General features: G+C 39.6%; 1 protein-coding gene, 1 long non-coding RNA gene and 1 pseudogene across 3 annotated transcripts; 1 reads left to right on the top strand and 2 right to left on the bottom strand.

Annotated features, from left to right (window-relative positions):
• Positions 1-82,131: 82,131 nt before the first annotated feature.
• Positions 82,132-102,134, top strand: OPRK1 (opioid receptor kappa 1). The gene is made up of 3 exons (XM_058668375.1): positions 82,132-82,456; positions 97,113-97,465; positions 101,261-102,134. The coding sequence occupies exons 1-3, from the start codon at positions 82,200-82,202 to the stop codon at positions 101,791-101,793; spliced, it is 1,143 nt and encodes a 380-aa protein (XP_058524358.1). The 5' UTR covers positions 82,132-82,199; the 3' UTR covers positions 101,794-102,134.
• A 4,897-nt stretch (positions 102,135-107,031) lies between these two features.
• On the bottom strand, positions 107,032-111,063 carry LOC131481095 (uncharacterized). 2 transcript variants are annotated; one of them, XR_009246029.1, is made up of 3 exons: positions 110,958-111,063; positions 108,072-108,408; positions 107,032-107,574 (listed from the first exon to the last, which is right to left on the bottom strand). It is a non-coding gene; the product is annotated as an uncharacterized LOC131481095 (long non-coding RNA). The 2 variants fall into 2 exon arrangements; XR_009246030.1 differs by lacking the exon at positions 110,958-111,063 and adding an exon at positions 110,434-110,505.
• Positions 111,064-125,998: 14,935 nt separating this feature from the next.
• On the bottom strand, positions 125,999-126,084 carry LOC118757551 (U6 spliceosomal RNA; annotated as a pseudogene).
• Positions 126,085-144,179: the final 18,095 nt, after the last annotated feature.

Raw genomic sequence — 144,179 nt, 5'->3', positions numbered from 1 at the left:
TTTCTAATACTGCTTTGTGTTCTTATCTCCACCTTAAAAAATGCCCCACTATTGTACAATTGCCTAGTGAGAGCTCTTTTAAATAAGAGAACAAAAACATGAGAACACTGCTAAAGAACAGGGAATGATGAATAGCAAGAAGCTGGGAGACCTGTTCCACAGTGGGGGTCAGGGCATAGAACCCTGTGAGCAGAGAGGTGCTGCTGATACCTGGGCACTTGCCTTTGTAGCACTTGCCCAAAGGGACTGGGAGAGAACACTCCGGAAATCACTCACATCTTTCCTCCTATAATTCTATATAATGAAAATGTTTGAACAAGAAATAGAATGTCTCTTTATAATACAGTGAAGGGCATTTTATACTCACTCCAACCGGTGCCTTTCCAGTCTTAAATTCACATTCAGTAAGATCAAGGTTGTAGCCCAGAGCCTTTGGGCTCTTGCAGTCCTACTGCCAGGAAAACCATGCCTACAGAGATTTACTCTTTGAAAAAGTTCATTATTTCCCCCACAATAGTCTTGTAGAAGATGTGAGCTTTGTTCTTCATTGTTTTCTTTTTGGTATAGATCACTTTCTCTGTCTGCTGTGCAGAGCCTCAAGGAACTAGATGGGTCAAAGCCTTACCTGCTGTGGGATGGCTGAGCAAGATGAGAAATGGATCATCCCAGTTTGTCAGAAAATCACTTATGGTTGCTAACATTTTAATAATAACTTCTATTATATTATTTCACGTAGACCTCTCCTACAGTCTGTGTAGAAGTGTGGTATTTACAGAGCCTAAACAGTGAACTTATGACATTTGATTTTTCATGGCATTGCATGTAATCACCATGGCTAATGGTTCAAGAAAGTGCTTCAAAATCAATAAAGAAACATCATGGATTTGTTGGTAAAACAGTAAGTTTACTAATATCCTCCCCATCAGTAGAATGTTTCTTTTCTTTGTTTATTGCTAGGGTTTATTTTCATCTACTTAAGAGGCAGAGTAAAGGAGAGAGAGAGAGAGAAAGAGAGAGAGAGATATCTTTGATTTGGTTGTTCCCTACCCAAACAGCCATAGCAAACCAGGGCTGGACCACACAGAAGCCAGGATGAAGAAACTGCTTCTAGATCTCCCACGAGGGTGACAGCTACTCAGACAATTGACCTGTCACCTGCTGACTCGGAAATGCCTTAGTAGGAAACCCAAAGCATGGTAGTCAGGACTAGATTTGGTACTCCTAGATGTGATCTGTATCACTACATGTGATACAGGCATCCCAAGTAGTGGCTTAACCTGCTGCACAATAATTCCTGCTCTCTCTATTTTTTTTAATAAATAAGTCACAATAACGACATTACAAATGTTTTATTTTCTGTAAGTGTAGATTTATGACAATATGAAGTTTATTTTTTGGCAGTCTTCTTTTTTATGACACAAGCCACTTGATGAAAACAAACATCTCCCTGATGCTTCTTATTGATGAAAAGTCAACATTACAAATGCTGATTAGTTGCTTGCTGTTATCAGCAAATTATAGGCCATAAATTAACTGCTTGGATTGTTTTCCAAATGCCATTAAACCCTAGACTTAATCTTTCTGTAATCTCTTTTTATTTAGCAAATGCCATTACTTATTACAAATCTTTGCTGAATTTTTTCTAGTTACTTCACAGAAATTAAGTAGATGAGATAAAGGATACATTTCAAGCAGGGAAAATAAGCAAGGCAGGTCTGTAATGATGAGCTCAACTTAGAGAAATGGTTTCAATGCTTTTCAATTCCAGTGGAAATTGGTATTTTTCTTTTCTTCCATAGAGTGAACTGGAAGAAATCAACTGGAAATGATCACAGTTGATGTTCAGTTTTGCCTGACTCCAATTTAATTTGTTCATAAGTGACTAATAGATATTAATTTCATTAACTGAAGGAAGTAGACAGCATGCCGTATTTTTGAAATTATGTGTCCCAATAAAAAAAGAATGCCAAACCTGGGTGTTACCATCAGGACCAACTTGGAATCCTCCTTCAGGGCTCCTGTTACATTCTCATCTTGTTCCTAGCAAGTTAGCTACTGATTGTCCTCTTTATCTTGAAATACTGAGTAATAACTACAAACCTAGTTTTGAAGGCAAGAAACATTTGCCAGGATCAGGTGACCATTCATAGGAGAAAATGACCTACAAAAAGCTCACAGGACATAACAGGATGTAACTATACCAGTCCAGGAAGCTACTGGCCAAAATTCTAAATGTCTGCTTGGCAACCCTGAACACTTCCCTGCCTGTAGTGAGAAACAGGAGCTAGATTCAGGATAAACCCTGATCAGAGAAGTGGCTGCTTCACCTGTTTTGCTTCCAAACCCAGTGTGGTTTTACTTCATCTCGCAGGTACAGTGAAAGGCAGGCAAGAAGAAACGTCTGTAGGAGCTTTCAGCAGGTTAAGTTGCATATAAGACTGCAGTTGGGCGTGGTGGAAGATCATCTTCCCAGTCTCTTGGTCACACTGGGAAGACTGTAGGTCCTGCAGAGCCTGTCCTTGTGAGACTTATTGCATTTTTTTCCTGCGTAAGCCTCTGTCCTGTGTGAAATCATCTGTTTGTTTTATTTCACATATTCTGTCTGAGGTTTTGCTCCCATCTTTGTGGAGCACAGTTGCTTGGAAATGAGTTTTAATTTTGCTACTCCATTTTCTTCTCTCTTCTTTGTATCCCATGTTCCAGATGTAATTGGTACCTCAGGTTTCTGTATCGTCTAAGGATCCTCAAATATAAATTGACTTGCCTCTCAGCTTTTGCTTTTATGGCCTTCCAAGCCAATTTCTATTTGTCCATCTGTTGCTATTGGCAGGTTACCTGTTCTTTCCACCTTCAAGTGGGCATGCCTTACTTTGTATGTGTCTGCAATTTGAAGAAAAGTAAAATGGTTTGTTCAATACTCTATGACTGCTTTGTGTTGAGAGTAAGACATGAAGAAGAAATCAGGCACCAAAATCTTTAAATACTCTCCAATATCACAAGCTGCTAATCTATCAAAATTTAGTAATTGTTGTCTAGTAATTGCTGTTTCCTGCACCTGCTATTTAAAAGGTAATATACAGGTCAATTTGAGTTATAGAGCAGAGAATTTGTCCTATGGCAAATCATGATACATTCCAGACCTCAGTAATTGAACAGAGCACATGGTGTAAACTCTTCACAATCAAATAAGTCTTGGGTGTAATCCAGGGACAACTAATTAATTTGAATCATGGAGGCATAAATATAAGCTTATATCTAAACCAATGAGAAAAGATTTAACGAGCAAGAAAAACAGATCCCATGTCTAAAATTGTTGGCAAAAACATATATGTACTTGGAGCACTTCCATGTATTCATTCTGTGTTGTTGTTTTCCCAAATGTTCATAGATCCTTTCCTGGTCCTCCGTGGCCTCAGTGGCCCTGTGTTCTCCAAGACTTCTTCCACACCTTATGTGCTACAATTTCCCTTACATATTATATGCTTCCCATCCACCTGCCATTCCTCCTTTCAAAAACATAAAACTAAACTGTAGCACTTTAATTTTGTTGAGTTTTGACCCATAATGACTTTTCTGCATGATTGACTTTAATTAGTTATAATCCTGTATTACCTATTGGATTGATCACTGGCGTGAACATAGGGGAGCAGGATACGGGTCCTTTACTTGTAAAATGATCCTTGCGTCAGGATTTTTGCAGCTCTCATACTTAGAATATGAAGTTTTCAAATTATTTAAATTTTTCTTCTTATTTTTTTTTGCATTTCAGAGACATAGAGAAAGATAGCAAGAGTGACAGAGAAACAAATTGAGCACCTAACCACTGGGTCACTCCCCAGGACTGGGCTAGGGCCAAAGCCAGAATCTGGGAGGTCAGTCCAGCTTTCCATATGAGTGGCAAGAAGAATCCAATATCTTTTTTGCACCAAAATAATGTTTTAATTCTGTTTTCCATGATTTTAAAAAAAACTTTAATTTTATTTTTAATGTTGTTTGCATAGCGGAGAGGGGTGCATGTCTATTTGGACCTTCAATTAAGGTGGAGAGGATTGAAGTATGGAAGAAAGTAGGTGGAACAAAAATTTCTTTTTTTTTTTTCTTATGTGCTCATTGGAGTGGGGATGGGGGGGGGAGGATGCTCCTTGCTGTTAAACTACATCAGTACCTGGGGATAGGAGATGGTCATTTGGTGACACCACAGTCCCAGATGTGGGTAAGAGTGTTCTGAGAATATTACATGAGTTGTTTTGATAATTCTGAAACATCAGCTGTATTGCACCAGGGTTGAGAAAATCTTTCTGAGGTCTGTTGGCTGACTGAGTCCATTTTAGTGCACTACAGACCCTTGCTGTAAAATTTGACCAGGAGAGTTGTCCAACCTATCTTGCTTTCCAACATCTAACCAGGAACTTCACATTCATTGCTTATCTGGATAAGCTGGCTGCTGCATCCCCCATCTGTATCTGGGCATGCTGTCCACTGCACAGGCATCAGCAGCTGAAGAGGTCCAGTCCCAAATTATGCACTCTAAGACTGGGCCACATATCTTGTAATTTTCCTCGTGGCTGGTGCTAGAGTCTAGTGGGTTAGTTCGGGAGTCCCCGAAGAAACTTTACTTGGGGTCATCACAGACCTGACTCTTGTGGGAACCAGCCAGTGCAGGGTCAGGAACACTGACCAGAAGATGCTTTGAAAACAGAGAAAGAAATTGATTTTAGGCACTCTGATATGGAATGTGGACATCAGGTGCTGGCTTAACTCACTGAGCCAGGATACCTGCTCCAAAGACAGTAGATCTCAAATGTGCTCACCACAAACAAAAGGAAACAAAACGAAACAAAACAAGGTGAGGGGCAGATGTCTTGACTCTCTTGATTGTGATCATTGCTTTATAATATATATCAAAACACCATATGTATATCACGGCTGTAACTAATTTGTTTGTCAATTATACCTCAGTAAATCTGTTAAAAAGGAAAAAAAAAACCCTTACAATTTAAGCATTACAATTTTAATCTTTATATACTGGGGGAAGACGTTAATTTCATAGCTATACAACCAATGTCTTAAAATTGTTATTACTTTGCTTGTTTTAATTTTGAATTAAAAGCCTAAGCATATAAACGAAAATAACATATTTTAACTTCACCTTTCAAAGAGAATCCAATGCTTAAATTGTCACAACGATGGCAAGCAAATAATTCAGCTTTCTCTACTAGTTGGCTGTAAATTATCTAGTCAGCTGTCTTTTGCAGCTCATTTGGGATTTTATAGCAACTGGCTTTAAATTAGCTTAAGAAGTAATCACATAACTAAAAAGAGTAACTTGAGATGGGCATTTGCACAGTAGTTAAGATGTTGGTTGGGACATGTACATCCCATATAAAAACACCTGTTGCCCTACTGTGATTCCACTTTCCTGCTAATGTAGACCCTGGTGAGCAGTAGATGATTGCTCAGACACCTGAGTCTATAACATCCACATGGTAGACATGGGTATATTTCCAGGCTTCTGGCTTCCCCTCTGACCCAGCCCAGCTATTGTAAATATTTAGGAAGTGAATAAATAGCCCCCTGCACTCTCTTTCTCTCTTTCTATGCTTTTGACATAAAATAATAATTGGAAATTTTACCAAGTACATAAATCTAATATCTGAGCTGTGCTTGTTTTTGCCCCTCATTTGTCCTGCTTTTGATGTGGGCAGGTTACCAACAACTTTTTACTGTCTGAATTTTTCTGCTTTTAGAACACTAGTTTTGAAAGAATTTTGAATTACACTGAAAAATTTTGTCACAAGCACTGTGCAGAATAAAAAAAGACCTGAGACATCATTAAAAAATAAATATATTTCCTGATCTACTCTGAATAATTATTTCTATCTGCTCTAATTGAGCCGTCTTCTTGATTCCTACTGCTTTTTTTTCCATCTATTTTATTGTATTGTTGTTGACAATCTTTACATAGTTAATTACGGTTAAAGAAAGAAAAAGAAAAAAAAGGTTCAGGGGGATAGGGAAGTGGGTAATACTATTATGTCCATATTGTTTCCATCATGTATCTGAGGTAAAGGGGGATATTGAGGGAGAAGCCCCACCCAGTTTCCCGTCCACCCCAAGTCCCGGATGTGGGGCATGCTCTGAAATATTTGCTCAAGTGGTGTTAATAGTTCTCCAGTTATGAATCGCTGCCAGTTTCGCTCGATGAGGGCATCCACTGATTGATATGGTCCATCATGAAGTCTCCGTTTGCCCCATATTTCACTGCCAACATATAGCTGAGATGAATGATTGATCTGTTCTGTCTTCTGTCTTTTCTTGGTTAGAGTTCTGAGTCCAGCAGTTCGATTGGGGAGATCTCCAAAGAAACTTTGAGGTATTCCCAGACTAGTTTCTTGTATGTTCTAGCAAGCACAGGGCCCGGCACAGTCCATCACCCCGATCAGCTGGTGGTTTCAATTGCTGTGTTGGTTCTGTTTTTGGTCCCGAGTTGCACTGGAACCAATGGGTGTTGCAGTCCAGTCTGGTTCGGCCCTCACATTAACCAGTGGGAGTTGCAGCCTAGTCGGGGCGACCCACAATAACCCCCACCAGGCCCGCCCCCTACCCTGGTTTGCCAGTATGTGTAGCAGAAGACCAGTCTGTCCCCCATCCCATTTGGCTCTTGTACTTGTCAATGGGTATTAAAGCTTAGTTCCATCTAACCAACTCAACCATCCAGCCCTCAAATATGTGGTTGAGTGCCTCTCTATCTAGCCATGCCAGCCCCCATCCTAGTTTTCATGCCCTCCCACGGGAATAGTGACCCAAGAAGGAGGAACCCACTTTTTCCCTCCCAGGTCTCTCTGTCCCGATTTATGCACTCTTTATGTGGTTCTGGGATTTGACTTGACAGAATTAGTCCCCAGTGCCAGCTTCTGCCAAATATCCCTCACCCACTCTAATTTATGCTTGCACCAGCAGGAATAATCAGCCCAGCCTGGCTTTTCCCTGATCTAGTCCACATGCAGCGCACAAGTGTTGTAGCCTTGCTTAGTCTGGTCTGTCCTCATCCCAGCCCACGCTCTCCAGTGGAAGTAGCTGTCCAGCGAGGGGACCAGCTCCTTAATCCCCCTGCCAGTTCTGCCCCTCCCTTCCCGGATCTCACATGTGCTGGTTGGGTGCTGCAGTTAAATCCAGTACAGGCAACCACGCCCTGGCATTCCATGTGTACTTGTTTTGTTGCAACCAAACCTGGCTCAACCCACACTCTGTTCTGGTGATTGGATTTGCCAGTGGATGACATGAACTGATTCAGCCTGGTCTGCCCCTGACCCATGCTGAATGTGTGCCAGTGGGAAACTTTCCATGGCCTATTCTGGGCTGTTTCCTATCATGCTTCTTGTGTTTACCTGCAGGGACTGTGTCCTGCCAGAGGAGTTGCCCAGGCTCCTCCATCAGAACCCCTCCCAATGCCAGATTTTGCGCATGCCAGGGGGTCCTTGAGCCAACCCTACTCAGTTCACCTCCTATCCTAGCAGGATAAGGTTCTAGAGTGCTAGTTAATATTATGGACCTGCCTAATGTGACCAGTCTCCTGCACCATCATCATGTCAGGTAAAAAAGTATCCTGCTAGACAAGCTGGAGCTTACCTTTTGCATGATAGGTGTTCAAAGCTCAGCATTATTGAGTGATTAGAAGTTCTTCAAAGGAGGAGTTACTGGCATTGGGAATATTTAGGATTGACTCAGATCCCAGAAACAGTGGGGTCAACCTAGAGCTATCTAAGCAGCGATTTGGACATCCATTACTCCAGAGCTCCCTGGCCAGGCGGCCAGCAGGCACAGCTTGGCGCCAAATGGCACACTGGCCGCCCAGGCCCAGCTCAGCATGAGCACATGTTGGCTGGGATTGGGATCGAGCAAGACGCTCTCTCCTGCAGCCCCCAGCAGCCTCCTGGCTGCTGGAGTTTAAACCCGCAGGCCCAAGGTTGCGCCCCACCCCAATCCCTTTCACCGCCCAGTGAGGGTGGTGGGTGACCCTGGACCCACCCACTCCCAGAGACTCCCCCCTCGGTGTACTCACCAGAGGGGAAGCAGCCCCTGAATCCAGGCGGGCCCGATTCCTACTGCTTTTTGCAGCTTGTGTCATAGCCTCTGGTTGAACTCAAAATAAACTCTTGACATTACAGCATTGAGATATCAGTGGATCTCAGTGATGGAAGTGGCTAGAGACTCTACAGTGCCCTGCAATCACTGATTGTGGATCTCATGAAGGGGATGGAAGGGGATAGGATGCACTTTCCTAGATGCTTCTGAATCTTCAATGATACTCAGCAATTTTCTCCCAGAATTTTATCCATTGTGGGTTTGGGCTCAATAGAATCCAGATAACACGTGTATAAGACCCAGATCCCAGATAAGGCCTTCTTACTCCACAGTTGATTCTCACTCTGAAAGTGTTCTCTATAACTCTCACAGTTGGTTATGCTGCTGCTTGTTTTTGTTTCTTTGCCAGCCTCAGAAGGAAGGAAGGCAGGTGGCAGATGCAAACCTTCCTCCCACCCCACAAAATGAAGACTTTGATAAGTGATATATGACCTCTCGGTGACCTTTCAGCTTTCTGTGCCTTCTGATACAGATAAGTGAGTTAATCTCAGGAAGACAAAATATGAAATGGAAAAAGAAATTTGACTAGATGAGCACTAAATTGTTTTATTTATTTAAATAGAAATAATATTAATATTCAGCATGATTTTATTGCATAGTTCATACACAGTTCTTCATGTTTTGTCAGGCTTAGATAATTTCAAACCAAAAGTTACTGGCTTTAGAAATGCCAGTTCCTGAGGTTGATAGCATTTATCAGTTTCTATTTCATGCTTTAAACTTTCAGTTATAAACAATAGCTGCCAGATATTTTTCTCCCGAGAATGTCAATAATGTGTGTTTAACTATCTTCACATTTTGTTTCAGGTTTATTATGGGCATTTTGTGCAACTGGATAGCTGTGGACTTAACAAAAAGCTAAAAGGACAATGGTCTTCAGTGATAACACTACTCCTGCAGAATGGGTGCCTTACTACACACAACACATACATACCTACACATTGATGAGGATGCACTGTAGAAGTTGGTAACTCATGTCTGCCAAGATTGCACATACCCACATACACCTTCAAATGAGGAGTGGAAAGTACTGGTCCTTCTGAATGCAATGTTACAGAATACGCTTTCCTGAACAACCTCTGAAAAACAGCCTCCAGAGTAAATTGCTTCAGTTTCTCCGGCCCCCTCTTGCCTAAATCTTGCATTCTTGGATATTAATTCCTCCTGGGAAATTTCACTCTTGTGCAATAAGAGAAGATCATCACAGGTTTGTAACTACTTCCTTATGAACGGGGTACAGGTGTCTCCCAGGTTAGAAGAATGAGAACTCTTGTGCTGCAGAAAACTCAACTTTTTCCCTTTTAGTTTCTAGATTGGCTCCCTGTAGAACATCTGGATTTTATTGTGAGTGCTTGGTCAGACACCTCTAAGCCTGTCTATCTTCCTCAAGGGGAACTGAATGGAATGCAGTTTACTGTGAGTGCTGCCCCTTTGGGGACAGCTTTAGCACTCCTATTTCCAATGTCTCTCCTACTGGCAGTATGTACACTGGGTAGGCCATCTCCAATTCCTGAAGCTATTTCTGGTTAAGGAGTGCTCTGAGCTATGAAGTAGGTGTTTACATCTACTTGGCTTCCCCGAACTTTGGGTCCTAAGAATTCTACTCTATGAGACATGATTCAGCTTCTCAGAAGGCAGAGGGATTTTCTTTTTTGTTTTTCTCTGCATCTCTGGCATCGTCCTACAAATTAGGTGCTATTGGGGGCTGCTTACTTCTTACACACATTTATATCAATGTAATCCTGTGATGCTTTAATCTTTGTGGGTCCTATGGTGTATTAGGGTAGGCATGGTGGTAGCCAAGCTGATGCTGTAGAAAGAGCATGCCACAGTATCTTAGAAACAATATATGAATTTTTAAAGATACTCTTAGAAACCCTTCTTTTCCCCTGATATAAGGGCTTTATAAGGAATAGACTTATTTATGTTCAGCCCAGAACATACAAGGAACCAGGCAATAAGGGCACAGAAAACTGCACAGCTCATAAGGGAAGATGCTTGTTTCCCACAGAAGTTTGTTAAAGTCTGGCACTGGGGCTGCAGTATACACTATGAAAAGAGATTATATTCCTACTGGGAATGCACAGAAAACTGGCTGAGCTTACAAACCACTAGGGATTGCATGAATAATGAATAAGTTTCAGGCACAATATCAGCAAGCACAAGAGGAACCAAGACATCAACATATCTTATTCACTCTGAAACATAAAATCCTCCCCCCCTCACCTTTTTTCCCCACATCTTCCCTGTGGAGATTTTTAGACCTGAATAAAATGATGCCTTACTTCGGAAACAGGACACGGGCTGTCTTGAGAAGCACACTTGTTTTCCTTACCCTGGTTTATTTCTTCCATACTGTACTTGCCCAAAGAGAACTATGTTTGCAGGGTTCCTACTTCCATTTTGTTCCCCTGTCTTAACTCCCATTTACAGCTGTAGCAGTAATATTTATGTATTTACTTATTTATTTAAATATTTATCTATTTATGTGAAGGACATAAAAATGCTGATTCAACCCCAAGTGACCACAACAGCCAGGGAAGTCTATCCCTCCATCCTGGTACCCCGTTCCCTCGATTCCTTCGCCTATGAAGGGTCAGGGCCCCGAGCACTTGGGTCATCTTCCATTCTTTCCCAGATGCTTTAGCAGGGACCTTGTTTGGAACTTGACTAGCTGGGACATGAACTGGCACTCACCTGGGCTGCCAGCATCACGTGTGGTGGCTTAACCTCCTGTTTCTCTGCAGCAGTGATTTTTAAGATAAGGAACAGGGTACTATCTGTTATGATCTCATGGGAATGTTTTCAAGTCCTTCGTTTTGGCTATGGAATAGTTTGTGTGCCTTGGCCCTATGCTGAAATCGACTTTGCTGAAAACCTCTGATCTCCCACAGTGTTTTGTACAGTTTTACATCTCAGATTTAGGGGTTTTACCGACTATGTCATAACATTGGCCCATCAACACTCAGTTTAAAATTTTGATGGGGTCCTTCTGTCCCAGAGTTGTGCTTTAGGCACGCTAGATGATTGCTAACAATAACTGCTAACAACTAATGTGTGTCTATTATGTACTAGGCACTGTTTTAAGTGACCTATTCAGTTTGCTTACATAACAATCTCTGAAGAAGCTGCTGTTATGCCTTCCTTACATGAGGAAGATGAGGCACCGAGAGGGTTAATTGCTTATTGCAGATCATATGAGAAGTGACACAACCAGATTCCCCACCCCACACCCCAAGACAGTCTGGGTTCAGATTCTGTGCTCTTATCTTCTGTGCCCTTATGTGTTTTCCTATGGCTAAGGAACTCATGAACCTACAGGTTTGCTCTTACAGAACTTACACTCTAATAGGGATAGACAGACATTCAGCAAATAAGCAGAAGGAAAAACAGTCACAGAAAATTAGCTATGTTATTAAGGAAATGAATTGTGGAAATGGAATAGAGATGATAATGGAGGTGACCATTCAACTTGATCTCACATCAAATCCACTTTATGCTTTTAGTATCTATCTTCTTATGCTCTTAGAAGTCACTGTGCGGTTACATTACTATTGGTTCATTGCACTATTAGGTGCCATTGTTACTGACCCAGGCATTCTTGTTCAACAGGAATGTGTGATTAACAGTTATTCCAGAGTGGCTCGCATTAGTACCCTCATTTGGAGTCCCTTTTTCTATCTTTACTTTCACAAAACCCTATTTGCCCTTTTAGGACAAGTTAAATAATATCCCCCTGCCAATCCTCTCTGACCATGGATTTCTCAGATTCAGCACACACTGAAACTTCTGCCATCACTTGCCACTGCAGTATTTCTTCTTTGTTCTGTCCTATGACAAATTCTATACTCCTTGAAGATTGGGAGGATATCTAGCTATTTATCTGATGCAGAAAGAGTAAATCTATCAATGAATAAATCTGGATTCTTTTTTTCACCCAGATTGATTTATAATAGGAGAAACTTGTAGGATTGTATAACTGTGAGATAATGTTTTAATTACAGATGGATGTGCATATTTAAATAGTGTCACTAATGGCTAATTTATTTTTCCACTCTGGTTACACTTGTTTGGTTCTATTTTCGAATTTTTCAGATTATCAGAACAGCTGATCTGTTAACTCCACATCTTACCTGTTCTATGGAGGAAAGTCAGTATGAGAAAGTATTTCACATACTTGATATATAGCTAGAGGCAAGTCCTAGATACTCCTGGACCAGGAACAGATGCAAACCTGACAATTCATATACAAGGAAATGGCAGAAAAATGGTGTTCCCTGAGAATAAGGAGCATGGGGATTTTTGTTTGCTTAGGTCTTTCCTGTTTTGGCATCAGAAAGGTCCCATCTGAGGAAAACTTCTGCTCCTGAGCAAACTCAGACAGTGGTGGCCCTAGAAGCAGGATGGCATCACTGGAGGCAGTGGGAGTAGAGGGTCAGAGACTAACGATGCAGAATGCTGGCTTCCAGAACCAGAGAAATACATATTTGTTGTAAGCCGCTCATTCTATGCTACCTTTGGCTGTAGAAGGTATAGAAGCTCCAGATGACTAATGCAGTTAGTCTTTAAAATATTGGGCTGGTGAGACGGATGAAAGGAGGTAGCTGAGTGGATACCCCACCCCCTCACAAGAATGGCAAATGTACCTTGAGAGCTTTTTCTTTTGGCCCTGAGGTCACCCATAAATACCACAAAACAAATTCTGAAGTTCCTGGCACCTGTGTTTCACGCCTCCTGCTCCGAGTCTGTCCTTATGTTTCTCAGTTTTCTGAGCTAAGCAGTCCTGCTTAGATATCCTCTAACCACACCCTTCACTGTCTTTCAGTCACATCACAGACCCAGTGTGGCTGTTGTGTAGGGAAGATGTAATATGTGAAACCTGATCTGATTATGAATACAAATACAAATCTGCGAATTTGGAAAACAAGGGAGGAATTTCTTAGGTAGAGAAACTGCCACTTACATCGAGGTTACACCTGGATAAAGCCATTGTAGTTTGTTAAAAAATATCATAAGCTGAAAATGCATAAAATCCACCTGACCTTCCCCTGCCCTCTGACCTCAAGATACACATCTTAGCTTGGTAGCATACCATACTGTTTCCCTTGTGATTGTGGCGCTAACTGGGAGCTGCATTCTCTGCTCAAGTTCAGTACCATGAGGGAAAATTGAACTGCATATTGCTAGTCTGGAAAAGGGCCAACCAACAAACTTTGAAGTCACTGCCTATATTTTTCATGTCATAATAAAAATAGAAAGAACATAAGTTGAACTAATATAAATATTACATGGAATTCAGAGTCAGTATCCAGCACTTTGTGTTGCAGTCCTGTTTTATCTCTCTCTCTCTCTTTCTCTTTTTCCACTTTTCAAACTGTCCAACAAATCACATGTCAGTGATACTGAACCTGCCCGGTGATTCTTCAGACCAGGAGGAGGCTCAGTTAGACCTCCAGGACATCTCTCCTACTCATTGTGGAAGATCATTTGATTATTTTACTGTTTCCTCCAAGGACTCAGAGCCCATTACTGTTTTATAGGTCATTGCTGAAAGAATTATTGAACTATGTTAGTTTGAGGGATGGTGCAGGTCACTTCCCCAGTAGGCATAGGAGAGACTGCAACATTTGGTCGGAATAGAGACCCTCTGCTCTGCTGGCAGCAGCTGACCAAGACTTTCCCTTGCAGGAGGCTGTTGTACCCATGAATTCCACACGTTGGTGTCATGTACTGTGCCTGTGCTTAGAGGTAAACTTTCCCCCTACATCTCACACTTCCACCAAGGAGGAGGAAATTGCATTTCTTTCCTGAATGTGAGTGTTAGAGTGCAAATGTGGTTGTTTTAGAGGAAATATTTTTAGTTTTGTTTCCCAATTGTCTTCCCCTTAGCAACAAGATTAGGTCATCTAACTGTAAAATTCGAAAGAAACTGCTTTTGGCTAAGTAAATTTTTGTGTTTGTTGTATACACAACACAGAAAAAAAGTCAGTGTGACCAAGTTTCTCTCCCTTTCTGTCTTCCTATTGAATGTGTGTGCATGCAGGTGTGGTGAATCAGGTAATTTCCAACAGGTTTCCCAGGATATGTGATGTCCTTAAAGTCCTTGTTCCACCATTATGCCCCTACAGAGGGCTGAGGGCTTCTTTATTTTAGGTGTTCAGGGCCCAGCCAGTCAGGTCTTCTGTCTCACTGACCAGTAAGTGGGCTTCAGGTTCAAATGGAGAAGAGTTTAGAAACCCCATTTAGCCTCAGGCCTGTGTTCTATTGTCCAAACAAGCATTATCAGGAAACATTGTCATTTAGGAATGATTCAGTCATTATTAACTGAGATGATACTATAATTATCTGTTTGGAAAATGAGATGTACTGTGTGGCTTACAGCACACACAGCAATAAAGTGCAAGATGATAAGAGCACTGGGGCAACAAGGGGACAAATGCAATCATGTTCCACACGAGCTAATATTTACCCTTTAATTAAAAATATTAATTCTTTTAATAATTATGAAAAGTGCAAGAAATAAAGATGCATACTGAAATCTTTAAAAATCTACACATTAGCCACTGTTCACATGTTAACTTTAACTAATTAAGATGAATTGAAATGTAGAAACCCAATTCCTTACCACATAAATCCCACAAACACCAAGTGCAATTATACCAGTTGGCTGTATTAGTATCACATACAGCGGATTTCCAGATAAAATCTTTTATAACAATAAGACAGGATGTGCCATAATGATGCAAGCACCATTTTATTTAAAACACTTAAACTTCCTAAATGTGCAAGATAGAAATCAAATATTGAAAATATGTGAAAAAATTAAGAATCAGAAAAAATTGACAGACCTGTAGTCACAAGAATAAACATTAATAATTCCTCAGTTACTTATGGAAGTTCTCTAAGAAGTATTAAGTACATAAAATATTGAATTTGAATTATATTTTTAATAAATGGCCTAATTCATATTTATAGAACATTAAAAATAACCCTGCAAAACATTCATTCATTTAAGTGCAATTGTAAGCTGGCAAAAATGGATAGCAGTATCAAACGACTGATGTTCTATCGTGTTATGATGGTATTAAATTAGAAACCAATACCAAAATCAAGTCTGGAGAATCTCCCATTCTGCAGGCATTTAAAAACCTGTTTAATACCACAACAGAAAAGAGGAAGCCATAGAGAGACAATAAGACATTTCTAATAAAATGATAATGACGCACAACATGCCAAGTTTTGTGAGGCGCCACTGGAAAAGGCTCATAGGTGGCTTCAATGGTCCATATTAGAGAAGAGGCAATGTTTAAAATCAATTTTGTTAATTTTTGTACTTACAAGTTAGTAATAGTCAATAAATTATACTGAAAGTATATAAAAGAAAAGAAAAAAACGATCAGAAACTCAGAAACATTGTAACTGAAAGTTAGTTAAAAGATTGATAAAAATAATAAAGCTTCTAGCCATGCTGATTAAAGACAAAGAGCAACCCACACCGCCAATATTGGTAGTAAAAATGAGGGAGTCACTGGAACATGCTAATGTCTACATTGACTAGATAAAATGCATAAATTCTGAGAAAAATAGATTTATCAATGTGACTGGAAGCAGAAAATACAAATATTTCAAATTTGTGAAAGAAGTTTACTTTGTAATTATACAAAGTCTACAAAGAGAAACTTCAGGCCTGGATGACTTTATTGGCAAGTTCCTTGAAGAAATCAATATTGTTCACTGTATACACACTTTTTTCAGGAAGTAAGTTTTTCCAAATTTGTTTCATAAGACCAGAAGAACTTCAATATCCAACCTGAGATAGGCATGAGAAATAAAAATTACACAGTAATATTTCATAGACAGAGATATAATATTAGAAAATTAAATTCAGCAATAGACAGAAAAGATAATCTATCATGACAAGTGGAATTCATATGAGGAACAGTAAAATCGATTTAGCACATAAATAAATCAAGCAATGGATTAGAGTTGTACAGCAGCAAGTTAAGTTACCACTTGGGATGTTGACATTTCATTACTGAAGCACTGGTTAGAGTTCAGCTTACTCAGTTCCCATTTCAGCTTCTTGCTAATGTAGTGGGGACAGCACCATTTGATGTCTAAGTACTTGGCTCAGTACCATTCAGATGGGAAATGCAGATTGGAGTTTGTGCCCCCTGGTTTCAGTCTGGCCCAGATTTGGCTTGTTGCATCCATTTGGTGAGTAAACCTGCAGATAGAAGAGCTCTCTCTCATTCTGCCTTGAAAATAGACAAATCCTTAAAAAAAATCAATCAATATAGTTCGCCATTTACACTCTATGTGATCAGTTCAATAGATACACAAAAAGTGAGCAAATCCAATATCTCTACAGGAGAAAAACTCACAATAATCAGAAGAAAATGTTCTTAGTCTGACAAAATCGGTACTTAACTTCCTCTACTTTTATTTAAGATAACAATGGTGGCAAAGCTAGCACCTATCTCTATTTTTATTCATTTGAGAGTCCCAGACAATGTTACAAGGCAAAAGAAATAGCATAGAAGTTGCCTATAGAAGCAACATTATCGTTACTGAAGATAGCATGCTTTTGCATGTATAAAGCACTCTCCAACTGGTAAGAAAATCTTTAAAACTATTAAGTGAATTTAAAAGCTTCACAAGGTAAAATGTTACAAAGTGAATTCTAAAAATTGTATTTGTAGGCACCAGCAATGTACAATTGGGTGTCCAAACAAGCAGTGTTTTAAAGGATTAGTAAATCCTTCATTTGTGAATTAAGGTAAGTAAAGATTATGAGACCTCTATCTTAAAATTTTAAAATGTTGCTAGAGAAATTAAATGTTTTAACAAACATTCTATTACATTTATGACGGAATGTTCAGCACTACTAGTGCACACATTGATTGTTAGGTAATTTATACATTTCCAGACCTTATTTATGTATTTTCTCTGTACTTGAAAGGCAGAATGACCAACAGAGAGAGAAGGGGAGAGAGAAGTATCTTCTGTCCACCGTTGCACTGCCCACATGCCAGCCACACACAGCTGGGTCAGACTGAAGCTGGAGCTCTGAGCTCTTTGTCATATATATATATATATATTTTATTAATTATTATGCATTATGTGACAGTTTCATAGGCTCTGGGAATCCCCCCACCCCTCCCCACGCCCCTCCCCCCTGGTGGATTCCTCCACCTTGATGCAGTATTACAGTTCAAATTCAATCAAGATGCTTTCCTTGCAAACATTTACCAAGCATAGAGTCCAGCTACTTATTGTCCAGATGGGTTGGACAGTTTCTTGGGGAGACCATTTCTGGTCTGAAGTTAGAGCTGGTAGAATATCATCACAGTCAATTAAGAGTCCCAATATAACATCAACAGCAATTTGCAATATTATGGAATTGACATGGTTTTGAGTAACCAGTATGTTAAAAAAAAAAAAAGCAAGTTCTTAACCACAACTTATGATTAGCCCATTGACATTTCAATTTTAGTTTATATACAGGACCGGCTGCTATATACCTTAAAATGGCTATAAGGTACCATTCAGCTGTCTCGTGTCTATTTCATTTTAGTATTTAGCCATCTGTTGTGTTGAAGTATAATTTTGTTGATCTTGACAGATTTTAGGATAATCTAGACTGGCTTGTAACTCTAACAAGATATTTGTCGACATTTAAGGTGCAGAACATTTTTTTTTTGGGGGGGGGTGTGCAGGACAATCCTCAACACCATGGTGAGGAGTGACTAATCTTTGTGTCTCACCCAGCGAGGCATGAGCCAATCCACGCCAGCTCTTTCCAAGAGCTCTTTGTCTTGCATGTGGTCAGCTGGGTCTCAAGTGCGTGAGATATTGCCTGCCTCAGAGGCTGCATTAGCAGGAAGGTAGATCAGAAACAGAACAGCCAGGACTTAAATCAGCATTCCAATATACTGTGCATGTGTCCCAAGCAGCTACCCTACTGTGCCACAGCACTGAGTCGTTTATCTGTAGATTCAACCAAATCCTTATAAAACTAAAGGAGGCGTCTGATGAAGAACTTGAAGAACTGGTCTTAAAGATTTTTTAATGGAAATAGGAAGGATTTAGAATATTCAAAATGCGTCTAATAATAAAATTGAGCATTCTTCTTTACTGCATCATTTTTTAGAATGTACACTGATGCCTCATAACCAGGAATAAGGACAGATACACAGATCCATGGTACAGAAAAGAGAACCTGGGTCCAGTGCGATAGCCTAGTTGCTGAAGTCCTCGCCTTGCATACTCTGGGATACCATATGGTGCCAGTTCATATCCCAGCTGCTCCATTTCCCTTCCAGCTCCCTGCCTGTGGTCTGGGAATGCAGTGGAAGATGGTTCAAAGCCTTGGGACCCTGCATCCCTATGGAGACCCAGAAGAAGCTCTTGGCTCCTGGCTTCAGATTGTTGCAGCTCCAGCCATTGTGGCTACTTGGGGAGTGAACCAGCAGACGAAAGATCTTTCTCTCTGTCTCTCCTTCTCTCTGTAAAATCTGATTTTCCAATAAGAATAAATAAATATTTTTTTAAAGAAAGAAGATAGAGCCTAAGAATAGATGTGCAAGGTATTAATGTTTGATACTCAAAGATTTGGAAGCCTCACCAGAGAAAATACATAAATGTCCAATAAGTGCATAAAAATGTGCCCAATGTAACTAGTCTTCAGGGAATTGTTAATTAAAACCACCAAGAAGTATAATTCTGTAACCGCTTAAATTGTTACAATAAAATAAAGACACAGCAGCAATTGCTTGCTGCTGCTCTAATTGTGGGCACTGTGAGCAGTCACCAGGGGACTGTGCACTGGCGCCGTCACCAATGGAGCAGTCCCAGGCCGAAAAATCCTTTGTTTCTTGTGGAAAGCACAGGAGACACTGGGAAAGTATAGTTCCCTAGAGAAATCACCTCCCTGAAAAGCAGTGTGCCAGGGTTTGTTTCTGTCTGTAGATTTCACATTTCTCAATTGAGAAGCTTAGAGGATCCTGCCTCCCTCATTCATTTAGATACTCCTCTTAGTATTTTCCCCAATTTATTACAATAACATAACCATTCATTTAGCAATGATTGGAGGATGTCCAAAGTGTGGGAACAGAGAAAATAGAAGGGCCCTTGTACTTGTTCATTAAGCAATGAACATCTTTATGCTTCTTAACAAAGTGTATTTTCAAAAAATGGAGCCAATCTTCTCCCCTATATGAAGCTGTGCCTCACACTGGTTTCCTGTAATTTCTACTGCTTCTTGTCTGTAGTGAGCTAGCTCCCTCTGAGTCCAAGGATGTAAGATGGGCTTTCCTGAAGTATCCTGTGACCAAAGCCTCAAGTGAGTAATCTGTTCCAGGGTCTCTTGCCCTGCTCCTGTGCCTACCACTTGCCTAAATCTATAACTTTTGGAAACAGAACTCTGAAGCATTCTGAAAAGATTTAAAAACCATGAGAAAACAGTTTGATATATTCATATAAGTTTAAACATAGTGTACATCACAACTGAGAGATTCTACTACTACAAGCATTTGCTCTAGAGTAATACATATTCTTGTGCACAAAATAATTTATCTTCAAAGTATTTATTTATTTGTATTTTAATGGTGGAACAACACTTTGATAGAAAGAGTGAGCTTCCATCTACTGGTTCACTCCCCATATGCCCACAGAGTGAAGCCATGAGTTTGGAACTCAGTCTGGGTCTGCTGCCTGAATGGCAGAGACAGAAGTACTAGAGTCTTTATCATCTGCTGTCTCCGTGGTGTACATTAGCAAGAAGCTGGATTAGAAGTTGAAAGAGGACTTGAATGTTGGTACTCTGATAAAGAATGCAGATGTCTGAATTCACAACTCAGCTGCTGCTCCAACTGAAAAAAAAACAAAGACGTTTTTAAAAATGCTCATAGTAGCTGTATTTATTGTAATCACAAACTGAAACAACCTAAATATCTGTTAACAGGTCAATGGATGAACAACTTGAGGTACACTCACACAATGAATCAGTGCCCATTAACAAAGGCGGGGAAGTATTGATACAGGCAGCTGCATGAATGAAGTGCTGAAACATGAGAGAAACAAGCTGGAAAAACGACATAGGTTCTTCTGAATCCTTTTACATAGGCTTCTAGAACATGTGAAATTAATATATGATGACCAAAACCATCTAGTAACTGAATCTGGTGAAGTGGGGATTGGCTTGGGGGGTCAATGGGCAGCTTTCTGAGAAATGTAAGGACTATGCAGTCAGTCTAGTTTGGAGTAATGTCAATGGGTGCTTGTGCTTGGTCAAAACTTATTGAGGTGCTGGCTTTGTGGCACAGTAATCTGCTGTTGTCTCATATGAATTTTGGTCAGAGTTTGTTTGCTTGCTTCTAATTCAATTCCCTGCCAATTGCTTGTGAAAGTAGTGAAAAATAGTTCCAGTAGTTGGGACTCTGTGACCCATGTTGAATTCCTGATGAAGTTCTAGACTTCTGACTTCTGTCCAATCCCACCTGGCAGTTTTTGCCATTACAATAGTGAACCTGTGAATGGGAGAATAATCTCTCTCTCTTTCCCTCTTCTACTCAAATAAACATAACAAATCTTTAAAAAGCTTGTTGAAAGAATTGTATCTATTACCACATTGGGTTTGTTAACAACTAATTAAAAATCAAAATTAAAAAAAAAACAAAATAAAAAACACCCAAGGTGTTTTAAAAAATGTTATAATATCCTATTAATCTTGGCAATTTACTGTATATAAATCTTACCTCAAGTATCAAAATTTTTAGTATTTAAAAAATTCGTTTAAATTTAATTTTAGGAAGAGAGAAGAGGTGGGAGAATGGGTGGTCCCCCATTTGCTCATTCATTGCCCAAATGCCTGCAAAAGCCAGGACTGGGCCAAGGTCAAAGCTGAGAGCCATGAATTCAATCCAGATCTCTCATGTAGGTGGCAAGAACCTAATTATTTCAGCCATCACCTGCTACCAGCAGGATCTGCATTGTTAGGAAGCTGGAATCAGGAGCTGAATCCTGACAGTCACACATGTTTTTCTTTAATTGTGAAATAGCTGTACACAATGGTAGGATACATTATAGCATGTTGATATATATATTTATCATATGGTACAATTAAACAAGAGTAATTGAAAAACTAAATGTTTTCTTTGATAAAATGTTTAAAATCTACTTTTTAGCCATGTTGATACATATAATGCCATAGTATTTATTACTATTATTATTCTGTGCAGATCACTAAGTCTTATTCTCCTTGTTTAACTGAAGCTTTGTGCCTTGTGGTCAGTATTTCTCCGTTTCCCATATACTTCCTTCCGTTCAGCCCTGGTAACCTCTATACTTCTACAGAGGCTCCGAAATTAAGAATACCCAGTGCCTCCCTTGAGGGCCTTGTTTCTCTTCCTCTGTTAGCAATAGAAGTATTGCTTCAGCCTGTTTAATCATTAAGCATTTACAAATCATTTTTAAGTGAAAAATCTCCATTCTTTCAAAAACCAGATCCTCCCTTAAAACAGAGAAGGTGACACTGAGTCTACCAATGGAAGGATGCTGCTGAAATGTGCTTCCTATGGTGGCCACAACTCCAAGGCCGCTTAAGGTTTGCACAAACATTGTAAAGGCAAAGATGCATGCACCTCACGAAACACTCAGGCCATCTCATCCTGAATTTCCTCAGCTTCTGCTTCTATATCTTATCTAAATTCCTTCCCTGAGCCAGGGCAGGAGGTAATTTAGACTGAGGCTATCTCCTGTTTAGTCACGCAAATAATAAACTGTTTTATTTAGCAAAAAGCTAGTGTCTCTAAATTTGGCTTCCAGAGAACTTGAGAAGTTGGACTCTGTGCTGGTCTGACAATACAACCTCTTCAGATTTTGTGTTTTGGTTAGATAATTTAGTGTTGTGTTTCTTCTCCTGGCTTATTTCCCTCAGCATAATGTTTTGTGGGTTCATCCATGAATGGACTGCAAATGAGAGAATTTCCTTTGCTTTATGGCTCAGTGGTATTTTATTGCTTCGTCCATTGGTGGGTGGCTGAGTTGCTTGCACATTTTAGCTGTTCTCAGTAGTCTGCATGAACAAAGGGGTAATGATACTATAATCACAATTTCATGTAAAGAGCACAGGTCATTGTGGAAAATTGGGGCATGAATCAGTGATGGAAACTCTGTCTCTTTTTTCTCAAATAAACAAAAATGACAAAATTAAAAGATTCAAAAAGGAAAGACCTTGCTAATTGGAACAATGTGATCCAAGTTAGGCATTCATGTGCATTCTTTTATTCCAACTTTTCTTGTGTTCACTGCATATCAGTTTGGAATCTTTCTGTCATTTTCTAACCTAGCAAATATTAGGGAAGTGCTCCCATCTCAGAGCCTTTGCACTTGCTATTCTTCCTGGAGTTCATTCCTTTAGTTATCTGTACATGTCTCTTAGATACCTCCTTCAGGTCTCATCTCCTATGGTAACACATGAAGGCATACTATGTACCTACTCTCACCCAGCATGCTCCATTCTTCTCGCCTTGCTTTTCCCTCCACTGAGTTGATTAAAATCTGATCTGTGAAGAGGATTAAATGTTTGTTGACTCACTTCTCCTTTCCATAAGAATGTCAGCTTTCTGGAAAAGGGACTTGCCATCGCTTTTCTGTAACTTTGAGGGCTAAAATAGTGTCTGGCACGTAATAAGTATTTGTTGAACTAGTTAATAAATATGTGGGTAAGTAGCCTGTAATATATGTATGTATGCAAAAGAGAAAATATAGCTGCATACCCACATAAAGCAGATTTCTCCTTCCAATGCTATACTTGGAAAATCAGTTACTGATTCCCTCAAGGGAAACAGCAAATTGCCTTGCATGAACTGGAATGAATTTTTTACAGCTCAATTTGATGCAGTTTTCCCATTTGCCTCAAAAGGGACTTCATAACTGTGAGTTGTAGCTCTTTGTGTTGTGACTCATCCTGTGATTCAGCTGCTCATCTGGTCTGTTTGTGATTTTGTTTCATAATCAATGATATTGTTGTGAATTGTTGCCAATTTATTTGTAAAAATGCTTGTCTTATGGAGATCCTTTTCTCCAGATTTTATCATTGTGGTGAGTAAACACTGCTACTCTGATTTGAATAATTCTGGTGCAGTTTGCTGTCTGCCATGCTCACTCAGCTTGCTGAACTCTGAACATCAATGGCGGCTAGCAAGCTGGCAGGTGCTTTTCTTCATCTCTGAAGCAGCTTCTACTGGCTGATGCTTTGAGAAGTGTTTCACACAGTTGGATGTGATAGGATCAGGTCACTGTGCTCAGGTTCTGGCCTTCAGCCAGCTTTGTGCTGCTCTCTGGATGCTCTATGTACAAAGGGATGCTGCACAAAATGGTTCCAGGTGCTCTTGACCTAGATTTGTTGGGTTTTGTTTGTTATATAACAGTTTGGAAATGAACAGCCATAATTGAGTCTGTAGCATTTTAAAACTTAGATACTGTAGAGAAGGTCACTAAGCAGGAAGTTAAAATGCAACTAATCAGTTTTCTGCTTAATTAGACATAAAAATATACATTTAAAACCAGCCATTATGAGTAGAACTGTTTAAATTATTTAAAGTACAAAATGAAACATGATGGAAAAAGGTAGATGTCAATCATGGAAACCTAGCCCTCTAGTAGAGGGTGAGAGGTAACGTCTGCCATGAAGAGATTGCTCAGCAGGTCTCTGACAGAAGGTCCCTGCATCCGTGTCTTTCATATGGGGACCCTCAGATGAAGGGGAGTCTCTTGAAGAAGTTTTAGAAATAACAGACTCTACCTGCTGTCATTTTGAAAAGAGGTTCACAAAAACACAATTTGGAAACCACAAAACTTAATTTCAGTGCATCCCAGATCTATTTTATTATCAGCAATTCATTCTGGTCGTTCAGAAGATGGAATTGCAGTAGTCAGTCATATGCTGGTATCAGTGGAACTGTAGCGTTTCTGTTCTGTCAGAAATATTGCTAGGCCTGGGGAAGCAAAAGGGATATGCCTCACCCAACTTTAGCAAGGCAAAGGATGGATGGTCAGATCAAAAATACTGATACTTTTTAAACACTTGCTGGTGCTACTGTGCCTACGTGGTTACATAAATGCATTAATTACTCAGACTTTTTGAAACTTACCTTTCAGTACAACAAGAAATATTCTTGAAACTCCCCAATATGGCTAAAATTTGTCAGAATCTCAGGAGACAAAAAGAGTAGAACTTTTGATGTCTTTGACCCAAACCTCTACCTTCTGAAAGGTAGTCTTTACTGATTTTCCAACGTTTCATTTTGGTTGTAGAAAGAGAAGAAAAAATATTCCATTGTCTGCTTTACCATCCAAATGCCTACAACAGCTCAGGCTAGGTCTGGCCAAAATCAGGAGTATGGAATGCAATCTAGGTCTCCCACATGGAGGACAGAGACTCAAGTACACTAGCTATCACCTGTTGTCTTTCAAATTATGCATTAGGAGAAAGCTAGAAACAAAAATGTTGCCAGGTGGACACTGACCCTCTGATTAGAATTTTGAGCATCCCACTAATAGTCCATGTCTGTCATTTTTTGCACATGCAACATACAAAGAGGCATAGCTACCCTGCATTGGTGCAGAAAGACTAAGAATGTCCCCCTTCAATCAACCAATCAATTCCAATGTCTGTTACCCCCAGTTCACTTTTTAATAAATGTTGCTTGCAAAAGCTTCTTAGAAGTCAAGTTTGAGGTAGTGACTGGTTGTTTTGAAAAAACTTTCTCCCTGTAGAATGCATGTAGGGCCTTCGATGTATACGGGCAGCAGAACTCACGTGTTCCATAGCAATAATGGCCAACAGCAATTACAGTTACCTAAGTCCAGGTACAAATTGCTGCATCTGTCAGACCAAAGATAGTGATTGTTCCAAATACATCAATCTCCAAGACTCAGTTCCCAAATTTCCTAGAAACTTTGGAGGTCACTTCAAATGCTCTCATTTAGTCAATACAGGGCTGGATTATCAGTAGCTAAAACACCCTCTGCCTCCTGTACCAGGATGCCGTGGCCATTATTTTCAAGTGTAAAATTGCATCCTGTGTTTATGAAACTGAAATACTCTCTTTTTGAAGACCAAGCATGATAACTGAAAGGAATAATTGCAGGTGTTACCAGAGTCACTTTCTATTGGAAAAATGATTAAAGTTTTATGAACTGATAAAACTGGAGAAAAGATGTAAAGTAACAAAAGACCAAGATTGCAAAGTGTTCTGCCACTGCTGACAGAATATCATTGTTAAGAGGTTTGGCATTCTCAGCTGAGGTCAAAGACCTTGGCCTGAGGTCAATTAGTTTCAAAGTTTTTCAGGGGTTATATGGTGCAACTTGAGCCAAGTCAGCTGTCTGTGAAATGTATACCCTGATTCAATTATGAGACTGCTTGGTAGCATGCATATATTTACATGAATACTTCTTTGTCCCTAGAAGCACAACTCCGGGCACCACAAACCTGGTAAAATTGGGACACTTCTTCCTGTGTCTCTCCTTCTATCTCTGTAAAATCTGCTTTTCAAATAAAATAAAAATAAATTTAATCGAGATTTTTTTGCCTATAGTTATTTAGTAACATATCTGATATATATATATATATATATATATATATATATATATATATATATATACATAAATACCTATAATATAAATTGGTCACCATGGTTTGGACAAAGTAGAATTTTTCATTCATTACTGTTGGAATTACAAAATGTCACTCTTCTTTTTGAGAAAAAAAAGTTTGGAAAGTCCTTGAGATACTAAATACATGATTATCAGAGGACCTGCTAATTCTACTTCTGGGTATAACCAAATGAAATGAAAACAAATGATTACAGCTATTAATGTAAAAAGATCATAAGCAATACCATTCCTAAAGGTAATATTGCTTGTAATTTGATGAATGGATAAGTTAAACATAACATATTCATAGTAGAGATTATTATTTAAAACAAATGGGATGAAGTGGTGGTACATGACAAAATATGGACTTTGAAACCTATGCTAAGTAAAAAAGCCATCACCAAAGGTCACATTTTGCATGACTGTATTTATTCAATACTTGATACAAGAAAACCTGTAGAGGAAAAATAAACTAGTTTTTCTTTTGTAAAATTTTTTATTGGAAAGGCAGATTTATAGAGAAAAGTAGAGACAGAAATAGTGAGCCTCCTTCTCTGGTTCATATCTGAAATGACTGCAATTGCCAGAACTGTGATATTCCGAAACCAAGAGCCAGGAGTATCCTCCAGAAGTATCCACTTGGGTGCAGGGTCCCAAGGCTTTGGGCCATCCTCCACTGCTTTTCTAGGCCACAAGCAGGGAGCTGGGTTGTAAGTGCGGTAACCGGAACACAAACTAGTGCCTAATTGGGATACCAATGCTTGTAGATAGAGCATTAGCCCGAAGAGCCACTGGGATGATCCCAAACTATTTTTTTTTCTTTCTTTCTTTCTTTCTTTTTTTTTTTTTTTTGTCTTTGGATCAGAGGAAAAAGCATTGGGAAAATAGGGATAGTGTTTTGTTTGTTTTGTTTTTTGAGGTGATGGAAATGTTCTTAAACTAGATTGTGATGGTGTTGGCATAACAGTGTAATTATAGCAACCAGCAATGACTTATGTTCTTTAAATGGGTAATTTTTTAGTACACAAATGAAACATCCATTCAAAGCTGATTTTAGAATGGAAAGAAAAGTCTTCCTTGTTTGACTATGAGAGTTGAGAGCAATGCAGGAGACTACAATTTGCTTAGTCCAGTCAGCAACATGTTACAGTGATGAATCTGCTATTTACTGCTCCATTCTTTTAATTCTTCTGGGCAAATGGATGACTGTGGCCAGCCATAGCTGCCCTTTATTAAGCACAGTTTACTTGGCAGACACTCTGCTAGACACTGCTTATTCTCTCCTCATGATTATTCCAACAAAAAGACAGTATTCATTCTTTCATGCAGCCAGGAATAATGGGAACACATTTCAGGAAGAGGAGCCTTGACAAGACCTTAAGAAGAAGCTCTAAAGATAGGCCAGTTCTAGGACTAATGGTTCCCACTTCTGAAAAGTTGTTTGGGGTTACACAACCAGATAAGGTTAAGAACTGTATCCCAGAGCCTGGTGTGATAGCATAGTGGTTAAAGTCCTTGCCTTGCACGTGCCAGGATCCTATATGGGCGCTGCTTCTAATCCTGACAGCCCTGCTTCCCATCCAGCTCCCTGCTTGTGGCCTGGGAAAGCAGTTGAGGACGGTCTAAAGCCTTGGGACCCTGCACCTGAGTGAGAGACCCAGAAGAGCTCCTGGCTCCTGGCTTTGGATTGGTGCAGCTCCAGCCATTGCGGCCACTTGGGGAGTGAAACATTGGAAGGAAGATCTTCCTCTTTGTCTCTCTCTCCTCCTCTCTGTATATCTGTCTTTCCAAAATAATAATAATAATAATAATAATAATAATAATAATAATAATAAAAAGAAAAAGAACTGCATCCCCGTATTTATTCTTCCTTTCATACAGCCTGTGGAGATATACACTCCAGACAGAATGCAATAGTCTGATTTTGGTTAAAGATGAAATGTGGGCAAAGTGAAAGAATAAAAACAGAGAGGAAGAAGGACTGCCATGTCAGCTAGTTTGCTCAAGGGCTGGAGGTGGTGATGGGCTGAGCTAGGCATGACAATGGAACTCATCAATACTCATAGGTGCTGGGCTGCAAACAGGCAAGACTGGTCCAGATTATAGCATCCACAGACACACCAAACAATTGGTTGTTGGGAGGGCTGGGTCACAACATCCACCAGCATACACAAAGGCCAACACTGGGGAGGCAGATTGTGCTTGGTAAGGGTCTAGCACCAAATGGCACACATGAGATCTTAATCTGGGAATAGGTCTGGTAGGGGAACTTGGGGAACTTCTCTGGTGGTCTGTTTCTCCTGCTGGTGAGCATATGAGTCAGGACTGCAGGCTGGTGAGGTCAGGCAGTGCTGCTTCACTTGTTGGCAGGTGTGAGTTGGCTTGAGGGGCAAACCAGGCAGGACCAAGATAAACCATAACACACTGACATGCACATGATCCAGGATGGGGTGTGGGCCATAATGGCTGAGGCTAGGCTGTTACACCTACCAGTTTGCATGAAAGCCAGGGATAGGGTAAAGCTGGGCAGGGCTAGGCTGCAACATTTGATGGTAAAGGCCAAGCTGGGGGTGGGTTATCCTGGGCTAGGTTCTAGCAACCACAGGCACGTGCACACTCTGTGGCTGGAGTGAGTTTGGTCAAGGAGCTAAATGGACACCCCTGTTGGGCTGTGTTTCCCAATAGTAAGCACAAGAGCAGGAATGGGGGTGGTAGTCAGGGTTGGACATGGCTGCAGGATCCTTTGGCACAGGTGTAAATTAGATCTGAGGTGCCAAACTAGGCGAGGCTCCAGCACCTGCTAGTGCTTGCAAGAGTTTAGAGTAGGTATAGGATAGGCTGGGCTAGGTCTCTGCATCAGCTAAACTATGCAAGAGCTGGTCTTGGGTGGACCAAGTCTGTCTAGGCTGTAGCATCCAACGATAAGAGCCAGTAAGGGAATGGGCAGAACTATTAAAACCACTTCAGCAATATACTGAGAACATGTTCCACATTGGATACACTGGGATGACATTGGGTGGCCGTGTTCCATTCCTGGGTATTGATGTGGTTGGGCTGCTGAGAGTGGCCCTCTTTCCTTCTCCTCACTTTCCGCAGGTATAGGAAGAAAAAAAGAGAGAGAGAGAGAGAGAGATTGGAAGCATTGTGCCTCATCTACTTTCTCCTATCCCTTGACACTGCCCCCCCCCAAATCTATGGTCCACATGAGCATGCATCCTTCTCAATTATATAAGCATCGTCAAAAATAAAATGTATTATTATTAAAGGCATCTGAAAACAGTGGATAATTATGTTATGTCAGGAAACTCGGGATGCATGTCAAAAAGTTATCAGACTCCTGTTCCGTGAGTACTGGTTACTAAGCTTATGCTTTTGTACTTGTTACCTTCCACCAACCATAAAAATAAGATTCTTCACCATAAAAAGAGTGAGGAAAAAGTACAATATAGCCTATCAAGATCAAATCTGGTAATTCATAGACAACAGATTCAAAGCGGCACTAAACAATAGTAAAACTACTATACCAATGCATGAGGGGGGAATAGGGTGTGATCCTGACAACCTCTTAACATGAGGTCATGTGCGTGGAGCAGGAGGGCACTCCAGGGTGGAGCAGGTGGCAAGGAGAAAGCCTGGATCCCAACCATGAAGACTCCCAGACCTTCACCACAAACTATTAATACGAGCAACAAGGACTACATCCCAACTGCCAAGGAGGCCACAGGGAATTGGATGCCCTCGGAGGCCGAGTACTCTGAGGTCACCCACCCCCAACCGGAGCTTCCGCTGGGGATGGAAGAAGTCCAAACACTACCGTACAGAAACCAACGTCATCGGAAAGACAACCAGAAGCCCTGAGCGGTCCGCAGAAACAGAAGAACAATAAACGTCCTTCGGGACCAGGGAGGAGAGCTTTCTCTGGTCCGAGCCTGGCTCCACCTCTGGACTCCCACCCTCCCTTGCAATGACCATCAGGATCGCTCCAAAAACCCCTCATAGCAAACAAACAATCATACAAACTAAAAAAAACCTAAAATAAATAGACAAACAACAAAAAGTAGAGCTTGGAATCTGACAGGAAAGAGCTGGCATGGATTTGCTCATGCCTCGCTGGGTGGGACACGAAGATTAGTCACTCTTCACCGTGGTGTTGGGGACTTTCCTGCATACCCCCCCCCAAAAAAAAATGTTCTGCACCTTAATTGTTGACAAATGTCTTGTTAGAGTTACAAGCCAGTCTAGATTATCCTAAAATCTGCCAAGATCAGTAAAATTATACTTCAACACAACAAATGGCTAAATACTAAAATGAGATAGACACGAGACAGCTGAATGGTACCTTATAGCCATTTTAAGGTATATAGCAGCCGGTCCTGTATATAAACTAAAATTGAAATGTCAATGAGCAAATCATAGGTTGTGGTTAAGAACTTGTTTTTTGTTTTTTTTTTAACATACTGGTTACTCAAAACCATGTCAATTCCATAATGCTACAAATTGCTGTTAATGTTATATTGGGACTCTTAATTGACTGTGATGATATTCTACCAGCTCTAACTTTGGACCAGAAATGGTCTCCCCAAGAAACTGTTCAACCCATCTGGACAATAAGTAGCTGGACTCTATGCTTGGTAAATGTTTGCAAGGAAAGCATCTTGATTGAATTTGAACTGTAATACTACACCAAGGTGGAGGAATCCACCAGGGGGGAGGGGCGTGGGGAGGGGTGGGGGAATTCCCAGAGCCTATGAAACTGTCACATAATGCATAATAATTAATAAAAAAAGTAAAAAAAATAAGATTCTTCATCACGTAAGATTCTTGCAAAGAAATTTTACTGCTTTGGTGGTCAATCAGCACTGGTTCCCTTTTAAGCCTTCGATTTCCATGTTTTCCTCAGAACATCCATTTAGAGCCATATAATTGGTGTCCCAAACTGCAAATAAAATTCTCTTCCAGTTTTCGAGTGAGACTTGATTGACATTTCCAGTTAACCTGTGTCATAGCACATTTGGTATAATTTAGAGAACCTATGTCTACAGTGTACAATATAGTTTAACAAGTTAAAATAAATAGATAAATATTATATAACCATAAAATACACATACATAACTGTACATGCACACACTCATGCACTTATACACACACATAGTAGTCCAGGATAAAGATTGGGGCCAATATTTATTAATAATTATAGCCTTGATATTCAGGTACATTTTTCTGCTTAGACATCCAAAACTACCCAAAATTTGTCACACTCTTTCCACGGGGAAGGAAAGCACAGTTAAAGAGGCTGAAAACTTTTCTGATGTCACACAGCCTTGCCGCAGCAGGTTTGAGATTTGGATGTAGTCCAAAGCCTTCAATGCCCTACTACCCTGTGTCTCTGCTCTACTGTCTTGGTCACTCTCCCCCTCTTTTTTTTTAATAGGTACATATAGAAGAAATATTGCTGTTTCATGACTGATTATAAAGTCAAAACTATGACAACGACCAATTTTCAACTTTGAAATTGAGAATATTGGCAGAGTCAAAAGTTGTGAAGATTATGGAGAGAGGTATCTTCATTTGTGCTTTTAGCAACCATTTGGTACAAAACTGTTTCATCTAAAATTTTTTAAAAAGATTTAATTTTATTGTAAAGTTAGATATATATAGAGAAGGAGACAGGAAGGAAGATTTCCATCCGTTGATTCACTCCCCAAGCAGCCACAATGGCTGGAGTTGCGCTGATCCAAAGCCAGGAGACAGGAACCTCCTCGGGGTCTCCCATGCGGATGCAGGGTCCCAAGGTTTTGGGCCATCATTGACTGCTTTATCAGGCCACAAGCAGGAAGCTAGATGGGAAGAGGGACTGCTGGGATTAGAACTGGCACTCATATGGGAGCCTGGTGCATTCAAGGTGAGAACTTGAGTCGTTAGGCTACTGCACTAGGCCCTAAATTTTATTACAGTTACTTTTCTTACCAAACTGTGTGTCTTCTGTGTGATTCATCACTGATTTCTGTGAGTCTGCTCTCTCCAGACACCATACATGTGAAGAAAATGAAAATAACAACCACCCTCTACTAACTTACGAAAGAGAACTTGTGATGAAAGATGCTTTCAATAAACATGTTTGGCCATTTAAATATTGTTACTATGGAGACAGATTTGTAGGGATTATAGACCTTTAGAACGTAAAGGTTACTTTTACAGAACACAATAAATTTTTAAGTCTGAATGTCTTATAATACTCCCTTTACATAAGTAACATTTTTTGAGAACAGTTTTATTCTGAACAATATTTACTTTTCAGCAGTTTCATGAAATCAATTTTCTGTGCTTCTTGCCAGTATATTTCTTTATATGCTAGATAGTATCCATGATTTAAAAACTAAGTATCAAAAAAGCTGAGAGAAAGAAGTAGTTAGAAAAATACAGAATTTCAATGCATAAAATAAATGGTACAAATATGTGAAGAAATGGAATATGGGTTCAGGTCAGCTTTCTTACTGTAAAATCCACATTAATGCAGAAATAGATACTTAGAGATGGAGAAACACAGACTGACATAGGCACAGGTCAGGCATTGAACAAACTACTAGTTCTTTGCAGCATTTGAAATGAAAGGAAAAGATGAGAAAACAGTCCTACAAAATGGTGTGAATTATACAACAATCCAGGTTGCAGAATTGGTAAAAAAAACTTCCCAACCCTTTGATGCATCAATTCCACGTTAGCAGGATTTTTTTATAAAGGCACTACCTGTACAAATTTACAAGCTATATGTACAAGAGTGCTTGCTTCTGCTTCTTTTTAATATAGAAAAATTCAGTGTAACTATTAAAAAATACATGACTGGTTAAATAAATCCTGGTAGACTCCCGATATTCAGTGCACATTCCCTAAAATGACAATGCAAGTTTACGTGAAGATGATGTGAAGATAGTCACTGAACCCCAGAGCAAGGTTAGATGCACTTTGGTCAAGTACACCTTGTCTGTAACACCCTTTCAGGGACTCTTGGGCCCTCACATCATGGAGCTGCTGTTATTTCTTGCATGGACTGCCATAAGACCCTCAGAAATGTTTTCTGCACTCTTGTTCTCAGTCATTTTTGAAAAATGCATGGGTGAATGCATCACCTTCTTGATTGTACATTTCATTTCTTAGGCCAAAGTCTAAAATCTACTCTCCGAACAGCAGAATCCCATATGCTGTTGTCCAATCCTATAGCATCACTGCTTTCTTTTCTTGTGCGTATTTGCTTTTGTTTCATCTAACCCAGCTTCCTTCCAATTACCAAATTCAGAAGTAGCTGGGTTTCTGGTAAATATATCTTAGATCACTAATCATGTTTGTAGCTAATTATTTAATGATTATTTACTCATTGTTTATTTCTCCAGGAAGAGAGATCACATCTGTGTTACCTCCCCCTGTGGGTTGACTGCTAATACAATGTATGACAGCAGATATGAACAAAGGAACACACATGGAAATGGGAATGTATAAATTTATCCAAATGTTGGTGATCGTGAGTAAATTTTGCTAATATACATTGTACACATTTATATAGGGAAAATTCTGGATAGATCAATTGAAAAATATCTGCTGCTTCCAGAGTACACATTAGCTGGAAGCTGGAAGCTGTAGTCCTGTGTACAGCAGGGATTCAAACCCAAGTACTTCATGGGATATGGACCTCCCACAGTGTCTTAACTACTATACCACACACTTACGCCCCCTGAATCCTGTTATATTAAAAAATGTTTAAAAGCAGTTGGGAATTTTAGAAATACACTTTAAGTGACAAATAAATAATTGTACTTATGCATGGGTTATAACATGATATTTTCTGACAGGTTTTTATTGAAGAAGGATTGAATCAAATGCTAAAGCTACTATTTCATAAACCTTAAAATACACTGTGAATTATTACTATTGTCATTTTGTGCAAGAAATCATTAAGGCTCATTCCTCTTGTCAAACCAAAACATCGTTCCCTTTGATCAGCATCTCCCTTTTCCATTTTTAGATGCATGTATAAATAAGATCACACAATGTTTCTCTCGGTGCTGGACTTTTTTCGCGTGGCTCAATGAGCTCCAGATTCATCCATAGTATTCCAAAGAGCATGATTCCTTTTCCAGAAGTGTTGATTGTAAATGTTTTCAAATGTTTGCTCCTAATTTTATTTATTTAGTAGCATCAATGATACATAAATACAATTTGCTCATTTGAAGTGTGTAGTCAAATGGTTTTTAGTGTGCTCAAACATAGGTGTAGCTATCATTATAATTAATTTTACAATACTTCCATCATCTGAAAAGAAACTCCATAACCATTAACAGCCATTTCTCTTTTTCATTGCCCAGTCATCACATATCCTCACATATCCTTCTCCTATAGCTCCAGACAATCTTATAATTCCTCTTTGTTTGTATATTTGTTTATTCTGGACTCATTTAAAAATGTATTTCCTGTCTAACTGTACCTACATATCCTGTGACAAATATGCCCTGCTCCCTCTCCCAAACCCAAGACAGATAACATTCTGCTCTCTACTTCTTTGACTTGACTTTTTCAGACTTCACATACAAGTAAGATAATGTGGTTGTGTGTCTTTCTGTGCCTACTTCATTTTGTTCAACATAATGTTCTTCAGGTGAGTAACTGATAGGATTTCACTAATTTCGGTGGCTGAATAATATTCCCTTGTGTTTATGTGCCACATTTTCCTTATTCAATCACTATTGGTAAATACATGGGACCTTTATATTTCTTGAGTATTGTAAGTCATGATGTAATAAGCAAAGAAGTATACATGTCTCCTATAGATTGATTTTCATTCCTTTAATGATAAGCCTAAAGGAAGCTTCCTGGGCCACAGGATAGCTCCATTTAAAATTTTTAATGAATCTTCATAATCTTTACCACATGGCTATGCTAATTTACATTTCCACCAGCTGTGTGTAAGGGTTCCCCTTTCTCCCTATTTTATGTAACATTGATCTTTTTTCTTTTTGATAATCACCATTTTAACAGGTGTAAGCTAATGTACCTTCATAGTCCTAATTTGTGTTTCTGACGTGAGTGATGTTGAGTGCTTATCCACATAACTGCTGGCCATTTGTAAGTCTTCTTTTCAGAAATGTGTATCTTGCCAATTTATAAATAGGGTTGCTTATTCTTTTTATGAGTTGTCTGAGTACCTTATAAATTATGGATATTAATCTCATCCCTGATGTATGGATTGTGTTTCCTTCTCTTCTATAGGTTATCTGCTTCTCCATTTGATTGCTTCCCTTGCTTTATAGAAGCAAAGGAATTTCATATAATCTTGTTTGTTTTAAATTTCTTGCCCTGGTGTCCACATTTCTTAACATGATTTATTAAAAGATTGTCCTTTCTTCAAGAATATTCTGATTTTTCTTTACCCATTCATCTGACAATACGTATTCATGTTACTTCTGTATACTAGCCATTTTGAACTGCAATAGTGCAGTGAACATGAGAATGCAGTTGTCTCTTCAACATGCTGGTTTCAAAACCTTTGCATCTATATCAAGAAGAAGGGATGCTAACTCAGGTGCTAATTCTATGTTATATTTTCTAAGATATCTCCATTCTTTTTCCATAACAATTGTGTTAATTTAAAAATCTCAACATCAGTGCATGAAGATTCTCCTTCCTTCACACCCTTATCAATATTTTTTTGGGGGGGTTGGAAAAAGTTAATTTACTTATTCAACACATAGAGCAATAAAAATTTAGTTTTCAAGGCATTTAGCAAATGGCAATTATTTAAAATAAAACAGCAGCACTGGTAGATTGAAAATGTGTTATAAAAATAAAGGAAAAACAAGCAAATCAAGTGAGTACTCCAATGTATAGAGAATTAATAGGAAGTTCTGCAATTTGTGCGTAATATTTTGATTGGGGCAGGAAAGGAATTTTGATTGTGTTTGTGTTTCTAATTGGATGCATTTTCACACACTGCCAGAATGAAAGGACATTGAGAGGGTCTACAATTTTGCAGCCACTAAAATAAGAAAATTCAAAAGACTTACAAATTAACAAAATATTTGGGAAGTTTTATTTTGCAAACATTTTTGTCAAGGTAAGATGCTCTGAAAGATGGCAGGCATTGTAATTCAGTAGGTTAAATTGCTTCTTGGGATGCCTGGATTCTATATTGGAGTTCTGGTTTGAGTCCTGGTACTGTTTTTATGAAGCAGCTTCCTATGAATATGCCTGGGAGGCAGCACACGATGATGGGTCAAATATTTGGGTTCTTGTTATCCATATGGGAAACTCAAGTGGAATTCTTGTTCTTGGTTTCAGGGTGACACAGTCTTGGAGAATGACCTGGTGGATGCATGATCTGTCTCTCTCTTCTGTTCTCTCTCCCTGCTGCCCCAATTTTCTCCCCTCCCCTGCCCTTCTTTGTTTCTCCCATCTTTGTTATTCTGTTTTTTTTTTAATTAAAAAAGACTCCCTGGTACACCAAGACAGTATAAGTGGAAATAATTGGGGTATGTTTAAATATGCTTCATTTTCCAACAACAGCAAATAAATAAACAATTTTCTTAGTTTTCTCTGAATCAAACATGTGCCTTGTTAAGCAGTAAACAGAGCAACAATACAATGTTAAAGAGTTTATTTGAAAAAATAATTCATGATTGCTCAATCTATAACCACATTAGTGCATCAGAAGCCTCCCAGGGAGCAAAAAGGAAGTTGGACCTGGAAAATAAAACAAAACAAATATTTGATTACATTACATAATTGTCTTATTTGATCTGTCCCATTGGAACTTCCTGGTTACATAGTCACGAATTTGTTGGCTGTTTTGATTGGTTTAAGCTAATTTCTATCTTTCTTTAATGTAAGTATTTGCAAGAAATGGCTTGTGCATCACTTATGTTTAAAAATCAAGCACATGTGAAATCATTTCTGGGACCTGATTTGCTGTGTTTGCTCAAGATTTCTTGAGGGCTGGTCTGCATGTTAGTTTACTTTAGCAAGCAAATAAGCTCACTTTACCTTTTTTTTTTTGTAATATTGTGGCATATATATATATATATATATATCCCCAAGTAAATACTCTTCAGCCACAAAAGGAATGAAATTCTGTGTTTGCAACAGCATGCATGAAACTGAGGTTACTGTTTGAAGTGAAATAACCAGACACAGAAAGACAGGAGCTGCCCCACATATTGAATCTAATAGAGTTGGTAGCATGGAAATTTGGAGTGGAACACTGGTTACTAGAGGCTCGGGAGAGTGAGTGGGGGGAGAGCTATGGAGAAAGGTGGGGAGCAGGTACTAAGTTACAGTTAGGATAAGTCAGTTCTGGCATTCTACATGCTAGGATGACTATAGACAAAGATAATGTACTATAATCTGTTTTACAGTATCTATAAGAAAAGATTTGGAATGGTTTTACTGTAAGAAAATGATCAATGTATGAGGAGATAACTATATCTACCTTGAATTTTTTTAAGATTTATTTATTTTTGTTGGAAAGGCAGATATACACAGAGGAGGAGAGACAGAGAGGAAGATCTGTCCAATGATTCACTCCCCAAGTGGTTGCAATGGCTGGAGCTGAGCCAATCCAAAACCAGGAACCAGGAGCTTCCTCCGGGTCTCCCATGTGGGTGCAGGGTCCCAAGGCTTTGGGCTGTCCTCGACGCTTTCCCAGGCCACAAGCAGCGAGCTGGATGGGAAGCAGAGCTGCTGGGATTAGAACCAGGGCCCGCATGGGATCCAGGGCATGCAAGGCAAGGACCTTAATCACTACTCTATTGTGCGAGGCCCTCTACCGTCAATTAAACATTATACAATGTATCCATGATTAAGATATCTCATTAAAACCATAAGCAGTTTCTGTGGCAAATAAGAAATAAATATAATAAAGATGATCTGTAAATAGAGGGGAGAGAGTTGATAATTTTCATTAATAAAGGTAATTTTCTCAAAAGCATAAAAACATGAAGAGAAAACTGAAAAACACCAGTCATAAAGAGACAGCTACTGTTAAAACGTTGAGTAAAGCTCTGGAATATGTTGCAGGATGATTACCCAATCAAGCAGCTTATAAACTCTCTTCATTGATGTTAGATCATCTAAAATTTTTCTGTAAACAGGTTTTAAAGAATCCCATTTATAGTTCTAGGAAGCCAAGCTCATTTCTTACTATATCCACCCCCCCCACACACACACACCGCCTCCACACACTAATCCAAAGAATGATTTTCATATCTCATTTTCTTCTGCAACGTTTCTGAACTTAACTGATAAATTATAGTGTCACCTCTATACCTTTCACATAAGGAAATGAACCTCTTCTGTTTTTTGGGTCAATTTCAGATTGCTTGTTTTGCTGTTTTTAATCTATACAAAAGTAGGTGGACTTGAACTGTGGTTATGCAACAAGGTGGAGGAATCCACCATGGTGGGAGGGTTTGGGGAGGGGTGGGGAGAATCCAAGTACCTATGAAACTGTGTCACATAATACAATGTAATTAATGAATTAAAAATAATAAATAAATTAAAAAAAAAAGTAGGTGGACCTAGCTGGGAGTGACTTCCTGCTTTCCTCAGCTGATTTTGTTGGAGCTTCATGTCATTATGCTTTCTCCTTTGCTACTCTCTTGGGTAGGTAACAACTTTCTATGAAGACTAACATGGGGAAGCAAACAAACTCCAGTTCAAACTTCAAGGATGAGGCCACTGGTCTAGCAGAATACCACGTTTTCAAACAGTCTTCAGGGATTGGTTCAGCAATGCGCAGGTGACACACCCTTTTCTGAAGCTTTGGAGAGTTGGTCTCCTTTCACTTTCAGAGGAAGTCATGACCATGACTCTGTCTTGCTAGCTGTGAAGACCACAGCATGCAGGATGTAGCTGCTGTGGCTGTTGAGATACTACTCATAAGAAGACTGCCTCAGCAGGAGCTGATGTCCCATATGGCAGAGCAAAGAGGCAGAAAGAAGCTTAGGAGTTGTTAATATCTTCTAACGTCTGACTTCTGGTGTTCTTATTTTGTGAGCCAACTGATGCTCCAATTATGTGGAAGTGCTTTTGCTGACTAAGGTAGTCTGTCACTTGCAGCTAAGGGCATCCCAGTGATGTATTTCTACAGCAGCTATAGTTGAGCTACCACACGTACCCATCCCAAAGCTTCTCAGTGGTCACAGCCCATATAACATATGTGCGTGCATGCATGTTTTGTGATCATAATGTGAGTGTGATATTGATAAAGGCAGGAGATTTCATTGTTTTTTTCTTTAAGATGAGAATAATGCTGTTAATTTAAAATGATTTACTTGTTCAATTCATTAAATATTGATTAAATGCCTATGATGTCCTGATATTTTTCACAGCATTTAGGAGACAGAGATGACTGAAATTCTTGAAGTTTTTGCCCTCCTAACGTTTCAGAATCTTGATGGCCTTAGTGTGGCCATTTAGCAACTTCATTTCATTGAACTGTACTGTCACAGAAAAAAAAAGTTAGACATTAGTTATATCAATAAAACTGTCATATTTCCTATACTTCAGACACAGAGTGAAGTAAAAACTTAAAAACACTTCATGAGCATTTGATTCTCAGTTGCCATTGAAGCAATTGCCTGTGTATGTCAAAACAGTGTTAGCGTCTCAACTCTCTGTTTACAAGTCTGAATTCCATACCAGTTACTGAGAGTGAGTGTTACCTTAATACTCAGACTCTCACCTTCCATGACTTGTTTCTCTTTGCCACACAGATGTTGCTTAAATTAAGATGGAGTTATCTTCTCATAAACTCATTGTAAACTAAAAGCATGTTTGGTTAGAAATACATTTATGCAGTTAACCTACCAAATATAATAACTTACCCTACTGCACTACAAACATGCATTAAATATGTAATGCTGCTTCACAGTTGGACAAAGTCATCTAATACAAAGCCTATTTTGTAATAAAGTGCTAAATGCTTTATGCAATGTAACATGAGCTGTACTACAAGTGATAAACAGACTTACAGTATGGGAACACTTCCACATCATTGTTAAGTTGAAACATTTTTGTTGAAACATCATAAGTAGGATCTATCTGTATTACTTAACTTTTACAAATTTTATCTTCCAACTGTACAAGTTAGATACTGTGGCTTTTTTTCCACTTCTGGTTTGTGCTCTAGGTTTATTTGTTATTTGAATGTTTAAACCTAGTATGACTACTTAAATTCCTTTCCTCTTCTCCAGAAACTTTCCACTCCGTGTCACTTTTGTGACTTTGCTTGAGTTATCTTATACTCAAAATCTGGATTTGCTTCAAGAGTGGGAATAAAAATAGCACTGCACAGGCTGTTGAGAGGATGGATTGTGATGATACTTGAAAAGCACAGAGTGCTCTGCCAGGCCCAGAGCATTAAATACATGTCGTCAGTAAGCCCCATATGATGTTAGTGTTTATGATCTCCAAGCGTGGATTCTTTTAGGAGCATTCCAACTGATTACCTTGTGTCTACTTTCAGTTTCTTTTCATTCAAACTCCAATTTGGAACAAATCTTTGTCCACCAAACATAAATATGTTCATGCCTCTTACTATTGCTTCTAATAGGTAATCTGTGCTCCTCAGAAGCTGTGTGACTCGGCATTTGGAGCGTCGGGGAGATGGATTTGCAAACTAGTTAGTGTGTTCCATGACTATGATAGATGCAAGATGCAGAAGTTGTATCCCTGACAGTGGTTAACTACACTAAAAATTAGGAAGGGAAAGTGAAGACATATAGGGGAAAAGTGACAGTAAAATTAGAATGAAAAAACATAAGGTTGACTCATTCTTGCAGGGGAAGAGAAGCTGCTGAAGGGTTCGAAGCATTGGAGTTTGATGTCCAGATTTTCATTTGGAAGAACATTCTTTGGCCTTGAGGATAATAGATTGGGGCAGGGCAGGGCAATCTGGTTAAAAGATAAAATACAGAAAAGACAACAGGGAAAAGAAGAACTGAGAGACCACCTGGCCTCCATGAAAGTGTACAGGATCTGTCTAGACAGGTCTCTCAGATCTCATCCTTGATGGCTCAGCTCCTTTTGCTTATCTCTGCTTTTGTAAGAATTGGTTCTGTATAACATAAAACAGAATCCAAATCAACCCCAAGCATGTTTGGTATACAAAGAGTCCTGGACATCTAGGAGGGGTGAACACCTGCTAAGCTCAGTGACTCACAGGACACCACAGCTTTGTTACTAGTTGGTCTTATTAGGACTCTTATTTGATAAGAGGTGGGGAAACTGAAACAGAAGGACTGAACTGTGTGTTACTGGTGGGGTTAGCAATCAAACCAGATGGCTTAACTGCAAAGCCTGTGGGCATTTCATCTCATGCCTGGGTGTTGTCATGCAGCTTGATTGCCCCAGCATCTTTTCCCTGTGAATAAGTTCCTGCTTGCCAGCTTTGTTCTTTCCAAAAGCCTACCCTTTGTGCTTTGTCTTTCTTGGATTTTTACTCTTGTATTTTCACTCAATGAAGCTTCCTTCATTCTAATAGATGCATTCTAAATGCAGCCTTAGACACCCACAATCTCTCATCCAGGTAGCCTTCCAGCAAGGTCAATGAATTGCTCCCTGGAAGCTCCACTGAGTTATAAATGTACCATTTTTCTGCACTACCTTTACTAATTAACCTCTTTATCTCCCTGCTACCTTTTAATTTTGTTTGAGAGAACAGCATGGTACTTAATACCTTATAGATGAATGTCTGGGACTACTAATCTTGTTACTGCATTATTATGAAAAATGTTTACCATTAATGCTGATGAATTTTGGAAATATTAATATTAAAGAATCCTTTTAAGGAAGACAATGGTATGCTTCTTTTCAGCTATTCAACAGACTCTCAAACCATGAGAAGAAAGAAATTGTGGACATGCAAGCACTGAAAATTTGAAGATGTTGCAATGTCATACTTCCCATTTTTCAGGACATTGTTGTTCTATTGTGATAAGTTGGCTGGTGATGGCTGTGGACTGAATGTTCCATTGGCTCCTAATTCATATAGGAAAAACACCACCTCTTCTACGATGGTGTTAGGAAGGTGGCCTTTCAATGGTAATAGGGTCAAGTGTGTGAAGCCCTCAAGATGGGATTCATGCCCTTGTGATACCTGTAAAAGGAGGATACAGTGAAAAGTCAACAGTCTGAAATCTAGAAGGCAGCTATTATTAGAGCGTTAACATACCAGGATCTTGCCCAGGCTTCTATTGTCAGCAAGTGTAAGGAATAAATATTTGTTGTTTAACATACTTGGTCCATGCTAATTTGCTACAGCAGCTCAAAATCACAAGGGCACCAGTCTAGGTAAGATTTCGTAATATCAGACATGCCTATCTGTTCCTCTAGTGAGCTTTAAAATACCAAGGTTGCATTAAGTACCTGCTGGCTCCTCCTGTAACCAGCTGGCTGCTCACACTCCAAAGTCCTTCCTTCTTGTCTTAGGCCCACCATGGCCACTCCTCTCTCTATGCAGAGCTGTCTGTGTACTCTTGTACCCCAATCCTCATCTCCAGTCACTTATTAGCTCCTTTCAGTGACACCTTGAATGATGTAACACAGTATTGTCACACAAATTGCTGGACTGTCTTACACTGTGTCCTCATTTAAAGACTCACCTCCTCTTAGGTGCAGGAATGAGCTGTGAGCACAGAAGCATTGATTAAGTATTTCTAATCACAGCACAGTGAATAAGTCATTATCTTTGTGTATCTGTATATGAGCACACAGAGCAAGAGCTCTGAATATGCTTTTGTTTTGTATCCTTTAATTACTCTCTCTCCTGCTAATGAGTGATACATTATTGCTTCATTCCTGGTTACTAAGAGTGATAGAAATGCCGTCTGTTCCTTTGCTTTATAAAATAAGTAGTATCATTAATATAAAGCAAATTTGGCTTTTGATTTGTTTCAGTTGTCACTTTAACATCTTGTCATCATCCTTGCCAAATGCATTTCAGGACTCAAACCTTGTTAATTCCCTTGCATTACAACAAAGAGCTGAGATCTTGTTGCCAAAGAAAATACACCAGGGAGGAAGATTGGGCTAGCCATAGCAGGGATTAAAAGATCACATGGAGCTTGTAACATGATAGCAGTTGATAAATGTATTAAAAACAAAGCAAAATTAAAAATTAAAGCCCCAAACTGAAGCAATGAACTTAGAGGATGCTTCAAAGAGCTAAGTTTCTATGTGGTAGGCAAAAGATATTTTGACTTTCTAGGAAAACTCAAAACTCGGGCCCTCCAGACACATTCCTATAGGGACAAAGTGAGCATTAACTCAGCACCATGTCTCTTGGCTGGCAGAAGCCGATGTGGAGGGTTAGAGACGCATATCTGGTCCCATGGAGAAGGAGGCAGGAGCAGAAGAACACTTTTATAGCTCACATGGCCTTGAGTAGTTCTTCCTTGCCACCACTGAACTGAAAGTTGAGAGTATCCAGTTAACTTCTTGGTAATTGGCATAATAAATACTAGAATAAACAATTTGCTTTTTACAACCCAGATGAGACTGTGTTAACTTTGATCTGGTATATTTGAGTTCCTATGGTACAAATGAGCAAAAGTGAAGTTTTGCCTTGAGAACACTAAGATTTTTTTCTGCTTCATTTGTTATTACTTAGGTTACCTATGTCTATTTACTTTATTCAAAAGATTTATGTTCTTAATGACAAATCCTGGCTTTAAACAAATGTTTATATAGAATTTATAGATTAACTCATTTTGGAAGATTGTATTGTATTTTGGTATGAAAGTGAACTGAAAACACTTCATCCATAATTAAAATCCAGAAATAAAGAAAAACTGTTTCAATTCCTCTGGTATTTACACCTCAGTAGAATATTGTGTTTGTTTTTCCAGCACAGAAATTGTATGTCCTTCATATTGTGACTACCCAAAGGGCAGGAGAACCAGGAGTGGCTGTTATTCATTTTATTTGATCAATGATTTGGCCCACAGTGGAGTTTCAGTTTGTAATTAAAGCAGAGTGAAGACAGTCTTTACAAAATACAGCAGGCTTACCATGAAATTCAGTGCTCAAAACATCATAGTGGGGATTAAACCAATGATAAAAATTAATTGTTTAAATTAAGTACCTATGAAACTGTGTCACATAATACAATGTAATTAATGAATTAAAAATAATAATTTAAAAAAAATTGAAATCTGTTTCCTTACATTTCATTCATGATGAAGAAATGAGTATGTGAAAATCAAAAAGTGCTTATTTGGGATCTTCCCTCCATTTGTTTTACTTTTCAAATGCCAATAACAGCCATGTTGAATAGATCACGGATCAGGCCAAAACCAGGGACCCAGAACTCAATCCAGTTCTTACATAAGAATGATGCAGACCCAAGTACCAGAGCCATTACCAGCTGCTTTCCAAAATGTGTATTGGTAAACTGGATTGGAGGTGAACAGTTGGGATTCAATCCAGGCACGCTGATATAGAATGTGGTATTTCTAAAACTTCATCTTAGCCACTTCACCAAATGCCTGACCCCAAAAGTTTATATCACAACTGTTATCAATGCTTCCCTATTAATCTGGGTCATAGCCAAAGCTGGTATTTTTATCTCTTTTAAGTTAATATGGAATTGAAACGATTAAAATTCACTTTTCTTTGAGGATGCCTGTCTTTCCTGGTCCCTGGAATTTTCTCACCTCTACATGGACACATGCAACCAAATGAACACCTACGTAGACTTTGCACCTTGACTAAATGAAATAGAGACACACATGGTTTCCTTTTATTCTATTACCATGTTTTATGAAAGTAGATTTTGTTAGCTTGTTTTATTTTCACCTTTACAATAAAGCAAAACGAGACTTTTTGTCACCATGAGAATCATCAGAGAGCCTGAGGGTGAGAAGCCCTGAGTCTCTGAGCATCTCTCCTGAGTAGCACAGATATACTGGTTGATTTTATTTTGCCATCTTTGAAATGATTCAATTGGAAATAAACTTGCTGCTTCCGGCCTTGATTGCTTTCTGCTGAAGGACATCTTCTTTAGTTATTTAAAACAAATTCTTCCTGCCACTGTTGCTTCTATATTATTACTATCATGTGATTAAATCATTCTGATGACTAATTTCTGTCACTAAATTCATTTCCTGAAATAAAGCAAGTAAACCCTGGAGCATGGTTTTTGTAAGGAGTGGCATGGTGCTGTGTGACACAGTCCTAGAGGATTTATGTCAGCTGTTGCTAAAAGTTCCTCTAGAAATTTGATCTTCATTATTACCCTGAGACAGTTTCCAGTTGAGCAAAATGCTCTTTTAGGGCCTATAAAAGTAAATTTGATGAGCAGTGAAACCACTGAGGTGACAAATCATGAGCAACTGCACTGAGTTAATTGGGTATGTACAGGTGTGAAAAGAGGTGCATGCAATTGAGGATCTTTGAAAGTTGTAATAAAATATGGAAGCTTCCTTCAGGTTTTATTCCAACTTTGTACTGGCTACCATTTACATAAATGATCAGTGCATATGATAAAAGGCCTTAAGAAAACATTTACTTAGGGAAAATTATATAGGGAGGGGTAGTCAGAAGCAGGACTAAGGTTATTAAATGGTTAAAGTGTAAGATTTTTCAAAGCAAAATGGCAGGAAAGTTTTAAGAAGTGCTCAATATCTTGTAAAAGTAACCATGTGTTTACAGAGTCAGCTTTTAAAAATTATTTATTGGGAAGGAAGAGTGAAAGAATGGGAGAGAGACATTGATTCAAAGACTTATTTCTTTGAAATGCAGAATTACAGAGAGGGAGAGATGCCGGTATGGAGAAAGAATCTTTCATCCACGGGCCCACTTCCCAAGTGCAAATTAACTTGGCTGAATGCCAGGAGCTTCTTCCAGGTCTGCCATATATGTGCAAGGGCTCAAGCACATGATCCATCTTCCACTGTTTTCCTAAGTGAATTAGCAGGGAACTGGATAGGAAACGGGGCATCTAGGATTCCAACAGTGCCCATATGAGATACTGATACTGTAGGTGGTGGCATAACTCACTATGCCATGGCGCCAGCCCTAAGAGAGAATTTTTTGTCCATTGGTTTACTACTCAAATGATTGCAATGGTATGAGTGGTCTGGGCTAAAGACAAGAGACCGGAACTCCATTCAGGTTTCTCAAGTAAGCTGCAGGGGCCCAAGCATCCACCACTGGTTTCAGACATGTTGGCAGAAAGCTGGTTAGGAAATGAAGCAGGTGGGACTTGAAGTAAGTGCTCAAAGTGGAATGCTATAGCCACAAGGGTTTGTTTAATCATCTGTGCCATGAGGTTGGCCCCTGTGGAATATTTTAATGAATAAGTGGATCAGCTATTATTCATCTGACTTATTTGGACTAAAATGTCAACCTGTTTGGTTTACTATAATTTCTGAGTAATTCATCTTTTCATCCTGTAATTCACTAAGCATCCTTCCTCTAGAGATGTATTTATATAATTGTAAAATTATCAGTCTACACAACTTGGAAGCTATTTTCTTTAGATCATCTTTGTTTATTGTTATTTGCAGTCATGGTGCTATAACCTTTAAAAAATTAAATGTTATAATGAATTTTACTTAGTAAAAGAGTACCTTTGTAACTTTAATTTTTGGTGTCTTGTATGTCTGAAGGCTTCCCAGGCTTGGAGACCCAGCCACAGATTATAAATGCCAGAGCTGCCTTGAGATAACACATGTGGAAATTCTGTCTGCATTGAGAACCTAACAACTGTAATGAAGGTCAACTCTGGAAGACATTCAGTTACTATGGTAAGGCTCTACAAAAAATGCTACTCTCTTGGTAGACATTCTCTATATCCTGAGCATTCTGAACATTGTGGACTGCCATGCTGAGTCAACTTGCTTTAGCACTGCCCCCACACAACAATAGACTTGCCTTGCCACAGACCCTTACTGAAAAGTTGCAAGGTGCCATCTCTGTCTTCAGAGAAGAGGCTGTCAGCCCAGCACACAAATCCACTTCTGATATCACTGTGCCTATATTTGATATTCATCTCACATCATTCCTGATTTCAGCTTCTTGCTAGTAAATTGAGAGACTGCAGGTGATGACTCAACTGGTTTTGCATTTGGCATTCATATTGGACAATTGGACTGAGTTTCTGGGTCTTGTCTTCAGCAGGTCTGAGTCCCAAACTGGGTTGGTGTTTAGGGAGTGAATCAGTGTATGAAAGCTCGTGTCTGTGTGGCTGTCTTTCTGTTTCTGACTCACTGTAGGTTGACTTCCCAATCAAATGTATTAAAAGGTTTTAAAAGCAAACTCTTGTCTTTAAACAAAACAGAAACTCATGCACTAGAATATATTTTTGAGAAATGTAATTTCCTTACTGCAGAAATATTTCTATCCCTCATTTCTACATTTCCTACCACTCATTGCAGGTAACCAATCCCATTCACTTGTGGTTTGTTCTGTCTGCATTTATTTTACAAGCATTTTATTGTTTCTGGGGACCAGAATGATGATATAATGGAGAAAGCTGCTACTTATTCATTTTTTTTAAAACCATTTTTTAAAAAGTCCGGTGGACCAGTGTTGTGTAGTGGGGAAAGCTGCTGCTTACAATGCCCTCATCCATATGAGTGCCATTTTGTGTTCCAGATATTTCATTTTCAAAATTAAATTCCTGGCTAATGACCTGAGAAATGTAGCAGAATGTAGTCCAGGTGTTTGGGGTCCTGCTCTCCTCCATGTGGGACTTGGCCCTGTGGCCACATGGCCCTGTGGCCAGCAGATGGAGTATGTCTCTCTCTGTCTCTCCCTCTCTGTAACTGACTACCTGATTTGTTTGAAGGGCAGAATGTTGGCAAGCCAGGAGATAGAGCTAGACCTCAGTGCTGGAACTGGTCCAGAATGCGGCTAAAAATCCAGAAACTGGGCCATCATCATCATTCCAATCCACGATGCGTTAGTAGAAAACTGAATCAAAAGCAAAGCGACTGTGGACTTGAACTAGAACTCTGATGTGGAATGACAGCATTGAGAGTTGTTTAACTCATTGGATCATAATACCAGTGTGTAGGCTGTTCATTTCTAAAGGTTAAAGTATGTCATAATCTCTAGAAAATTTGACTTCCCCCTTAGTGATTCTTTTCAGTCTTTTTCTGACTATTCTTGCATGTTTAGTTTCTTATGAACCTTAGCATCAATCTTGCCTACCTGCATAAAGAGGTCTGTTAGTATTTTGGGTGGATTGTGTTGGAGATCAAAGTTTGCTTAGGCAAAACTGACACCTTATGCTTATATACACTACATACAAATAAGGACTATATTTTATTTGTTCCAGTCTGCTTCCCTGACTTCCTGGAATTTTAGAGGTTTTTCCTCATACCGGTTTTGCATATTTCCTCTAAGTTTGTCCTGAAGTATTTTATCTTTTTTGTTGCAACTGTAAAATGGAACTTTTCTCTATTTGTTACTTACCTGATGTATGGAAGCTGTTAATTTCCAGATGTTATGTTTATATTTAAGCAGTTTACTAAATTCTTTCTATCTGAGGTGATTTATCCTTAGTTTTCTAAGACATTTTTTAGGTGACATTTCATATAATCTACAAATTGCACTTTTCTTGGCCACTTTTTGTTCCTCTGATTTTCAAACACATTTGCACTGCACAAAAACATCCTTAAGACATTGTTAATAAGTAAGATGCTGTTAAGACTTTATCCATCAATTCCTATCTCCTTAAATATTATAATCAGGATTATGCGTTGAATTTTTCAGGGTCTTTTAACACTTATAATAAGACTCCATGATTTTCTCCATAGTTCTCTTAATAAGGTATAACCTATTGGAAAATGTTCTAACAGTGGTTCAGCCTCTGTCTATGGGTAGAGATTACTGTTTATTGTATTTTCCTGACAAATTGCCAATATTTTCTTTTAAAATGTATTTTATTTTTATTGGAAATGCAGATTTACAGAGAGAAGGAGAAACAGAAAGACATTCCACTGATTCACTCTCCAAGTGGTTATGACAACTGAAGCTGAGCTGATCCAAAACCGAGAGCTTCTTCCAGGTCTCCCGCAAGAGTGCAGGATCCCAAGGGTTTAAGCCATCGTCTACTGCTTTCCAAGGCTGCAAGCAGGGAGTGGGTTGGGAAACAACAGGTGCTGATATGGGATCCTAGCAGCTTGGTGCAAGGTGAGGAGTTACTCACTAGGCTATTGCACCCAGTTGCCAGTACTTTGTGCATTGCTTATTTATAAACCATTTTCATTTGTAAACCACTTTCTTGTGCTGGGTGTGTCATCTTTGCAAGGTTCAGGTTTTGATCCTCTGTATGCTGCATAAAGACACTGAGTGTTCCTACTAATCACCTGCGAGAGGTCTGTGTAACAGTAGGGTTCTCTGGTCTTGGAAGATGGGTACATGTCCTTTGTGGAACATCTGAGGCTCAGAGCCTCCTTTACAATTTAGTTCCTTGGTGCGTTTCTCTTTAAGTAAATTTGTTTAAGTTTTCTGCCTCTGCTTGTTAATTTTGTTTTTTTTTATTTTGTCCATGTTTTCAAGATCATGTTCCTCTTGTGATTCCTTGCTTAGTGTATGTGTGCTTCTTCCCTTTATTTCAAGTTAAAATTGATTGTCTAGTTGTTAAAAATGAAGGAAATTATTTGGTTTACTAATTGAAGTATTTTTTTTCTTAACCTCATTATTTTTGTTTTTATCCTTATCATTTCCTATGTCCTTGCTTTGTTACTTTTTTGATTTGAGATTTGGTTGATACACTTATTTTTTTCAGTTTTTAGATGATTGCTTCTTATAACATTTCCATTGATATATGTGGAAATCACCCCTGGATCTCTGCCTGCTTGGCCTATGTGGGAGGCCATAGGGATGCAGCACACCATGTCCCTGGGTGAACCCCCAATAATGATCTTGGCTCACTGAAACCTCAACCTGACTCGATCACTGCCGTACATGGGAGAGCAGTATCTCTTCTCTGTCCTTGGACGAGCTGTGCTGGGAAATCCTTAATAAGTAACTCTGAGAAGTAGGTGTGGTCTCACATGGCCTGCCAACCACATGTGCTGTGCGTGACCTTCAGCTGACCCAGAACCACACATGGTGAACACAACCAGCATCATATACCTGCTAGCCATACCTGTTGCACATGACCTCCTACATGACTGGAGGGTCCAGAGAGATAGACATACCTTCTAGCCAATTACAGTGTGATTGTTAGGTGGGCAGACTGTCAGGAGACATCCTTCTGCCTTCTCCTTTCTTAGGCTGTATAAGTTTGTGCTTGTTTTACAATAAACAGATATGCTGGATTGGACTGTCTCCGGTGGTTCATGCTGAGGAACACTGCTGCTGCTACCTTATCCCCTCAGTGGTTAGAGGGGACCTGCTGAAATGGAAACCTCTAATATTTTCTATTCTCTCTGTTCTGTTTATTCTATTCTATTCTATCCTATCCACTTTTCCTAGAATCATTTAAATGGACTATAGATGCTGATACAGATATTTTCATTATTCTATAAAATGCTTTTATTTCAGTCTTACTTTCCTGTTACTCAAAAATGATTTAATGACAAGTTTAAAAATTCTTAGATTGTGAAGTCCTTTAGATCTCTGACTTTGTTAATACTTTCCAGATTTATTGTATTATGATTAAAGAGTCTACACATATCGTTTTTATGTTGTCAAGTTAAAACAAAACAAAACAAAGATTTGTATCATTTGTTTGAAAGGAAGAGAGAGAGAGAGAGAGAACCTGCCTCCCACTATTACTCCTTAGATGGCTGTGATGCCTAGGGCTGGGCCTGGCTGAAGGCAGGAACCAGGAGCTTCATTTAGGTCTCCCATGTGGTTGCAGTAGCCCAAGCACTTGAACCATCTTCTGATGATTTTCCAGGAGCATTAGCAGGCAGTTGGATTGGAACTATAGCAGCCAGTCTCAAACCAGTGTCCATATGGGAGTTGAGCAGCACAGGTGGTTTTATGTGCCATAAAGCTTTATGTGTTACACTACAGGATTGGTCCCAGCAAATGTTCTTTCTAATAAAATATGCAATCAAATTTTCTCATGTGAATGTGAGAGAATTTTTTTTATTACCAAGCTTTGAAATCTGCATGAGAGCTGTCACTTTATGATGCTGTTCATATTCTTTAGGAACCTTACTTCAGTCCCCTTGGCCAGGGAGTCTAAAGTTCTTTATCACTAGTACACTTTTTTTTTCACTAGTACACTTTTAATCAGTGTCTCCTTGTGCCTCTTGTAGGTTTCAGTTTTAATGGTGACTGACATCTTATTGGACGATATATTTATAAATACAACTGTAAATTTGGATTTTACACTACAAATTAGCATATCTCCACTGTCTGTTTCTATTCTTTCCCTGCTTCTAATCACCTCAGGAGCAGAATTATACTTACTATATACTGCTATTTCTTTATTTGCTTTGTTAGTTTATTTTTGTTCATTATTTTTAAAACATCTTTTGGTGATTAGAAGCATTTTATTTTATGCTGTCTTTGGCATCTATTTCATGATTCCCTTGAATGTGCTTAGTTCTCCATTAAACTTTTTATTATGTCATTTCTGAGTTTATTTTCATATGCAATAATCTCTGTTAATTATTTAAATTATTTGGCTTACAATGATCAATTAGCTTATTATACTTTCATCTTTCTCCTCTTAATTCTATGTGCATTGTTGCTCTTTTGAGAACAACAAAGGGTATAAAACATAAAATGCTGTATATTCTTATTCCATTTTTATTTCCAGTGCTTTATTTGAGAGGTAACAGAGAAACAACACTAATTCTCCCTTTGGTTGATTCACTTCCTAAATGCCTGAATTGAGAATTCATAAAAAATTCATAAATGCTTGCCCCTTTGTGTTAATTAATATAAGCTATGAAAATGAACACAAAAATAATTCATATATAATTTCTGGTTCCATAAAATATCTGAAGCTCTTGTATTCACCATGAATTCATTACAACACTTAAATGCAACCTAAGCAAGGCAGATACATTTTGTTTGGTTAGTTTTAGTCTTTACTGATGAAGCCAACATAAATGGGATGTAAGGAGATTAAACTTAGACCCTTTAAACAAGTAAAACTCCTATAGTAGATTTGTCTGAATTGAATGTAATTTCTTCAAACTTTGACTGCTCTTTGGTGGGGTGGATAAAGTTAGAAAGTAACTTTATGGCTTATTGTAATTCTCTTGTCAAAGAGCAATCTCATAAGTTGAAGTGAATCTTTTTTCAAGACACTTTCAATTTTGTTCCTGTTAATTTTCTAGGGAGTAAGTTGATGAATACCTGCAGCCAGACAGGGTTCGGTGGGGAGAAGAGTTTGTGCACCGAGGCACTGGAAGTACTGCTTGTACTTGCAAGAAGAAAATCGATGATGAATATTCAGAGAGACTGCATCTGATTTTGTTTACATACTCAAAAAACATGATTTTCACACTTGCCACATTGTACTGCTAATGCACAATTCTACTCAGTATTTACTGAGGAGTCACTATGTACTTGTTTACCCCTAGATTGATGGAGTTAGTCTAGAAGTTGGTTTCGGAGGCATACTCTTCTGAGGACTAGAATCCAAGTTCGCACATGTACTGCCTTGTCCAGTCAAGATCGCTTTCTTAGTGTTAGTAATAACATCAGTCGTTGTTATCGCCCTAGGGATCTTGGCATTTTTTTTATTTTTTTAAAGATTTATTTATTTTTATTACAAAGTCAGATATACAGAGAGGAGAGACGGAGAGGAAGATCTTCCGTCCAATGATTCACTCCCCAAGTGACTGCCACAGGCCGGTGCTTTGCAGATCCGAAGCCGGGAACCTGGAACCTCTTCCGGGTCTCCCATGCGGGTGCAGGGTCCCAAATCTTTGGGCCGTCCTTGACTGCTTTCCCAGGCCACAAGCAGGGAGGTGGATGGGAAGTGGAGCCATCGGGATTAGAACTGGTGCCCATATGGGAACCAGGCACGTTCAAGGCGAGGACTTTAGCTGCTAGGCCACGCCGCTGGGCCCAGATATTGGCATTTTAACTGGGGCTTTCAAACCTGAAATATCTACACTACTGAAAAACAGAGCTCTTCTCTATGTCAACTGTGTGTTGGGAAGCATTTGTCCATCAAATTTGTCATATAGAGTTAGACATCCTTACTTTTGGATAAGCTGTGTTTGACAACTTAAAAGCAAGCTGGACAAATTGTGGAAGAAAACAAGGGAAGAGGTGGGATGGTTAGAGATGACACAGAGCTTGGAGAGGCTCTGGATCATCCCAGAGTTAAGCAATAGCCACACACATGTGGTTACTGGTGGAGAAGCACATGGGAAGATCAGGGATGCAATATGACTTGGCATTTCAGTTGATTTCCATTTGAATTTAACAAAGTAATCACCTGTATGCCCTATGGAAATAAAGGTGTTTGTGTGTTAAAAAAGGTTCCTGCATTTTTGTGTCCTCAGAAAACTCAAGTGGTTAACAGCAGAACCTTAATTTCAGGGACATTTTTTAAACAACATGACATTCATAACTATAAAATGTGATAATAATGTTCTACATCAAATTTCAAAGGCCTGAGGAAAGTAATATCTAGAGCGTTTTCATATTTTTCCTTGAAACCAACCAGATTAATTTAAGCAAAATTAAATGGATATTGAAAATAATGAATTATACAGGTTTAATTGATTTCCGCGAAAGAGAAATGTGTTACCTTGGAAGCCTGGGCACTGTGGATTGATTGTCCATGCTGGTAAAAATCATTATATGATTACTTGATTCTTAGTTTTTTGTGCTTGGTTGAAAAAGGCATTATAGCTACTAGCAGCTGCATATGCAGCTATATTCATGTCTTTGTGATTTATTTTTTAACAATTATTTTATTTATACTATCATTAAAAGGAAAATAATCATAGAGTACTATGAAAGAATAAGCACTTAATTTGCTGCATGGTATGGTAGTACTAAATGCCAAAAATTAATGGCCACAAAAGAATTGGTTTTAAAATTGAATTTAACAAAGGTATCAGACTTTCTAGGGATAGCTATGAGAGAAAGATGGTTATAGATCTTTATTGCTTAGAAAAAAACTACAGAAAAAATAAGTTTATAACTTTTTGAATAAGTGTATAACTTTTTTTGTAATGTTTCAAAATAATAAATATAATTTTCAGTGAGGCACTGGAAGATGAGCATACTGTGTTGCTTGTGTTTTCCTTTACCAATTCAATATCTAATTGGAAGATGTTATTGGGCTTGAATGCTAATTTGAAAATCCATCACTCTCTCTCATTATAACTGATCCCTATGCTAGAGATATTGTAATTAAAACATTAAGATATCATTGCTTTAGAGTAGCAATCACCAGTATCCTTAAATACAGGCATGCTCAGATTCACACACTCATACATAGGGAGGGAGGCAGGAGGGAAGACAGTGAGAGAACTCTGACTTAGATAGAGCTGACACACTATCCTTCCCACCCCACCACATGCCACCACCAAAATAACTCCAAAACAACGAAGTCTATAACAAGGGCTTAGCCTTGGCTAACTTGGAAAACTAACTTGAGATACAGTACGTTTGTCAGCAGGATTGTTGCAATGGTGGTCGCTTTCTCAGTATGGAAAAAGGAAGAAGTTAAATGCTTGGAGAACTGGAGAAACTGAATCATGCTGTGACCACCATAGAGGCCTCCCTGTGTCCACAGTGTGCTCCAGGTCTAAGATAGCCTTGCTGAGTTGTCTTAAATAGAGACGAAGGAGCTAAGCTTCTATATCCTAGTATTGATAAATCCTTGGGTAGTGAGAGAACCCAAACGAGTAGTACAGCCTAAGGAGTTCTTCAGTTGAAGAAATTCTTGCAGAGTCATAGATAGACAATCTTCCAGTATCTGGAAAATGATAGCAGCACTGGGGCAGCACCACAGTGACTCCCTTTGGAGACGTGCACCCTGGGATGTTTCTGGACTGGCTTCGTTTTCCGATAGACAGGAGTCGCTGCAGGGTTCTTACTCCCCTCACACTTCGGTTTTGTGCTTGTGCCAGAACAACAGATAGACTCCTGCAGGTCTTTATGCAACAGGTACTAATCAATGACACGTTATCAATATTGTGAGGTGTTTCCAGTCTTTGACTTGTGATAGCAGGTACTGGAACAAGGCAGTTCATTGATGATATTAGAAAGACAGTAAATTATAGAAGTCTCCATTTTCATGATTAACAACTATCTCACAGAGATTTTTTTATCTTCCTTGCTTTATTTTGGTAAGCTTATTATCCTTGGTTGTTTGGAAATCAAATTATGCCTAATTTGGAAATAAAATTAGTTATGTAAAGCATATTATCCATGTATTATATATATATGTGTGTGTGTGTGTGTGTGTGTTTATATGTGTCTATGGTATATATATGTTTATATATATTCATATTTTGAGGAAACAGAGCAAAAATCTTTGGAGCATGTTCAACTATAATCTAAGAACTTTAGACTTTTTTCCTCTTTAAATTAAAAGAGATTTAGTATGAGGCTGTTAGTCTTCATAATGGAGAGTGTAGTAGTACATGTTCTCGCACAATTCAGCTTCCCCAGTCACTAAAATCTTCAACATTATAGAAACTGATGGTGTGCATTAGTGAGAATCTCATAAAATGTACCTTATGGATAGTTGAGTGACTTGATATGAAGATAGAATAAATCACTCTCAAGGGCACATCACTCATTAGCAATGGTATAGAGTAGATGGGTAGGTGGGTTGCCAGAGTTGAAACCATTGGATTAATCCACCTTTGCACATTCAAGCAACCCTGTTTCCCAAATGAGCAGCCAAAAGTTTGCCATCTGAGTGGAACAACCATGCTCAGAGCAGAAGGACATACAGTGCCTTGAGTCTGAAAAATAAAAATCTGCCCTCTGGTAAAAAGGTCTGTCACTGAAAGATTTGCCTGTCTTGCCCATAAGTATCAGCAAGTGTTGTGAGATACAAGACATCACACCAGGATTAAAGAGTCTTTATTTTTTAAGATTTATTTATATCTATTGGGAAGTCAGGTTTACAGAGAGAAGGAGATACAGAAAGATCTTCCATCCACTGATTCACATCCCAGGTGGCTACAACAGCTAGAGTTGAGCTGATCTGATCCAAAGCCAGAAGCCAGGAGCTTCCCCCCGGTATCCTACACAAGTGCAGGGTTCCAAGGCTTTGAGCTATCCTCTACTGCTTTCCCAGGCCACAGGCAGGGAGCTGGATGGGACATGGAGCAGCTGGGATTAGAACTGGCACCCATAGGAAAAGCACCAGTTCTAATGTGAGGATTCAGCCACTAAACTACTGTGCCGGGCTTAGAAGTCTTTCTTAACCAAGCTTGCTGATGTCAGCACCCACTAGAAATTAGCAAATGGAACTCACTGTCACAATGCAGTCTGAATCAAAATCCTGAGAGGAACAAATGGTCATTACTGTAAAGTTCACCCTTTAAACTGAAGACCTATATTCCAGCTTCCCCAGCAATATAAATTATTCTGAGATGTTCAGTGAACAACCTGGACACACCAAACTGCAAACTTACACGTTTTCCTGGTTTCTCTGTCCACATTCCATTACTGCTAGGCCTCACCTCTCCTGGAACTCTTGAAAGCATACTGATTAGAAATACAAAATATCATAGCACTCACATCTTCACTGACTCGCCCAAGTAGAGAACAGAGGGTAAGAAATATAGACACTGGGCCTGGCGCGATACTGTAGCGGTTAAGAAATAGACATAAGTGGCCATGTTCAGGGGTGACCTCTGTCCTTGGAGTGTATCCTAAGCCAGGAGCCAGGAACTTCCTTCGGGTCCCCCAGGCGGGTGCAGGGTTCCAAGGATTTGTGCTGTCCTGGACTACTTTCCCAGGCCACAGGCAGGGAGCTGGATGGGAAGTAAAGCATCTAGGACATGAACTGATACCCATATGGGACCCTGTGCATGCAAGGTGAGGACTTTAGCCACTACCATGCTGGCTCACACTACACCATTTTTGGTAAAACATTTAATTCTACATGGGATTGCATACCTAATACTATAATGTTTGTGCTTATAGTCATAGATGGCATATATTAGAAAATCAAATGAAACTTTTTCAAAGTTCTTTTTTCAAATTTTATTAAAACAGTAGATGTAATATACAGTGTAAGAGAGACTGTATAGGATTATTTTCATGGCCTGGATGCAATAAAAAGAATAAAATAAACACAAGCAGATGTGAAAAAAGCCTGTTTTAATGTACTTCTGATGCTCCTTTGAGTGAGATGTCTTGTGAGATGTTTTGTTGACCAAAAATGATGTAACTGTTTCTTGACTTCTGGTTTTAAATATTGACTATTACTAGGACCCAAATGGTTAGATTGGAAAACATTCTTCTATCATAACTATTTTTTTTAAAAAAATCATCAGTATATTGTTTCTTTGTCGATGTTCATTTATTCAGTGTCTGTCAGAGAGAGAGGCAAAGAGAGATGTTTCATCTGATTGTTGACTTTTCAATGCCCATAGCATCCGAGGCTCAACTAGATCTAAGCGAATAACTGAGTTATTAACATACTCAGATGTTAATAACTTACATCACCACTGCTGGGTGCAGGGATGTTAACAGAGGCTGTACTGAAGATGGAGGTGGGGCTTGATCTCAAGCACTCCAGGATATGGAACATGGACATACCAGCTGGTGGTTTAACCTGATGCACTATAGCACCCACCCCCAAGTAATTACTGTTTAAAACCCATCATGAGAGAATACAGCTGCTAGGGGTTAATCGCAGTACCGAAATGTAAGCCGTGCTAATTATTTGGCTAGATTCCAAGAAGCTTCACAAAACAGAGTTAAGTTCACAATTCACACAGTCCTATGTTTAGCTCTGTGAGTCCAGTAACTCATTCTCATGAACTGAGTCACAATCACTGCACTCACAAGAATCTGACCAAAAAATATTATTTCCTTTCTACAATGAGATACTCAATTGTAATGTGGATGGCAATTTGCTTCTTAGAGCCATCAACATCTACTTTCCTGTGGGGCAAGAAGTAGGGAAAGTGAAATATAATGAAAAACTTATTTAGTGTGTATGGAGTCAGTGTGAAATGGTATGGCTACTTAACACTTTACTCTTTTATTTTTAATGTTGAATCTAAGTCTTTTTTCTCTCTTTTTTATTTATTGATTTTTATTGATTACATTGCATTGTGTGACACGTTTTTTTAATAGGCACTAGGATTCCCCCCACCCTTCTCCCCACTCCCCCCCAATGGGGGATTCCTCCACCTTGTTGCATTGCCACAGTTTAAATTCAGTTGAAACTGTTTCATTGCAAGCATCTAACAGGCAAAAAGTCCAGCATCTTATTGTCCAGATAAATTCATCCGTTTCTTGGAGAGACCATCTCTGGTCTGAAGGTAGAGCCAGCAGAGTGGTTTTGATGGTTCAACAGATCTGAATTGCTGCCACTCTCACCACTCTAAGCACGATGCGGTCGTTGGAGAATCCATTGATTGATACAGTTCATCATATAGTCTCCATTTGCCCAGTATTTTCATTGCCTACATATAGCTGAGGTGGTTGATTGACTTGTTCTATCCTCTGTCATTTGATGGTTAGCGTTCTGAGTCCAAAAGCTCGATTGAGGGAATCCCCAAAGAAACTTTGTCTGAGGTCTTCCCAGACCAGATTCTTGTATGTACTAGCAAGAACCAGGCCCGGCACAGTCCATCGCCCTGATCAGCTGGTGGTTGCAATTGCTGGGTTGGTTGTTTTTCCATCCCTGTCTTCTACTGGAACCAATGGGTGCCGCAGTCCAGCCTGGTTCTGCCCATCACATACTCGGTCTTCGCATAAACCAGTGGGGGCTGCAGTCCAGTCAGAGCGACCCACAATAACCCCAACCAGGCCAGCCCCCTACCCTGGTTTGCCAGTATGTGTAGCAGACTAGTCCAGTCTGTCCCACATCCCCTTCTGCTTTCATACATGTCAATGGGTATTAAAACTTAGTTCCATCTAACCAGCTCAGCTATGCAGCCTTCACGGATGTTGTTGGGTGTCTCTCAGTCTAGCCATCCCAGCCCCTGTCCTAGTTTTCATGCCCTCCCGTGGGGGTGGTAACCCAAGAGAGAGGAGCCCAGTATTTCCCTCCCAGGCCACTCCCACTCCCAGATTATGCACTCTCTAGGTGGTTCTGTGGTTGACAGAACTAGCCCCAGTGCCAGCTTCTGCCAGCTGATGCTGCGGCTAAGCCCCAACAACCCTCAGCCACTCTAATTGTAGATTGCACCAGTAGGAATAATCAGCCCAGCCTGGTTTTTCCCTGATCTGGTCCACATGAGGCGCACAGGTGCTGTAGTCCTGCCTAGTCTGGTATACCCCCATCCCAGCTCATGCTTTCTAGTGGGAGTAGCTGTTCAGCAAGGGAACCACCCCTTATTCCCCTGCCGACTCAGCCCCCTCCCTTCCTGGTTCTCACATGTGCTGATTGTGTGTTGCAGTCACATCTGGCACAGGCAACCTCACCTTGGCATTCCGTGCTGTGTAATGCTTTTGTCGCGACCGAACCTGGCCCGACCCACACTCTGTTCTGGTGCTCGGATTTGCCAGTGGATGACATGTACTGATTCAGCCTGTTCTGCCCCCAACCCATGCCAAATGTATGCCAGTGGGACACTTTCCATGACCTCTTGACTCTTTCCTTCCATGCTTCTTGCGCTTACCTGCAGAGTCTGTGTCTTGCCAGAGGAGTTGCTCAGGCTCCTCCATCAGAACCCCTCCAAGTGCCAGATTTCGCACATACCAGTGGGTCCATGAGCCAGCACTACTCAGTTCACCTCCTGTCCTAGCAGGAACATTAACACTATACTCTTTTGCATTCATATCCACCACAGGAAATACCTCCAATTTACAGGATGTTAATTCAGCTGGTAAGTGTTGGTTGATGTTTGGAAGATTTGGTCTCATATACTCCTTTTTTTTTTTTCTTATCTTATGCATGCTATTCCTACCTTGTTGAGACATTTTTCCCTATTAGGGATAATTGCACTCTTAGGCCACCTTACTGCCGAGCAATTTCTCCTTTTTTGTGGATTTTCTTTCCACTGTTTTGATGGCATCATTGGCAACGCAAAATATTTTTCATTTTGATGAGGACCATTTTATTCATTTTTTCCATTTGTTATTTGTGTTTTTGTTTTCACTTATAATAAACTACTACCTAACCCAAAGTCATAAGGATGCTCTCCCATGTTTGCTTCTAACATTTTTATGTTTTGATTGTTACATTTGGCTCCCTGCTTTGTTTTGAGCTTTCACATATGATATCAAGGTCCAAATTCATGCTTCAGATTTTAGCATCCTTATTGACAATGAATTCAATATAGGCATTTAGATCCACATATTTTAGGAATTTGAGTTCTTCCATTGATGTATATATGTGTATCATTATGACAGTATCATAATCTTAATTTTTCTCTCTAATTTATTTTTAATTTTATGATACTACTACATAGGTTCTGGGATTTCCCCTAACCCATCCCCAAATTCCCTCCCCCCAATTTATTTCCTCAATATTATTACAATAGTATCCTCCTCCATAAGTAGTCAGAAGTCCATCATTCTGCTATTTAGGTGTATCCTGACATTGCCGATACAGACAGTGGCAGATAGTCTAGCATCCTATTGTCAAGGTACATGCAACATTTTCATTGGGAGTACTCGTTTCATTTGGAAGTAGAGATGAATAATGTATTGTATCTTCACATCTGGATTTGATAATCTCTATTACATAGTTATTATACATATCCTTAAATAGAAAGCCACAATACAAAATCAAAAGCAAGAGTAAGTTGAGAAACATTACAACACCATGGAGTTAAGTAACATGCTACTGAACAACCAATGTGTCGATGAAGAAATGAATAAGAAAACAGAAAGCCTTGGAGAAAATAATGTTACTGTATGATCTATGAGTCAGTGAAAAATTGAAAGGAGGAAAAAAAACTCTTTTGAAGAAATGAAAATAAAAATCAAAGTATCAAAATCCATGGGTTGTAGCAAAAACAGTATTGAAGGGGTTATTGATCTTATGATTTGCATTAAGACTGCATACATATTAATTACTGCAGATGTGTACTAAGCATTTAAATTGAGGAGTGGGAATCCATTGTATCTCACATAAAATTTAGGATCAGTTTACCAATTTCTGAAAGAAAGTTGCCAGGGATCTCCATAGGAAATCTTCATTGCATCTGGAGATCAATTTGTGAAGTATTGCCATTTAATATTATTTATTACATCTTCAGATTCATGAATGTAGAATGCCATTAAATTTATTTATGTATTTTAATGTCTTTTTCAACAGTTTTTGAGTATTTGCTGTGTAAGTCTTGTACTTCTTTTATAAAATTATCAATTATTTATATTTTGATGATTTTTTTAGGAAAACAAGTTTGATAGGTAAAGCTATAGAGAAAGGAGTGAGAGAAAGAGAGAAGAGAAATAGAAAGAGATTTTCTATCTACTAGTTAACTGCAAATGTCAACAGTAGCCATGCCTGGGTCAGGCTGAAAAAGCCAGGAGCTGAGAACTCTGAGTCTTCCAGGTAGGTGGCAGAAACAGAAGTACTTAAGTCTTCATGTTCTATCTTCCAGACATATTAACAGGAGGATGAATTACAAATTTGGAATAGTTAACCAGACATTTCAGGAATATGGGATGCTGGCATTTCAAGCTGTGCCACATATTGGAAATGAAATTCCTTAAATTTAATTTTCAGATTGTTCATTTATGCTATACAGAAATGTAGCTTATTGTTTTAGATTGATAGTTTCATAGTGTATCTCACAACTTTTCTTAACTCATTTATTTGTTCCAATGATTTTAATTTTTTTTTCGTAGTTTATTTTATGGGATTTCAACAAACAAGTTCATATTCTTGTCAAATAATGATAGTCTGTTGCAACACACAAGCATTTAATTTTATGCATATTTCCCACACTGTCAGCCTCTAGTACAATGTTGAATAGAGGCAAGTAGGGTTCTACATAGCATGTTTAGTCTTTACTAAGTTTGATGTAAGCTATCAGCTGTTTAGTTGATGAACCATATCACCCAAGAAAGTTACAATCTATTTTATTTTTACCTGATCGAATATTTTTATCATGGTAGTGTGTTGGATTTTGTTAAATGGTTCTTCCACCCCCTTTCAAATAATTGTACAATTTTGGTTGTTTAATCTACTCATGTGGTGTACTATCTTGCCAATGTCTACAATGCTACAGTGTCTACAATGACATTCCTTGGATAATAATATTTCATTTTAGTGTAGTATTCCTATTACATGGTTATTGTAGTTAACATTTTCCTGAGGATTATTTTTTCTGCATTCATAAAGGATACTGATTCGTAGGTTTTTCCCTTGTAATATCTTCATCTGCTTTGATATCAACGAATAGAATAGGTTGGTAAATATTCCTTCCTCCTAAACTTGTTGAAGGAATTTGTGAAAGAAGGTATTAATTCTTTTTTTTTAAATAATAGGATCTGCCAGAGCTGTCATATAGGCCTATGTATTTCCTTATGAAAGTTTTTGAATTATTTATTAATCATATTTGTGTATCATAGATTAGTTCAGATTTTTAAATTTTCTCTGGAGTTTTGTTTTTTTATAAGAACCCATCTTATCAAAGAATGAAATTCTACCATTTTGCAACAAAATGGTTCCAATTAGAAGCCATTATGTTCAGTGAAATAAGACAATCCCAAAAGGACAAATATTACATGTTCTATCTGATATAAGGCAACTTTCATGCAAAATACAAAAAAATGGATATATAAATAAACATGCATATACATATATTCTCATAGATGAACTGTATAATGGAGACTAGCTTACCAGGAACTGAAGGTATGTTGCAGGATGCATCACTATTCCTGAATAAAAGAAAGATTCCCAAAGAAACTATTAAATATATCTTGATGGTACGATTTTGGATTTTCCACCAGTGCCAATATCTACAGTTCTATGATACATTTAAATAGCAGAATGCTGGACTTGTGACTATTGCTGAAGGATGACACTATTGAAAAAATATGGGGGAGTAATGAGAGGGAGAAAAGAGAGGTGGAGGGGGGAATTGTTATGCCTGCAAAACTGAAACATGGAAAATAACAATAAAACACACACACACACACAGATGTATTCTGACATTGTGCTTTAATTTCCCAATTAAATCAACTGCTTTGTGCATTTTAAAGAATGTTTAGTTAATTATTTAAAAGGCAGGATGACAGAAGGGGAGAGAAGGAGAAGGAGGAGATTGGGGAGAGATAGGGGAAGGCAGGGAAGAGAGAGAGAAAAAGTGCTTCAAACATCTGGTTTGCTGTTCAAATACCTGCAACAGCCAGTGCTGGTACAGGCTGATGCCGGGAACCAGAAATGTGTCCCCTGTGGGTAGCAGGCACTCTGGTACTTGAGCCATTATTGTTGCTTCCCTAGGTGTATAACTGGGAGCCTGGTACAGAAATAGAGCAGCTACTGTCCCATATAGTTGGCAGAAACCCATACGCTTCAGTCTTCACTTACCAGGGTCTGTATAAAAATGAAAGTGGAGTTGGGGGCTGGAACCAGTAATCCAATCCAGAACCCTAGAAATGGGCTGCTGGCATCTTACTGCTAGACCAAATGCTCACCCAATGTATGCTGAAAGTGGGAAGTCTTGGAGAATACTGTATTGTTTGAAAAATATCCATTCTACTTATCTAATTAATTGGAATACAGTTGTTCATGGTATTATCTTAATCCTTTTTTCCCCTGAGGCTGTTAATTATACTTGTTTACTATTTCTGATTACAGTGATTTAAATATTTTTAAACCTATGTCAGACTGATTAAAATTTGTCAAGCTTCTCTTCGAAAAGAGTCACTTCTTACTTCTGCGGATTTTCTCTATTGTTTCTGAAATCCCTGTTTGGTTAATCTTCAATCGAATCTTTGTTATTTCTGTCTGTCATTTAATTTACGGTTTAATTTACTCTTCCTTTATGTAGTTCCAAAGACATAAATTTAGACTACCAATTTGAGATCTTTCTTATTTTTTATACATACACTTATTGCTTTAACATAATTTAATTCACTTTTTGTGTGAGAACCTACTTTGTGTCATCTAAGTGGTAATGAGTGTATGTCTAACTTAGACATGGTGTTTAGCCTTAGTATAATTTGCGACTCCTAACTCAAAGATTTCCTCCATGATCATTTTTTCAGAAATCATAACCTTGGAAGGGCACATAATCTTCCTAACCATCAAAGACGACTCTAGTTGTATTTGGATTCACTTTGATTGTCTTTTCCATTTCTCTCCAAACTAGGCTTTGGGCAGATCTGCCTTTATAGTATCACCTCTGGCTAATTAGTTACTAATGACTTTATTGGTTTTAGTAATGTTCAAGGACATAAAATGCCTCACAGAGCGATACAATATCCTGAGACCCTAATTTAAGCAAGTGAAGAAGAGGGCAGGAGAAGAACCAATACTGCTATTAGTTTTGCCACAGCCCAGTGTGAATCTTCTGCAGCCAGTGGCAAAGAAAGATGGAATTTTCTGATGTTTTACCAGCTACTGAATCTACCCAAAATATCTTTCTCACTCGATAAGATTATGCAAGATGAAGACTACACTTGGCTGCTGAGCCAACCAGAGCAGCTCTCTGCGACACACAGCCGTGCAGGAAAAGACTGCATTCTTACCTATTTTCTGTGTCTGGATATTCCCTGTGGAATGAGAATTCGGGATGGGCACACAGGAAGGAAGCTTGCTTGGCTTCTGGCACACTGCATAAGGCAGAGACCAGTGTTTGAGTGTGTATGTGTACATGCAAGCATAGATGTGTGTGTGTACTCATGTGCAGCTTCTTGTATGGACACATGTGTTGAGAGGAAGGGTAAGCTTCAGTGCTGTGCCCTACTGAGACAGAGTGGAGCTAAAATGTCTCCTTTATTTTTGTTCTTTTTCCTATCACAACATCTAACCTTCTTCAAATATATATATATATTAGTATTAGTATATATATAGTATATATATATATAGTATTAGTATATATATATAGTATATATATATATATTTATATACTATTCACTACAGGAATTTTTGAGGCTTCATTTCTTTCATTATTGGTGGGATTTCCTTCACTACTTTTCTTTCCTTGGCATAGAGAGTCCTCCATAAAGACACAGAGGAGTGCCATGAGCTCATAGAATTTGAAAATCCTTTATTGCCAGTGGTGGAGAGTGAACCCATGTCCCAGAGAACTCTTGACCCCAAAGTTCAGAGCAGCAGGTTTTATAAAGGCAAATATCACAATCCTCGAGAGGCTTAGAAGGGGCTGAGTTAATGTAGAATTACCTTAGGGATGAAAAGTTTCCTAACTTTGCAGGCTTTTGTTGCTGAACCAGGTGACTCATTTTTTTCTCGTAGTCATGCTTGAACAACCCAGTCAAGGGTTCATGCCATCTTGTCAAGTAGGATGTGGTTTTCTCAGATGAGCTATGGTCTCCTGGAAGGCAGGCAGAGGGGGTGGTAACTCACCTAAAAAGGAGCCCAGCTCAACACGAAGTACCTCATGTCAAGCCTGTCATTTCATGGGGAAACTGGGAGAGCAGTCGCTAACTCAAGTGCCAGGATTTTTTATCCTATCAGAAAAATACTTCATAATTTCTATCGTTAAGCATTTGTTTCTCAAAATTGCGTTGTTTTTCTTCCTTAAGTAATTATACATCACTGTTTCTCCCCTAGATGTATTATTTTTCTCTAATTTCTTTTTAGACACAGTTTACATATTTTTCATTTTAACTGCTCATCAGTGACTAACATTTTTTCCTAGAACATCTGCTGTCAGGAAGCTCTTGCAGTGATGAGCTGACACCAGGATCATATTTCCTACTTCAATACTCGAAGAGTCGCTGCCCAAGAACAGAACTCCTCAATTTGAAATGGTATATAAAAGCAGGCTTGAAATGTCAATATTGGGAACTCTCTGAGCAATTGTGTTTTACTTTAAAAGATGATAAAAACAGCTTATGTGAAACATTGAAAAAGGTGATCAAGTCTTAGAAAAGAAAAATACATGTAGGGTCCAGTGTGGTAGCCTAGTGGCTAAAGTCCTTGTATGTACTGGGATCCCATATGGGCATGGGTTCGTATCCCAGGCTTTCCACTTTCCATCTAGCTCCCTGCTTCCTATGGCCTGGGAAAGCAGCCATAGACAACCCAAAGCCTTTGAACCCTGCACCCATGTGGGAGACCCGGAAGAAGCTCCTGGCTCCTGTCTCTGGATCAGCTCAGCTCTGGCTGTTGTGGCCACCTGGGGAGTGAACCACAGAGAGACTTTCTCTCTTTTTGTCTCTTTGTAAATCTGACTTTCCAAGAAAAATAAATAAACCTATAAAAAAAAAGAAAAATAAATAAAAAGAAAACAGACTGAATTTAATTCTATGTCATTTCATTTGAAGGCAGAATACAGTGAAACTATAACTATTTGATTTTCAAATAAATAAAATACAAGCTAAGACTTTCATATCTTGCCAAACTGTCATTCATGTTAAAAACAGCAGAAAACAATTTTTTTTAATTTCCCCTTTGATTTCCTTTGTAACCCATTGCTCATTTAGTAGCATATTATTCAGTCTCTAGGTATTTTTATGTCTTCCTGGGTGATTTGATTATTGGTCTCTAGTTTAACTCCATGATGATCTGAGAAGATGCATGGTATAATTTCAATTTTTAAAAAGTTGATGAGGCTTGTTTTGTGGCCTGTAACATGTCAATTGCTTAATCTGAATATGACTCAGAATCAAAGGCATCCCATGAAGTTAAAAAATCAAGTATTTAAATCATAAACTTGTATCACATTCCAAAGATGAATGTTAAGAAATATATAATATACTAACACTGAGTTGTGTAAAGAGGAAAGAAAATGTGCTCTTTTGTATTTGCTATTTAGGAAACTGTATTTATTTTCCCTGGACACTGAAATAACCAACCACACACTTAGTGTCTTAAAAACACAAACATATTATATTTCTGGAGATCAGATGTCCAAATCTGTTGTGGGCTAAGGAGAGGACTCCCTGCTTTGCAGGTTCTGGGAAGAGAGTTTGTCTCTGCCTTTTTCAGCTTCCAATGAGCAGTTGCATTCCTTCATTTGTGCCCCCCATTTCCATCTTCAAAGGGCACCACTCCAGTCTCTGCCATCAGAAGCACATTACCACGTCCTTCGCCTTTCTCCTGCTTGTGATGACGTTGAGCCCATTTAGGTAACCCAGGATGCTCCTGTCATCTCAAGAGCCTTAACTTAATCACATTTACAAAGCTCCCTTTACTACACAGGTAATGGCCACACATTCTGGGGATCATGACATGGACATCTGTGTGGTCCTGTTTAAGTCTGCCACAGAAGCTTATACACGTTTTTTGAAGATGTCCAGAGATAATGTTACATAATTACAATTATGAAGATCATCACTTTATAAACATTATTACACTCTCAACTTTATCCTTACAAATTTACATGATAAAGGCCTCACCCTCTACTTGACTATATTTGGAGATAGAGTCTTTCAGGAGGTGATCAAATGAAATGCTATCACAACCCTAGGTATACCTAGGGAATTGTTACTCTGCTGGGAGAAAAACAGTCAATAGCTGGTGGGCATTCTGGGCCTGGGTAATGCCAAATCTATGTTAACTATATCAGTATGTCAGCATAGCTGCCTACTCTATTTTTTTTTAGAGTACGTGGAGAAGTTGACTCCAGGGCCTGAGCTAGAAGATGGTCCTGGGACATGTGGTATGAGTGGCTGTGGATGATCAGAGGAAGGGGGTTTGGGAATGTGTGTCAGTGGGGCCACCAAGGGAGTGCTTTACAGGTGTGGAATGACTTCTGGCAGTTTCCTAGGACCAGGCCACAGCACCTGTGGGTAATAGAGGGAGCTTAGATTGGGTGACGGAAAAACCAGAGGGCATGTCCAGATGAGATTGATGCTCAGGTCCACTTTGGAGCCTGGGTTGAACTTAGTGGCATTGCCTGCTACCCACCAGCACACATGAAGGCTATGGCTTGGGACCCTGTCTGGCAGGGCTAGACCCCCATACCTGTCAGTGAGCGCGGGGGTAGGAGATGGGCCACATAAAGTTGGGTCATGACATCAACTGGAACATAAGAGAACCAAGTCTGGGTGCAGATTCTATAGATTTGTGGGTTCACCCTTGTGGGTCTCCAGTGCCTACCACTGGTTTGCCCAAAAACTGACAGGCAAAGCTAGGCATGACCACAGAACTCACCAATACTCGTGGGCACAGTTACTGGTAGCAGGCTGGGTTGGTTCAGGCTGCAGCACCTGGGGATAGACCCAAGAATCCAATCCACGGATTAACTGGAGCACAGCATCTGCCAACACATGCAAAGGCTGGGACTGGGGGCAGACTCTGCCAGGTAGGAACCTAACAGCTGCCAGCATGAGTGGGCCTGGTGGGGAAACTTTGAGAACTCCCCTACGAGGCTTCAGCTCCCACTGGTGAGCACAAAAGCCTGGGCTTGGGGTGGGCCAGGCCAGGCAGGGCTACACCACTAGTCAGCATGTGTGTAGGCTAGCTTGCAAGGGGTGGGGCAAGCTGGGCAATATGCCAATCCTTACACCAACTGGGAGGCAGGGGATCAGATTGAGGTGTGAATATGCCAGGCTAAACTATTTCACTGTCCAGTTTATGCGAGAACCAAGTATAAAGGAAGGCTGGGTGGGACTAGGCTGTGACACACTCCAGCTGAAGTTGGGACTGAGGGCAGGCCAGAAGTCAGGCTATAGCATCCACTGGCAAGTGCTGAGACTCAGGGTGGGCCATGCTATGCTAGGTCAGAGCACCACACGTACATGTAAGATTTGGGCTGGGAGTGGGCCTTCTAGGGGAACTAAGGGACCTCTTCTGCTAGGCTGTGGTTCTCATTGGTGAATGTGAGGGCCTGAGCTGGGACAGGACTAGGTTAAACACTGCTGTATAATCCCTTGGCATGTGTGTAGGTTGTGTTTGTCAGTGGGATGCGCTAGACTAGGTCCCAGTACTTGTTGGTGATCCTGAGAGCCAGAGTGGGTTTGGACTAGGCTGGGCTAGGTTGCAGCACTACTGTTCTACATGAGAGCTGAGTATGGGGATGGACCAGGCAGGGTTGAGCTGTAGCACCCATCAGTGTGAGTCAAAATGAATGTGAGCCAATCAGACTGGGCCACAGTGCCTTCCAGTAAATTCCAGGACTGGAGGTTAGACAAATTAAGTTGTGCTTAACACACAGCAGCATGCATAAAATCTGGAGCTGAGAGCTGGCCTGATAGGTGAACCTGAGGAACTCTCCTGCTAGGCCACAGCTGCTAAAGCTCCCACAGTTCCCACAGCTTCTGCTGTTAGGTTAGTGTGAAAGCCAAGATGGGAAGCAGCTCAGGCTAGGCCAAGCTATAATACTCCTAAGCATATGTGTGGGCTGGATCATGGTCAGACCAGGCTGAGCCACTGTGCTACATTGGTTGACAGTTGCAAGAGTCAGTACAGGGTATAGGCCAGGCAGGATTGGGTCACATCACTCAGCAGTTCACATAAAGACCAGGACTGGGGAATGACTGGGCTGGGCTGGGCTGGAATGTAGTGCCCACCAGCATAAGCTGGTACTGGGGAAAGGCCCTGCAGAGCCAGGCTGCAGCACCTACCTGTAAATGCTGAAGTGAGGCAAGCCATGCCAGAATAAGTCACCACACTCACTGGCATATGCAAGACTTGGGTTTGGAGTGAGCCTGTTAGAGGAATTTCAGGGACTCTCCTGCTAGGCAAGTGCTACTACTGGTGAGTGTAAAAACTGGAGACATAGGCTGACCAGGTTGTGCAGGGCTCAGCATATAAACTGGGTTTGAGCGAGGACTAGGCTAGGCTAGGCTAGGCCATATTTGCTGGCACATGCAAGAGTCAGAATAAATGCAGGTCAGTTGAGCTTTGCCACAGCATCCACTGGCAGGACTGGATGTAAGTCTTGGCACAGTACACCCTGGCAAGTACAAGATCAGAGGCTGGAAGTGGGCCTGGTAAGGGGAAGTGTAAACACACCTCTGCTGGACTGCAGCTCCCTCTGGTGAGCATGAGAGCCAGGGTTGGGGCAGGCGGGGTTGTACAATGTGACAGTACACTTTAGCATATATGTTGGCTGTGTCTAGAGGTGGATTGGGGTAAGCTAAACTGCAGCAACTATAGTTGTGTACTAGAGCCAGATGGGATTTGGTACAGGCTGGACGAGACTGTTGTACATGCTGGTACATGCAGAAACTGCGACTGGGGACTGGCCTGGTGAGGGATTATTGGGGGTTGCCAATAATTCCCTGCAATTCCCACTGGGAATCTGGGTTTATGGCAGGCTGGGTTTGTGCCACTCCCATTGGTTTGTGTGGGAGATGGGGCTGAAGAGGAACTGACCAGGCAACTGCATTCATTGCTACACACATAGGCTGATGTGGGTGATGCACCAAATGAAGCCCCACACGAGCTGGCACACACAAGAGTTGGGTCTGGGGTTATTCCAGGCAAGGTTTCTTGAGGTATGCCACAACTTGACCACTAAACTCAAACCCTGGCCACAGAGAAAAACCACAAGATATGCACTCCAGCCTTGGAGAGTATGTATTGGTACTGAGCCTCCTCAGTTGATGATGCCTGTGCAGTAGACAGCATGCCCAGAACAACATGGCGGACATGACAGCCAGATCATCTAAATCAGCAGCAGTTGAGTGTTACTTCAGAGGACATGTCTCCTGGCCAAGCTTTGGCAGCAAGTGTCTAGGTATGTGGATGCACTAAGGTAGACTTTGTCAGCCAATAAACCTTGGAAAAATTTTCTCAATCCAGAAGCAATGAAGCTGACAATGTCTCAGATTTACCAAAACCACACAAATACCCTCTGAACATTCTTCCCCACACCAAATCTCTAAGGCATCTGGATCTCTAATGTGAATGGCAGGGTCCAAACACGACTGGCATCTTGTGAAGCTTTCTCAGGCGTATTAGCACGGAGCACAGCCGCCAGGATATGAACTGGTGCCCATGAGGGATGGCAGCAAGTAAATAATGACTTGATCTGCAATGTCACATTGCCAGACCCTAAACTACTCTTAAATGGGAGAAAATCATGCCTTATTCAAAAGCTCATGGAACAAGGCAGGCATCTTGGTGCAGCGTTTTAAGCTGCTGCTTGTAATGTTCACATCCTGTGCTGCAGAACAAATTTATGTCTCAAATTATCTGCTTTTGATCTAAATTCTTGCTAGTATGCCTGGGAAGCAGATGATGGTGCAATTGCAAGCCAGATGGAATTCTTGGCTCCTGGCTCCTGTTTGGCACAGGCCAGGCTGTTGTGAGCAATTCAGGAGTAACCTAGTAAATGGAAGATCTCTCACTCTCTGAGACTTTGGCTTTCCCAGAAATAAATAATACTGAAAGAAAAACAAAAACGAACAAACTAGTATAGCATTCATATTTATCTTTTATTAAGCTACACAAGAAACTTAATGTACCCTTCCAAAAAAGAAAAACAGAATAAAGAAGAAAAAGTTCAGACAATGTTTTGATCATAGTATTGTAAGAGCAGAAATAATTATTAAAAATGTGAAAACAGAAAGTTTTCTCCTTATGAACGTATATAAGAACTGCAGTTAAACAATTGTTGGATCAGAGAGGAAATATAATTCAAAATTAGAGAATATCCTAAAAGTGTAATAAAGAAAGCATTGCATATAAGAAACCTTCAAATAAGAGGGAGATCAGAACTCAGAAAATCCATGCCCTTAAACATCTTTATCTTTTAATGAGGGAAAAAGTTAATTATTCTCCAAACTGAACAAAAAACAGAAGAAATTAATTTGTAAAGTTAAAAGCACAAATTATAAAATTAAAAAGGGAAAATGCAACAAATTCAAATTTTGTTAAATAATTACAAACAAACATAAAATAAATATATGAAACAATGCCAGACTTTGCTTTGAATAAGTAGAAAGTTTCAAACATGAAAAATTAAGTAATCATGGGTCTGGCGCAGTAGCCTAGCAGCTAAAGTACTCACCTTGAACACGACAGGATTCCATGTGGACACCAGTTCTAATCTTGGCTGCTCTGCTTTCTATCCAGCTCCCTGCTTGTGGCCTAGGAAAGCAGCCAAAGATGGCTAAAAGCCGTTGGACCCTGCACCTGTGTGGGAGACTGGAAGAAGCTCCTGGCTCCTGGCTTCAGATCGACTCAGCTCCAGCCATTGAGGTCACTTTGGGAGTGATTCATCAATGGAAGATTCTCCTCTCTGTCTCTCCTCCTCTCTGTATATCTGACTTTGCAATAAAAATAAATAAATCTTTAAAAAATGAAGTAATCATAAGGTGAAGAGATTAGAAGCCCGAGGAAGGTATATTTCACCAAAACTGACAGCAGGAAAATGTAGCAACTTCCCCAATTGCATTCTGGGCAGAAAGAGTGTGTATTTTATTGGTTGTACAGGAACGATCATTTTGAGAAGCCAACTGGTAAGAAAAGTGAGTCCTGGGAAGGGTGAACCAGGTGTCTTCTAGAAACGTTTAATTTTAGTTCACAGCCCTGAACTTCGCTACAGTATCAGGAATTACAGACTTTAGAGACATGCAAAAGGGGCCACGTAGGTAACAAACTAGCAGTTGGCTCAATGGATAAAAGAAACTACAGCCTAACCCTCAGCCCTTTCCAGTGTCTGAGGTGTGCCTGCCTCCAGCAGGGATGAGTCAGCTGGGAGCGTGACATCACTGCGCACCAGTCTGCAGAAACAGGAAGACCTTGCGGCTTCCCCAGATTCGCACGCTAGCAGCCATCGCCAGAGCACAGGACAAAGGAAAGCATATTAAGTAATTAGGAAGTGATTCATTGATTACCATTATTTATGGTGTAATCTGCTTAATGTTGATACAATTTAGTTTTTAGTAATTCCTACATGCTAATCTATATACTTGCATCCAGGCCTCCTAGAATGTCTTGTCATATGTTATATGCACTCATGCTCAGTGAAAAAAATGTGCATGAAAACGTGAAGCTGAAAAGCAAAACCATCCCTGCCCATTTGTAGGGGATAAAGCATAATGTTCACAGAATGGAATATTCTGAAATCATTACTTTCTTTAAACTAAGCCCTACTACTGAATTATTCCTTGCAAACAGCTACATGAAAAAAATCCATGATGTGAAACAATGGTTTTTTTTTGTAAAAAATGTAATGATATCAACTTTTTGCAAAAAGAAACAAAACTATATTTCACATATATAAAAGAAACTCCCAAAAGTAGCTTATATGAGATGCAAATAGCATGAAAGGCTGAGGATAGAAAGGGAGGAAGAAAACTGTTTCAATGTTTTGTGATTAAACACATGTGTTTGTGACTTTTGATGTATGCAAACTATTTTAGCAAAACAATTAGTGATCCTTTTAAAACATAAACATAAATTCTTACTTTTTAAAGTATGATTTTTTAATGACTCTCACTTGAACTTCGTGATTTATACTGTACAATTTTAGGTGTGTTTCTTTCTCTGTGCTTATAATCTTGTTTATGTTTATTATTTTCCCCCCAAAAGCATATTTTCCCCAAAAAAACACATATTCAATATCTTTCTTCTAACTGGTTGTGGAAAGAATCAGCCTTTCCTTCTAATTGCTTTAGTTGTGTAATTATACATTGCTTATAGGTGAGCTAACATACGAAGATACTTAGAAATATTCATTGAACATGAACTTAAACAATCAATATGTTGTACTGCCCCCGAATTTCAAACTATACATACAAGGATACTTGAAAAAGTTCATGGAAAACATGTGTTCTTGAAAAACCTACTTAATTTCAAATTTATTGCACCAAAATAAATGGATCATTTGATTCCAGTTTCCCTGAATTTTTTCAAGTACCTTCACACTGTCATGGCTGCCGTTGTGCAATTTCTATTGCGACCCTTTGTCTCTGTTTCACGGAAGCCCACACTCTCCAACTCCTGCAGGAGGGAGACAGGCAGCGGCAGTCAGGCTTCAGTGTCAGAGCAAACACTTGACATTCTTTTCACATTTTAATTTCACTCTGATGATTCATCCCTGCTTTCATTTAAGATAAAATTTTTTATGCAACAGGAAAGGTGAAAAGATCACTGGGTTGGTGTTCAAAAGAACGATTCTATTCCTAGTTTCTTCACTTGCTAAGTGATCATGGTTATGCAGCAAACCCTCCCAGGGCCTGCTTTTTAAATTATAAAATAGGGCTAGTCAAGTTTTTTTTCTTTCTCTGCCAGAAGGAAATGGAAGTTATAGTGACCAAATGAAATACAATTATAGGAAGTGCTTTGGTGAAGTCAAAGCCTTATGCAAATCTAAGGTATTCTTATCATCATGACCATGGAGTCATAGTTTCATTTGCAGCATAGCTTTCTGAAATTAGAATCTGATGTTTTTGATTTAAGGTTGAATTCAAATGTTGCTTTCTGTCAGTATTTATGTCAGATTGTTTTACTTTTATATCTTTATCCAGAATATTATTTTATAATGCCTACCCTGCCTACTGCTCAAATATTTTTATTTTCAAATTCTGCTAAGGGGGGTAATGGGGAGGTGGGAAACAGGAAACCAATGGAATAGAATTCATCTCCACATCACCTGAAATATGTTTGTAATTGTCTTTCTGTCTAAGGGCAAATTATCTAAACATTCACTGTTCTCCCCCCGCCCCTTGGTAGGTTGTGGAGTTACGCTTTGATCTTGTTAAAGATCACTCTCTGGGTATAAAGCTTTTCTGGAGGGCACATGCTGCAAAGTGTCAGAAATTGAAGGAGATCCTTTTCATTGAAGCCAAAGGAGTCAGTGAGAGACAGCATTACTGCATGTCAGGAGTTATGTCCACTTATGGACTTGGGAGTTTTGTTTTCAGATTGGAATTGCTACTTGTGTTGTAAATTATTGTGTAACATGAACAGCATTCCAGGCAAACATTGTCTTTAGACATATGGCTTGTTCTGGAGTGATGAGCCGCAAATACTGCAAAGTATTAAAAAGAATTCACTTTCTAGCTTTCTCTAGGCTTATTATTCCTTAAGTTCTAGCACTTTGGTTATAAATATAGATTAATATATTTGAAGAAAAATGCAAAGTTGGTAAATCCAGTGTAATCAGTGTCTCACAGTAATGTTTCCTTTCAAAAACATGGCTATACTCTGTCATTACCTCCTTGTGGCTGTGCTCTCCCATTCTACTGCTTGCTTCCTTGCTGGGAAATGTGGCATATAACCTGCTCTTATTAATGTATGCAGTCAACTTGTTTTTAGACATCAAAGACTGTATTTGGAATTTAACTAATAATATCATTATAAATGTTTGTTGATTCTTAAAGATTTGTTTTTATTTATGTAAAAGGCAGAGATAGAGGGAATAGGGTATGGGGAGAGAGAGACATACACACACACAGATCATCTCCCACCTTTTGGTGCATTAACCAAATAGCTGCAACATCTGGGTGGGCAAGGCCAAATCCAGGAGCATGGAACTCCATCTGGGTCTCCCATGTGGGTGGCAGCGGCCCAAGTTCTTGGGCTGTCTTCCACTGCTTCCCTAAGCACATTAGTGGGAAAGTGTATTGGAAATGGAACAGCTGGCATCCCAGCTGGTATGCTATGGGATGCTAGAATTGCAGTCTGCAGCTTAACCTGATTGGTCCCATTATTGTGAATATTAAGGAAAAATTCTTTATTTTGTGTATAGGAGAGTGAGTTTGGTGAGATTGAGTGTGATGGCAGAAAACTAACATGATAAGGTCAAATTCTGGATGACTAGGCATTTGAAACTTGGTACCAGAATCCTCCATATCACCTTAGGTTTGACTGTATGCAAAGCTGCCTTTTTTGAACATCTTCATATCAGGGTGCAGGGGAGTGGGGAAGAAGACTTGGTATCCATGAGTTTCCTTGGCAACAATACAATCACTTCTTCTGGGCCAACATCTGAGGAGTCCCTTAGTCTCAGGGAAACCAAATACTTTCCAAACTAGCAGCTGCTCAGCTCTTAATGGGCAGTGCATTGGTCCATGAACCCTCACTGTTCTGGTTTGCTACATTGTGTATTAGCAATTGTGGCAATTCCCAAAGATGAAAAGCTCCTGACTCTCTTGCTGTCCCTTTCATACAGAAAATGAAATAGTAACAGATTCATACAAGTGATGAGTAGCCCTTGGATGTAAGAGTGTGCTTCTGCCTTTCACATGATCTTCCGATTCAGTTCTCAGAAGCTGAAGAATCACACTTCATATAGCTACTTTTGAGACCATTGTTAGTATGTGGCATTGGGCAGCAAAGAGAGCTGTGGAGGGGGATGCTCTGTCCTCTGGATCCTTGTTAAATGCCTTGCATTTGAGCTGAGGGAGCCTTCAGGCAATGTCTAAAAAGGACCCCCAAAGAAGGGGTACCTTTTTTTGTACCTCAACTGTTCTAGGAAAATGAGTGTATAGATATGTTGAAAGAGAAGAAAGTCTAATTCCTTATTATAGCAAGGTGTTTACTGGGGACTAGAGTAGGCATAGGTGACTGCATTAACTGTAACAGAAAGCAACCAAAACATAGAGGAGGAAAAATCTCTTAGTATTCTGAAATGTCTCTGTAAATAGATTTAGACAGCTAAAATGATTTGAGATATGGTGTCATCAAGAACCTCATGAAAATGTTTTACTTTAGAAAAACTAAGCTGTTGGCCAATTACAGGACCCTGCTGCAGAAGGGTGCTGAGTCCAAAACACAACTTTAACCTTTGCTAGATCTGTGATCTATTAGCAGGTTGTCTTCCTTTACCCATTCTCACCTGAAGTATTAGTGGACATGCAGGAGTGTGAACAAGGGAGAGAATGGAGGAACAGATACAGAAAAGTCAACATACATGATAGTCTGGAAGAACAGAAAAGTTGGAGCTCTGCTGTTCCAGGGTTGTGTTCTGAATGCAAACACTGCAGAAGCTAAGAATCAGGGACTTTTTCTAGGAGGAAAATGTATGTCTGACCCCCCAGAGCAAGCAGTTAGCATATTTTGTAGCTGGGCTGGCCAGGGAGCTTTTCTGCTCCCATAGTTCTGATATAAAACAAGGAATGGCCTCAGGCCAAGCTAGAGAGAAGCAGGGCCCCTCACATTAGGCACTAGCAATCTGATTCACAGGCTGACTTCCTTTGACAGAGAACAAAGAAGTAGGTCTCAGCATGCTTCACTTGTTCATTTCTGTACCAACGCTCAAATATGAGACATATTTAATTATTTGTAGTGGTGGGATTCCCAGCGACTCTGTAAAATACCTTATTTATGCTCTCTCATGTGAATCCTCTTGATTATCTGTTCTTACTGAGATTCTCTCTTCTCTTTTATCTTTCTCTTCATTCTTTTATGTCTGTTCTCCATCCCTGTTTTGTAAGATACCTGTTCCAGGGTTGCCAAAATGTTTTATGGTCAGCTTGGTTTTCTTGGGATGCTCAGCTTGGATACCCTTATTCACTTGCATGGTTCAAAAGGCCCCTCTTTGCTCTAACTACATCTGTCCAATAGGAGAGAGCCTACATCATGTGCACAAATGAATGCTTCCTGGTGCTTTAAAACACAGCCTTCCCAAACCAGAGTTCATTATGTTTTACTCACAGCTGGCTGTGATTTGTCCTGGATTTCCTATTTCAGTTAATGGCATCATCTTTCAGTTGGTCACCCAAGCACAATCCTCAAGTAATTCTATGTTAATCCTACTCCCTATAGTTCATGTTCATTCAGGGCACAAGTATCACCAATTAATGTTCTAAATAAGTCTCAAGCTGATCATCTCCCACTCATCTTCTGTGCAATTATGTTGATTCAGGATTTATACATATCTATACCACTCGTACTGCTTTACTGCTGTTCTTGTGTAGGTGTACCATACTCCATCATCTGCAGCTTTGGCTACAGGATTCCCTCACAACCTTGGGGCAGCCCTGACCTACCCTCTCCTCAGCCTGTCTCCCTGTCATTCTGCAACTCTACCTCTAGCTCTACTTTTCTCCCCCTCAGGATCTCATCTTTGTGCCATTGGACTCTGATGACACAACAAACTCAATATAGCCTCTCCAGCTCTCACAACTTTGTGTATCTCTGTGTTTTGTCCTCCTGGTACATTCTGTCCCACCTTTCCCATACTAGACCTCCTTTGGGCTCATTTTGCTGAAACATTGGGTGTGTCATTCACTATCCAGTGTTGCCAGAATTTTGCTTCACAGTCTAATGCTTGGCATGTGATTAATACTGAATTCTCAAATTTTTGGATTCAACTCAATCAAGATTTTCTGTGTAAGCTTCAGGTTTAATTATTGACCATGGATGGAATGATCCCTGATTGTATTTCTCATTTGTATAGCATGCATGTATATGGCATGCTAAAACAATTTTTATCACAAAAATACAATATGGTGTTTCAATATGAACCTACTCAAATTTACCTTATCTCTCCTGATACAAACCCGAAACTAAATACAAGTGGTATTTCAGAAACCCAAATCTGAGCATTATACCTTCCATGAGATCCTTCAATGGTTTTATATTATTTTGAAAAATAAATTCTTTATTCGAGAGGAAAAGAGAGACGGTGAGTACTTATCTGCTTAACTCCCCAGATGTCTACAATAGTTGGTGCTGAAGCCAGGAGTTGAGAACTCAATCTAGTTACTCCATGTCGTGTTCAGATCACAAATATTGCAGGGGTCTCTGCTGCATCTCATGCTCTACATCATTAGGAAAGTTAAGTCAGGAGCTGGAGCACACAACCAAACCTAGGCACCATGATGGAGAGTATGAATTTCTTAACCACTGCACCAAATGCCAGTCCTTCTATTACTTTTAGGCTGAAATCTAAACTGCTTGGCAAGTTCTAAAATGACAAGTACCACATGAGGTCACCCCTATGTACAATGAGACAAAGTTGATCTCATAGAAGTTGATCTAATGTAATGGTGGCTACTAAAGACTGAGAGACATAGGGGATAGAGATGAATGGGAAAGGTTGATCAGTTGGTGTCACGTTTTAGTCAGATACAAGAAGCTATAGTGTTTTATTGTGTGTTATCATGAATATGACAATATGTTTTCCGTATATTTAAAGATGGAAAAGTGAGTTTTGAACAATTTTGGACATTTTCATCATAAGGAGATGGTAGATCTTTTAGGAGATAAACATATTTATTCTGATTTGAGCATTATACGATGTAGGCATCTATGAAGACATGCTATCTATCCCATAAATGTACAGCTTTTATATATATCAGCTAAGCATTTTTAAAAATTCTTATTTTTTTCTTTAAGTGCTTCCCTTGTATTTGCATTGAATAGAGTGGCAGCTGCAAATAAGGTACTAATAAGTTCATCAGATGTGCTTTATATCAGTATGAGGTAGTGTATAGCATTTTAGCAGTTCATTTTCCTTTCTGTTTTATGAGCTTTTATCCAATATTATGATAAAATCTCATACTCCTGAGAGCCTGACTCTACAGAAGCAGTCATGCTCACACTGTTCAGACACAGCCAGGTTCCCCTGGCAACAAGGGCCACCTGAGTTTCTCAATGCTCTGTCCATTTTGGCTTCATATTTTGGGGGCGGGTGGATCTTAATTTGCCTAAAAAGGAAAAGAAAAAGAGTAGGAGCATCCAAATGAAACAAAAGTGCCTTTATCGAAATTAGTGTCATCTTACCTTCAAAACACTGTCTCCATGAGTAATGGCTTGTTATCAGTAATAGTTAGGGCATTATACTATAGCTTAGAAGCACACCCCAGGAATAGGAGCGCACCCCAGAAAAGAACAGGTCAGACTCCATGTACGTGTGAAAAACAGGAGATCCAGCAACTGAGTGTCTGAAATTATACCAACATGGAGACTTCTTTAGAGTTGTTTACATCTTTCGAACTACCTCAGTCTTGGCAAGTGATATCTTCCTTATTTCTGTGCTTGCTAGGCAACCCCCACCACATTTTTCTTTTTGGAGGGGGAGAGAAGTAAAAACTCTGTGTTTATTTTCCCTACTTGAAATGATTCTGTTTAATAGATTACAGAAGGGCCCAAATCAGCAATATGAGCCACTTGCATGCTAAATAGAGACAATAAGGTGATAACTGAGTGTGGAATATGGCTAATTAATACAGATACATTTTCTAGGATGCATAACACAAAGGTAGTTGTGTCTCACATGCATGAAACCATAAGCAAATGGATGCATAATAGAGAGGCAGATGCTGGATTTCCTTGATAAATTTTCTTGACTTTCATTCAGTGGTGATATAGCTCAGCTTTTTAAGCCTCAACACCCATCTGGCAAATGAGTCCCAAATATGTGGACAAGATTCTGTCTGTCATCTCTTACAGAGGTGCTGCTCTTAGGACAGCATCCCTGCAGGAATGATGTTCCATGAAAGCAGGTGTTAAACTGTAATGAATGCTTGAAACTTGGCTTCAAAGAAAATCAAGATTTGATAATAATTTGCCAGTCAGAGCAAAAGAGATGCTTCCTATTGTGTATTTCCAACTTGCAGGGAGACTGTGGCGGTCAAGTCCTCCTTTGGGTCATGGCGTCTTGACAGATGTATGAGCTCTACCATGCCATCAGCTAGCAAATAAAAGGGTTGTAGTAGACATTAAGAGGCCCAGGTCTGGGCTTGGATGTAAGCCAGGTTAGGCAATGGAGAGTTTTGTTATTCCGAGACAGTGAATCCACTTCTGAAACCTCCATACTTAATCCTTGCTCTTCTCCAATATTCAATCAAGAAGGAGGATTGCCTCACTCCTTCCTCTTCCTCCTCCCCACCTTCGTGATCCTGGCCCCTTAGATCCCCTTAGTGGATAAGGAACTGTGGATATAACATATCTGTTACCTGGCAGTCATGGGCAGGAATAGCAATGTCTGAATTTCTCAGTTGAGGTAGAGGAGGAACACAGAATGCAAGGGGTCAGTGTGACACAAACACGACCCAGTGTCAGCACTTGGGCCTTAGTCGGGGGCTGGGCTTGTTCTTTTTAGATAATATCATGAACTCCAGGTAGTATCTGTAAAGCCCTGGGTCTGTGCAGCCTGTCATCCCAATTACAGCAGACAGGAGCGAAAAGAACAGAAATATTGCTATTTACCTACCTTAAATTATTCTGCTTGGGGATTTAGTCCTTTTGCTACTTTATTTGGACAAATCAATCAGATAAACAGAATTAGAAGGCTATTTGTCTTTCTTGAAGATGTTTCCTGTGAACTACGCAGACACCAGGTGCTAAACACTCCAAATAGCACAGATGCATACGAGCATTGCATAGAAAGATGCTTCCGCTCTACTCGATGTGCAGTCAGGAGGCTCAGCCTCTGGCAGCTGGGAAGCCTGCAGGTGCCTAGGAGCGCGGCATGTAGCATAGGGCAGTGGGCGCGCGCAGGGGGCACGCTGGGCAGGTGGAGTAGCCAGGCTGCAAGGCTAAGGGGCAGTTTTTGGGGACGGGCCGAGCAGGAATGGGCGGGGCTTGGGCAGGCGTGCCCCACCTCTTCTCATCCTCTGCTCTTCTCTCGCGGGTCCCCAGTTCTTGACGGCGTCCTAGCTGTGTCCTGCCTGGCTGAGCCGGCGCATGCTGAGCTGCGAGGAGTAGGTGCAGCGGGCTTAGCTGCCGGGACCGCACTTGTTAAGAACAAATGCCTCCTGGTCAGAACGCGGGGCTGCAGGTGCGCAGGGATGTCTAGGACTCAAGGAGACTCGGAGCGCGCGGTTTAGTACCTTCCGGTGTGCCTGTTCTCTCACCTTGAGGAACAAGAGGTGAGCTTTGGGCTTTTGAGCTGCAGCCCCCAGGCAGGCGCAGAGTGTTCCGGGAGTGTGTGTGTGTGTGTGTGTGTAGTTGGGGGTCAGGAATGTCCTTGTCCTTTTAGACTCAGATCAGCAGTCTGGAGACAGTTCTGCCGAAATCGCAGCCTTGGAGTGGGTAAGGGAGCATGTCAGAAGCTTGGGAAGAAAGAGTAAGCGTTCCCTGCCCTTGTCCAGCACGCAGGGGCACCTCAGCTGGCTAGGTTAACAATGAGAGATCGGTCCTTTGTGTCCCGCTTGCTAGGCTGTGCAGCCCGGCTGGGTGACGAGGGTTCTGGGTCGCCAGCGCCTCCAACCTTGCGTGCAAGCTCCAGCGCCAGCAAAGTTTGCATCTCTGTCTCCAGCCTGTTCTGTCTCTTCCGCAGCCCGACAGGTACTGTCCCTTCTCGCCAGCCAGCTGTAGCTGTCCCACTATGGAGTCCCCGGTCCAGATCTTCCGCGGGGAGCCGGCCCCCACCTGCGCTCCTAGCGCCTGCCTGTTCCCCAACAGCAGCGCCTGGTTCCCGAACTGGGCCGAACCAGATGGCAACGGCACCGTAGGCGCCGAGGACGCGCAGCTGGAACCCACGCACATCTCTCCTGTCATCCCTGTCATCATCACCGCAGTCTACTCCGTGGTGTTTGTCGTGGGCTTGGTGGGCAACTCGCTGGTCATGTTCGTAATAATCCGGTGAGTGAGAGATCTTGACGCCTCAGAGACAAAGCTGGGCCAGGGCGGACAAGGAGGCGTGCAGCCAGCCTGGGGATGGGGATGGGATGTTTTCCTTACTAGGTTTCTGGAAGAATTTTTGGAGGGATGATGAATTTCCTGGCAAGTTTTCGGTAGGGCACTGTGAAGCTCACGCAGGACAGATCCCAGCAGCCAGAGAAGTCCAGGAGTGTTAAGCTCCTGCTTGGGCCAGGGTGGGTGAGGGCACAGGTATTGTCACCAGGTGAGGAAAAGAATCCATACACGTGGCCATTTGCCAAATGGCTTGCACCAGATTTTTCCCTTGCCAAATATTTACGAATGAGCACACTGAAGATAATTTCTCACGATTCATCAGCCTTGTGTTAATGGCTTATGAAACACAGCCAATACACTGTTTAGGGTTGTTGATAGCCATATTGGAGTCTAGTTTTAGAATTGCACTGCCATCCCATTCCTTTAGGATCTTTGGCTTTTATAAGAAAGCTATCTAATATTTATTCTCCAAAGTATAGGCCTTGCGGACTTCCAGAAATTCCTTTGATGATTTTGCCAACTCCATTTCTTCATTTGCTGTTGAAGGTTTGTTTTGACTGTCTTTTGTGGAATTTTCTTGAGTTCAACTACCTTTGGAAATTTCCCAGATACCCATATGTATGCTAATTTTCTGATAGATGAAGTGGCTTTTCTCCTTTGCTGCATTTTCTTTTTAACTTTGACTTTAGTTTTAGGAAAAAGAAGTATTTTATTTATTAACAATTTTAAAGGTGATGTATCTACAGAAAGGCAAATCCTTCTCATGGGAAATCATTACAATAACTGAAAATCTTTATAATTATTCATTTATTGACTTGGAAATATCAGGTAATTTATTCCCATCTCTGGCTCTGAGATTACAACCACCACTTATATCTCCAAATTCATATCACAAAGCTTATTTTACCTAGAATGAATGTGTGCAGTTCAACAACCTTAGCTTCCATCGTTACTTATTGCATTTCATAGAACTTGTATCAGTGTCTGTGGAAGACTGGGGCAAGGTGGATGTTTTGAAACCAAGTTGTTTATCTAAGTCATTAGTAATCCCAGGGCTGGGCTCCATTAAACAGATTGCACTAACCAATAAAAAAAAATCAGACAACTCTATTCTAAATTGTAACTAAGAATTGTAGGAGCCGTTTGCCACTTCTTGGTAATAAAACATTGGTACACACACACATACACACACACACGCAAAAGATGGTAACAAAAAATCACCTTGGTTCCTGCTATTCCCATATTTAAGTCCTTCCATTATTATTCAAATGGTCACCTGAAGTTTTGAGTTTGAAAAAGACTTGACTATTGCTCTACAGTCTTTTTTTTTTTAATGTGGCAGTGCAAACTAGTATTAAAATGGACAAAGAAACCTAAAATAATATTTGGATGATATGCACAGAGGACAGACCTGACTAGCGGAGGAAAGAATCCTTGTAGATTAAATATGACTTTCAATGGGTAGGTTTTCAAAAGATACCCAGCATTAAAATTTGTTAACTGAAGATAAATTCAGCTAAAAACAAAAAAGAAGTTAGGTAGTTAATATAACAGAATCATGCCTTCCCCTACTCCTTTGTCACTACTTAGAGGTTAAGTTTGAGAAAAGTTAAAAGTGGAGAATTTTATTGTCTTTCTGGGATGGCAACCTACTGAAATGACAGTTCCTCTAACTTGATAGCTAAGAAGGAGAAAGGAGTGTTTGAAATTTATTTATACGGGTAGATGATCCAGGAATTGAAAGTGAAAACTTTGAAAAGCAGCTAATAGGCTCGGTCTATTTAGCTCAGCAGAACAGACTTATGGTATGGTAAGAAAGCACAAAGAAGATAGGGCCGTGTTTATAGAACTGAGTAGATTAAATGTACCATACACATATATCTCACCCAGTTGAAACTGAGGCCTAAGCCACTCTGTCTACAAGGGTAGGAAATCATTTTTGAGATGTTCTTTTATCATACATGCAAAAGGGTGCTAGCATAGCTTAGTCTGTGGACTTTATTCATCTCAATTAAAAATAATAATGTACTTGTGATGCCAGGAGACAGAGGCCTCCCATCCACTGGATAACTCCACAAACATCTGAGAGGGCTGTTTCTGGGATGAGCCTGATGCTGTAAGCCTACAACTAAATCCAAGGCTTTCAGATGGGTGACCTACTGTCTCCTAAAGACCTTTAAAGTTTCAAGTGTTCTCATAATTTATTGTGTATCAATTGGTTTAGCCCCTTATTAGTAGGGCATATTAATATTTCAAGTAAAGACCTTAATATTTGAGCAGTTCAGCCTCCCCTCTTTCTAAGCTTTGGGCGTATTTATCCATAGGTGTGTCCACTGGTGTTAGGCTCAGAGGCTAGTCTTTGGTCTCTGGACTTCCTCCTTACAGCTCACCATCTGTAAGCCTTGTGATGCCCACATCCTGGGGTCTCCAGTCCTGTCAGGCAGCCCTGCCTCCAACATTGTCAGCATCCATTCTTCACTCACCACAGGTGCCCACACAAGATTATCTCATTTTTAACAAAGGTGTTTAAAATTTAATGCAGTTAACACAACTTATTAAAAATGTTAACTAAATATTGTTCATAGATTTCAATATCCTTATTACACTAAAGTAAACTTGTCTTTTAATTCCATATCTGTGATATTTTTAAAATACCCTTTATTCTCCAACAAATTAAAGGCATATACTTCAGGTAAATTATTTTATTTAATCTTCACAACCATAGGCAGCATATTCTCACAGCAGGTTAGACTGAGCAAGGTCACACGTTTTGCTAACCTGTGGGGCCTGAATGATCCTAGCAGCCTGATCTCAGAGCCTGTGTTTTTATCGACTCTGTTTCTCATTTATCGCTTTTGTAAACCTTTAGATACCTTCTTCCTTAAAGGATCTTACACCTCTCCCAGACTGTGTCTTCTGTTACTCAGCCTATGCTCCATGAGCCCTTAATCTAGCCTGTGTCTCTCAACACATATAACTGCCCTGCCTTTGTCTTTTTCCTGCTGTGTGACTGACATTTTAACCCTCAATAAAGCCTTTGATTCACTTTCCCTGCTTTTACATCTGGGCAGTTGAATGCTTTGGATAAATCAGCCTTATCTTTGGTCACAGCTAAGTGGCTGTCCTAAAGTATATCCAACTTCTGTTCTGCCTAGAAGTTCTCATATATTCATCTCCTATTTGGTGCTTAAAACAAATATTGTCTTCTAATTTTAATTAAAAATAAATGAATGATTCCTAAACCCTCTACCTAATTACAGTCCCTCAAGTTCACTGAATAGTCTTAGCTGAAAGTTGATTGAGATGTCAGAGTTCAGCTGCTGAGAGCAACCCTTCTCAGCCTCTATGCATTGGCAGCCACTCCCCCTCACTTAGGGGAGGAGCTTTCCCTCTCTAGCCAGTCAACTCCATGCTTCTGGATTTTCAGTTCCATTATCTTGTTATGTCTCTTTGCCACATTGGGTATCTCATTTCCCTTTGCATTTTGTTCTTGTACTGTCAGCACAAAGACATACTCAGGCATTCATCATCTCACAAATGACAATGCAATATCTGTCCACTCTTCTTTTTCTGATTTTTCTTAACAAATAACAGTTTACTACTGCTACCTATCATAGATAAGTGGAGGAGAATCCCTGCTCTTTGTTGTCTTCCATAATCTCTCTGCTCCCATACCTTGGTTCTTTCCTGTGACTTTGAGAGTCCTGATGTTTATGTTCCATCTGCTCCTTTGACCTGGCCATGGTTTGACTTCTTTGGGGAATCTGGCATGCTTGATCAGTCTTAGTTTCTGGCTTTCTCCAACAGCACTCTCTCCTCGGATTCCCATTGCACACTCTAGGCTTATTTTTGGTTCCCATCACAGATTTATTCTCCCCTAATATTTCTTGTTTTTCTTTAAACATTTATTATTTGGTACAGAAACACACAGACACACATGTAGATAGAGAGAGAAAGAGAGAGCTATCTTCCAAACAAAGGTTTAGTTCCCAAATGGCTTTAGCAGTCAGGTCTGGGAAAGGGCAATTGTGAGAGCCAGGAATTCCATTTAAGTCAGCCATGAGGGAGGCAGAGGTCCAAGAAATTGGGCCTTTATCTGCTGGCTTCCCAGTTTCCTTAGCAGGAAGCTGGATCAGAAACAGTGTAGCCAGGAATCTGATATGGGATGCTGGCATTGCAAATGATGGCTTAACTTGCTGTGCCATAATACCAGTCCCTCTAATGATGTTTAAGTGATCATATTCTCCAAGATCTTTTGTCTTTGATCGTAACTTTTCATACTCTGTATTTAACAAGATTGAATCAGAGAAGCAGAGCCCGTAGGGAATAGGAATGAGGACAAAAAAAAATTTTGCAAGGAATTGACTTGTGTGACTGTGGAACTGGTTGAGAAAGTCTAAAATCTGTAGGGCAGTGCAATGTTTTGTTTATAGCTTGAATATACCGCAAAAATTTGCGTTAAAATTTTAGCCCAATCATAACATAAAAGTAGATCAATTTGATCTTTAGATGTGGGAAGTGAATAGGTTTAAACAAGGGCCCTAGGGTGGAGGCTGGCGATTGAGTCCTTGTAGCTTTATAAGGAGACCACTTGGTTGTGTGATGCTGTCACAGCCAGAAGACCTTCAAAAGTATGAGGTCATCATGAGGTGATGCTCTTAGATGTTGAACCTCTAAACCATGAGTGAAAATAAACCCATCTTCCTTATAAACTAAGCTTTCATGTACAGTTATTTATTGTAACAAAAATAGACAAATAAAAACAAGAAACCTGGAAGGACAGGCAGACATTTTCAGCTGAAATTCAATCTTTAAATGGGCAGCTGTGCTAGTAGGCATACCTACTAATTGGACTGAGATAACCCAGGTTATCTGGGATGACTTACCTTGCTTAAAGACAATTAATGATGGATTTGAGTCACATCTACCTAAGCCATAAAGCATAGACAAGTGTTGGAAGACCTGAGGACTATATCTTGTCCAAGGTAAAGCATCACATCGACCATCACACTCTTTTTACTGGCTTCTGCTATTCTTCTGAGGACCACTGTCAGATACATTCTAAATATTCCAAATACACAGTAGGACCCATCCTTTTAGACTATCTTAATTTTAGTGGAAGGTACTGTCTTCACATTGGTCATCCTGTCTCAACAGGGTCAGAAACATGGGAAGCAATGGGGTGATGAATTGAGTGTCTGTCAGAGAGCCTTGCTCTTCCAGCCCAGGTTTCTTGCTTTCCTTCCTCAAGGTGCCCAGTGCAGTAACAAAGGGGGCATGCACTTACATAGTCCATAATCTCACAAGTGTCAGTGTAACTCGCCTAAAACTTTAGCACCACACCACATACAGAAAGACATGACCCAAGACAGTTACAAAGGCAGCTACATAATTTATTGCTGCGTATTGATGCCAGGCTTATCTTGGTCTTTGATTGAAATGATAGGTTCTAGGAACGGTATTGTTACACATCATGTTAAGCAGCTTCTTGGGATATCTGTATTTATTAGGGAGTGTATGGGATGAGTCCCAACTTTGTTTTTTTAATGCAACTTCCTGTTGATGCATTCTGGCAGGCAGTGGATGATGGCTTAAGGACTTGGGAGACCCAGAAGAAATTTCAGTTTTCTGGATTGTCTTGGCCCAGTGCTGATTGGATGGAAAATTTCTCTCTCTTTTACTGTCATTTTACTTTTCTAGTACATAAAATATTTTAAAATAATCACAAATTCTTGTTTCCCAAATCCTGTCTTGAAAACAACATTAAAATAGTTTTATATACAAATATAACCATAGTCACTTCAGAAATTATTTTCATAGCAGCTTGTCTTTCATTTCTCCAAGCAATTTGCACATATTTGACAACCCCTTAAAAGAGAGAATTAGTTTTACAGTAACTGCTTACATGGATTAGCTGCAATGATGTTTATATGATTGCAGAGGAAGTTCAAGCCTTTCAGAACTGTTTCAAGGATCAGACTAAGCACCCACAGGAAAAAAAAAGGAAGACAAGGAAGGAGGGGAGGCGGGGTGGGAGGAAGAAAGCCAATTTGGTGATCAGGAATAGAGCTCTAAAACTTTTGAATACTCTAGTCAAAATTGCAACCTTCAAAATCATTTCATGATTGCGTTGACTGTAATCTTTTCCTGGCTTCCTATCTTGGTGTGAGAAGCAGTTTATTTCTCATAGTGCAGAAAAGCCCATTTCCATTCATCATTCCGCTGGATCTTGAGCAGCAGTGTTTTTTTGTGAACTGTGCCGAGGGTGCCTCCTTCATTCCAGCTGAGCATCAGGATGCATTTTTTTCTGTTGTATGGGGAGTCTGTGCACAGCTAAAATCCTTGTGCTAATGTCTATTACCCTCATGATACATACTTGACACACTAATCAGAATGCTTTTCAAGTTATAGATTCACAGATTCACATTGCTTCACTGACAAAACACCTGATTCCTTCAGAAAACATGTGGATTCTGAGAGCACTTAAGAAACAGAGTATTTCTAAGATTTTTTTTCTCAATATTTCTTCATCCAGAACAAGTGGGCACAATAGCACAATATGGGTTGCAATGTGGATTATTAAGGCAGTGGCAAGTAATTAATGATAATAGCACTAACGAGAGCAACAGCATCACTGATGATGACAACAGAAGCTGGCATTCATGCACCAGATCCAATTATCCAAGACCAGATCCGGTGCTAAGTAATTCTATGCATGCCTCATTTAATCATCATGACAATTGTATCAGATTATAGAAAGTTCCTAAAGCACTGTCTGTCACATCATAACTCATTACTAAATGCTTAAAATGATTTTGGCCTTCTGATGCTCATGGTCCTCTGTGGCCTGACATCACTGCTCCTAGCACAATCAGCCTCTGCTTGTTGTCTAGCTTCATCCCTGAGCCAGTTAAATCCAGTGAGTTGCTGACCCATGAAAGACACTAGTCATCAAATCTCTCTTGTCTAAACTCTTCTCAAAGTTAAGCCCAGCCAATTTCTTGCTTATTACTCACTGATCTTCTCTTCTGTATATTTCTTTAGTTCACGTTATGAGTTGATTAGTGAGACTCCATAGGTGTGTCGTTGAATTTATTTTCCAGCCCCCAGTGCCATATATATTGATTATTACACATAAGCACTTTAAAAAGTGTTGAAAGCTACAGGATAAATACTATGGAGGAAAGTAAACATAAGCGCAGAAGAAAATGTATGTAACTTCCAACATGGGAAAATATTTGAGGTTAAGTATAAAAATAGCTAAATTAAAAAAACCAAAAATGTGTTCGTTTTCAAAGGTATATCAAGATTAGCATTTTATAGCATTGGTGTTGTGGCTCAGTGGGTTAAATTGCTTCTTATGACACTAACGTCCCATATGAGTGCTGCTTCAACTCTCAGCTTCTCTGATTCCAATCCTGTTCTTTGCTAATGCACTCTAAAAGACAGTGTAAGTTGACCATACTTGGACTTCTGCCGTTCTTGTAGGAGACCTGGTTGGAGTTCCAGCTCCTTGCTTCAGCCTGGTCCAGCCCTGGCTATTGTGATCCTCTGGGGAGTGAGCCAACAGATGGATGCTCTCTCTGTTGTCTCTTCCTTTCCCCCCCTCTTTTCTGTTGTTCTGTCTTTCCAAGGGAAAGAAGCAACCTGGAGAGTACATAATCTGGGAGTGAGTGCGGCCTAGAAGGGAAAGAGTGGGCACCTCCTTCGGGGCTACCACTCTCCTTGGACAGCATGAACACCAGGACAGGGGCAGGGGTGGCTAGATAGAAGGGCACCTGCCAGTAGGTGTGTGGGCTGGATAGTAGGTTGGTTGGTTGAACTAGGCTTCAATGCCCACTGACAAGTACCAGAGCTAAAGGGGATGTGGGACAGACTTGACAAGCCTGCGGTGCATACTGGCAAGCATGGGAACCAGGGTAGGGGGCAGAACCGGTAGGGGTTATGGGGAGTCGCCCCAACTAGGCTGCAGTTCCAACCAGTTTGCGTGAGGACCGAGTATGAAGTGGGCAGGATCGAACTGGACTACAACACCCGCTGGTTCACGAGGAAGACAGGGCTGGAAACAGAACGAACCCAGCAATCCCAACGACCAGCATGAGCATAAGCTGATTGGTGTGACGGACGGTGTCGGACTGTGTACTAGCAAACTCGCACAAGAATCAGGCCTGGGATCATCTCAGATGAAGTTTCTTTGGAGATCCCTCCAACTGAACTGCTGATCTTAGAACCCCAACCATGAAGAGACTGTCAGCCAGTGGATTCTGAATAGGGTTCATTGCGATTGGAACTGAGAGACTGGCAGCAATCCAGAACTGATGAACTCTCAAAACTGTATGAGCAGGACCCTCAGAGTGCGCCTCCCGTTGGGGATCTGGGATGGGTGGGAGGTTGGGTGGGGCTTTTCCCTTTGTTTTTTTCCCTGACCCCAGATACAGGGCAAAATGATATTGATGTGGAAACAATGGTATTACCCACTTTCACCCTGTAGCCCTTGACACTTTGTTCTCTAATCAACCAAGTAAGATTATTAAAACATAATTTAAAAAAAAAAAGAAAGTTTTACTGTGCTAATGTCATGAAGGTCAGAAGGAGTTCCTGATTCAAGAAATGTCATTGAATGTGAAAAATCAAAACACAGACTTCGATAGTGTATTTTCATCGCAAAAGCACCTTGTAACTCAGCAGTTATTTTCTACCTGTGTACTCTCAGAGTGCTGTATCCAGGAAGGAGGGACATGCTCCTGATAGGGCTGTATTCTAAGTCCACTGCATGGCACCATCATTTTCAGGTTTGCAGCATTGTAAAGTTTAGCAGTGGCAGCCCACAGAATTTGCTCTTTTAAAGCCATATGCCACCATGGTGTATATGCTAAAAAGTGCAACCATTTGCTGTCAACCCACCTCCAGTTTTTTTTATACAAACCAAAACTCCCACTCAGATGATGCCATTTGACTTGAAACAATTGTAAATTTTTGTAAAGCAGTGTAGCTGAAATGGAAAAGGATTTCATATCCTATAATAGTAAGAAAATGTATTTGTTTTTTCACCGGTGAGTATAACAAGAATGAAAGGACTTACTATTGGCTAATTCATCCGAGACATCAACCAGTCTCCCTGAGGGAAATATGAGAGCTGTGTTCAGATAACCTCAGAATCCAGCCTAGGAGAAGACATAAAAGATTAGCAAAACATTTGTTGAATTTATAGTTTATTCCTTCATGTACTTACACCTATGACTTCTCACTTTGTAAACATTTTATCTTTGAGCACCTTGGAAAAGGGTGTCCAATGTTACATTGTCCTGCATCTACTGGAATGGCATGTCACTTAACTCCCTGAGCTTAACATTCTTCAAAGATGTGAGGGGACAAAGATCCAAATCTTTGTTGTGAGGATCTTGTGAGAATTACGTATGATTCATACACAGAAGTCCAGTCATCAGACTTGGTAAATTGAAAAGTTCAGGGGGGATACAAAGTGCGACTATACAAACAGGGACCAGATTCATGGGTCTGGATTTCTGCCATGCCTTTCATTGCAGGATCCCTTGCAAAATGTTCAGGACAATCTTATGATTCTGATGTTGCCTCACCTGTGGAAGAGAGGTTCGATCTACCACATGGACTTATCTTTAGAACTAAAGGAGCAGTCACTGGGTGTATAAGGATGTGCTTGACACACAAAGCATTTTTTGAGATATGTGATTGATAATGGCTATTTCCTAGCTTAGCCTGCTAATTTTGAGCTATGATTGCAGGATTGCAGGATTTGAATTACACATAAGTGCAAGGTGGCAGTTTCATACATTTATTAGTTGTAAATTTTTTGAGAAGCCAAAAGCAAGCTGTCTTTCAAGATTTTATGATTGATTTTAATGATGCAAGTGACATTTTGTGGTAATTTATGTATTACTTCATTCTTGTTTTTCTTCAGTGGTACCTTATATGGTCCCAGACTTTGTTTTTACTCTCACCTTTTATATCTAAAGCTGGATTGGATAACTGTGACTTTAAGAGTTATCTAGGTCCCAGCGCAGTGGTCTAGTGGCTAAAGACCTTGCCTTGAATGCCCTGGGATCCCATGTGGGAGCCAGTTCTAATTCCGGCAGCTCCACTTCCCATGTAGCTCCCTGCCTGTGGCCTGGGAAAGCAGTCGAGGACAGCCCAAAGCTTTAGGTTCCTGCACCCACGTGGGAGACCCAAGGAGGTTCCTGGCTCCTGGTTTCAGATTAGCTCAGCTCCAGCTGTTGCAGTCACTTGGGGAATGAATCATCGGATGAAGATCTTCCTCTCTGTCTCTCCTCCTCTCTGTACATCTAATTTTGCAGTAAAAATAAAATAAATCTTTAAAAAAAGTTACCTATAAACTACATTCCTCTCTGATTCTGTGCTAACTAGCAGCTCTGCTTTGCATGAGAGCATAAAATAAATCATATATATTCTTTTAAAAATTATTTATTTTTATTGGAAAGTCAGATATACAGAGAGACAGATCTTCCAACCGGTGATTCACTCCCCAAGTGGCTGCAATGGCCTGAGTTGAGCCAATCTGAAGCCAGGAGCCATCTCTGGGTCTCTCACATGGATACAGGGTCCCAAGGCCATGCTCGACTGCTTTCCCAGGCCATAACCAGGGAGCTGGATGGGAAGCAGGGTGGCTGGGATATATACTGGTGCCCACATGGGATTCCGGCACATGAAAGGCAAGGACTTTAACCACTAGGCTACCATGCTGGGCCCAGTCATACATATTCAATGGGTCAGGTGCAGCTCACTATATCTGGAACGCTGTGAGATAAATATTGTAATTTTCTGCTTTAGATTCAGAAAAACAGAAACTTTGGGATGGCTTATTAACTCTCGATAGTCTACTCTTCTGTGGAGGGAAAGATGAGTACCACAACCCAAATCTTCCCTACTTTAAAAATCAATGCATGCCAGTCTGACTGCATAAAGAAAGAGGGAAATATCAGAGCCACAAAATACAAGAGTGGGTTAAAAAGGTATTACCTTCTGGAATTTCTTCTAGACTTTTATTTCCAGAAATTTGGAGAACTAGAAGGTAAGTTTGGTAAAATGTATTTTTAAGCATAAAGCCATATATTTAAGAAGACAATTTCTAAATATCATTTTTTTCAAGTTCTTATTGGAAGCATCTGGTCCTTTCACAGTAGATGTCTGTACTTGGTTATATTCATGCTTTTTGAAAGCCTATGCTGTGAATACTTGGCATATTTACTCACTTTTTAAAACTTATGGACCATTTAATAGTGCATAAGTGAAAAGTGTGCAGATAAAGTAAACTTTTAAATGATCTCTTCATTCCAGATTCCATCACTCTCCAGATAACAGAACACCGAAATAGAAACTAACAGATATGGGCTGTGGTACTTGTCTTTTTGATACTGACTCAGGTTCTTTGCCTTTACACTGAACTGACAGGAGACCAACATGTAAGCTAAGATTTACTGGGGGCTTATGTTCCCACATCATGGAGAGAGCAAGGCACAGAGTCTCTAGCAGGAACTGAACAGAGCGTTTGTTGGGCTGGGGAGGATTGACTGTGCCATTTCAGTCTCTGGCTTTTCTCCTCCATACAGCACTTTGATTTGAACTCAGCTCCAAGTTCTGTGCAGATGTGGTTGCTTCTTTTGCACATAGTACTTTATTTTTGTTTTATTCTTTTAAGTTTTTATTTTTCATGATGCAGTTCCATTGGCTCAGTGATTTCTGCTGTTCCTCCCCATTCCTCCTCTCTCTCACTTTTTGTGTCTCTATATTATCACAGTAGTATAGTTCTTCAGCGACAATCACAGATTCTGCTACCACCTTTTCTCCAGGAGTAGAGATGTATATTGTAATGTATTTTCACTTCTTCATGTCTTCACAGGTTGCATATGAGTCACACAAGGCTATTGTGGACATGCATGCAGGTTGAGGAGTCAGTAAAGGGACGGTAGGGAGTCTTCTGTGGTATAAATGCCCATGATTGGTATGGAGCTGCAGATAGATAGATAGCTGACAGGTCTGGAAGGGCAGAGTGAGTTGTGTTTCTATGCTCTCTCATTTTCAGTGCCTTCCCACCTCCATAAAATCACATCTACTGGTGCCCAGCATGATAGCAGAGCAGCTAAAGTCCTTGCCTTGAATGTGCCGGGATCCCACATGGGCGCCGGTTCTAATCCCAGCAGCTCCACTTCTCATCCAGCTTCCTGCCTGTGGCCTGGAAAGCAGTCGAGGACGGCCCAAAACTTTGGGACCCTGCACCCATGTGGGAGACCTGGAAGAGGATCTTGGCTCCTGATTTCGGATTGGCTCAGTTCCAGCCGTTGCCGTCACTTGGGGAATGAGCCATTGGATGGAAGATCTTCCTCTCTGTCTCTCCTTCTGTGTATCTGCCTTTCCAATAAAAATAAATAAATCTTTAAAAGAAAAACACATCTAGTTCCTGAGAAGTACCCTGAAATGGGTAAGAAAGAGGAAAATGGACTGGAAGGAAATTCAGTAGACACTGAGGGCAAAGTGTGATCGTACAGGCCAAATATTTTGAGTTGGGCCATATACTCCTGGATGTCATATATTGAAGGCTAGGTTTTATTGTCCTATTTAATAAATTAGCTGTGTACTGAGTTTAGGCTCAAGACGGACTGACTTAACATCAGCTCACATTGCTCCAAGAGGAGTCGGAGATGCTATTACTAAGTAGGAAGTGATGTTTCTTATGCGAAACGGACATAGATGAACTTATTGTGACAAAGCCTGCAAGTATTAGCTGTACATGAAGTAATTAACATTTTTTGGATTTCTTCCAACATACTTTACCTCTTGATTTTGGAACACTTGGTGCTGTAGTCTGGAATGTTTAATATTCTGTAGATCTCTGAGAAAGCAGTCTCTAAACAAAGCAATCCTTTCAATTCAGTTTTAGTGGAAAATGGAATGGTTCTAGACCTCATGTCATAACAGAAAAAAATGATTCCACCTTATGAACACTCTTTCTGCTCTGCCTTGTACATCACATGCCTTCCACTGGCATAGACAACCAAATATATTTTAAATTTTTTCTCAAGATTGGAGTAAAGAGAGACGATGTATTAGACTGTACAGGACTACATATAGGGCTATGATATATATAAAAACACAGCTGCTTCATTTATGTGATGCATCTTTGAAGATTTATTAATTTAAAGGCAGACTTACAGAGCAGATGGGGAGACACATAGAAAAAAGAAGTCTTCCATTCACTGGTTCACTTCCCAAATAGCCACAGTGGCAGAGGCTGAGCCAGGCTGAAACCAGGAGCCAGCAGTTTCTTTTAGGTCTTTCATGTGGGTGTAGAGGCCCAAGTTCTTGAGCCCTCTTCTGCTGCTTTCCCAGGTGCATGAGAAGGGGCAGGATTGGAATTGGAACAGCTGGAAGTTGAATCGTCATCCATATAAAATGCTGGCACTACAGGCAGTAGCTTTACCCACTATACCACAAAACTGGCTCCCTATGTAATATAGTTTAAATGACAAAGTAGTGGCACATTAGAAAACAGTAATCGATACAGTTAATTGTATTATAGCCATTGGGATTATATACATTTAAAATTAAAGGCAAGTTTTCAGTAAAATATTATATACATATATAATTGATTTTTCTAAATAATCCGGGGGAAGAAAACAGTGTTGAAGGAGGAAGGAAAAATGCAGTTTAAAAATGCTTGAAGTTGGGCCCGGCTGCGTGGCCTAGTGGCTAACGTCCTCGCCTTGAATGCGCCAGGATCCCGTATGGGTGCCGGTTCCACTTCCCATCCAGCTCCCTGCTTGTGGCCTGGGAAAGCAGTCAAGGACGGCCCAAAACTTTGGGAACCTGCACCTGCATGGGAGACCTGGAAAAGGTTCCTGGTTCCTGGCTTTGGATTGGCACAGCACCAGCCATTGCGGTCACTTGGGGAGTGAATCATCAGATGCAAGATCTTCCTCTCTGTCTCTCCTCCTCTCTGTATATCTGACTTTGCAATAAAAATAAATAAATCTTTAAAAAAAATGCTTAGTTGAGCATTTGATCAAAATGAATTGTCAGCCACAAAATGAAGACTGTATTACTTTCAAGTTTGTTGAAATGATCTATCTGTACACTTATGGATATATTTATCCTTTTTTGTATTCTTAAAAAGGCATCCTTACTTTAAAGGCAAAGCAACAGAGAGGAAGAAAGAAGAGAGAGAGGAATTTTTCATATGCTGGATCACTTTCCAAAAAATGAAGTCGGGGCCAGGCCAAATCCAGGAGCCAGGGGCTCCATCCAGGTTTCCCGCATGTGTGGCATGGTTCCAGACACTTCAGCTTCTTGTGTTGTCTCCCAGGAGCATTAGCAGGAATCTGGATCTGAAGTTTAGCAGCTGAGACTCAATCTAGTAATCACTGATAGGATGTTTGAGTTTCATGCAGCTGTTTTACCAGCCCCATTTCTTCTTTACTTAAATAATTTTGTATCAATTCTAGATTAAAAAATTTTAGAATAAGTGGATTAAAAATAAAGATAATCCAAAGATATTTACTTTATAGGTTTGAGATGAGAATAGAAGAAAACATTATTGTTTCTTGTCTTTTAGGTACACAAAGATGAAGACTGCAACCAACATTTACATATTTAACCTGGCATTGGCAGATGCTTTGGTTACTACGACTATGCCCTTTCAGAGTACAGTCTATTTGATGAATTCCTGGCCATTTGGGGACGTGCTGTGCAAGATAGTCATTTCCATTGATTACTACAACATGTTCACCAGCATATTCACCTTGACCATGATGAGCGTGGACCGCTACATTGCCGTGTGTCATCCCGTTAAGGCTTTAGACTTTCGCACACCTCTGAAGGCCAAGATCATCAATATTTGCATTTGGCTCCTGTCATCATCTGTTGGCATATCTGCAATAGTTCTTGGAGGTACCAAAGTCAGAGAAGGTAAGAGCACTTATCTTCACCCAATTTATAAAAATGTGATTTCTGAGACTGGCGTGGTAGCCTAGTGGCTAGAGTCTTCCCCTTGCAGGCACTGGGATCCCATATGGGCACTGGGAAAGCAGTTAAGGACAGCTCAAAGCCTTGGGACCCTGCACCCACGTGGAGGACCTGAAGGAAGCTCTTGGCGCCTGGCTTTGGATCAGGTCATCTCCGATCGTCATTGTGGCCACTTGGGGAGTGAACCAGCAGACAGGAGATCTTCCTCTCTGTCTCTCCTTGTCTCTGTATATCTGGCTTTCTGATAACACTAAATAAATCTTTTGAAAAAACCCATGATTTCTAACTGCACAGACTTTAGATAGAGGTAAGCAGCACACATCTGAGGAAAAAGCTCAAAGACAGGCATATATATATATGAATATAAGGATACTTCAAAGAAGCTATTCTATTTTGGATGTATTCGTTCTTGCCCCATGGAAATAGGACTCTGGGCTGCACATTTGAATCCCCTGGGCACCTTAGAACATGGCTACCTGAGTCCAGGACCTAAAGGCTCTGGTTAATTTGGTGTGGCCTAGATGTCAAGATGTTTAATATGTCTCCAGGTGATTCCAACCTGTAGCCAACATAAGAACTATTGTTCCAGGAGTTTTACTTTGCTAGTAAGAGAAAACTATAGCAATATCTTTATAGGAATTCACTTGGTGCAGGGTGGTAGGGGACATTAAAACAATCACTCTGTACTTTATAAATGTTATTTGCAGTTCCAGGAGTCTAAATGCTCCAATTTATTGGGGAAAATTTGTGATTCTTGTGATTGATGAAAATTGAATATGTATAGTGAGGACTTTCCAGGTCACAGTAAAGGTTCTGGCTTTTAAATTACAGCTTATTTTGTATGGTGTCTTGTTTTATAAGACTCAAATTTTTAGAACACCTGTAAGATTCATAGCAAACCTGGGCACAGAGAGTACCATGCCTTCACACATACATGTTCTCCCTAGTTAATAATATGTCTCACCGGAATAGAACATTGATAACAACTGATGGACAGTATTAACACATCATTACCAACCAGAGATCATAGTTATGTTAGGATTCATTTCTGGGGCTATATATTCTATGGCATGCATCTTTTCCCTTAAAATATTTATTTATTTATTTATTTATTTATTTATTTATTTATTTATTTATTTATTTATTTAAAGAAGCAGAGAGACAGAGACAAAGAACTCCCATGTACTGGCTCACACCACAAATGCCTCCAGCAAGTGTATCTGCAGCATATTGAAGCCAGTATCTAGGACTTCAGTCCAGGTCTCCCATTTGCTTGGCAGCAAACCAACTATGCAAGTCATCATCAGCTGCCTCCAAGGATGTGCTGGGAGTCAGACCACTTGGGACTCAAACCCAGGTGCTCCAAGGCGGGATGCAGGAGTCCCAAGCAGCACCATGGCTGCCAGATTAAATGCAGCTTTTGTCTTAAATTTTATCTTTCATTTGTAGTGAAGAATGTTGTATGTCTTTTGAAATTATCAGTTTCTATCAAAACCATAGCGTGTGGGAATATAAAATACTTGATAAATTTTAAGAAATCTCCAACTTTGCCTATCAGATAAGCATTTTAAAGTGACTAATTACATGAAGAATTTTTTTCCTCATGCCAATGTAACTTGAAAATAAATTGCTGGAAACTCTTCTAAGGTCAAAATGTTTGTGTGCAAGAATTTCAGTTAAAGGAAAGACACTGTATTTCCACGGTGGACATGAGGAGAGTGGACTAAAGGATAACAAGAGATGGATGGTCATCCCAGCGTAAACAAAGAGCTAATTTTTATATTTCACATTTCACTTGTAGCCTTAATCACTAAATTCCTTCCAATCATTGTCAGAAGAAATGACATGTTAGAATAAGCGGATTTCAATCAGGCTTTTGAAAGAGGAAATGAAGATAGATGTGGCTTTGACAGGAAGGAGTTGTTAGGGATAAACATGCACAGATGCAATGGAAGAAGAGATTCACCCATTTTGGAAGATTAATTTGTGCAGCAAAACAGAGAAGAAAATGGCAGAAAATTAAAGTAGATTTATTTTCCATTGCAAATATTGCTTTCCAGTGTTGCTGATCACTGTTTTACCCATGAGGAAGGATCAGGGCAGGGAGAGGTCAACCTGCTCTGTACTGGCTAATTGCTCGGGAGCAAGCAGAAGTGTGTATTGTCTGGTTCTTGGTGACAGCGAATCTCCTGAAACAAGAGTAAAGGTACTGATGCTGGGACCCTGCTCATTCAAATATTAAGTCTACTACAAGATAATACTACACAGCAAACAGAAGTTGAGCAAACAGAGTAGTTTTCTAAGTATCATATAAAAGTATTTGTTTTATATGAATTGTATGCTATTGTTGTTAAGAAAACAAGTTTGTGTACTGGTTTCATGGCATAGTAGGCTAAGCCTCTACCTGCAGCACTGGCATTCCATTTGAGCATTGGTTTGTAGCCTGGTTGATCCACTTCCCATCCAGCTCCCAGCTTATAGTGTGGGAAAGCAGTAGAAAATGTTTCATGTCGGGCCCGGCGGCGTGGTCTAGCGGCTAAAGTCCTCGCCTTGAAAGCCCCGGGATCCCATATGGGCGCCGGTTCTAATCCCGGCAGCTCCACTTCCCATCCAGCTCCCTGCTTGTGGCCTGGGAAAGCAGTCGAGGACGGCCCAATGCTTTGGGACCCTGCACCCGCGTGGGAGACCCGGAAGAGGTTCCTGGTCCCGGCATCGGTTTGGCGCGTACCGGCCCATTGCGGCTCACTTGGGGAGTGAAACATCGGATGGAAGATCTTCCTCTCTGTCTCTCCTCCTCTCTGTATATCCGGCTTTTCAGTAATAATAAAATCTTTAAAAAAAAAAAAATGTTTCATGTCCTTGGGGCCTTGTCTTCACATGGAAGAGCCAGAAGAAGCTACAGGGTCCACCTCCAGCCATTGCAGCCATTTGGAGAATGAACCAGAGAATGGAAGACCTTCCCCATCCCCCATGTCTTTCCTTCTTTCTGTAACTCTGCTTTTCAAAAAAAAATTTTTTTTTAACCTTAAGAAAATTCTGGTTTATTGGAAATCCCTTGATGATGATTATGTTGACGATGATGAAATTTCTTCTTTGGCAATTTTCAATCCTGCTTTTTTTTGTTCTGTTTTTCTTTAAACTACTAATTTTTCAGAATTTTTGCCCATTTCAGTCAATGCCCTTAATTACAATGGATGCCATTGTTTCCATTAAATCACAACTCTAGAGGCATATTTAGACAAATTTCATATTAATTTTTATTGGCCTGAATAAATCAATAATGTTTATCAGATGAGTAGGATGTTGTTAAACTCAATGGCTAGATTTAAATATGTGCTCATTTATTACAAATAGACCTTAGCTTTTACTGCCAGAGACTTAAGTTTCAGAGAGCAGCTAGTACATAGTAACATTATACAAATAAGCAGCATGTAGTAAGTTAACAATTTACTTCTTCTGGAAGCCATTCATGTCAAGGATAAGCAATATTGTTATATAACCTTCTTTATTATACATTTCTGCTAATAATAAGTGGTAATTTCTAGTTCGATGTTCTGTATGTAGCTAAAAATGGGTAATACCATAAGGCATTTTCTTTAAATGTTGCCATCAGGTAACATCATCTATTATTATTGGACTTTTGCAACCAAAGGTATTAAAATTCATAATTTGAAGACTGTACCAATGGGAACAGTAATGGGTTTTTTCTTATGATTTTGTTGGTTGTGTCTCCTACAGACATGGATGTCATTGAGTGTTCCTTGCAGTTCCCAGATGATGACTACTCCTGGTGGGACCTCTTCATGAAGATCTGTGTCTTTGTCTTTGCGTTCGTAATCCCCGTCCTCATCATCATTGTGTGCTATACCCTCATGATCCTGCGCCTGAAGAGTGTCCGGCTCCTGTCTGGATCCCGAGAGAAGGATCGTAACCTGCGCAGGATCACCAGGCTAGTTCTGGTGGTGGTGGCTGTCTTCATCATCTGTTGGACCCCCATCCACATTTTCATCCTTGTGGAGGCTCTGGGAAGCACCTCCCACAGCACCGCTGCCCTCTCCAGCTACTATTTCTGCATTGCGTTAGGCTATACCAACAGCAGCCTCAACCCCATTCTCTATGCCTTTCTTGATGAAAACTTCAAGCGGTGCTTCAGAGACTTCTGCTTTCCCATTAAGATGAGGATGGAGCGACAGAGCACCAGTAGAGTCCGAAACACAATTCAGGATCCTGCTTACATGAGGGATGTTGACGGGATGAACAAACCAGTATGACTAGTCGTGGAGATGTCATCTTATGTTTCTTCTGGCAGAGGAGAGTTCAACGATTTGGGTGTGACTCAGGTTACAACAGCAGTGTGACATGGAGAGGAAGAATTTTTAATAAACTTAGAACTCTCGTGGCTGGAAATCCTTAGATGCAGGCTGCATGAACAGCCGAGATGACTGGGAACATCAAGGCTATGGGGATGGAGGACAAAAGGTGTGAGAAGCCTCCACTCTTTTCTAGGGCAAGAAAGCAAGGCTGACTCACAGTCCTTTTCATGAACAAGTAAACGGACCTTCAACTTCTGGGTACCTACATTTAGTCCAGCACTCATCTGGTGTGGCCTTCCTATGCAATGTAATCACAAGAACTCTGTTTAAGAAGTAAAGAAAAATCGCAGTTAAGTGTTGCTTCAGAGCTCAGTGGGCATCCAATCTAGGCATTGGCAGCAACAGCCTCAAGGGGAGTAAAAAGGAAAAAACAACAAGACAAAAAACAAAAAACACAAAAGAACCACTTTTTTGTGTGCTGTGGACACACATTTCACATGTCTATGTGGTTAGAGCTCGAGCCAAAGTATGACTGGGACTCACAACTGAGGTGTCAGACTTTCACGTACGATAGAACAATATTTATTATGTCATTGAAACAGGCAAAAGCTGGTTTCTGACAACTTAACGTCTTGAAAAATACAGATGCTGTTCTTTTTATTTTTGCATGCTGTTCAGGTAAATAGCCTTGTGTAAAGAATGTCCTGTTGTCAAGAAACATAATGTGGCTTAAATATCACAAATGTAGGCAATTTCATCTGTAAATAATAGTCTATGTACAAATAAGAGCCGGGTTTTCCTTCTAGGCAGGATATTTCCCTATTGTGTACTAACGATGACAGTTGAAGCTGAGAAATTTTGCTGCAATGAAAGCCACTGTCTGGGAGTCAGTCACAGTGTTATCACTTCCAGGGTCCCTGAGTACCAATTAATTCACATAATGAGTCACACATCTTTAACTTACTCCAGGGTTGTAACCTTGGCAGAATCTTGTTTATTTGCGGTACCTCTTTGTAAATTTACAGTTGTGACTAGATTCTATTGATGGAACACATGATGGTTGATTTGGGTAGAACTCAAGATAGTATTTTGTGGCTTTCAAGAGGAAGTAGATTTGTTCAAGCATGTGTGCTGACGGATGATATTATGCAGGTCCTGGGGCCTGGACACACCTTTCTCAATGTTCTCTGACAGGCATGCCTGGTGAGAAGAATGGTACATGAAGCACATTTAGGGTAATTTTGGTAAAAATTCCAAAGACATTAAATTCTCACTGTTCCCCTGTAACTCATGGTTTTAGGGTTATTGTTTTTTCTGTAATTTATCTAGGAAGAAGGGGATAACTCACAGATAACACCCATTGCTTTTCCTGTATATTATTAGGAGGTATCATATGGAATTTAATGTATATGTGCAGACCTATGAAATTATATCCATCACTGTATCTGTAAGCTCTGTTCACTATGCATTTTCCTGCTAGTAAATATCTTCTCTCCTTTTGGAAACAAACCTTGTGTAGAAAGTAGTACATGTTGGTCTCTATTCCAGAGTCAGATGACACTGATTGCAGATGAGGAATAGTAGCACTGGGGGATTTGTCTAATTAAAATGGAATTCTCCCTTGGATATTAAATTTCACTGAAAGTCTTGGGTTTCCATGGTGGTCTTATGGGTTTCCATGGTGGGTAAGAATGGCTTCAAAGTTGGTTGACATGAATCTTGTAGTTAAAAATCTTAGTAGTACAAGAGTGATGTTCCCATAGAATGCAGTTCCAGGAAAAAACTACTGAAAACATAAAATCTTTATGGAGTAGCAAAACTATGAGATTTTCTTAGTGTATTGTTACCCAGAGATACAGTGATCGAATGTGGTTGAATGTTCTCTTTAAAGCAGAATTCCATATTAACTGCTATGATTAGGGAATGAACTTTCGCCTTATTATCCTGCAACTTTTTTATGTAAGTTTGCAGCCCTTGAGGACAGAGAAATATGTTTATGGTTCATTCTGTGTGTTCCAAGCCTCATGATTACTATTAACACTGACTTCCACCGAACTAAAAGAGGAGAGGAAGATGAGAATGTTATAAAGGCATTGCTTTAAGAAGGAGAATCACATCTGACAAGCAAATGTGTTTCTCTTTCAAACATGTGTCAATGAGTGTGTGTGTGTGTGTGTGTGTGTGTGTGTGTGTCTAAGGGAGAAAAAGAGAGATAGACAGTGAACATACACATACATGTGTGCATGTGCCACTGGGAAGCATTGCTAATATATATAGCCATGTGTTCATCATTACCACACAATGCATCTATCCTGGCCGTGCTACCCCTCCGAGACCTCCCATCTCTTAACGTTCCATTTGCTGACTCCAACAAGGAGGGAATTGTCTGTTGTGTCTCTTTGAGACTGGAAAAGCACATTTCTAACCTCAAGATAAACTCTGAATACAAACAACTTCTGGAAGATGGGTCCTACTGAAGGGCAAAGAAAGTGTAGAGACGTGAATTACCTGTGGAATAGGCAGCAACATCAATAAAACTAAAACTCCAATGAGTACAGGAAGCAGTAGCAATGATAAAATCAAAACTCAAATGGGTATAAGAGTGAAAACAACTTATAAAGCCAAGTGTAACTCTAGGCTTATTAACAAAAAAAAGAAACATAATTTGGAAAAAATCAAGGACTAATCAATGTGTCTTAAGTAATTGTTTCTATTCTATGATATGTCATTGAAACCTATAGTTCCCAATTTGCATAAATTTTACGTATTAATAAATTTGGAGATTAAGAAACAGTGAGAAATGGATAGATGATAGGTAGGTAAATAGAAAAACAAAAGAGAGAGAGACAGGGAGGAAGAGTTTCCATTCAGTGGTTCTTTCCTCAAGTGTTATCAGGGCTAAAACAAGAGTCAGGAGTTCATTGCAGTTCTTGTTGCAGGTGCCCAGGTGTTGGAGCCATCACACTGCCTCCCAGTATCTGGGAGCAGGAAGCTAGACTCAAGAGCCAGAACTTGATGTGAATCCAGGTACTCCAATATAGGATTCTGGTATTTCAATAGTTTTAAACACAAGGATAAACTCCTGTCCCTACATATCTACCAGGCGGTTTGTCTAGTACTGGAATGTAATAAAACGGGATAAAGGGAATGAGTTTGGTTGACTTTAAATTAGAGCAACTAAAGTTAGAAAACTGAAAAAGTTGTGTGTCCATTTAGTGAAATGTATTTTCTAAGTAAAACTTGTTTGGATAAATCAGCATAAATATGAAAACATTATCCAAAAAATCACATCAACCTGCTTGCCCTAAGGAAATTTTCTTCTCTGAAACAAAATTATATTCACATATTCTTTATTATAATGTATACTATTTATATTTTGTGCTTTCAGAAAATGATCATTATGCATTGTATATATGATTGTGTGCTTTGCAATAAAATAAAAATTGCACCTGTTAAAAATAGCAACAGCAAATTACTGTGGCAAATCATTCCTTCAATGACTTCAACGATACTAAGCTTGACATACAAAAACCATGTTAATTGTTTCTCAAAACTGTAAGAATTGCTCTAGGGTTCCATTCAGGATGATTTCAAAGGTGTTTAAGGGAAATGAGAACAGTATGTAAGAGTCTACATTGAAATCTGACTTTCTCAACCTGGATTCTCTTAAGAAAACTTACTTGGCTTGTAATGCTGCCAAGACCCCAGAATCAATGTTACATTTCTTGTGTTATGTTACCTATATTGTGGTGAGATGTCTTTTTTATCTTTAAAAAGTATACAAGAATCGTATTGTCGGTTAATAAAAGAATAAGGAAATCAAATTCAGCCTAGAAACACAAGTAACCTTTTTCCTACTGTCAATAGAATATAGCCACACCACTGAATCCAGGTCTTTCCCATGGCTGACATGGATGGAATTACTTGAGCCACAAGCACTGCTTCCCAGGGTGGCATTAACAGGAAACTGGAGTTATGAGCCAGATTCCAGTATCAAACTCAGAAACTCACATCTGGGATGTGGATATCTTAACCGATATCTAAACTACTAGGTTAAATGCATACCCATACATACCCAAGGTCAACTGTTTAACACATCTGAATTTCTTGCATGAAATTTGGACATGGGTGGGATGAGAGTGGCCCTTGTGATGACATGGCAAATAAATTTGGTTATAGAGTTAGCAACTGGCAGAGGTGGAAAACAGTGTGGTGACTGCATACAATATGATGGTAGTTCTGAAGACTAGTATTGATGGCAGGTTAGTGATTTTCAGCAAGTGACACTGGGAAAAATAATGGAGTTTGAAAGGGTGAAATCTGGTTTAAATCCCAGCTTCAGGGGTACCTTGTGCAAAATATTATCTTCCATGCACTTTAGCCTGCTCTGTGAGAATATTGATGAAAACAGTATGCATCATGCAGAGTTGTTGAACTCATACAAATAGGGTATCTCAATAGGTGTTAGTAAATATTATTATTTTTAATTAGTCCCAATGCAGAAACATTGGGTTCAATTACTTTGGTAGTTTCTTTCCATTCTAAAATAACATGAGTGAATTTCCCGTGGGTTGCTTCATCATCACAGACCCGGTGATCTTGTGGGTGGTCAGGACACAGTTTTTGTTGTCATCTTCTTTCTACAGTAGTTGCAAAATTATTTTGGGGCACCATTTAGTTCACAAAGGATGATCTGAGTATCCTTGATGGTTAATACAGGCCTTTGGTTATCCTGCATAATGAGAAACCTGATCCAATGGCTTGATCTTCTTTTCTAGACCTAAGTTATTCATTCATGACAGTTGGATTGCTGATTATCATTTTCTGATGCCTCCAAGAAGTGAGGGTTTGTACTGAGGAAGGGAAAAAATTCACCTGGTAGCTTCCAAACCTGAAAAGGAGCCCAGAGATGCTGGTTTATTAGGCACTAGGCGTCCTCTGCAATATAACACAGGAGCTACATATCTCAGATGAAAGGCATAGATAGATTGAATGCCCAAAAGACAGATGATTTCAGGAATCCACAGACAGATTTAATGTCTGAAAGACAAATGACTCAAGGGCTCCACTCTTCTCTTTTTTCTTACTGTTGTACTTTCCTTCTCCTTCTTCCTCCTCCTCCATTCCTTTTTCCCTCCTCCTCCTCTTCCTTCTCCTTCTACCTCTCTTTCCTTGGCCTTTTTCAGACCATCTCTCTAAGTTTGGCAATGGTGACTCAAGCCTCCCATGGGTTGAACATCCAACACCTGAGCAACACAAAGTCTTGGAGGGGTTACCTGATGGCAGGCCCTGAGATTATTGAGGGAGTGAGGCAATGGTATTCTGGCACAAGGACCACCAGGGTCTGATGGTGCATGTCCATTTATTATAAAGTGAGCACAAACTAATCATATAGATTAGGAAAGGGGAAGGCAGAAGGGTGTTCCCCAACTGTCTTCCTACCCAACAATAACATTGTAATTGTTTAGAAGGCACGTCTATCCCTCTAGATCCTCCAGTCATGTTACAGGTTACATTCCACATGCATGGCTGGTAGCTGTGGCTCAGATCACAGGCAGGTTAGCCATGAGTCACATTCTCCAGGTAGCAGGCAGAGATCCAGGGGCTCCACATCTGCCCCCTCTGCATTCGGAATAAATTCTGCCAGCAAGACTTCTGCCAAAAAGGTAACCTTTTGTTCTGTGACCCTAAGATGTTGGAATAGACATTGGAGGACAAAGTTCAACACAGGAACATCATCTGTTATTGCATTACACTGCAGGAGAATGCCTGTCACAACAATGCTGATTGTTCTTGATGTAAGTCCAGTTTCTGTTAGAAACTAGAATGGTGTGAATGTAAGTAAATTGGCCTAACTTTTAGTTCCAAGGGCATAGGTGGTTACAATAGTTTTGTTATTACCCTGTTTGGGAAAGTATCCGGAAGGTCTAAGTCAAGAACAGCATAGATGTTGCAGTGGCAGCCACTATGGTCACACAGGAGATAGCAGTGGTGATGATGAGGACAAGTGCACATTGGGTCTGGTAAAGGATGGAAGAGAGGATCTTGTCTTGTGCTTGATTTTAGGGTCCCTTCCATTCATCATTTGGCTGGACTGGAATCCATAGCACTGGCACTGTTCTTATCACAAAGATTTAAAAAGATGGATTAAGTTACATGTAATTAAATAACACAAGTGGTGAGATGCAAAATTGAAATGTCACTAATGTTAGTAAAGGTTATATGATTCTAATTACACAAGTGCCCTTTTGAACCACATATGAGGACAAGGAGGTCACACACTGTGAAGAGTAAAAAGGTAACTTCACCAAGGCCAAGAGACTGTAACTGCCTATTATACTGCCTGACTCCTAACATTCTTGTCCACCCTTCAGAGGAATGGAAGATAACTGCTATTAGGGATAGGGGGCAATGACCACTCTGGCTGCTTCATGCTGAAAAGGGACATTGAAGTGTCAACAACAGCAGCAGGGTATTCTCCAGGGGATCAATTTAGAGGTTCCTGATAGAAGGTAGATGTCATCAGGTGTCTAAAGTACTGCTTGGAGCTTGAAAGTTTCTCTTTATTGAAGTCTAGATAACAACACATAACACAGTTATAATTTCTTCCAAGCTATCATGTTTTAGAGCTTAGGTTTAAGAGCTTACTTTCGTCAGGGAAAATGTTAGAACTGGGCCCTTTAGGTTAAGATTTATAAGCAATTAATTCAATGAAGGCAATAAAATTCTTGAAGCTTCCCTGAGCTGTACAGAAAATTGCAGTTTATATCAGTTGTGAAGCATAGGAACAGTGAAAGGGTTGGCATTAGCAATAAGCTATAAACCCATCACATAGGACAGTACATACAAGTTTTTTTTTTTTTCATTTTAGATGATGTTAACACAGTTGATCAGAATGGGATAGATTAAAGGTTAGGGAAAAGTGGGTGTGATCATTGTTTCCAAATTTTCTATTTCTCATTCCGTTTGTTTTTGAGGGAAAGGGGATTAGGGTAGAAGCCAAACCCAGCCTCCCAATCACCCCAGTACCCAAATATGGGGAATGGCCACCCAATATCAACCCAGGGTCCCAATGTAATGCACAGAAGGTTCTGCCCGGGTTGTTTCGATTGTTCTGAAAGTTGTTGATCTTGCCAATTCAAGGATAAGGAAACCTTAGTTATGTGCAAATTTAATTTCTAAGTTTCCATGGAGTCACATCTTATCTAGTATTAACAGTTGTGAATTAAGAAATATCTTTTGGGAGAATATATAGGATTTTAACTCATAATCACTTAAACATACTTGAACTTTGAAAAGACTAAAGCCATATTTGCATCTAGGCAGGAAATTGGCAAGTGTTAGATTCTCTAAAACAATTGTACTTCACCAATTGTTGTGAATCCAAGTGTCGTGGAAAGACATTTAGCCTAGAACATAAACGACAACAACAAAACACTTGCTATGAGATCTATACAAATCATTTTGTAGATGGCAAAGGATCTAAAAGTAGTTGTGATTTACAGTAACCCAGTAGTTTATAGTACTCTAGCAAGATTTTACAGAATGTTATATACTTTAGGGCAGAGGTAAGCAATTAAATAGTTATGTAGTTCTAATAAGTCATATGTTGACAATTGGGGAATGGAAAAAATCTTAGGTGAGCAGAGAAGTCCCCAATAATTTAGCAAATGAAGAAGACATGAACTCTGCTTCAGAGCAGTACGGGCATCTACCCCAGTGAAGTCTCAGCTTAATAGAGAAATTGTCAAATAGCCCTACAGGGAACCTGGCCAATGGTGTTGGCTGAGCAGTTATAACCAGTCAGCTTTCCCCTGGATGTTCTAAACTTCTGGATTATTCTCTATTTCTGTTCTGTATAAGAACAATATTCTTCATCTGAGCTAAAGTGGGGCTCCTGAGAGACCACCATGGTCACCGTAAAAGAGGAAAGGGGACCCAAGCTAGAGTTAAGGACAAAGAAATCTGCTTTCCCATGTCTGGAAGGAAACTTATACGTTTCCCTTTCATTATGACCACCCAGGGCTCCTAAGTGCTTATCTGATGTGTCACCAGAACCTGTAGAGGATCCTGGGCTGCTTCAGTTCTATGTGGGAGACCCAATAGGAAACAGCTGGCCTTGGAGTTCTCAGCCTTCAAGAGCAGTCAAATTTTAGTTGATCTCCTTGGTAGTTGGGACAAGGTGGGTCCGAGGTGTCCCTTCTAACAGTGCTTGTCAAAGTGTCCTCTGCTTCTGCAGCAAAAGTGCTTGGGAGGCCCCTGAAAGTCTCACTGGGACCGTAAGTACAAATCTCCTCTTATCCTCCTGCTCTGTTATGAGATCTCCTTCTGGTCTGTGATAAAAGACCACATGATTACCTTTAAGAGGTTATTAGAATGCTCTCAGGTCCCACTGCAAGTTTCTATAGCTTTTTCTTAATGTCCATGGCAGTCAATAACCTGTCGTTTATAAATTACCTGTTCTTTTAGAGAGTAAGTATATAACTGAATATACCTAACATCTTACTCAAACATTCTAAGGTAGAATATATCTCTGTGGCCTTAATCTGTCAGGAATTTATTTAATTCAGGAAGTCAGGGATAGTCACTGAATCTTACCTAATGTTGGGATGGATGGCCTCCTCTTATCCCTTTGTCTCCTTGAAGGCTGATCTTTTCAAGACCAGGTTCCGAAGTTGTCTTGTTGGAGGAGTATCTTCTGGTAGAGGGTATACAGGGCTTGACATTGCAGGCAGTCATCCACATAGATTATTTCAGATTATTTCTGGGAAAACACAGCCAAACCCTTTCCCCACAGTTAGCAAGAGATCGGGGCCTTTCCACTTTTGGGTGGCTGCTCGTAACCCCCTACCCCCTACCCCTGCAATGGAACTAAAACACCAGCAAGGGGCCTCCAGTGGCACACCACTGATAGCTCGCTGGAAGACAAAATCTGAAGAAAATTTAGGGTGAATAAAGCCAAATTAACACATTCACGATGGATAGCATATTCCCCCTTCTGCTTTTGAAGCGTATTTTTAAGATCTTGAAAGTACGTACATTAGAAATACAAAACATCTTAGCATTGCTATCTTTACTGCCCTGCCCAAGCAGTGAACAGAGGGTGAGGAATAAAGACATACGGGGGCCATGATCAGGGGACATCTGCCCTCAGTCTGCCCTTGGGAAGCCAGAGAGCAAGCACGTACTGGGGAGGCCATGTTTTAGATTGGCGGTGATGGAGGCAAACAACCAAGAGAGCAAGCTCCTCCATACAATGAGCCTTTATAGAGACTTGTGAGGGGAGTGGTTATGCAACAGTGTAATGCCACCCCCGCTCAGGTTGCTCGTGATGATAGGTGAGCATCACAGGGGGGCAGGAGGGAACACCTAGGTGGTGGTGGGGAAGTGGCGTCCAAGCTTTTGACCCTGAACTAGCTGTCTACCTCAATACAATATTTTATATACTGTTTATATATTTTATATTTTTGTACATATTTATACAATATATTGTATGCTTATATAATAAAACAAAATAATACATATTGTGTATGTTGATATAATTCACATAATTACATATAATTATATAATTTAAACAATTTCCTTTCATCTTTTTAAAAAATGTGCTACATAGAGGGGGAGAGAAATAGGATGGCAGGATTAAAGAAAAAGAGCAACAATTTTGAAAAAATGGTACTCATGAAAGCATTTGCAGGTGGAGGTGGAGCATGACCCATGGTGTGGGATGAACAGAGGATGAGAAGAGCAGCTTACTTGGCCCAGACAAGCACAGGACACACATGCATGTGGTTCTGACAACCCCTTTCCCTTCTCCCCTTCTGTTCTGGTAACTGAATTCCAGATTGATGTACTGCCAAGAATAAAACCCACACTGGAAGTATTTATATTCCTGAGGATAAACTCAAAACACAAATTAATATCCAAATTTGTGCACAAGTATTAATAAAACTAATAGTATGTTATTAAAATTAGCTCCTGAGAAAAGAGTGCTGTTAACAGTTTTAAATATTCTACAAATAATATAAAGTGACCTTTAGAAGTAAGTGAGTGATTGCCACTATTAAAAATAAGCACTCTAAAAATGGCACTTCAGACACAAAACATAATGCACAAATAATTGCTTTCCTCTTCTAAGAGAATGCTTCTCCTGGATCTTGCATGAATATGTGCTCTTAACACACAGGACTGCCCAGGCAGTGACGTCTGCACCTAACGCTTCCTTGGAGCTATCAGGTCTGCATTAGATACATTATTTTGAATAGCAAACATCCAGACATGTTGTAGTCATAAAGAGATTGTGGTTCTGGAACAGTGAGGGGAATGCACACATACATAATGTGGATATGATAGTCTCTATTACACAATTACTATGCATCCCCTTAAATGAAAAGCCACAACACAAAATCAACAATAGGAAGAAAAAAAGGAATTAAAAATGATACGAAGTTAAATAACATGCTACTGAATGACTAATGTATCACTGAAGAAACAAAAAAGAAATTCAAGAATCTTCTTGAAGAAAATGATGCTTCGGTATGATCTATAAGTCAGTGAAGAATTTAAAGGAGAAAGTGTTTTGAAGATCTTTGTTGGAGAGATGTGTCTCCTGTAGACAACAAATAGATGGATTTTGTTTTTTTAATTCAGTCTACCAATTTATGACATTTGATTGACGAGTTTAAGCCATTTACATTAAGGTTTAATATGAATGAGTGGTAATTTGGCCCTGTCATTTTAGCAATGGGTTGTTCATTGATTTGGACTTCTGCTAGGATGTTCATTGATTTAGAATATACTGGGCAGTTCCTCACATTTGCCTTTTGTTTTGATGGGTACTATTCCTCTTTTCTGTCAGGAGAACATCTTGAAGTATCATTTGTAGGGCAGGTTTGGAAGAGGAAAATTCTTTTAACTTTTCTTTACTGTGGAAGAATTTTATTTCATTTTCAAAGACAAAGGAAAGCTTTGCTGGGTATGTTATCATGGGTTGATAATTTTTTGCTTTTAGAACGTGGTATGTCTCTACACTCTCTTCTGGCCTGTAGAGTTTCCTGTGAGAGGTCTCCTGTGTATTTAATTAGCATTTCTTTATGTCAACTGATTTTTTTCACATGCATATTTAAGGAGCTTTTCCTTATGTTTGATTGAAGAGAGCTTGATGATCATGTATCATGGTGAAGATTGTTTTTGATCAGGCCTGTTGGGAGTTCTGTGCCCCTCCTGGATCTTGGATGGTTACTCTCTCATCTCCCTGCTCTGATCTTCATTTAAACAACTTCATATGTTCTTGGAAGAAAACTAATGAATGTTCCCCCAACTCCTCCCAAAGCTGAGTTATGGGAGTGGTGTTGTCATGGTGTGCCAATTGATCTAGTCCACGCTAAGTTTCTAGTAATTAGTTCCCACCCTTTGAGTGTTGCTGCTAGTTGAATTTCCATGCCTGGGAAACTTGCTTCTGTGTTCTCCTCACTTCAGTTTCGGCACTAGTGGTTTCTCTATCACCTTAACTTCCTGGTGATTAAAGAAGAATGATTGGTTTTTGGGTTTGGCAGCGTTTTCCTTGTTGTGAGGAGAAAAGTTTGCATCTTGCACTGGGATCTGGAATTCTCTAGAAACAAAAGGGAGTTGGGCTAAATGCACTAAATGCTTGGAAAGAAAGAAAACAACTCTCAGAAAAATGTACTCCACTTGTGCAGGAATGATCCTATATGAGCTGTGGTTGTTGATGAAATGGCAGTTTGAACAAAGACTATATAAAATCAGGAGTAAAGTCAACATACCAAGGTTTATCTGCCCTCTGATGTTTCTACTTGCTTTGAGCAAATGAGTGAACACTGAAGTAAAGAAATTAAGAAACCAAAATAGCCAGCTTCATGAAGAAACCGAGTCAATGAATGAATTTTTCTTTTCCCTTAAGTGTGACCAACTTCCTTTCAGGGAATAAACAGATTGTGAGAAACTAGAAACTATCAAATTCAGGAAGCCATTATGTTCACACCATGTCACATCATGGATTCTGAGCAATGGAACACCGTTGTTAGCCTCTCAAGGTGCTATTCAATTTGCCTTGAAATTAGAATCTGCTGTGTCAAAAAAGGAAACCTTAGTACCATTTATATTGATTGTGTCATTTAAAAATTTGTTCTAAGCCTTCGTTAATGGTCGAGAACTCTATACATTTCAAGAAAGTCAAATAAAAGGATTTTCTTGTGTTTAATAAGTGATGTTTTCACCACTCTTACCAGAAATCTCTATAGTATTGTTTATGTCGAGGGTCATGTGAGGTTACTGCCTAAGAAATAACTTCTATACACCATGTTTAGCATCAGTAGGTTCAAAAGATCTGTATAGTGTGTCAACTCCTGTCCTACATTGAATATAAGTTTTTGCATTGCAGGAATTTGGTAACAGAAGTCAAATGAAATGCCTGCTGGGTTATGAATGCCTCTATAATGAAGTTTTTCTTAAGAAAAGTTGGTTCCCAGTGGACATCCCAATGGACATAGAAGCAGTGAAAAATTCAGTGCTGAGTTTCATTTTGCATATGAGCTGAACATAGATTTTGCCTTAGGCTAGTAAACATATATTATAGGTTATTAGTAGGTAAATTCTAGTTCTAATGGATTGAATCAAAGTCATCATTGTAATCACTACAGGGAGTTTTGCCATTCAGGATTAAACTCTTGGGAACAATTGGGACTGTCATGGCCAATAACATGCTGTTATTTGGTTGGTGATTATTCTTAGTACTTATGATATATGAACTTTAAAAATACTCTACATAATCCTGCTAGGCAGACACTGTCACTGTCACCATTTTACAGATATGAACTTGAAGCTTTTAAATGTATGGTCTATCATTTTAAAGCTTCAAGTTCATATCTGCAAAATATATAAGCTCATGTGTGTAGCACATGGAATGTCATTCTCAGCCTCTGCACTTTTTCCCTCAACTTCGGTGAAGAGGGACATCTATTGAGATTTTCATCACGGATGGTGACCCCCAGGTGCAGTCTGACAATAAACATCTGAAAATACAGTGGTTGTCATTGCTATGGTTTGGCTGTGTTGGAAACTTAATCTCTAAGACCGTGATGTGCAAAGATTGAACCTAAGAGGAGTTTTTAGGTAATGAGGGTTCCACCTTTTATGATAGGATTAATGGCAGTTATGATAGGGTTTTATTTTTTTTTTCTTTTCTTTTCTTTTTTTTTATTATTTAACTTCATTAATTACATTGTATTATGTGACACAGTTACATAGATACTTGGGTTCTCCCACCCCTCCCCAAACCCTCCCACCATGGTGGATTCCTCCACCTTGTTGCATAACCACAGCTCAAGTTCAGTTGAGATTCCCCCATTGCAAGCATACACCAAACATAGAGTCCAGCATCTTATTGTCCAGTCAAGTTCAACGTCTTCTTAGGTATACCCTCTCTGGTCTGAAGACAGAGCTAGCAGAGTATTATCCCAGTCAATTGAAAGCTCCATCATACCATCAGCAAAAATTTACATCATTATGGAATTAATTGACATAGTAATGAGTAACCAACATGTTGAAAGTAAATGCGAGTTCCCAGCCACCTTCTGTGACCACCTCACCTATACTTCAATTTAGTTTATACACAACATATAACATTCAAAACATAACATGTTATATGATAGGGTTTTAGTCTTTGTATTTAGTTTCTTGTACCTTCGCACTGTCTTTGCTTGTCAGCCATTGGATGATGCCTCTGTTAACTCTGCCTAGTGGAAGACTGAAGGCTGTATTTTATACCTGCATTCCGTGGGTGATGGTAAACGTCTTCAAGTTCAGTTCATGGCAGAGGTTCTGGTTCTGGTCTGTCCCTTGGACATTTTGTGTCCTGTAGGCATCTGCTTCATTACCAGAAGTTCAGTAAGTCAATATACATGTTTACTCTGAGGATTGATCTGGGAAGAGACTTCCTTTATACTGCTGTTGAAACATGGCCAGATAAATGTTAAGGAAGTAAAAGTCCTCTTTCCTATTTTGATACAAACTCCTGGATATGAAAGGAAGCAAAAACTGGAAAAAATACTTCTGTGTTCTATTCAGTAGATGGAGGCACTGCTCCTTGTTTGATTATTTAGACCTATTGTGAGCACAAGGGCAAGGACATCTGTTCCTGTTTTGATTACTTAGACTAAAGAGAGCAGTAGTATGTTGATACTCACACCCCTTCCTTACCTCCTGCCTCCCTCTGTTTTTCTCAGTGTCAGTTGAAAACCTGCCAATTGGCAGAAATATTTGAGCTGACATGTGACAGCTTTAGATGACCAGTCTTCTCATTCATTATTAAGAAATGTCTTCTCTTGATATTTTCGATTTGTATTTTTAAAAGATAGCCCTGTGCCATTGGGTTATATCACTTACTTAAAAGAAAAATGAGCTGTTATTTGTCAAGAACCAAATTATTGTCTATTCAAGAGCCTTGACTCTGGAATCAAACTATCTGAGATCATCTACTTCTTGACTACATCCCCAAATGTTAAATAAGAATACTGATAAAAGCATTTGAAGTTGGATAGAAGTATGGTGGGAGTAGTTACTGTAATAGATTAACCCACAAATTTCTATCAGTTAACCAAAAGAAGCATATTCCTAGCTCAAAGAAGTTCATCAGGGATTGGCAAGCATCATTTCTGTGATGTCAGAGACTCATCATGTGAAGTTACACATTCAACATATAAAAGTCAATCTATAACATTTCCATCCCATTTCAGATGAAACATGTGATAATGGTTTATATCTGTTCCATTCCCATGCCATTTGTCAGATTCAGTCATCTCATCACATTCAGTTTGGAATACACATGTTATTGGTTAGAAAATAGCTATGTAACCAGGGTGAAGAGGAAGAAGTAATGTGGACAGACAGCCTCTTTTAGTCACAAGATGTGGATTTGTTTTTTAGAGAGTGCAGTTTTCCACAGATGTTGCCATTAAACATGTAAAACTTGATCCACAAATTTAAAAACAGGGAACTTTACAGCATCCACAATAAAGCCTTTCTATTATCTTTGTTTTGTAGCAAATTAAAGAGTATTTCTATAGCCGATTAATGCCTGTGGGAAGGAACTGTGCTTAATCTAATGAGATCAAGCAAATTTAAAATCTTTGATGGCACAATAATGAGCTATGTCTGGCAATGCCTAGACAGATATGTATGTTGAATGTTTTGGCAAATGTTGAATCAAAACCTAGACAGATTTTCTGGGCAAGAATTCAAATGGTTTTTGTTAAGCTCAAGGTTTTCATTCTCTAGCAAAAAAACATTTTCTTAATAACAACATCATCCATGAAAAAGCAATCTTCTTTTTCTCAGAAAATATTTCTTCAGAGAAATCTTCTGTTCATTGTTAAGAACTCAAGCTCACTAAATAATCCAAGTGATTAGGTGCTGAGTAATTTTTTCAAATTATTTTCTTTAAATGAATCTTCATGCATTGTACACTAGTTAGGCTTAACTCATTTTCCACAGAGCAAATTTTCAGTGAAATGGATCACCCTAGTAGAAACTGTTTTGTCATTGTTAATACAGCATAGACTTTTGCCACTCAATTGAATTTTATCTTATCGTTTTATTGATTATATTTGAGGCGTACAATGTGGTGTTTGGGTGTATTTATTTTTATATACAATATGCAGTGAAGTGGTTTCTAAGTTAAACAAACTAACATCTCTCTTGTCTTACGATTCCCTTCCTCACTCCTTCACTCTGTCCTTTCCTTCTTCTCTTCCTGCCTGTCTCATTTGTTGTTTACTTCCTCTCCTAATAAAAGTAAATAAAATCTACTATCTTGGCAAATTACCAGTATATGATGAAATATTATTAACTATAGCTCACACAGTATCTAGTATCCATATGTATTTATCTTATATCTAAATTTAGTTCCTTTGATCTGCATCTTACAAGTTCCATGTATGTGTAAACTTGAACACACTTTACCTATAAAAAAGATTATATTAGGAACTCATTAATGATGGAAAAGCATGCTTAAAGTTAGGTAAAGTATAGGGTTAGTAGGACATAAGGACATAATTATATTATTTTGTGGTCACTTCTTCAGAATTTGAGTGCTAACAGAACTGAAAATTGATCTGCCATCTGACCCAACTATCTCACTTCTGGGAGTATATCCAAAGGAAATGAAGTCTGCATATGAGAAAGGGATATGTAATGCTATAGTTACAGTAGCAAAATCTACAATGACAAAGACACGGAAATAACCCAGATGTCTGTCAAAAGAGGTGTGGATATAGAAACCGTGGTAAATCTACTCCATGGAATACTTCTCAGCCATTAAAAAGAATAAAATTCTTTCATTTGCAATCCAATGGTCCCAACTAGAGACCATTATGCTCAGTGGAATAAGTCAATCCCCAAAGGACAAGTATCATGTATTCTCTCTGATATCAGGCAACCTTCATGCAAATACAAAATCAACAATCCTTTCAGGGGTTTGATATTTTTGTCTTTGTTTTTATTCACTCAAAAATTTTTTTTCTTATTAGTTTCCTCACTGACAGGTCACACAATTGCATTGCTTGCTTCAAGAAAATTTTTATTTTTCTTTTTCATTTCTTTAGCAACACATTGGTCATTCAGTAGCATGTTATTTAACTTTATGTTGCTGTTAATTTTGTATGTTTCTTCCTGTTGTTGAATTTGTTTCATGACTTTTCATTTAAATGTATGTATAATAACTGTTTAATAGAGACTAGCATAACGAGATATGAAGATACAATGCAGTCTGCATCTTTACTTCCATCAACAGTGGAGCAAGATATCTTTCCCTGACATTCACACCAGCTGGTGTTGTTAGTAGATTTCTGGTTGTAGGCCATTCTCACCACTGTTTGCGCTGCATCCCCATTTTCATAGATTCTCGGATGTTGCTCTGCTGCCGACATGCCCACTCCTACCATATAGGATAGTGCCATCTCTGCTTCTCTTCCAGTATTGCTGCAGTATTCTCTCCTGCATTACTGTGCCTTCACCTTATCCTGCCACATTTGACTCTACTGATCACTTTCTAACAGCCAGGTTCCTTATTATGGGTTGGCATGTCTTACGTGAAAATACTTAAATCCTGGAATTGGCATGATAGCCTAGTGGCTGGAGTCCTCACCTTGCATGCTCCTAAATCCTGTATGGGCCCAAGTTTGTGTTCCAGCTGCTCTACTTCCCATCCAACTCCCTGTTTGTGGTCTGGGAGGGCAGTAGAGGATGGCCAAAAGCCTCGAGACCCTATACCTGGATGGGAGACCCAGAAGAAGTTCCTGGCTCCTAGATTCAGATCGACTTAGCTCTGGTCATTGCAGCCACTTGAGGAGTGGACCAGTGGATGGAAGATCTTTCTCTCTGTCTCTCCTTCTGTCTGTGAATCTCCCTTTCCAGTAAAAATAAATGTTTTTTAAATAAAATACTTCAATACTTACAAAATTCCCAGGAGGGTTATCATTTTATAAGTAGAAAATTACAGCTCATAAGAGTTGAGCAACTTGGCCAGTTAACACAAGAGTAAATGGAAAAGTTGGGATTCGGAGAAGCTCACCTGCCTCTGCAGCATACAGGCCTGTCTCCCAAGGGAGACCATCCTGGGATTTGGGACTGTGGTATGTTCTCCTGGGTGTGAAATGGCTGGACTCCAGCTTTTTCCTTGCTCCTCACTAGGCCTTTGCATTTAGTGTGAGAGGCCTGTTGACTTTCACATCACAGATGCTCTAGCTCCTTTAATGTAAGAGAGCCACAGAACACTGAGAAACTCATCTGGACCTCTGTTAACCTGCCTCATTCTTCTACCTCCCATCCTGCCACAAACCATCAACATACACATTTAGAAGAAATGTTCATGTACTCTCAATTGCTACTAGAATTCAAGCTTTTACCAGCCAGAATTCCCTGCTCTTATAATTCACAGAGACTTGAATAAAACTTTGTTTATTGAAATTTGTACTAGCAATGATTCTCCAGAGAGTTCCTTACGTTTTGATTCTATACGGTTGATTCAGATTAGCTGGCAGGTACTTAAAACTGATCACACTTTACATTATCTCCCTCCTTATTTCATCCTAATTATAATTCATGTTTTCTGTGTCCTCTTTTTCAGCCAAGCCTACCCTGATTAAGTAACTAGATCTGGTTTGGTTTCCTCCTCCTGTCTACTCGTATATATTCCTACTTTTGGCCTCACTCAAGCCCTGGTTGTTCTCACCTCTCCCTCATCCATTTGTGCAGTTTCAGTCATGCACTGTTTTTCACTCTTTGCCTGCCAATAGTCTACATGAAAGTATGCACATCAGATCAGTGATTTCCAAACCTGGCCACTCATGAGTCACCCTGGAAGCATTCAAAATATAGATGACAGACTCATGCTCAAGTCTTGCAGAATTTACAGCTATCTACCAATAATTCTTTGAATCCCCAGTGCTTCATCTCCATGATATATAATGGTTATTTATTGTAGTTCTTGTATTTTTTCATTACTTAATGAACTCATAAACTGTACAGAGCATATAAACCACTCAGCCCAAAGCATGACACAAAATAGGTAGTTGGTAAATGCTCATTATTTCTCTTACTTTTAATTTTAGTTGTCACAATTTTACAGCTTATATAAGCGATTTAGGATGCTAGTTTTAGTTCTGACTCTGCTTCTGATTCCAACTTAATGCAGCGCTTTGCCGGGACCTAGCAGGCATCTTGGGAGTCATTCACTGTTTGAAATATTCTCTCTCTCAATATTTGCCTTTCAAATAAGTTAAGTAAATACTACTATACACAATTGTTTTGACATCATCTTTGCTTCTTAAAGTGACAGAAAAGTCAACACACCACATAATTTGTGGATTAGCAAGTTTACCTGTACAACTCCTATTCACTGCATCCAACATTCCTTTGAAATACCATACAGAGACAGAAGTGGCCAACAATTAATCGTTGCACTCCAGAGTGGTTCTGGTTCTGTGAGCATGCTACACTGCAGTAGCACTTGTCCCACATTTATACCTCCTTGTAGTGGAAGAACTTAAAGTATATCAGTGAATAAAAAAGCTCTTTCTTCAAGAGGAAGCAAAGAAAGCAATCCTTAAAACCCAGCTGAGCTGCATTGAGTCTTTTCTGTTTTGTCTCTTAAGATTGATTATGTGATTGATTGATTTGTGCTGAAGCAAAAAAGGCTAAACTCTGCATTTTGTTATTTTTTAATACATTTTATTAATATTGCTATCATTTTATGATATAGTTCCATATTCCTTTAACCCCTCCCCAATTCCCTTCCCCCACCTAGTTTCTCTATATCATTACTAACATATTCTTCTTCATACACAGTCATATGTCCATCATTGCGGGCATGGACAATGGCAGAGAGTCTAGAATCCTATTGTCAAGATATAGTAAACAGTTTCATTGTAAATCCATCTTTGTCTGGAAGCAGAAATGCATATCACACTGCATCCTCACATCTGGATGTTAGTCTCCATTTCACAGCTACTATACATCCCCTTCAATGAAAAGTCATGATACAAAATCAACAATAGAAAGAAAAATAGAAATTTACAATGCACTGAAGTTAAATGACATGTTACTAGATATGACAGTCTCCATTACACAACTACTGTACATCCCCTTAAATGAAAAGTCATAATACAAAATCAACAAAAGAAAGAAAAATAGAAAATTGCAATGCCCTGAAGTTAAATGACATATTACTAGATATGACAGTCTCCATTACACAGTTACTATACATCCCCTTAAATGAAAAGCCACAAAACAAAATCGACATCCGGGAGAAAAAAAGAAATTAACACCAAGAAGTTAAATAACATGCTATTAAATGACTAACGTGTAGCTGACGAAATGAAAATCAAGAACCTTCTTGAAGAAAATGATGCCACTGCATGATCTAGGAGTCATTGAATGATTCAATCAGAAGAAAGTGTTTTGAAGAGATGAAACTGACAGAAAACAACAAAACCTATGTTGTATAGTTTCTGCTGATCTTTGTTGAAGTGTGTCTCCTCCAGACAATAAACAGATGGGTTTTGTTTTTTAATCCAGTCTACTAAGCTATGACGTTTGATTGAGTTTAAGCCATTTACATTCAGAGTTTAATATACATGGGTGGTACTTTGGTCCTGTCATTTTAGGATTGGGTTGTTCATTGGTTTAATCTTATGTTATCATTTTACTGGGATGTTCTTCCCGTTTGCCTTTGGTTTTTGGTAGGTGCTATTCCTCTTCTCTGTCAAGAGAACATCTTGAAGTATCATTTGTAGGGCAGTTTTGGAAGAGGCAAATTCTTTTAGCTTTTCTTTACTGTGGAAGAGTTTTATTTCATTTTCAAAGACAAAAGAAAGCTTTGCTGGATATGTTATCCTAGGCCGACAATTTTTTTCTTTTAGAATCTGGAGTATGTCACTCCATTCTCTTCTTGCCTGTAGAGTTTCCTGTGAGAGATCTCCTGTGAGCTTAATTGGCATTTCTTTATATGTCAATTGATTTTTTTCACTTGCAAATTTAAGGAGCTTTTCCTTATGTTCAATTGAAGAGAACTTGAAGATCATGTGTCTTGGTGAAGATCGCTTTTGATCAAGCCTGTTGGGAGTTCTGTGCCCCTCCTGGATCTTGTTTCCCAATTCTTTCTCCAGATTAGGGAAATTTTGCTTTATTATTTCAGTAAATACATTTGCAAACTCAGCTTCTCTTCTGCACCTTCTGGGACTCCCATAACTCTTATATTTGGCCTCTTAATAGTGTCTTTCAATTCTTGAATACTTTTTTTGGCCTGATCCAGCCCTGCTTCCAGCTTTTTGCTTGCTTCCCCCTGATGACAGGAAATATCTTCCAATTCTGAGATTCTTTGTTCTGCTTGTTTCATTCTATTTTGAAGACTCCTCACTGTACTTCTACTTTGCTCAACTTTGTTCTTAATTTCTGATATACCAGGCTTGATTTGCTTTTATTGCATCCTTAAATTCTTTGAACTCTTGCATGAGCTTCTCATTTTTGATCAGAATCTTTAAAATGAGTCTTATGGAATCTGTGTCCCCCATTTTCTCAATATCTTCCTCAGTTAACTCTGAGATTGGCATAGGGTTTTGCTCCTTTGCAGGGGAATTTTCGGTAACATTCATTGTGCCTTTGTCTCTTTTTTTTGCTCTTGATCATTGTACTGCTGGTTAGCAGAGTGTTCTCCTTGGGGCAGGTTTCTAAGCTGTGTCACCCACAGGTCTACAATGCGATTTTACTTGTTGCGGTTGGTAAACAAGTCTTTGCTTGCAGCCACTTGTGCCACAACCTCCAGCGAGTTCCAGGTCTGGGTTCTTATGTTAGATTTCCACCATGGTCTCCACAGCCCCAGCTCTTGGCTCACCAGTCTCCACCTCCTGTGATACCGTGCTGAGGTTGCACTGTTGTCTCTGCAACCTTTCTCCCACAAGTGGTTGGAGCAGGTCCCAGGCTTAGAGAGACACCAGGTGTCCTATATAATTAGGTTGTTGGTGGCACTGATCTTGTCCGAACCTGTTGGTCGTTAGATCTGGGTGCCACACGGACCTATTTTGACCGGTAGGCTGCCACAGTCGGTATTATTATCCTGTGGGACTAGTGCAATCCAGTGAACTCAGCGAGTTCTGGGGGGGGTGGGGGGAGCTCAGCACATGCGCAGTTCACTGTTTTCTGTGCAGTCCCAAAGCTATTGCCACAGTGCGCAAATGGTGCCTGATGTACAACCACTACAGTTCTTGATCTGCTGGCCGTCAGATCCGAGGGCTACCCAGACCTGTCTTGGGTGGAACCCGTAGAATGCCACGTTACTGCAGTTCACTGAGTCAGAAATGAGCTCACTCCCAGCTCAGCGCATGCTCCGTCGTTTCCCTTGCCCTTTCCTCCTTATGCAAAATTGCGCCCAATTCAGCTCTAGAGGGCTGACTGGGCTATGAAATCCACTCTGTCCTCACACTGCCTGTCTGAGATCTGTTGCTCTGTTTCTGCTCCTGGTCAAATCAAACGGACCAGCAGGACGGCGAGTTCTTTGGGTTCACCTCCCAAGCTCCCAGTGACAGTCCCTTTCGTCGGTTGCTGGTGGAGTTCTGGCTGCTGGTGGAGTTCACATCGCTGTACTGGAGTATCAGTCACTGCAACACCACACTGCTGATTTTGCTGCTTTCCTGTGTCTGTCAGTCTCCAGGTACCCCTCTGCTGTTGTTCCATCCTTTCCTATTTCCTGAAATATATCCCCTCTGCTTCATCCTGATTAAATGTTTTTCCGTCTGTTTAAACGTGCCCTTACCGTATTCCACCATCTTGATGCTCCTAAAATCTGCATTTTAAAAAACAAGCCAGTTGTGACTATAAAAGGAATGACTAGGAACAACCAAATTTCTCTAGTGGGAGAATTCTAAGAATACTCCAGTGTTTTAGAGAAGGTTACATGTAGGAGATCCTTGATGGAATGGATTCCGCTGTGGCAGAATAGGCCTGGTAGAAAAGTTAAGCAGGGAATATATTTGCCACACCCTTCTTCCTCACCCAGTCATTTTCTCTGGGAGGCAGTAGACTCAGTGGCCTTCAGCAACAGGAAGTAAAGAGCACTTCTTTGAAGAGGTGTTGCTGCTCAATGCAGAGAGCTTGGAGATCAAGCTCTTGTGCAAAAGGCTGTTGAAGAGAAGTCAGCAAAGGGCTGAAGGGTATGTGAATCGGTGTTTTGCTAGCAGTCAGGAATTGGTGAACCTTTTCCACTGATCCCTTAAATGCCAGGTCAACCTTAGCTTGAAACTAAAAGGTAATGACAGCTATGGCTGCCCTTGAAGGGGGAATCCACCGAGAGTGCTGAAAAGTGATGTAAGGAAGAATTCTCAGTTTTGCTAAAGACTTCCATGTAGTAATGGATTGCCAGCCTTTTGGACTGTACTGACAGACACACTGGGACTGATGAAACAAGGGGATACAACCTGCATCTTCCATAATTCCAGCACAAAACAGAGGCTGTCTGTCTTGTTTTAAAACTCTATTCCCTAAACTCACCCTAGGCTGTTCAATCTGCCAGAAAACTACCTGCCCTTTGAGCCTGCTCCTATTTCTATTGTTGGAGTTGAGCACAGAGCTTCAAGATGGAACAAAATCCCTACATGGTGACTTTGATTCCCCTGAACTATGAAACAAAACTGACACAGTTGAGCTTCTCTTCACCTCCTGCACTGTTGTATACATAGAAGATCCATGTACATAAGGGGTCCTCCAAAAGGACATGTAAATATGTATTATGAAAACATTATTCTTGGATTCAAAATTTATTTGCACCAAAATGAACTTTTCCTTTAATTGCATTTTCCCTATGAGCTTTTAAAAATATTCTCACCCATATAAAGCCTAAGGAAATTTCTTCTAGATCTTCCTCATGGGTGCAAGGGTCAAAGTATGTGGGAATCCTGCATTGCTTTCTGAGACACATAAGCAAGGAGCTCATGGAATTCTGGAGTTTCAGGGATCAACTTACCATGCTATGCTACTACACCAGCCTCTTACCTTTTTTTTTTTTTTATTAAGACTTCTTTTTTTCTTTTCCTATTTTTAATTATTTAAAATAAAGACACAATAGGTCAAAATCATTAATTTAGGCAAAAATATATCTTGAAATATCGAATGTAAAAAAAATGGTGTGACTCTACCATTATCACATAAATTAGGAAAGAATCACTTTGGCTATTCAGCAATTTTTGTGTTTCCACACAAACTATAATAGTGCTTCTTTTCTCACTCTAATAACGTGTCATTAGAATTTTCATAGAAATTACATTGAATTTCTAAATTGCTCTGAATAGTATGAACATTTTAATAACCCAGTCCTCCATGAATATGTAATTTTCTTCCATTTCTTTGTGTCATCTTTGATTTCTTCCATCAATGATTTAGTTTTAATTGTAGAATTAAAATAACATATTATTGGCATAAAAACAAATCCATAGATGGAATAGAGCAGAGAACCAAGAAGTAAAATATACATTTCCACTGATCTTTGACAAAGGTGCTAAGAACAGGTTGAGAAAAAGAAATTTTTAAATAAATGATGCTGGGAAATATGGATAGTCACATGCAGAAGAATGAAACCAGATCTCTGTCTACCACCATGTACAAAAAATTGCATGTCATCCTTGCACAGGGGCTATGCTAGTCTCTGTATCGTTCCAATTTTAGTATATGTGCTGCCAAAGTGAGCACCCACCATGTACAAAAAATTGACTCAAGTGGATTAATCACCTAAATATGAGACCTAAGACTTTTGAGACTAAGAGAGGCAAGCATAAGCATAGACTAAGGGTTTCTGGGTCAGACCAATAAAGCAAAGGAAATAAAAGCAAATGTTTACAAATGAGGGAGGCAGAATTATTCTTTTGTGGGTTAAACTACCAACCTCCTATCTGAGCACTTTTTTGAATCCCAGTTGCTCCACTTTTAATCCATCCCCCAGAGGGCATTCCAGGAGCAATGGCTTCGATTCACCTTGTCCTGTCTGTTGTGGTCATTCAGAAAGTGAACAAGCAGATGGAAGATATCTCCCCCTCTCTCTTTCTCTTTTTCATTTTTCTCTTACCCTTCCTCCTCCTCCTCCTCTTCCTGACTCTCCCTCTCTAACTCTGGCTTTCTACTAAATAAACCTTTCTAAAAATCTCACCTATGAGTTTTTATCAAGATAAGTGTTTTTGCACACTTAAGGAAATGATCAAAAGATTGAAGAGACAAGCTACAGAAATGGAGGAAATGTGTGTAAATCCTGTGCCTGACAAGGAATAAAGATCCAAAATAGGGTCCCGGTATGATGTTCAATGGTTAAATCCTCACCTTGCAAGAGCTGAGACCCCATATGGGCACCGGTTCCTGTCCTGTCTGATCTGCTTGCCATGCAGCTTCATGCTCATGGCCTAGGAAAACAATACAGGACAGTCCAAAGCTTGGTATCCTGCACCTGCATGGGAGAGCCAGAAGAAGCTCCAGGCTCCAAGCTTGGGGTCAGCTTAGCTATAACTCACTTGAGGAGTGAATCAGTGAATTGAAGATCTTTCTCTCTGCATCTCCTTTTCTCCACAAATCTGATCTGCTTTTCCAATAAAGATAAATGCTTTTTTAAAAAAAAGATCCAAAATATATAAAGAAGTTAACCAACTCAGTAGAACAAACACAAACAAAATAAAATCAGTTCAATGATAAGCAATAGTTCTAGGCAGATGTTTCTAAATAAAAGACATATAAATAGTTTATAAGTATATGAAAAAACGAAAAAAAAATCCTAACATCACAAATCATCAAGGAGATGTAAACCAAAATCAGCAATGAGACATCACCTGATTCTTGTAAGACTGGCTATTCTCAAAAAAAGAAAAAAAGATAACAAATACAGGTGAGGCTATAGAGAAGAGGGAGCCATTGAATATGGAGAATTTAAATTAGTAGGGTGCTGTGAAAAATAATGTGGAACACCTTCAAAAAACAAAATCAAAGTAGAGCTGTTGGGTGGTATAACTCTGGGTGTATATCCAAAGGAATGAAAATTCTATGTTAAAGAAAAATCTGTACTTCAAGGTTTATCCCAGAAATATTCATAATAGCTAGGAAATGGAAGTAAATCTCCCTTGGCTGTAGAATGAATAAAAGTACTACATGATATAGCCAGAGGACCGAAGCTGGACCAGTCTGAAGCCAGGAGCAGGACCTTGCTCTGATCTCCAAGCTGGGTGCAGGAGTCCAAGTCCTTGGGCCATCCTTTAATGCCTTTCCATATACACCAGCTGGAAGCTGCATCAGAAGCGGAAGAACTGGGATTGGAACTAGTGCTATGGGGTGCTAATGTTGCAAGCAGTAGCCCCACCCACTTCACCACAAAAGGCTGCTTTTACTAATTTAAACATGAGCTTATCATATGATTCTATAATTCCATGCCTAGAAAAAAATAAACACGATTGACACAATGACTTGTGTAAAAATGGTCACAGATGTTCTATTCATAACAGCCAGAAACTGGTAACAGCCTAAATGTCCATCAACTGGTTCATGAAGAAATTGTTTGTGATAAACTGGTGCACTCAAATTTTATTAGGCAAGAAAAGTAATGAGCTAGGGATACCTACTGTTTGGATGAGTATGAAGAGCATTTTCGTTTGGTGAAATAAAGCAAACAGGAAAGACATGATACCATTGTGATTTTATACAAAGAGCAGTACTGAAGCAAAATGAGACACATCAGCATTAGGAGGGACCCACAGGGATGGGGATACCGGAAGAGGGCATTACAAATCTTTCTAGTTGATAAATATGTGCTACGCCTCAGCTGTGGCAGAGGCAAACAATTGTATGCTATTCCAAAATATCATCAAATGAACTTGAAAAAGATGAATTTTATTGCATCTAAACTGTAACTCAATAAACATTTCCTCTCCATTATATGATGAATATATAAAAATAGATGATAGATAAATCAAATAGATAGAAAAACCAATAGATATACTAAGTAGAAGCCAAAAAGCTTGTTGAAGAAAGCACATGGAATACTCTTTCTTTCTTTCTTTCTTTCTTTCTTTCTTTCTTTCTTTCTTTCTTTCTTTCTTTCTTTCTTTCTTTCTTTCTTTCTTTCGGAATACCTTCTTAGCCTCAAGGCAGATAAAGATTACCTTCACCAAAACAAAAATGCACTAGCATTTTAAGGAAGCAATGATCTGAGCTTCTGAGCTTCATAAAAATTACAAATTTTGTGGTTGTAAAATTTCTCCATCAAAAGGAAACCCACAAGGCCTGGTGTGGTGGCCTAGTAGCTCAAATCCTCAGGTTGAAAGTGCTGGGATCCCATATGAGCGAGGATTCTAATTCTGGCAGCCCTGCTTCCCATCCTCCTCCCTCTTGTGGCCTGGGAAAGCAGTCAAAGACAGCCCAAGGCCTTGGGACCTTGCACTGGTGTGGGAGACCTGGAGCAGGTTCCTGGCTTCGGATTGGCACAGCACTGGCCACTGTGGTCACTTGGGGAGTGAATCATCGGATGGAAGATCTTCCTCTCTGTCTCTCCTCTTCTCTGTGCATCTGACTTTGCAATAAAAATAGATAAATCTTTTAAAAAAAAAAAGAAGCCCACAAAAAAACCTACAAGCCAGTCTATGAATATATGTACAGTATTCAGATAAAATGAAGAATGTCCAAAGCACCTAAGTGACCTCTACAAGTTAGCATTTAAGAAACAAATATTCCAATAAAACAATTGGCAGAGTGCTCGAGCGTGTAAGTCATATTGTGTGTTGGTGCCTACATTGTTTACTTCTTCACAACAGGAAAAGCTCTTTGGCTTCAAGCCTATGGGTACCAATTTAAAGTTCTTATTTATCAAATAGCCCAGCTAAATCTGTGCTTACATTCAGAGCTTGGCATATCCCGCAAAATTGCCTTTAGTATCTACCAGCTATAGATGACTTCAATCCTATGGTGAAAAAGCCTCCCCAAAGTTGTGTTGTTCTCCTTAGTCCTCTGATTGGATGCGTTACTGTCTGCTTCTGAGAAAAAAATCACCTAGTGCTGTTGATGTCAAAGGTAGGATTGGTCTGTCTTTAACAGATCTGTATTGTAAGTGCCTAAGGCAGAGAATGGAAAACAACCTTGGTTGAGTCCATACTTCCAATACTAACATCCCGTATTAGAGTCCTGGATTTCATGTCCTGGCTCTGATTTTGAATCCAGCTTCCTATTAATGTGAATTCTTGGAGCCAACAAGTGATAGCTCCAGTACTTGATTTTGCCACATAAATAGAAGACCTGAATGAGTCCCTGATTTTTACTTTGGCCTAATTCAGTACTGGCTGTTGTGGGTATGGAAATTGAACCAGCACATAGATCTCTCTGTCTCTCTCATTCTCTCGCTCTTTTTGTCTTATGTGTTGCTTCACCTTTTAAATAAACAAAAGTAGACAAAATTTTAAGAAAATCCTTATTTCAGTGGCTGACTTGCTCAATGTGTGATTGACTTTATCCTCATAAGGTTTACACTAAATTGATTTCTTTAGCAAGAGTCTTGTATCAATTTCTTGGGACAGCTGTGGAAAGGACCATAAGTTGTATCTTAGAACAGTTGTTGCTTGTCTCATGATTCTCTGGGCTCAAGGTAATCTGTTCCAAGATCTGAGGATGACTGCATCTATGCCTTCTCCAAGTTCTGGTAGCTTCAGATGATGGCCTGTGGCAGCATCACTCCATTCTCTAGGTGCTAGGCACTTGGTTTTCTCAAGATGTCTCTTCATAGTGTCTTCTTTCTGTGATGCTGTGCTGATGTCTAAGTCTCTTGCCCTCTTGTCCTTGCCACCCCCTTTTTTTATAAAGACATAGTCAACGTGGATTAAAAGGCAACTTAACGATCAATTTTTTTAAAAAATATATTTACTTAGTTTACTTTAAAGTCAGAGTCACGGATGGAGAGGGAGATACACCACAGAGAGATTTTTCCATTTGTTGATTGACTCCCCATTAAGGCAGAGCTGGGCGAGTTCAAAGGTGGTAGTCAAAAGTTTCTTCTGAGTCTCCCATGGGAGCCCAGGGGTCCAAGGCCTCTAGCCATCTTGTGCTGCTTTCCCAGACCTTTAGCAGGAAGCTGGATCAGAAGTTGAACAGATGGAAAGCGAACTGGCACCCATGTGGGATGCTTGTGCCAAAGATAGAGGATTAGTTTGTTGTGCTATTATGCCAGCCCCTTAATGATCTAACTTTAACTAAGGTTCCTCTGAAAAGAATGTGTAAAGGTCACATTGTGAAGCATATAAGTTAAGACTTCAAGTTACCTTTGGGGAGGAGATGAGACAGAATTCAGCTTGTAACAATCCCACTGCAATCAATGCCAGCAATCATGTCTGAATTCCTGTTAAATGCACATAGAACTTCCTGTTATTCATTCCCCACTTGTAGAAAGATTTGGTGAAAGGAAGTGTAAACGAGAATGAAGTTGACGAACCAGTTCTTTCCCAAACATCTTGCTCCTTTGTCACTAGTCAGATTTGTAAAGCTGTATGCTAGGTCTTGAATTATTTTAAAAACAATACATTCTGTGTCTTTAATTAAGTGATACCCTGATGAGATTTTCTTCTATAATTCAAGACTGTTTATGAATTTCCAGTATTCCTGAGAATTATCCATCCAGGAAACAGTCTTTGTCGTGACATTTCTGGTCAGGAACCATCTGACTTTTAATTATGTAGTAATAGCTATTGTGTAAGCTTCAAGCTGCTCTGTTACTTGAAATTTTATTTTAAATTTTAAAACAGCATTACTTATGATTCTTCTCCAATTCAAGTTAACATGTTAGAGAAACAAATCAAATTAATGTTTTCACGGCCAGAAACGTGGATATATTTATTTTACACTTTTGAAGCTCATTTTGGTACTGACACATACTCTGTTGCAATTAATTCACAGAGCTTTTGCAGACAACGTAATTCTGAATCTGGGAGAGTGGAACACAGTTCATTAAGTTCATTTTCGGCCTTTGGGCAGTCATACGGTTAAAGCCTATTACCATGACTCATGATTTTTAAGGGCAAAATGAAAAATCAAACTGAATGGATAATAAACAAAGTCTGAGCTATGAGCTTTACTCTTCTGGGTATTGGGAAAAAAGCTGTGCTTGTCACAACTCTGTGCTTGGGCTACCATCTACCATGAAGTAACAAAGATTTTACTGGGTCTTAAACCTACTTCTCTTAGAAACAACTATGGGCTGCTTCCTTCAGTGACCCTTCTGATTCTTATGCAAGAAAATCCAACACTAGTGTAAAACAAAACTCAGGTTCAGATACTCATTCTGTATTGCAAATGTACTCTTTAGGTTTGCAATAATGTCTCTTATAATTGCAAAGCATTCTTGAGTACATATCTGACTTGATCACCTCATACATGTAAAGCAGGCAAGGACAGTATTATTATGCCCAATTTATGGGAGGCCACCATGACTCAAGAAGCATGACATAGCTTTGAATACAAAATAAGCAGAGTCCTAACAAGGGCTAGGACTCGTTTTGGAGGTGTTCTGCAATACCAATAGGATTTGAGTTACAATTTCACTTAAATTAAAATTTATTACCAGTGAAATGAAGATGTGTATCCAATTCACAGGGAAGCTGAGATGAATACATCAGTTATATCCTTAGCATCTGAAACATTACCTACCATTAATCACAAGTATTACTAATTTTTAGAGTTCATAAAACTCCATTTTGTTTCACAAATGTTTATGATTTTTTAAATTTATTACACCTGAATAAATTTATCTCTCAATTTAATTTCTCATGGGTTTTTTGAAGTACCCTTGCATAGGTTGTATAAATTAATAGAAGAGTGAATAAATGCAAATATTAAGCAGTCGGCCCAGTGAGCACTCAACAAATATCAGCAACTCATATCAAGAACTAATGGTGAGCCAATATCCACAAGAATTTAAACTTGCTTCCCCATTTTGATCTGTAACAATGTGTGATTGTGGATGCCAATATTATCTAAAGTTTTATCAGCTCGACAACATCACTTTTACCAATCATTCTTGCATTGCCCTATTGAGCAGTATCACATAATACTTTGGCTATACTGCTACAGTTTTAATCAAATATCATTATAACTTAATGCTTTTATTGCCTTCAACAAAATGTAAGTTAACCCATATGCCATAGCTTATTTCTCAGAGGAATTATCATGTCTATTGCTTCAGGATTCCAACCCTTTTGAGCTCACAGTCAAGTTTCTTTCCTAATTTGTATTAGTGAGGAATTTCCAGAGAAACAGAACCAGTTGAATAAATGTATCTAGCTGTTGTCTGGTTGTCTATCATCCAAGTCTGTTGTTGACCTTGTGGAATTTATTGCAAGGATTTGGTTCAAATGATTATTAAGGCTTAGAAGTTTCATGAGATGTGCAAATTGGATACACAGGAAAACTAGTGATACAATTGTAGTCTGAGTCCAAAGGCTTAAGAACCAAGATTATCAAAGATATAAATCCATCTCCAAGGGTAGGAGAAAAGATGATGCTAGAATAGGCAGGCAGAGAGAGGGAAAACATGTAAATTTAAATTCTTGTGAGTTACTTGTAAATTCAAAATTCTACTTACCCCAATTTGTTTAGTGTAAAATGTCATCCTATAGTTGATATACAATTAAAATGCATGATTATCACTTCACTGATGGTTATCCAACTCTAATAAAGCATAAAGGTGCCAAAACACATATTTTTAAAAAATGTTCTGCTTTTTACTTTTGAATAACACCCTTTTCAACAATGTAATAGAGGGGCATTGCAGAACAAAATACTTACAATAAAACTCTTTTATTTCTTACTATTTAAAGCTGAGGCCAGATCACAGAAAAGTTCGTTGTCTCTTTTTATCAGATGTTGTAATTCTTTTCAGCTTCCAACTATAATTAATTCTATCCTGAAATTTCAAAAACAAAACTTTTATCAGAGTAAATGCCTGATATTTTATATCTTTCATTCTGTTTCCTCTTTCTCCTTTTATTTTAAATAAAAATCATGTCAACTCAATAAAACATCATAAAAGGAACCATTTAATTTAATTATTCAAGTGTCTGGCACAGTGATAATTAAATTAGTTCAATTTCAGTCAGTCTCCGTCTGTTATTATGACAACTGAAATTATGAGAAATAAACAAAATAATTATGATCTATCTGCTTTGTTTGCTATCTTTCTGGACTAACCCAATGAATTCTGAATGATCATATACAGATGAAGGCAAAAATCTGAATTTATTTCAGAATGACAGCATCTACAAGGAGTCTGTTAAAACAATAGATGTCTAGTTAATTTCTACATGCTTTGGATTGTCTCTCCAGTTAAGCAATGGATTCTTCAATATCTACAGATGTTGAGAGAATTTATCATACTTGTTTTGATTCTCTTGTGAAACTCAGCAGATTGACCTGTAGCTACTGAAAAAAAATTTGCTTTTATTTGAAAAAAAAAAAGAAATTACATTAAAAGAAGCAAAAAGATTTCTAAATTATGTGTTTATTTGGAAGTACAAGCACCCTGATCCAAACTTGAGACCCAGGAAGGTTGAAGTTGAGAAATTCTCCTTGAAGGTTTCATCATATATGTGTGATAGACTGTACAATTCCACATTCTGGAATGAAAAATACACAGACACACAAAGCCTGTTATTTTAATATGTTCCAGGAAATGTGTCAGAAATTTTCATGTCTTCCTTAAGCTTTGATTTTTTTCAGATTTTATTTTAAATTTACCAAATTTTTTTTTCTTTTTTTTCCTCAAGATTTTCTTTTAGGGCCTGGCGTGATAATGTAGCAGTTAAGGTCCTCGCTTTGACCGCACCAGGATCCCATATGGGCACCGGTTCTAATCCCGGCAGCTCTACTTCCCATCCAGCTCCCTGCTTGTGACCTGGGAATACAGTCAAGGACGGCCCAAGACTTTGGAACCCTGCACTCACATGGGAGACCTGGAAGCACTCCTGGCTTCGGAATGGCTCATTCCAGCTGTTGCAACCGCTTGGGGAGTAAACCATCAGACAGAAAATCTTCCTCTCTGTCTCTCCTCTCTGTATATCTGAATTTGCAATAGAAATAAATACATCTTTAAAAAATATTTTCTTTTAAAGCTAATTAATTCATTCATTTTATGATATAGTCCCAAATGATCTGGGATTTCACCTTCCCTCCCCCAACACTGATTTCCCTGTTTTTATTATAATAATACAGTTAGTCAGAAAACAGTCATAATAACCAAAGGCACAGGAAGTCAAAGTCAAAATAAACAAATGGGACTAAAACTGACTAAAATCTTCTGTACAGCAAAGGAAGCAATCAACAAAGTGAAGAAGCAACCAATTGAAAGGGAGAAACTCTTTGCATACTGTATAACCAATAGGGGACTAATATCCAGGATTTCAAAAGATCTTCAGAAACTAAGCAACAGCAAAACAAACAACGCTACGCGGAAATGGACAAAGGAAACAAATAAACATTTTTCAAAAGAACAAAATCAAATGGCCAATAGACATTAAAAAATGCTCAGGCTCCCTAGCTGTCAGGGAAATACAAATGAAATCCACACTGAGGTTCCATATAACCTCATCCAATCTAATCTAATTGGATCAGCCTAAATTCAGAACTCTAACAAAACCTTCTGGCTTGGCTGTGGGGAGAAAGAGTACCCTCCTTCACTGCTGGTGGGAGTATAGGCTAGTAAAACCACTTTGGAAATCAGTGTAGAGTGCTGAAAAAATGGGAAATTGACCTGCTCTATGACCCAGCTATCCCATTTCTGAGAATATATCAAAAGGAAGTAATATCTGCATATGAGAAAATGACCTGTACTCCTGAATTTACAGCAGTGCAATCTACAATAGTGACAGCATGGAAACAACTCAGATGTTCTTCCAAAGAGGAGTGGATAAAGAAAGTGTGGTACCTTTACTCTATGGACTACTACTCAGCCATTTTAAAAAATGAAATCTTATCATTTGCAGCAAATGGTCCCAATTGGTACACTAACATAAGCTGTTCCCTAAAGGACAAATGTCATTTATGCTCTCTGACATAAGCCAACTTTCATGCAAAATACAAAATCAATAGATATACATATCTATGCATATATACATAGTCATCTAGAGGTGCTTCACAATAGATATTGTCATACTGAGATGTGAAGATGCAGGGCAGTGTGAATCTCTACTTCGTAATCAAAGATGGATTGAAACTGTTGAGTATACCTTGATAACAGGATGCTGGACTCTCTGCCATTGTCCATACCTACACTGTCAAGATACACTTAAATATCAGAATGACAGACTTACACTGTTGTTTGAAGGACTACAGTGTTATAATAACATAGGGAAGATCAGTGTGGAGAGGGGACTTGGAAAATAAGGGAGTAGAAATACCAGAGCCAAGGGAACTGTACCATAAAATAAATTTTTAAAATTATACAAATCTTACTGCAGTTACACACAATAAATACATAAAAATTTAGAAAGGAAACAATCATAAATCCATTGTTCTGCTATATATATAAAACAATAGCATAGTCCTTCAGCAACAATCACAAGTCCATCATTATTCTATTAACGGTATAATGACATTATAAGTACAGACAATGGTAGAAAGTTTAGCATCCTATTGTCAATATACATTTTGCGGTTTCAAATCGATTTTTATTCAGAACTAGAGATACATACTGCAATGTATCTTCATGATATACTTGCCTGTGTTATACAGTTCCATAGATAAATTTATGTATGTACATGTTTACCTATGTATCTATTGATCTTTTTGAAGGCTAAAATGTTAATATTAATATGCCCACTTGATGAAGAAGCTATGTTGCAGTGGAATTTGCATAGCTTCCTTGAGGTCACAGTAATGTATTTTTTTGCAATTTTTATTTATTTATGTATTTAAATAATCTTACTTAGTTGATGAAGGTACAAAGGGTCAAGGGTTACAGGAAAGTGGGTAAGACCATTGTTTCCACACTAATATCATTTTTTCCCCTGTGTCTGGGGTCAGGTAGAAGCAAAGGGAAAAGTCCCACCCAGCCTCCCACCCATGCCAAGTCCCCAATGTGAGGCATGCTCTGAGAGTCCTGCTTAAGCAGTTTTGAAAGTTCAACAGGTCTGAATTGCTGCCAGTCTTGCCATTCTAATAGCAATGAAACCTATTCAGAACCTACTGGCTGACATAGTCTCATCATGGTTGGGTTTCTGAGATCAGCAGTTCAGTTGGAGGGATCTCCAAAGAAACTCCATCTGAGATGATCCCAGACCTGATTCTTGTGTGAGTTTGCCAGTACAAGGTCCAGCCCTGTCCATCACACCAATCAGCTTATACACATGCTGATCGTTGCAACTGCTGGGTCAGTTCTGTTTCCAGCCCTGTCTTCCACTTGAACCAATGGGTATTGTAGTCCAGCTCGATCCTACCCACTTCATACTGCTCCCTCACGCAAACCAGTGGGAGCTGCTGCCTAGTTGGGGCAACTCCCAATAACCCCCACCAGGCCTACTCCCTACCCTGGTTCCCATGCATGACAGTATGTACCACAGGCTTGTTCAGTCTGTCCAACTTCCCATTTAGCTCTTGTACTTGTCAATGGGCACTGAAGCCTAGTTCAACCCAACCAACCTACTATCCAGCCCACACACATACTGGCAGCTGCCCTTCTGTCTAGCCACCCCTGCCCCTGTCCTGCTTTTCATGCTCTCCAGTGGTAGTGGTTACCCAAGAGGGAGGTACCCACTATCTCCCTACCAGGCCACTCCAACTTCTGGATTGTGCACGCTCCAGGTGGTTCTGGAGTTTCACTTGACAGATTTAGCCCCCAGTACCAGCCTCTGCCATCTGAATCTGCAGCAAAGTCTAATCAACCCTCAGCCACTCTAATTTTGCTTGCACCAGTCGGAACAGCCAGCCCAATCTGGTCCTTCCCCAGTCTAGCTTACGTGAGGCCCACAAGTGTTTTAGCCCTGCCTGGTCTGGTCTACCCCCATCCCAACTCACACTCTCTAGTGGGAGTGGTTGTCCAGCAGGGGAGCCCACATTCCCCTGCTGGTTTTGCCTCCTCCCCACTGGTTCACACGTGTGCTGTTTGGGTGCTGCAACCACATCTGGTATGGCTCACCTCACCCTGACATTTCTTAATGTGCACTGGTATGTGTTGCAACTGAAACTGGTCTCACCCACACTCTGTTGTGGTGCTCGGATTTGCCTGCAGTTGATGTGAACGGGTTCAGCCTGCTCTGCCCCCCATCTATGCCATGTGTATGATGGTGGGTATCTTCCTCTGGCCTGGTCTGGATTGCTCCATATCATGGTTCTTGCACTCACCTCTAGGGGTTGTGTTCCAACAGTTGAGTTTCAGAACCTCTCCCCATGCCAGGTCTTACACGTACTGGTGGTTTCCATGGGCCAGTCCTTATTGCTGGCCTTCCATCCATTCCAATTATTAGTGTTGGCTATTTCACCCCAGCCAAGGCTTGTCCATACCCAGACACTGCTCACACATGGCTCAGTTGGGGCAGAGACCCAGCCTAGTCCATCCTTCATCTACCCAGTTTCTCCAGAGCACCAAACGTTGCTGGTGTCTAGCCCAGCTTGGTGCGCCCAACCCCAGTCCACAATTGTGCCTAGGGAGATTGTAGCCATATCCAGACCAGAACGCAGCCCCTACTCCAGCCCGCACAACCTCCCATGAGAATCCGAACCCAGCAAGGGTGTGCTCTCATAGCTCCCCAACCGAGTCTATTCCCAGCCCTAGATTGTGCGCATGTCAGTGGGTTCTCTGACCCAATTGGCTAAGCCCCTCACCTGTCTCAGTCTTTGCCTTTGATGTTGTGCTGTAGTATCCCTGCCTCATGAAGACCAGTTGGGGTAAGAGCCTAGGTCGGAATGACATGTGCTCCATCCTACAACATATTCCATCATTTTTTTTTCATATTTGCATTTGTTTTTCCTTCTATTTGGTTTCTCCACTTTGTTGATATTTCTGGTCTAAGACACTTTCTAACTGCTTTAACTTATATAGGACAATTATTTATTTTAAATATTCAGCATGGAGTTCTATAATTTTCACTATCCTTCATACCAGTTTTCAGTAGATGAAACATTTCATAAACATTTCTAGCATTTTGCTTATTTGTTTTGAACATCTGCTGTGCCTCAATTGTTATATCTTCACAGAATCCTAACACTAATCTATGAACATAATTATATTGGCAAAGTATATCTGCATAAGCACAGATTGTTGCAGGGAATTCACCACAAAATATGACAGCAACCTTGTTTTTTGTCTCACACAAAAGAATTTTCACTGGACAACATTAGTGTACAAAGAAAGATTTATTTAAGAGAATGAAAGAGAAGTCTCCTGCCCCAGTGACAGGAGGGGATCCAAGAGAGGAAAGGTCCAAGGAAATGGTGGACATGGTGTCTTTTATGTACCAAGTCAGGAAGGAGGACAGAGGAGTAGAGAGAGAAGGAAAAGGGGCAACAATGTTCGGCACTTTGCTCAGCACAGTGTCACATAAAGGTGTGACTGGTGGCTTCCTCCTACCATCCTGAGAAGCTGAAATCTCAGGCACCTTCCCTGACAGTAACTCACAGATGGGGGTTAGTTCACGTATCTCCTTGCTTTTGTCACAAAGGTAGGAATTGATATGTTGATCCTGTCTCTTGTTCTCCCTTAAGGGGACAGGAAGGAAGCTAGGGAGAACATGCTCTTGAAAGGGTAAGCACTGGGGAGAAGCAGGCTCTATGTTTCACAAAGCTAACTTCACCAGGGACCAGAGGCCCTAACTGCCTGTTATCCCATCTGGCTCCTCACAAGATGAATTTCAGTTTGTGCTTCACATTTTTCTATACTACCTGATATCATCCAATCATGATCTAATACTCCATATACAATTTACTGAGCCATTAATCATTAAATTTACTCTAGAGAGTTATAAAAACCTAAGGCATAAGATCATACATATGCAAATAAACATTTATATGCACTTATAAATATGTACATGAGCATTTATCAAGTTCATGATTACAAATAATTTTGCATTTCTGCCCAGTTTTCTTTGGATTCAGACATTAAATCATAAAACGTTCATACTTAATCAACCAGATAGGGCAAAGCTCTGCAAGGTATGAGTCAGGTGATCCACAGAACACCAGGGACAACGAAACTCCAGGATAAGGAAGAGGCAGCCAATGTTTTCCTATTTTCTACATCTTGCTTTGCCTTGAAAAGCCAACATCTCCCAGCAACCAACTAATAGTTTACTTACAATGAATTAATAAACCTCTGTAATGTTTATCAATTTTCAATAACATCCCACAAGGAGAAGTGACTCAGCCTTTGTCTATCCCAATGTAAGTCCCCTAATATCTATGATGTATTCGTATCAAAGACACAAACTTCAATCTATCCTGTGCTAGAACTGAGTCCAGATTCTTGGTAAAGGAAGGAAATTGGAGTGGAGAGGTAGAGGAATAGAACATGCCAAGTGACATGACCAGTCAGTAAAAATGGGAAGCTTTTTCAAGAAATAAATTGCATGAAAAAATAAACAGGAGATATTGTGGCCAGTAGGTAAAGCCACAGTTTGAGATGCACACATTCCTTATCAGAGTGCTTGGGTGCCAGTGAACCATCTTTCCTTCTCTTCAGCTTCCTGCTAATTCACACTCTGAGAGTCAGTGAATGATGTCTCAAGCATTGGTATCACGCTTTCCCCTGGGAGATCTGGAGTTTCAGTTCCAATCACTCGGTTTTGGATTGGCCCAGCCACAGCTGTTTCAGATATTTGAGGAATGAATCAGATGGAAGAACTTTCTCTATTTCTTTCACTTTGCTTTTGAATAAATAAAAATAAACACATAAAAACTTCGCAGATCTAATTATTTGAGTGACATATCAAGTAATCGTGAGACATGCATGTTTTAAAAAGATCTACTTATTTTTATTGAAAAGGCTGAACTATAGAGAGAAGCAGAGACAGAAGAAAAGGTCTACCATTCACTGGTTCATCCTCAAGTGGCCGCAACTGTTGAAACTGAGCTGATCTCCAAGAAGCTTCTTCTGTGTCTCCCATGTGAGTTCAGAGTCTGAGGCTTTGGGCAATCCTCTGCTACTTCACCTGGTCAGAAACAGGTAACTGGATGAGAAGTGGAGCAGCCATGACATGAGCTGGTATCCATATGGGATCCTGGCACTTGCAGGCTGCAGATTAGCCAACTGAACAAATGTGCTGACCGAATGCAGCACATATCTGGTGGGATCTTTCATAAAAATAATAAATCATGAGACAACTTGAAAAATTTAAATATTAGATGACATAAAATATTAGATGACATAAAATATTAGATGACATAAAAATTAACATTGATCTATAGTTTCATTTATGACAATATTGCTATATCTAAGTGTTTATTTTTCGCAGATATTGACTGCAATATCTGCAAATAAAAGAATGTCACCATGGAGATGAAAACTTGTACACTGAACAACATTAGCCACGAGTGAGCCAATGATATAATGATATATGAGAGTTCATTATACCACTCTATATTTTATGCTTGTTTTTCATAATAAAAAAAGGTTTTTAAAAAATATTTATTTATTTTTAAGGCAGAATGACATAGATAGATCTTCAATCCACAGGTTTATCCCCACATAGTTGTAGTATCAGGGCTTTGCCAAACTGACGCCAGGGGACAGGAACTTAAAAAGAACCTCTCATGCAGACAATAGGGAGCCATAACATGTTACCTCCTAGACACATCAGGAAAGAGATGGAAGGGAAGCAGAATAGTTGGGGCTTGAACCAGCAAGCAGGAGTGGAGAATTTTTTTTTTCTTTTTGCCAAGGACCATTTATATATTTATAACACTATCTGTGGACCATGAAAAATCACTAACGTAAAAATTAGCCTGTTATATAATTTTTGCTTTTTAAATCATATCTGAGGTAGTTTGGGTAGGGTCAGACCATATGATTTTTATGGCATTATTTGGTCTGCAGGCCAGATCATTCGTATCCCTGTGCCAATGCAGGTGTTTCAAGCAAGTCTTAACTCAACGTGCCACAATGCCTGTGCATGTTGTGTTAAAGAATATTTTATTGGTGTTACTGTTTCATGTCATGTCTGTAGCTTTATTTAGATTACCCTGTGGGATTTACTTTTCTTGTAAGTTTCATTAAGAATTACACTATGTGTCCTTACAAAAGAACTGGACCAGTATTTAATCATCACCTGTTATTGTCTGACATTCAATACAGCTAACAATAAGTAGTCTCTGTATTGGGTTGATAGATTAGGCACAAATGATGTTCTCAGAGAACTTTCAGGCACCAATCAACAAAGTCTACACTTATTTACTGGAAGCCATGACCCAGGTTCTCCCAAAGATAGTCTAACTGAACTGTACACAGAGAGAGTACTGCATGTATTCTTCCTGGCTCTGTTAATCCCCTGATAGCTGCACTTAAATTATACCAGAACAGAATTAAGAGAGGGCTTAGATTTCCTACTTCAATTACTTACTAATCCTATCAGTACATACTGGGTTCTTCACTAGATTGCTTTGAGCTGGAAAAACTATAACTCTTTAAATTATGCTTTAACAGATGGCATGGATCAATCACCTGAACAGACTGTGCAGGGAACAATGGAAAGAACTACCTGTCCCAAGCTGGAATCATGTATTCTTTACTGTCTGTTAAGTCAGAGAATTTTCTTTTCTCTGTAACTCATCTCCACCGTGTGTTTCTTCATTGTATAAGTTCAGATACTTCCCCTCTTCGGTGAGCCAGAAACCAGGTATTAGTCATTCTATTGCGCCTGTGCTAGAACATGGATACTCTCAACAATTGGGTGTGTTGACTAATGATTAACATATATATGTATATATGTATATTATATATATATTTGCAGAACTAAATATAATATGTATGTATTTAAGCTCAACTTTAGAATTTGAGTTCATTTACTAAGTAAGTTGACCTGCTGTATCAATGATTTCTGTATCCATGGATTCAACTAACCTGGGATCAAAATTATTTTTTAAAAATAGCATTTGTACTGAATACTTTCAGACCTTTATACACAGCATTAACATCACAATAGATATCAGAAGTAATACAGAGAATATTTAAAGCTATGGGAGGATACATACAGGATACATGCAAATATTGTTTTATTTTATATAAGAAATTGAGTTTCATGAGATTTTGATATCTATGGAGAGGTCTTGAGTCCAGTCTTGTGTAGATACTGAGAGATAGATGACCATACCTATGTTTTCTTTTTCTTTCTACTCTGTCATACTGGAAAACAATAGTTCTGCAGCATCGGTTATGCCAATGATTGACCTTTCTAAACTAGAAGGAATGAGTATGGAATCTATGTCTCTCTAAAATTAGAACAGTATTTTGTCTGCACATTCTTGTGTCTAATTTTTCCAATGCACATATTTCTATTATCCACAGGGCTGATGCTAACTTAGGTTCTAAAGTATGGGATGAGTTGTTTATGCTACATTGATCCAATTTGCCTCCTCACCACATCTCATGAGTAGCTGGCAGAAACCAAACTAGTTTGTTCTTAACATTGTTGCTGCTTATTAAAAAAAATCGGAAAACAAGCATGGAGTATCAGAACCTACACTTGACAGAAGATAAGGCAGTGCTTTTTGGAGTTTAAATTCCTCCGCAGGGAAACTCACTACCCTAAGCTTTGTAAGTGAATTGTTACTTAATAAATCAAATCATAGAAGAAGAGACACAAAGACCGTTGTACATGCCAGAGGGAGATGTAGAATGGAAACAGTGTATAATCCCTGAAGCATTAAGAGAAGGAGGAACAATGGTCCATCTCCACAAATTTCTGTTCTCAATTCGAGTATCCTTAGCTTCTTTTAGATGAGGAAGAAGAGACAGCTTTTTGTCTCCCCCCTGGAACCTGACCTGCCACTTAAACAAAGACAATATTTCAGAGATGGAGGCAAGTCCTGAAATAAAACTTAGCTCACCAAACATAACTTCTGATTCTGTTAGGTTTAGCTTTGTGATCTGAGTTGCTTCGACAGGATCACTGCTCAGTCACAGTGTATTTTCATGATAGCAATCCCAACTGACTCTTTTTCTTAAAACTCATTCTCTTCCTATCTTTTAAATGAAATACACAATATTCTAGTTGCAGGCAACATACAGACTGTTACATTCACTGAAGGTGAATGGCATTGTTGGAAAGATTTTCCAGGCTCCTGTGAATGCATCCTGCCAAGTCTTGTGTCCATGAGAAATTCAAATGCTAAACCATGTCCCTGTCTCTTGTGCAAGCATCCCAGATTACATCCTGTGCAGACACAAGGTGGAAATCAGGGTGCAATGAGCCCACAAGTGATTGTTCACAGCCTATACATATGTGACCAATTGAGGCTCACTCTGATCCATTTCAAGCACAGAGCAGAACTGGCTGAATTTTAGGCATGCAACTCCATTGGCAAATCATTTTTATATTTTTGCATGAGTGCACATACTGCTTCAATAATAAATCTAGCTAACTATAAACCATTAGCCTGAAAATTTATAGCACTTATAAATATGCATTCTCAAACTTATCTGACATGCCAATGTAAAATTTATATTCAAACTGTGAAGCATTGTTCTAAAAACTCTCTTGGATTAAAAAAACAGTTGCATACTCCATCATTTCTCTTGAAGGCCTTTTTTATGAACATATTAATCTATCAGAATGGTTATAGGGGCTGGAGGATAT

Source organism: Ochotona princeps, chromosome 9 (assembly GCF_030435755.1).
Source record: "Ochotona princeps isolate mOchPri1 chromosome 9, mOchPri1.hap1, whole genome shotgun sequence".
In the NCBI taxonomy this organism is placed as follows: domain Eukaryota; kingdom Metazoa; phylum Chordata; class Mammalia; order Lagomorpha; family Ochotonidae; genus Ochotona; species Ochotona princeps.
Note: the sequence above shows the minus strand (reverse complement) of the source record. Positions and strands in the feature narration are given on the sequence as shown.

Excerpts from the sequence above, each read along its gene's own strand:
- OPRK1 (XM_058668375.1), top strand. The coding sequence starts at position 82,200 with ATGGAGTCCCCGGTCCAGATCTTCCGCGGGGAGCCGGCCCCCACCTGC. Across the intron at positions 82,457-97,112 it reads GTCATGTTCGTAATAATCCG|GTACACAAAGATGAAGACTG; the intron begins GTGAGTGAGAGA and ends CTTGTCTTTTAG. Across the intron at positions 97,466-101,260 it reads AGGTACCAAAGTCAGAGAAG|ACATGGATGTCATTGAGTGT; the intron begins GTAAGAGCACTT and ends TGTCTCCTACAG.